General features: G+C 41.8%; 1 protein-coding gene across 1 annotated transcript; it reads left to right on the forward strand.

The window, feature by feature from the left end:
- The first annotated feature begins 28,653 nt into the window (after positions 1 to 28,653).
- On the forward strand, positions 28,654 to 115,438 carry TMEM223 (transmembrane protein 223). Its single transcript, XM_044075754.1, has 2 exons — positions 28,654 to 29,474; positions 114,039 to 115,438. The coding sequence occupies exons 1-2, from the start codon at positions 28,931 to 28,933 to the stop codon at positions 114,329 to 114,331; spliced, it is 837 nt and encodes a 278-aa protein (XP_043931689.1). The 5' UTR covers positions 28,654 to 28,930; the 3' UTR covers positions 114,332 to 115,438.
- The last annotated feature ends 28,741 nt before the right edge of the window (positions 115,439 to 144,179 follow it).

The following is a 144,179-nucleotide window of genomic DNA, read 5'->3' on the forward strand; positions in this document are numbered from 1 at the left end:
ACTTTACCAGACTTCTTGTAGCAATTATTGTAGCACACAAAAGTGCTACCAGCACTAAATGTTCTACAAGGAAACAGCTCCAGTACTTATTACTAATGCCCACCCCTCCAGGCATGTCTAAAGGCCAGTTTCCTGTGCTTTCTCCTATTAACCTGTTAAACTTGGGGATCCTGAGGCAATGTAGCAACTGCCTCATGTACACCGACAACCCTCTCCTCTTACCTCCCAACACTCAGACTTGCGAGAGATTGCACTTATATATCCAAACTGGAAGCCACGCACTCTCCAGCCAAGACCGGAATAGCTGGCGAAGAGGAGAAAGTCAACACTTGCACCACACCACATGGAACACCTAGCCCTCCCGAACACACACACCAGCACTGCCTTCACATAAAAACACAAACCACACACCCACCTTCGTGGAGGCTCTCAATACTAATCTACCCAAACAGCAGAGACTGTCAAAGCAGAAACGCACTCAACCACCACAACACAACACTAATCATGAGACACATAACTCTCCTAAACAGTGTGCCACTCAACCAAAGCCCCTAAGGTAAAACAGCTTGCCCAGCACACTAGTCATAGGTGACTCGATACTGAGGCACACTGATGTCCCACTCACTAGGTTGAATAAGGAGAAAGTAACAGTCAGCTGCCTGTCAGGTGCCAAGATGCACCACATAACGCACGCACTCAGGTCTCTCAACAACAGGTACAAATATGACTCTGTCATTGTACATGTGGGTGTGAATGACCTGAGACATACCTTCCTGGACTACATGAAAAGAGACATAGAGGAGCTCTTGGATTATGTAGCCCAGGTGGGTATGACCCTAGCCCTGAGCAGCATCCTACCATCACCCAGAATGATACCACAGTACAAGCAGAACATGACTGATTTCAACAATTGGCTAAGTTTCTGGTGTCATTCTAAGGGGATCCAGTATCTGTCTGCCTGGGATGACATGATTGACAGACCTCGATGCTTTGCCAGAGATGACCTGCATCTGTCACCCCTGGACTTCCAGATACTGGCCAAGGCTCTTGCCACCCCTACAGTGCCTTTTTTAGGTGGTGTTTCAAAGACCAAATTATCACGGTAACAGCTACAAACAAATGCAATCTGAGGGTCATGCTGCTCAATGCTAGAAGTCTAAATCTCAAAATGCACTCACTTGAAGCACTCCTTAAATGGAGAACATCGACATTTGTGCTGTAACAGAGACCTGGTTTAAGGCAGCAGAAAGCATCCCTGCACTACCAGGCTATAACTCATTCCACACCTTTCAGCCCCAGAACTTGGACCGAAGCTCCAAAGGTGGTGGTGTTTCCATATTCATAAAGGATGCGCACACCTCCAGACTGTTAGCTCAACATAACACATCAGAGATACTTCAGGTGCAGCTAACATGGGGTAAGACAGTGATTCAGGTCGTAGCATGTTATAGGTCCCCAGTCATGTCCCAAGACTCACACTGCACATTCCTAAGCACCCTGGAGAATATTAGGGTCCCACCTAACACTCTCATACTGGCTGACTTCAACTACCCCTCCATTAACTGGGAAAACTACTCATGTACCAATACACTCGCCCAACATTTCCTGGAATTCATTAATTCCAGTGCCCTGGACCAACTCATTCTTACCCCCATTAGAGGTAGCAACATCTTTGACCTGGTCATTACCAACACGGGCGACTGCTGCTCTACACCAATAGGCAACTCCTCCCTGGTTAGATCTGACCACAAACTAATCACCTTGGAAATCCACCCCCCTCAAAGGTAACCACCAGGAAAAACTTCTCCAAAGCTAACTTTGGGCTCCTAAAAACAGAGGTGGCTAACTTCACGACAGCCATGCAAATGGAGAATAGTTGCATGACTGCAAAATCTTACACCAATGCAGTACACAAATACATGGATCTCGCTATACCCAATAGAACCAAGATGCTCTCCTCCAAAAAAAGGAAGCCAATCAGGTGGTCCCCTGCCATAAACAAACTCTACAACAGATATTGCCAGACAACAGATATGCCGACAGATTCAGTGCCAACTTTACCCCTCTCTCCCCCGCAAACGACCAATCACAATACCAATAAATTGACAGGCACCCAGTATTACTGCTGCACAGGTTAAAACAGCACTGTCCAAGGCCAAGAATACAGCTTTTATGGGATCTGCCAAAATCCCTGGCTGTGTTCTACATGAACTACAGAGTGAACTGGCACATCACCTGTGTGCCCTGTTCAATCACAGCCTCACTTCAGGCTTTGTCCTTACCGAATGGCACACTGCTATAGTCATCCCTCTCTACAAAGGAGGAGCGACTACAGACCCTGGGAACTATCGCCCCATTAGCCTGACAAATCTAATATGCAAAGCTATGGAATGCATCATCATGGACCTAATAAACAAGGATATAGGGAATCTCCAAACTCTGGATCCCACACAGTTTGGTTTTGTGAAGGGTAGATCATGCCTGCTTAACTTGGTCAACTTCTTTGAGTCAGACACCAGAGCTGTGGATGAAGGCAAGGTGGTTCATACAGCCTACCTTGATCTGGCCAAGGTCTTTGATACCATTCCCACTCAGGAATCATAGAAAAACTCACTAAACTAGGCATCAACCCCTATATCACTAGGTGGGTTGCAAACTGGCTCACAGATAGATCCCACAGTGTGAAAGTAGCTGACTCCAAGTCAGACTGTCGACCAGTCATGAGTGGAGTCCCACAGGGATCAGTCCTGGGTCCTCTCCTGTTTGGTATCTACTTCTCAGAAGTCCAGGCCAACATGAAGGGGACTCTGGCTGACAAAGTTTGCAGATGATTGCAAGTTGGGAGCCATTATTAACTCCCCAAGTGATGTTGACATCCTACAGAAAGGCCTCACTGAGATCAACGACGGTGTCAGAACCATGGCCTTAAGCTCAATGTAAAAAGTGTGTCATCATCCCCTTTTGGAAAAACCAAGTTCCCATGAATTACCACATCGATGGTAGTCCACTGAACACAGAAGGCGTTATAAGAGATCTGGGAACACAGGTTGACAGCAACCTCTCTTTTGACTACCACATTGCCACTGTGGTCAGAAAGTCCTTCTATGTGGCACATCTCATTACTAAGGGTTTTGCATCCAGGAAGAAAGAGGTCATTGTCTCCCTATACTCTTCCCTCATTAGGCCAATCATAAAGTACAATGCCTCATTTGGCATGTACCTCACTAGACACCTGCAACAACTGGAGAAGCCGCAAGAGTACCTCACAAAGGGGATCCTAGACCTTAAACACTTGTCCTATATGGACAGACTCAAAAAACTCCAACTATTCTCTGTCTCATATCACCTACTTAGAGGCAATCTCTGCTTGACTTACTAAGCCAAGTCTGACCCAGCTCTGTTAGAAATGCTACATCTAAAGAAATCCCAATTCCTCCACACCACACACTCCAGAGACCTCAATCTCATTACCACAATCAACAGAACATGCTGGAGAGACAGGTTCATAACCCAGAGACTGCCCATGCTATGGAATAGACTTCCCATACATGTCAGACAGAGCACCTCACTGGCCCTCTTCAAGAGAAATCTTGATGAGTGGATGGGAAATAAAAAATTCACCCTGGGATCACTCCAGTGGCTGTACTCGACAGAGGCACTAGGAATTAAGGTTGGGTGGCATGATGCCGGGGTAATCCTATGGCTAGGCTTGTAAAGGCTCCATGGCCATTAGCCAAGTACACACCTATGAACCTAAGCATGATAATTATGAAATTGATAAATTCTTGGTCCATAACATAGGGGCACTTAGGATCACACATGTGTGCCTTTAAAAGGTCCACTGTTGGAAATAATATTTATTTGCTCAAACAAATTCTTAAAGTTTCTACATGTCTTGTATACAAAATTAGGGGTATCCCCTAGGAGGTTACATAAACCATCATACACCTCGAGAATATTCCATCTTGTTCAGTCAGTTCTTTTCAGCTGGCGGTGGATGAACTGGTAATGGACACTATGTGAGTCTTTTTGTTCGTTTTAATTTTGGTTTTAGACTGCATGGTCACACACTGTGTTTTCCTGTTAAATGCAATGATTAGTTTGGGCATGCTCTAATAATATATTAAATACAATGGCCAGTTTGGGCACAATTATTTACTTCACTGCCTGTAAGAGGTTTGCTGGTATGAAATCAGTTCCCATAGATGTCGTTTATCTTAACTTAGAAAAGGCTGATAAAATAATTATTTCAAGGAATTTCATAATAATGATACCCAGGGTTTAAAAGCTACAATTCTGGGCCAAGTGAGGCAAACATTTGAGTTGGATATAAAAAAGAAATTATGGAAAATGGAATCTATTTTTATCTTGAAATTTGATACAATCATCCCGAAGGGGATGAATAGGGAGTGTCACTGGAATTGCTTTCTTTAATGATATAAAATTAGCTAAGTGGTTAATTGGAATTTTTTTCAAAGAGTATAAGAGGAGAGGGATTTGTGATGAAAAGTATACTCTGAAAAGGCTATGAGCCGAGGCGCTAGAGGAGTTTCAGGAGTGTTTGTGTATTTTACAGTTTTTATGTGCTAGAATTTATTGCTGCTTATTTTGTGCTTATTCTGTGTGTTTTTGGAAGAAAAGTGATCTTGGTAATGGATTTTTTTTATTGAACAAGACTGTGCATCTGTATTTTATTAAAATGTCTGAAAGGTAACACTGGCTTTGATTTTTCCTGTGGTGACAAAAATAATTATTTCTGCTATACTTAGTCTTAAACCCCAGCTGTGTAAGGCTACAATGCCTTTCACACATTTAGACCACAAAATGAGCATGAAGGAACCAAAGGTGGAGGTGTATCCATGATCATTAAAACCAAATACACTTGTAGACTATTCAAACAGCATGACTCTCTTGAACTTCTCCATGTCCAATTAACTATTGGGAAAGTACCACAAAACATCATTGCCAGCTATAGATCCCCCACCATGAACCAGGATAAGCACACTGCCTACCTCATTATACTGGAATCCCTCACCATACAACCCAACACCTTAGTCGTGGGAGATTTCAACTGTCCTTCCATAGACTGGGGGACATACACAAGCAAAAACACACTTGCCCAGAAGTTCCTGGACTTTGTTAACACAAATGTTCTACAACAGATAATCTGCACCCCAACTAGGGCCTCTGATGTTCTGGACACAGTACTCACCAACATGGGAGGGTCACTGTACTTCCCCATGTGTGATGCCCTCCCTGGTTAGGTCAGACCACAAATCAGTCTCATTTGAAGTAACAACTGGAACTAACACCCTCACAGGAACAAAAATTATTAAAAAAATTATCAATGCTAACTACAGCCTACTAAGCGATGGTATTAAAAGCTTTACCACCCTCAATCGCAGACATCAATGATCACTATGCAGAAGTGTACGCAAATGCCCTGTACAAACACTTAAGTGACTGTATAAACTCTGCTGTACCTGACCAGATTGAAATCAGACTTTCCAGTAAAATCAAGCCATCGTGGTGGACTTCAAGTAAAAACAGATTATGTAACAAGAAGAAGAAACTGTTGTCCAAAAGCAAGGGGGATATCACTCTGCAGAAAAAGAAGAGTTCCCTCCTAAGACTAATAAAGAAAATTGGAAATCTTGTAAAATCTTCTAAAGCAAATTATGAAACTAAATAAAGTTGTATCCCTAGCCGAGGATAATCATAAGGCATTCTTTAACTACATCTGAAGTCTGAAAGGGAATGCCCAGCTATGTGCTGAACTGGTTGTAAATGAGATCACTCATATAACACTGGAAAATATCGCCAACCTGCTAACTGACAGATTCAGTGCAAACTTTACCCCAGTATCCCAACCTACCACATCCCAAAGCATACCTGATACCAGCCCTCTGCCTAGTATCTCTAGAGAACAAGTCATCTCTGCACTTGCCAAGGCCAAAAACATAGCCTCAGTGGGACCAGATAATATCCCAGGTTGTTTACTAAGCAATCTAAAGACCTAGCGGACCCACTTGGCATTCTCTTTAATCATAGCTTGAGAACTGGCCATGTTCCTGCAGAATGGAGAACAGCAACAGTAATCCCCCTGCACAAAGGGGGGGGGCATCAACTTGACCCTGGGAACTACAGACCCATAAGTCTAACCAGCCTCATCTGCAAGACCATGGACAGAATTATCATGGACCTTATCAACAAGGACATAGGTGACCATCAATCACTGGACTCAACCCAGTTTGGTTTTGTCACCAAAGCCATGGACAAAAGTAAGATAGTGCACATGGCCTATCCCGACCTTGCTAAAGCTTTAGACACAATTCCCCACTCTGGCATCATTGAGAAGCTCTCCCAGATAGGGATTAACCCTTACTTTAGTAGATGGGTAGCCAATTGGCTCACCTACAAAACACACTCTGTCAAAACTGGTGACTCCACCTCCACCAGTAGACCCGTCACCTGTGTAGTACCACAGGTGTCTGTGCTGGGTCCCTTACTGTTTGGCATTTATTTTTCAGAAGTCCAGGCCAAAGTAGACAGCCTTTGGCTCACCAAGTTCACTAATGATTGCAAACTGGGAGCAATCATTGAGTCCCCCAAAGATGTCAACATATTACAGAAATGGGCTAACATAAACAAATGATTGGTGCCAAATCCATGGTCTAAAACTAAATGCAAAAAAATGAATTATTATTCCCTTTGACAAAATGGAATTCCCTACAAAATACAATATTGACAGCACCCCCATGAGTTCCAACCAAGTGGTGCAAGACTTGGGAAAACAGGTTGATAGCAATCTGAACTTTGACCACCAAGTTTCCACAGTGGTAAGGAAAGCCTTCTACATAACGCACCTCATAAGCAAGGGCATGGTATCCAGGTCAAGGGATGTTATAACTCCATTGTACTTGATGTTCATTGGACCACTAATAGAGTATAATGCACCATTTTGTATGCACCTGATCAGACACTTGCAGCAGATGGAGAGACCTCACAGGTTTCTCACTAATAAAATACATTGACTCCAAACCATGACCTACATGGACAGGCTAAAAGCTCTGTCACTTTACTCTGTATTTTATAGGTTGCTGAGAGATGCCTTCTGCCTGGCTTATATGGCAATCTCTAACCCTACCCTAATGGAAATGCCGCACATCCACAAGTCAAATGGCACAAGAGTCATCCTAGTTTGTGTCACTAATAGAACATGGTGGAGAGACAGATGTGTTTCTCAGAGACTGCTGATTCTCTGGAATAGACCTCCTATTCACATAAAACAGAGCTCCTCACTGACCCTGTACAAACGCAACCTAGATAATTGGAAGACCACAAATTTATCCCTGGGGTGGCACGCATGACCTTTATGGACATGCTTAGCTGATGATGATCACAGACCTGCTCGGTTCATAAATTAATTCTGCGAACTACTCAGAAAGAATAAATGGTGATACTTGGGATTAACATGGCTAAATTTATAAAGGCTCTAGGAATGCTAGCCTTGTAACCTCCTTTGAACCTATGAACCTATGATTACTACTCTCCATACTTGGAGTACAATATGTAAGGACAATAAGTACATTTTTTTAAACATCCATCAGTAATTTGAACTATTAATGTTTCATACTTGGGCATACACGGCATGAAGCTATTGATTTATGTACCGAAAAAGCTATCCCGCCCACTCTGGAGTTTTGGCATAAGCATTCATATTTAACAAAATTCTTCAATTGAAAACTGACAGAATTCCAGGATTTCATAATTGCTATTATTTTATATTGATCTTTAAAAGTAGTTAAATCAGATAACTCATCAAATTTATTTCCCAAGTTCACAGCATTACAAAGAAAACCCTTTACTGGTTCCACACACTTTTTACAAGTAGTCCTTAACTTGGGATCTTGTTTTATTTTTCTCAAAAACGTCCTGACTTTGAAATAATTTTACTAACCATAAAATATGCACCATAAACTTTCAGGTGCATGTTATCTTATGAGAATAGCCTAACTGTGGAAACTTTCTTCCTAATATTTAATTAACTGAGCATTATATACCAGGAATAGTTCTCTGACTTTCCAAGTGCTGAATTATGTCAAATATTGAATGTTTTGTGTATTTCAATGGTGTACTCTTTAAATGTGTACTATATATGCAACATATTTAAGTTTAACTAAACTTAGCCTTCCTAATAAATTTGGTAAGTCAGTCAGCCTTAAGCCTGGTAAAAGAGAAATTGTGTGAAATTCCTTATTCAACTTTTAGAACTCCTTCCAACTGGTCTCAAAATAGAGACACTCAAAATTAAGACTTCATGTTTTACTTTTTTAGAAAATGTTTTGCATTTTCTCCCCAACACCCTTCATTTTACTGCTGGATCAGTTTTTTAATTAGATTCCTTTCAGTTACATTCTTGTCATTAGTTAAAATTTTAATAGGTAATTTTTTTCTCCTGAATCCAGAGAAATAAATTCCTGCTGTAAAATAACTGATCCTAAACTCTCTGGGTTAGTAGGGCCACTTTTCTTAGTGGCAATTACTTCAGGATATAAACATAGAGGCCTAGCTTCATATTCATATGAGGGTATCTTCTCTTTAACTGAGTGTTCCACTAACTAAACAGAATCAGTAGCTTCAACACTTATGCCCGTTAACCCTTCAAGCGTATGTAACCATCACTATTACTCACTTTATCACTAGTTATATATTTGTCATCAGAATCTTCTTGAGTAGTAGTATCAATATCTCTACTAATATGCTCTTACATTTTTAGTGGCAGTTGACTTCATCTCTTTCTTCCTTTTTTCCCCTTTACATTCTTTCCTAGAATATCAGCTCATTCGATGTTAGACTCCATCTTATTGTTATCACTTTCACAATAATTCATTTTCCAATTCCAATCCTTAATATATTCAAATATAGTAAAGACAGCTTTTCCAAAATTACAAGTACACACTGATGATTTACTTAAATATTTACTATTTATAATCTTTATTAACACAGACAATTTAACACAGTTAGAACAGTGGTCATCTGACCCATTTCTAAAATATACTCTGCATAAACTACATTCCCTGATACATCTAGACTTCAAAAGGTCCTCTATTACATATAAATTCAAAGAATCCATAACCATGTATACTAAAGTGTACTCCCCACCATGTCTGCTAGCCGAGAAATAAATTTAAATGCTAGAGTTCCCCTGATTGGAAGACACAAGACTGAGTGTAAGAAAAGTGTGTTTCCTACGTCTTTACAAAGATGAAGGAGAGCACACAAAGTAAAAATAAAATAAATAGCTCTTACACAGTCTCAAGATACCCATCTTAATCAGGTGCTGGCTAGAGACATTATGGGGAAACGCTGGTCCATAATACAGACAGGAATAACTCTGGGGGAAAAGGTAACTATAACATCTTGGTGTTCGGTTTTAGAATAAAGTTTGGGTGCACTTGCTACTGAGTACTTGTTCCTGTGATTTTCAGAGCATTGTGATGTGCTAGCATAGGTGAACACTAACAGAGTCATGGGGAGCTAGACAATTTTTTATTGCAAAATTAAAATGTTACAGAGAGAAAGAAAATCACTGGGCAGAAGTGGCTGCAATATGATGCGTATCAGAGAAAAATGCAGAGCTTCTCAGACCTGAGTTATAGGTGGACATGCCATCTCTGTATCTCTGACATGCATGGGAAAGGGTGCACTGAGTTGACTATGATTTTTCCAGTGGTACAGTGGTTCAATGAGGGGAGAATATACGTATGTATGTATATACGTACCTCTCAACCTGTAGACACTGAAAACAGAAACAAAGGCTTTTGAAAAAAGAGGTACATCCAGCTTAAAATTTGGACAATAAATCAGCATAAAGTTTGAATACCAAATAGCACATAACTCTTCCTGCTCCCGCTAGGAATGTGAGATACTACTTAGAAATACATGGTTAAAAAAAGAGTGACAAGAACGATAGAAAAATATCGATATTTTCAAAGAGGCAGTGTAAAATCTGTTTGTATTGCAAACATTTTACCACACAAGGACATTTATTTTTGTTTCAGAAAAAGAGAGATGTAAGATGTGTTTCTTTTTACTCTGAAATATTGTTGCCACTAATATGTTGGTCACATATGGTGGTTTTCTTTGTCCTAGACAGCTTCAAAATCACATGTGATGAGGGGGATTCAGAAAGTTGTATGAAGGGGTAAATCAAGTTTGAAAATAGGGACAAATTTCCAAAAATGAGGACATCCTGTGCAGGGGTAAATCAGGTCTGAAAATGAGAATGTTCCTTCAAAACAGGTACAGTTGATAAGTCTGATAATATGTCAGCTGATTAAGGAGTGTGAAGACAGGATAATCAACTCTGGAAGGCAAACTGAGACTGAGGTGGTATTTTTGTTACAACCGAGAATAAAGTGTTGGCGACCTCTGCAGAAGCATTTACAAGAAATCAGCTGCTACTTTACTCCATGGTTTGTCTGGGATTTGATGAGTTCTCTTAGTGTTTTTAGTGCTGATCTTGTGAAACGTATTACAGATGTGACAGGTTTTACCATAAGCTAAAACATATCAAGCAGAAAGTTGCCCCATGCCCTTTCTTAATACTTCACAAGACCCAAGTGTGGTTCATGTATTCCTTCCAACATTTGCTTAAGTAGTTGGTTTGGGACAATTACTGTATTGGATTTGAGAAGCAGAATTTGTAACTCATGTCATGAAATACTATTGTCTAAAAATATCCAATGGAACATTTGAATTTGGATTCTTGTTTGCACTCTGACTTTATAACTGCATTTCATGCCTCTCAACTGTCCAGATTTTTGCCTCATATTTTTGGTCTATTCCTCATAAAAATTTTGGTTTTTGGTCACTAAATAATGACATACATTTCACTTGCAGAGTTCATATTCTTCAGAAAATGCATGCCAACATTGTTATTCTGGCAACTTCCTAACTTTATAAGAGCAATACTTAAAACACATCCCTATTTTGGGCCTTTGTCCCCATTATTTTAGGCTTTGTCTTGATCTCTTCCATTATGAGGTTGAGAGCTGTGCTGCATTCTGTTTCTGAGACATAACAGACTGTAATGGATTACTGATTCTGTGACCTTGCAAATCATGTACCTTATGAAGGGCAAACCATGATCACTTTGAGTCTGCAAAACACAGTTGTTTGCAAATAATTTTGACGGACAACATTGCAGCCTCTAGTGTTCTGGACTTTCATCTGCATGCTGTGAATTTTCTTTGTCATATATATGATTTTCGCAATCTATGTGGCTGTTCATAGGCTCATACTAGGCTATTTGCCCTCGGGCATTTATAAGCCTAGCCAGAGTGTGTTTTGCTTTCGCCACCCATTTTAAATGAATTTTGCTATGCCCTTTTTCGAGGTTAGTATACTGTGCCTCTGTCTAACAGTGACACAGAAGTGATACCCGGGGTAAACCTACGATCTCCCATCCACTCATCAAGATTCCTCTTGAAGAGAGTCAATGAGGGACTCTGCCTAACCTAGACTGAGATTTTATTTCAGAGTGAAGGGAGCCTCTGGGTTATGAATCTGTCCCTCCAGCTTTCGATACAACTTTAAAAATAAATTGCACTGTTAATTTCTGTAGATGTACACAACTCGGTAACTTTTGGTTTATGACAAGAATGTCAGCAATTAAATGTTTGATTCTGACAGCAAGCTTTTCAAACGTGTTTCTCTGAATGAACTTTCAGTTTTAATATTACATTCTGTCCTAATGCCTGGCTTAAATCAAAGTGAACTTCCATTAATAAGTAAACACTAGGCAATCAGTCTGCAGACTATTACATGCCTAGCCAATGAGACAGTTACCAAAGACGATAATCAAACCCTGTACTGTGTGTCTGCAATATAAACACCTTAACCATTATACCAACACCCAACTCCTTCAGATTTATAGATACTTTTCAGTCCATTGATTTTTACCTTGACAATGCTGATTCATTTCTGTGCGAAGTGAGGAAATTATACACACAGTCTCATACAACTGCATTCACAACCAAAACATCTGATTCTGCATTATGGAGGTTAGTCAATGAATTGTAAGAGCCAGTGCTGTACAATTATCAGTTTTATTTCCATCACTATTTTCTGGCCCTTTTCCTAGACTCAGACATACCTGAATTAGAAGTGTATAACCAGCATGGCTACCACGATCATAAAATGAAAACAGATAAGTTTATTAAGAACAAGGATAAGCACTTTCACATTCACAAATGCTTCATCATAAAATTAAAATAGATAAGTTTATTAAGAACAAGGATAAGTGCTTTCGCATTCACAAACGCTTTATCAGATCTGATGAAGCATTTGTGAATGCGTAAGCGCTTATCCTTGTTCTTAATAAACTTAGCTATTTTAATTTTATGGTTGTGGTAGCTGTGCTGGTTATTTGTCTTTTTGGTTCATATTGTGTTACCAGCATTGGCTTTTGTGTGTGTTGGGGCCTCCTTCTCTTTTGTTGCTGAATTAGAAGTGTGGCAGCCTAACCATTTCTCTACTGAGTTCTGCGAATAAATTCATAACATGCCGACAGTCTCACCATGAACAAAATGGTGGTTTCTGAGCTGAATGCTTTGCATTTGTAAGAAAATTATAAGACTTATATGCAGCAATAACTTTCTTTGCTGTCATACTGCTTGAAACATTTCTCAAACTGTAGTTTGTTTTGACAGTGTTATTCCGTGTAGTACAAACAGATTTAAGCTTCATTTTAATTTTGCACACATCCTAATCTTCAGCAAACTATTTCATCAGAATACTGGTTAATTCTGCTTGTCTGTATACATTCACAGTTGTAGGCAGTGGAAAGCCACACTCTTATTCTTATTGTCATAGACTATTTTTTTTCTCAACAGTGAATCCTACAACCTACTGAATTCACACTATTTAGCACAGTGCCTTAATTCAGTCACCAGCAGTCAGTGTACCAATAGACTCCTGTGAACTCTGTTTTTTGTTGAAAAATGAGCGATGAATTAAGATGACAGGCTCTTCATAGCCTCACAATACTGTAGGAGTGTGCATTTAATGACTTGTCAAATCGGTCTGCTGTTCTCTAGAAAGAAAAAAAGTATTGTGTATCTTAAATGCATCATCTTCAGCCAGGTAAAGAAAAGCTGCAACTAAATGAATACATTTTTCTTTAAAATTAAACCTATAGTGTTGTAAAGACCAAATGTCTGCAACTACTGCTTTCAACATTCTACCAGGCTCCTGCCTGGTGTCCTGCAGAGTTCTACAGCAGCAGAGAGACAAAAGAGAGACTTTGGAGTGATTAAGTATCATTTTTCTGCATTTTCTTGCTGCCTTTAGCTAATTCCACCTAAAACACTGATTTTCTACAGTTTCTGTGATTTAAAAAGCTTGTTTCAGCTACATATTGTACTTAATTTACTGCCTGCACTTTAACAAAGTTGTTTTGTGTTTAAATTACCTGTTTAAATGTTGTAGGCTACACACGCAAGTGTGATAGCCTTTTCAGTGCATCTAAAGTGTTTTTTTGATTGTATCTGGTTTATTTTCTGACAAAAACAAAAAAAACCCAAAAAATATACTTGTTTTCCCGCCTTTCTAAGCTAGTATAGTCCAGTTTTCAGGTTAGTGCTGAATTCAGGGCTGTGTTACAAGTTTCTTTGTTTGCCCATACCTTTCTTGGATGGAAGGAAGTGTCTGTGTTCACTGTGAGAGAGGGAGCTTTGAGCAGCCTATCTGTCCCTGGAAGAGTGGTTTCAGCATAGAAATTAGTAGTTTATTGGCCAATTTGGGCCAGTTTCTAATCTCTTTCATTTCCCTGCTATAAAACCCGCATTTGAAGGTTTTTGTGTTAGTATACAGCTCAGTAAGCTCCTGCCTGGTGCCCTGCAGAGTTCTACAGTAGCAGAGAGACAAAAGAGAGACTTTGGAGCGATTAAGTATCATTTTTCTGCATTTTCTTGCTGCCTTTAGCTAATTCTGCCTAAAACGCCGATTTTTCTAGAGTTTCTGTGATTTAAAAAGCTTGTTTCAGCTACATATTGTACTTATTTTACTGCCTGCACTTTAACAAAGTCGTTTTTGTGTTTAAATTACCCGTTTAACTGTTGTAGGCTACACACTCAAGTGTGATAGCCATTTCTTTGCATTTAAAGTGTTTTTTGATTGTATCTGCTTTATTTTCTGAAAAAAAAAACAAAATAAATATACTTGTTTTCCCACCTTTCTATGCGAGTATAGTCCAGTTTTCAGGTTAGTGCTAATTTCAGGGCTGTGTTACAAGTTTCTGTGTTTGCCCATACCTTACTTGGATAGAAGGAAGTTTCTCTGTTCACTGTGAGAGAGGGAGCTTTGAGCAGCCTATCTGTCCCTGGAGGAGTGGTTTCAGCCCAGAAATTAGTAGTTTATTGGTCATTTTGGGCTAATGTCTATCTCTTCCATTTCCCTGCTATAAAACCAGCATTTGCAAGGTTTTTGTGCTAGTATACAGCTCAGCAAGCTCCTGCCTGGTGTACTGCAGAGTTCTACAGCAGCAGAGAGACAAAAGAGAGACTTTGGAGTGATTAAGTATAATTTTTCTGCATTTTATTGCTGCCTTTAGCTAATTCCACCTAAAACACTGATTTTCTAGAGTTTCTGTGATTTAAAAAGCTTGTTTCAGCTACATATTGTACTTAATTTACTGCTTGCACTTTAACAAAGTTGTTTTGTGTTTAAATTACCTGTTTAAATGTTGTAGGCTACACACGCAAGTGTGATAGCCTTTTCTGTGCATCTAAAGTGTTTTTTTGATTGTATCTGGTTTATTTTCTGACAAAAACAAAAAAATATGTATATGCTTGTTTTCCCGCCTTTCTAAGCTAGTATAGTCCAGTTTTCAGGTTAGTGCTGAATTCAGGGCTGTGTTACAAGTTTCTTTGTTTGCCCAAACCTTTCTTGGATGGAAGGAAGTGTCTGTGTTCACTGTGAGAGAGGGAGCTTTGAGCAGCCTATCTGTCCCTGGAAGAGTGGTTTCAGCATAGAAATTAGTAGTTTATTGGCCAATTTGGGCCAATTTCTATCTCTTTCATTTCCCTGCTATAAAACCCGCATTTGCAAGGTTTTTGTGCTAGTATACAGCTCAGTAAGCTCCTGCCTGGTGCCCTGCAGAGTTCTACAGTAGCAGAGAGACAAAAGAGAGACTTTGGAGCGATTAAGTATCATTTTTCTGCATTTTCTTGCTGCCTTTAGCTAATTCTGCCTAAAACGCCGATTTTCTAGAGTTTCTGTGATTTAAAAAGCTTGTTTCAGCTACATATTGTACTTATTTTACTGCCTGCACTTTAACAGTCATTTTTGTGTTTAAATTACCTGTTTAACTGTTGTAGGCTACACACTCAAGTGTGATAGCCGTTTCTGTGCATTTAAAGTGGTTTTTTTTTTATTGTATCTGCTTTATTTTCTGAAAAGAACAAAAACATATATATACTTGTTTTCCCACCTTTCTAAGCTAGTATAGTCCAGTTTTCAGGTTAGTGCTGAATTCAGGGCTGTGTTACAAGTTTCTGTGTTTGCCCATACCTTACTTAGATATAAGGAAGTTTCTCTGTTCACTGTGAGAGAGGGAGCTTTGAGCAGCCTATCTGTCCCTGGAGGAGTGGTTTCAGCCCAGAAATTAGTAGTTTATTGGCCATTTTGCTCTAATTTCTATCTCTTTCATTTCCCTGCTATAAAACCTGGATTTGCAAGGTATTGCACGCCGGGCAGCACCGGTTAGCTAGGGTATAACTATTCCTGGCTCCACAAAGTCTACTCTTCAACTTTTCCCTTGGAACTAGACAAACTTTCAACTTAAGCACTCAAGCCATTCACTTCTCATACCGGCACTTGCTCAAAACTCATAGCAAGCACTAATAAACCTTAGCACTAGACCCCCACCCTATACTGTAGAGAAGGACAAGGCTTTCTATTCGACCTTACCAGCCAATCAGTAAACAGTTCACTGTACCTATCCAGGCATGTCCAAAGGGCAGTTTCAGGTGTACTCTCTGGCCCAACTGGTGAATCTGGGCATTTTGAGGCAATGTTACAATTGCCTCATGTACACAGACAACCCTCTCCTCCTTCCACCAAACACTAATACATGTCAGTGATGCAATTATACAGCCAAACTGGAGGCTAAGCTCTGTCAACCCAAGACTGGACCAGGCAGTCAAGAGGAGAAGGGAATTACTTGCATCACAACACCAGTCTCACATAGACCTATGAAACCAGCACTGGCAAAAAACACACATAAATACACGAAAACATACTTGGAGGCTCTAAACAAAAATCTGCAGAAGCAAAAGAGACCTCCAAAGCAGACATCCAAGCAACATCTACCCCCCATCACAAACCATGAAACACATACTTTACAAAACCAGTGTGCCACACAATCACAGCCCTTAAGGCAAAATAACATACCCAACACACTAGTAATACGTGACTCTATAGTCAGGCACACTGACATCCCACTCACTAGGCTGAACAAGGAGAAGGTTACTGTTAGCTGCCTGTTGGGTGCCAGGATCCGCCACATAACACAAGCACTCAGGTCACTCCAGAACAAGTACAAATATGACTCTGTCATTGTCCATGATGGTGTGAAGGACCTGAGCCATACCTCTCTGGACTATATGAAAAGAGACATGGAGGAGCTCTCTGATCACGTAGCCCAGGCCGGTATGACTCTGAGTAGCATCCTGCCCTCACCAAGAATGATACCACGGTATAGAGAAAAAATGATCAATTTCAACAATTGGCTAGGCTTCTGGTGTCATTCAAAGGGGATCCAGTGTCTGTCAGCCTGGGACGACATGCTCGACAAGCCACGTTGCTTCGCTGGAGACGGCTTGCACCTGTCAGCCTTAGGCTTTTGAATACTGGCCAAGGCTCTTGCCACCCCCATAGTGCCTTTTTTAGGCAAGGCTCAAAAGACAAACCCACTGCCGTAAATAGCACAAGCAACAAAAAACTGAGGGTAATGCTACTCAGTGCCAGAAGTCTAAACCTCAAAATGCACGCACTCAAGGCACTCCTCAGTATGGAGGAAATCGATATATGTGCAGTAACAGAAACTTGGTTTAAGGCTCCAGAGAGCACCCCAGCACTACCAGGCTACAACTCATACCATACATTTCGGCCACAAAACCCAGACCGAAATACAAAAGGCGGAGGAGTATCCATATTCATCAAGGATACCCACACCTCCAGGTTAGTGGCACAGCACGAGCTTCAGAGATCATCCACGTGCAACTAACAATGGGCAAAACTGCTATTCAAATTATAGCTTGCTACAGATCACCCACCATGTCCCAGGACCCCCACTCCACATTCCTGGAAACACTGCAAAACATAAAGGTCCTACCAAACCCCCTGATATTGGGTGATTTCAATTACCCAAACATTAACTGGGAGAACTACTCAAGTACAAACTCCCTTGCCCAACATTTCCTAGAATTTCTAAACTCAAATGCCCTGGATCAACTGGTCAACACCCCCACCAGAGGTGACAATATATTGGACCTGGTCATCACCAACATGGGCGACTGGTGTTCCACACCGGAGGTCAACCCTTCGCTGGTTAGATCTGACCATAAACTAATCACTCTGGATATCCACATTCTGCCACCACCCCCGGTCAAAGAAACCACCATGAAAAACTTTTCAAAATCAAACTTCACGTTATTTAAGACCGAGGTGGGAAGTTTCAAAGCCCCCATGCTAAAGGATAACACTGTCCAAGCTGCAAAATCCTTTACTAATGCACTCTACGGGCACTTACAAGAATGCATGGATCATGCTATCTCAAACAAAACCAAGAATCACTCCTTCAAGAAAAGGAAACCAGTCTGGTGGACCCCTGCCATAAACAAGCTATACAATAGAAGGAAGAAACCAGTACAGAAAAGAGTAAAATCCCAAGAAGGGAAGACATCCCTGATCAGTATCAGCAAGAAACTACATTCCCTCATAAAATCATCCAAGGGTAGCTTCGAAATAAAAATTGCCATGGATTCCACAAGATAACCACAAGGCATTCTTTAGCTTTGTCAAGAATCTAAGTGGCAATTCTCAGATCTGCTCAAAGTTAGTGCAGAATGGCACAAAATACACTGATCCGACTGATATAGCCAACATCCCGGCAGACAGGTTCAGTGCACACGTCACCCCCCCCCCTCACCCCCAAAAGGACCCATAACTATACCAGAAGAATGTAGTGCCCCTGAAATCACAGACACTCAGGTTAAAACAGCCCTCTCCAAAGCCAAAAACATAGCATCAATGGGACAGGATGGTGTCCCAGGCTGCGTCCTACATGAGCTCAAAGATGAAGTAACCTCTCACCTAAACACACTGTTTAAACTCAGCCTCTCCACAGGCTACGTGCCCACAGAGTGGCGCACAGCAATGGTAATTCCACTCCACAAAGGTGGAGTCACAACGGACCCTGGGAACTATCGCCCTATAAGCCTGACCAGCTTGGTCTGCAAAGCTATGGCGCGCATCATCATGGATCTCATTAACAGAGACATTGGAAACCTCCAAACACTGGATCCTACCCAGTTCGGCTTTGTTAAGGATAGATCATGCCTTCTAAACCTGGAGGACTTCTTTGAGACAGTTACCAAGGCTATAGACAAGGGAAAAGTGGTCCTCACAGTCTACCTAGACCTTGCAAAGGCCTTCGACACCATTCCCCACTCAGGTATTATAGACAAGCTCACCAGCCTGAACATAAACCCCTACGTCATGAGATGGGTTGCCAACTGGCTCACGGACAGAACCCACATGGTAAGAGTTGCGGGAGCTAGGTCTGACTCTAAACCGGTTACAAGTGGCATTCCCCAGGGCTCAGTCCTAGGACCCCTCCTGTTCAGCATATACTTCTCAGAGGTACAGGCAAGCACAAGAGGACTATGGCTATCCAAGTTTGCAGACGACTGCAAACTAGGGGTTATAACTGACTCACTGGCTGACACAGACATCCCCCAAAAGGGTCTCACTGAGACAGATACCTGGTGTCAAAACCATGGCCTCAAGCTAAATGCCAAAAAGTGCATAGTCATCCCCTTTGGAAAAAATAAAGTACCCACAAACTACCGCATAGGTGGTAGCCTCCTAAATACGGAAGACATAATAAGGGATCTGGGGAACAAAGTAGATGGTAACCTATCCTTTGATAATCACACTTCCAAAGTGGTTAGAAGATCCTTCTATGTGGCTCACCTAATCACAAAAGGGTTTGCATCCAGATCGAAAGAGTTCATTGGGCCCCTCTATGCATCACTCATCAGACCCATCATAGAGTACAATGCCTCATTTGGGATGTACCTTACAAGACACCTGCAACAACTGGAAAGACCACAGAAGTACCTCACCAAGAGGATCACTGGCCTCAAGCAGATGCCCTATGCAGCTCGACTGAAGAAACTCCAACTGTACTTGGTTGCATACCGCCTACTCAGAAGTGATCTCTGCCTGACATACAAGGCCATGTCCAACCCAGAACTGATGGGCATGCTCCACCTAAAGAAAACCATATCCCCTCGAGCCACACGCTCCAGGGATCTAAACCTCACCACAACAATAAATAGGACATGCTGGAGGGATAGATTCCTGTCCCAGAGACTTCCCATGCTCTGGAACAAGATTCTAATCTACATTAGGCAGAGTTCCTTGCTAACCCTCTTCAAGAGAAACCTTGACGAGTGGATGGGAAACAGAAAGTTTACCCCATAGATCACTTCAATGGCTCTGCTGGACAGAGGCGCAGGGAACTAATCTAAGGGGGCGGCGAAAGCCAACACATTCTGGCTAGGCTTATAAATGCCTTTGGGCAGATAGCCTAATACCTACCTATGAACCTATGAACCTCATTGCTATTAAACATGTGTATTCATTAACTTCTAAAGAATTGAGCAATTCCAACAAATGTCAGGAATGGTTTGGTATCATAATGTTGAATGGCAAAATCTATTTTAGTCATAACACTGAATTTATTTGTCGAATTTGGTAATACCGATAAGGCAGAATGTCAAAAATGGAAACTATGATGATCAACATTTGCAACAATTTGGAATTACCGAAAAGCAGTGAAATTGTAACCAATGACTCCTTCCCTTCAGTTACCCTTATTCTTCATCTGTGTCCATGTCTGTAAGGTTTATGTTAAATGTTTGAGTGTCCAGACACTTGAACATCAAACAAAGACACACAAAAACAAAAATCTACATTGGATTACATTTTAGCAGGGGGGGCAAGCCCCTCTGCACCCTCCAACCCCCTGCATATTATGTATACCAGCTTCAAGATTGCACTACAGTAATGAAAAGGGTAAATTTCCCAATCTGCACTGTACTGCAATCTCCATTCATAATGTCTACTTCATATTAGTGAATAGAGACTTACTTTCCAGTTCGGCATTACAAAATGTTCAAAAAACGCATTAGACCAAACCATGTTCGATTAATTGCCATTCCACGTTATGATAGTAAACTACCAGGAATCATGTAATATATGAGGAATATTAATCGAAATATGTTTGCAATGAAAATCAATGTAAGTTGCTATTAGTTCAGTTTTGACTCCCTAGCTGCAACAACAGGTGTTAAGGTGGGTGGTCAAATTAATTTTTGTGAATTTTTGAATTCCGAATTTAGAAGGCATAAACAGTTTCTCAACCTTTAAATATTTTTATTTATTTAACATTTGTTTACTGGGAAAATCTGACTGGGACAGAGCTCATTTCCTATGAAGGCCTGGGGAGAAATGCTCCAGATACATGTCTTTGGAATATGGGAGGAAACTGGAGCACCCAGAGGAAACCCATGGGAACACAGGGAGGACATACAGACTCCACACGGAAGGCACCCCAGTTGAGAATTGAACCAGAGAATATCTTGCTGTAGGTGACAATGCCAAAAGTTGCACCACTGTGCCGCCTATTCAGACTCCTGTTGTGTAATGACACTCTGACTAAGAACGTCAAACAAAAAAACAATCTTTTTTAGCATATGCCACATTGATTTAATTTCTTGAAACCCTTTCATAGGTTGTACCATCATTTAAAATGTGGAACATTATACATGAGTAGTCAGCATGGAGGGGTGGTAATTAATAATTCAGAACTACCACCACTTCACCTTTGTCTAGCTTCATTACTCTGATGTCATTATTAGAAAACAATTCACGTAGCATGGCCCTTTCATCCTGGGTCAGATTGTCCCTTCGACCCATGATTCCTATTTAAACTCCTAATTTCATTGTCACAAATTCATTCAAAGGCCAATACACAAGGGTTGGAGGTGGGAATAAAGGCACTCTTACTTTTCAACATTTTAAGGTCATGCACATTACAATCCAAAAACATTTTTAAATTCAGTAATCTAGTATATAACTTCAAGATGGGCAGCCGTGGTGGTGCAGCGGTTAATGTTGTCGCCTCACAGCAAGAGGTTCTGCAGTTCGATTCTTGGCTGGGGTGCCTTCTGTGTGGAGTCTGCATGTCCTCCCTGTGGTCGCGTGGGTTTCCTCCCATATCCCAAAGGTGTGAGTGTGTGTGTGTGTGTGTGTGTGAGTGTGTGTGTGTGTGTGTGTGTGTGTGTGTGTGTGTGTGTGTGTGTGTAGTCTGCATGTCCTCCCTGTGGTCGCGTGGGTTTCCTCCCATATCCCAAAGGTGTGAGTGTGTGTGTGTGTGTGTGTGTGTGTGTGTGTATGTGTGTGTGCATATGTGTGTGCCTTCTGTGGAAGGCTGGGCACTGGGCTGGCAACTCGACACTGTAAAACTCCACTGCTGATCATGAGTGGACAGGTGATCCGCTGTGGCGACCCCTAACCGGGAAAAGCCGAAAGAAAAAAAAGTATATAACTTCAAGTTAACTAATAAATTCACAAAATCCAATTTAAACAAAGGCACAAATGTTAATCTTTTCCCTAATAAAGACTAATGAACAGGTGACAAGGAAATAGAACTCAAATTAAAAATAATAAACCCCCAATTCTGTCTGTGAACAATGTCAGTCAAATGCGATTGGTAGTTCTGTTCCTCACATTGTCGTTTTGCTTGTTCCTTCTCCCTCTGCCCTACTGAAGGTATACATTTAAAAGGTATTCATTTTTTATCATTGATAAAGTTCCTGCTAACAAGAGAGGGGTGACAGTAAGAGTATCTTGGAACACAAGGAAACAATGTGGCAGTTGAGGTTGGATGCCACTAACAGACCGGGTATAAATGGTTTCTGTTCCATTATTGGTATACTTAAAATTATAGCAGGAATGTTTAGAACACTATGGTTTATTTAATATGTTTAGTATGGTATTAATATTTATTTATAGATTACTTATTTATTCAATCAAGTATGTATTATAGGTAGATACACCCAAATATACAGTTTACATATATATTTATATATACACAATTTTTAAATAAAATGTATGATTGTATAAAAAACATTGTTATACTGAGATTGATGTTTTTTTTTTTTAGAACATTTTTAGAATAATTGATGTTTAATTGCCCAGTTAATTAATTTCAGTTAAGGTTCATCATTTGTCAAGGATGTATGCTTTGAGCATTTTATTTGTCATTTTGATGAAGTCTTGATGTATTATAGGTGAAAGCGCTTAGTCGTTTTTTAAAAATCCAACTGAACACACATTCTTTGTACAGAGTGGCAGACTTCCCAAAATGTACTATAATACATTTCTTGGCATTGAGTTATAAGCCATGGCTTTAGTATCAAGCATTCATCTGTATTCGACCTTCCTAAAGGGTTTTCTCATCTTGGAGGATTCAATTACTGCTCCCAGTTTGCAATTATCTGCAGATTTGGTTAATTAGAGGTCTTTGACATCCAAGAATTACAAGAATCTGGTAGTCTATTGGCCGTTTTGGGCCAATTTCTAGCTCTTTCAAGTCCCCCTGTATAAAACCCACTTTGGCGCGGTTTTTGCGCTTGTTACTACTCAGCCAAGCTCCTTGTGGTCCTGCAGAGTGGTGCTAGCAACAGAGAGGCTAAAAGAGTGACTGCTAACCTGATAAAAGTGTTTGTTTTCCTGCTACTACCTGGGCGACTGTCCGATCTAGCTAAACTGCAAGTATTTCTGCTTCTTGAACTGTTTTAAACTGTTTAAAGTTGTTTTTGCACCTGCACTTTTAAAGTTTGTCCTGTTTGTTGCATTTACCTGTTGAGGCTACACACTCAAGTGTGCTAGCATGTGTTACATATTTATTGCATTTTCCTGCTGTTTGTTGCAAAAAAGAAAAAACATTTTTTTTCCTTGTTTCTCGTCTTTCCTGACCTAGAGTAGTCCAAATACAGGCTTTACTGTATTCTGGACTTTTGGAAAGTTCCTGTGTTGCCCATTTCCTTTCTTGGATAAAGGGAGACTTCTTTGTTCACCAGTGGCAGTGGGGAGCTTGCAGCAGCCTATCTATCCCTGGAGGAGTGTTCCCAGCACAAGAATCTGGTAGTCTATTGGCCGTTTTGGGCCAATTTCTAGCTCTTTCAAGTCCCCCTGTATAAAACCTGCTTTAGCTGCCAGACGATTTTGCGATAGCGCAGCATCGGCAGCCGCTAATTGGGTTTAAACCATTCTCGGCTCCACAAAGTCTGCTCTTCACTTTTTCCCTTAGAACTGATCTGGTTCTCATAATAAACACCCTATTCCCACTCTAAAGCCTGGCACTTGCTCACTAAAGCAATTATATAAGTCAGCACTAAAAAATTAAAAGCACTACACCCTCACAAACTCCCCTTGAGTACTTTGTTCCCCATTGGCCCTTTTTTCAATTATAAAGGAATTTCCAATGCTATTCTAGCATGTCCAAAGGTCAGTTGTCAATCTCCTCTCCGGTTCAGCTGGTGAATCTGGGAATCTTGAGGCAATGTTACAACTGCCTCATGTACACAGACAACCCTCTCCTCCTCCCAACAAATTCCAACACATGTGAGAGACGCGACCATATAGCCAAACTGGAGGCTAAGCTCTCTCAACTCAGTACTGGCGTAACCAGTCAGGAGGAGAAGGAAACCACACTCACTACAATTCCAGTCTCACATAGACCTACCACGACAGCAAACCAAACACATAAAGACACAAAAACATACTCGGAGGCTCTAAATAAAAATCTGCCCAAGCAGCAGAGACCTCCAAAGCAGACACCCAAGCAACTGCTACCCCAAAACAAAACACGTGCAACACATAGCTCACAAAGCCAGTGTGACAAACAGTCACAGCCCTTAAGGCTAAACAACACACCTGATACACTTGTAATAGGTGACTCTATCATCAGGCACACTGACGTCCCGCTCACCAGGTTGAACAAGGAGAAGGTCACGGTGAGCTGCATGTCGGGCGCTAGGATCCGCCACATAACACAAGCACTCAGGTCACTCCAAGGCAAGTACAAATATGACTCAGTCATTGTCCATGCTGGTGTGAATGACCTAATGGGGTGGATCCAGTGTCGGGAGGTTACTTATGTCCTTGTTGGTAATTTCCATGATAATTCTTTCCATAGCTTTGCAAATAAGACTAGTCAGACTAATGGGCCTGTAGTTTCCATGATCTGTTGAAGGTCTTCCCTTATGAAGGGGGATGACCGTCATAGTCCTCCATTCGTGTGGCACAAAGCCTGTTTTAAGACTATAGTTAAATAATGGCTCCAGGAGTCCTGATAAGTCATATTTTAGACTTTTCAGGAGGCATCCTGCAATGTTATCAAGGCCCATTGAGGCCATGTTCTTTGCTTTAGTGAGTGCGGCTAGCATATGCTCCCTAGTTAAAGTTAGAGGGGGTTATGTTTGAGGATATTTGTTATTGGAGGATGGTTGGGGGTGAGTTGGGAGTAAAGTTAGAATTGAATTTGTCCACTAACAGGTTTGCTGTATTGCCAGGCTCTGTGAATGTGGTACCATTAACCACCAGTTCAGCACATTGCTGTGTGCTGAACTTCTAGTTCCTGACATAGCTGCAGAAGCCCTTATGGTTATCTTTCACTTAGGAAGATATCCTAACCTCAAAGTTGGCTTTGCTTGACCTAATTAGCCCTCTTATTTGCCTATTTACTTTGATGAGAGAGTTTTTATCTTTATAGGATTTACCCTTCCTGATTTTTGCCATTTTTTTATATATATTCTGTTTAATTTGGGATGCCACCAGGGTGGTTTGCTGCTGGGGCTAGTTCTGGTAGGTACAGCAGCTTCTATGCAGCCATTGACATGGTTGTTCAGAGTTTCTGAGAGCAATTCAGCATAGGCTGGTGTGTTCTTGGGGTTTGGAGGGGTACTGAATTTTGACAAACCATCACTTAATAACAGGTAGTTTGCCTTATAATAGTTCCTGTTACTTCTTTTAATGGGATTTATGGTTAGAACTTATTAGGGATGAGGAGATATGGGGGGTGCACTGTTCTCCTATATTTGTGAGCATGAGGTCCAGTAAGTTGGAGCCTTTAGTGTGCGTATTCACTATTTGGTCAAGATTGTTTGCATTTTTGAAGTCCAGGAATCTATGTGCCTGTAGATTTGAGCCCATATAGGATTCCCAATGTATAGAGGGGTAAAGTCTCCCATGAGCAGGATGTTAGTTTGTATATTATGTGTGTACAGCAAGTCCAAATATGCATTATGAGCTTCCTGGGATATGGAGGGTGGCCTATAGCTGGATAGGATATGATACAGAATTTTGTCTATTGTGATCTGCATAAGGAGGATCTCAAGCATGCCAGCCTGTCTGACCATTCTAGAGGTATGCTTGTTCCACCTTTAGCCCTTGCCTGTGCAGCTACTGGTCTAAAGTGTGGAAGGCACTGAAATCTTTGCTATATGTCTTTATTTTATTACTTCAATCCTCCGTGATTTGCCAGAAAACCACAAAATTTATGTGGAACACATCAAAAACACGAGGCAAAAAATCTGTTCAGTTGAGAGGTATGATCTGTGGGGTAAACACCTTAACAATTATGCCCAACCTCAATACTTCACAATACATACCTCTCAACTGTCCAGATTTGCACATGTCCAGATTTTTGCCTCTTATTTTAGGTCTGTTCCTCGTAAACTTTGTGGTTTTCTGAATTTGTGTGGCAAATCACTGAGGGTTGAATTCACTAGGCATTTGAGTTTCAGGCTTCATATCCTTCAGAAAATACATTGTAACACAAGACCTCTTATTCTAGCAACTTTCTAAGTTTAGAAGAGCAATATTTAAAATGTGTCCCTATGTTTGGGACTTTGTTCCCAAATTATCTTTGGCTTTATTTATTTTTTTTTGTGCTGAGAGGTTTAGAGCTATGATGACTGACAGACATACTGGCAGCATTACACGATTGTACTGCCAGTCATGGAATAAAATAAAAATGTTGATACATTTGCATATAATGCAAGAATTCCGCCTTAAATGTAATGCTGCATACATAATAAATGATCAATTGAAAACGTCTGGAACTTGTGATCTGGTTGTAAGTTGCTACAGCAGTGTTTTGTGGTTTTGTGTCATTGGCTGCCTGAGCAATACTGTACTGTCATGGAATAAAAACATATTTATTAAAGAGAATTTACTGCAAGGATTCATAAAAAAATAACAATGAAAAAAATTATTGTAACCCACTGTCCTGAAACTGAATTTATTGTAATCTGTGGTCTTTTGCTGTTGCCCAGCGAATACAGTACGATCATGGAATGACAAGAAGTGGTTAATAAAGTTCATTATACAACCCCCCCCCCATTAATATTCCAAAACGTGCACACTGATTGGTCAGCGTGCATGTTGTAAATCAGACTTATACTAATGGAAAAAGGTCCAGTCGCCCGGACTTTTTCCATTAGTATAAGTCTTTTTTTTTTTTTTACAGCAACGGAGAATGCAAGATCTCTGTTGCTTTTTAGAAACTGTCTCGCTATGCTAAAGGAGTTTAACATAGCAAGACAGCTTTAAAAAAAGTAACGGAGATCTTCCTTTCTCCGTTGTTTTTTTTTAAAGCTGTCTCGGGTTTAACATAGCGAGACAGCTTTAAAAAAAGCAATGGAGATTCTCCATTGCTTTTTTTAAAGCTGTCTCGCTATGTTAAACTCCTTTAACATAGCAAGACACTTTGTAAAAAGCAATGGAGATCTTGCTTTCTCCATTGCTTCCACCCACAGCTCTGATCTACTGCGTAAGTATACGCATGCGCAGTACATCAGAACTGCCACAGAATACCAGACAGCTGCAGAAGGGCGGAGGCATTATACAATGCCATTATTTAAGAAAAGTATTTTTTTTTCCTTAAATAATGTCATTGTATAATAGCAATAATCCACTTCTGGGTGTGGGTAATACTGGATTTACCCACGGTTGTCTATGTTTGGCCACTCGAACTTCGTCCTCGTGACCAAACCACACCAACCGTGGGTAAATCCAGCATTACCCACACCCAGGCGTGGGTTATTGCTTAATTAATATGCCAGAATTCTGAATAAATACATAATTACTGAAAAGTTATGGGAATTGCGGAAACTGAAATGACTGCAATTTGCTGTAGCCAATGCAACAGTAAGATAAGGTTAATTCCTGATAGCCGAGGTATTCTGTACAATATATTTCGGGGATGAGGCCGTGCAATTCCAACTCGGTGTAACCAACAGCAATGAAGTTAAGGTAAACAACTGGTGCACATGTATTTCTGACCCTTGCTACCCCCCTCCACTTACATTCTCCCATCCGTGTGTGCTATAGGAGTTTTGCTGCTCTTTCTAGTAGGGTTGCTATAATTTCAAATGCCCAAAGTGGAACATTTTTTGTATAAATGTCTGATTTTGTAGGACAAATCATACCCGTGACCAGTACAAAAGACAGAGTTTCACTTTTTTGCCAAAATAAAAGTTTAATCTTGTAACATTTGGGATGCTAATGCTAATTCATGTAACATTTCGATATTTCAAATTCAAAATAACTATTTTATGCAATGGCTAAAGAAAACTTAGGAAGTATTTTTGTCCAAAAATCTCAAGACATTTGTCATTTTTTCGAAGAACACAACTGCCCAAAGAGGGACTGTCCCTCGCAAAGTGGGACAGGTGATAACCCTACTTTCTAGTAAGCGTGGATTCTGAACATACCTGGCAAGCATACCTTTCCACTGTCCAGGTAAGGATTGAAGTCACTAAATGACATACACTTGAGATTCAGACCACATATCTTTCAGAAAATTAATGCTAATACAAATCCTGTTATTCCAGTAACCTAAGTTTAAAAGTCCAATATTTAAAGTCTGTTCCACTTCCTTTTGAGCCTTTGTCCCCCGAATATTTTACGCTTTGTCCAGTTTTATTGCGACTGAAATAATGGGACGACAAAGGCCACAAAATAGACATTTAAATATTGCTCTTATAAACTTGGAATGTTGCTGTAATAATATGATTTGTGTTGGCATAACATATTCAGAAGGATATGAAGTCTGAAACTCAAACCCATGTCATTATTTAGTGCCTTCACTGTTCAGTGATTTGCTAAAAAAAAACAAATTTTACGAGGCACAGATCAAAAGCATTGAGGTGAAAATCTGGACAGTTGAGGGGTATGATTTCTGAAGCAAATTCATTTTTACTAATACACGTACATTTCGGACCTTTCCGGTTACCATACTGAAAATCCCGTTGCTTTTGTAATAAGCGTCATCCTTTCAAATTAGACAAACGTAATGCTTATATATTTAAGCTGCCTCGTTAAGTATAACTATTGTGTTTGCTGCTTTCAATGTCCTGAAAAATAGCATACAGTAATGTATTACGCAATATAAAACGATGAACATCGGTGGATGGTTTTTAGAACTGTTTAGGCCACCGTAGGAATGTCTGTAAAACTTTGCCTGTGGAAGGTCTTGAAATGAAGAACGACTCAAGGTCTTGAAATGAGGAACTGTTTGTATACTTGTCCTTTGGCCCCCCGTCTGTGGTGGTGTCTGCGTTACCGTCCGATACCAGGCAAATGGTGTGTACAGGAAGGCGTGCAGACTGTAGTGCGTTCTCACCTTGGAAAGTCCACTAGTGGGAGGTTGAACGTTGATCAGCTTTTAACCCGTACATCTGCCCGCGTGCGTGGGCTTTTCAGTGTATACACAATCGGGAACTGGGTTAAAGAACTCCAAACAGGTTTCTCTCCCCACTACATTGTTACAAGGTTTATAGTCTCTTCGGCGGTGCCACATGATGTTCTACTTTTTAAGCACCAGAGGGGCACCTTTTTTAGGGTTTTGGGGTTTTTCATCGTTGGTCAGTTCGTATTTTGGACCTACCTAGCTCACTTCGCTTTTACATCCTTGAGAAAAACTGGCATTAAAGATACTGTCATTGTGGATAATCAGGGGAAGAAACTGCCCAAACTATGGGGAGTTTCACTGAACTTAGGATCCGATAAATGGAGATACGGGTTTACGCTTGGCTGTTTGACAGTTGGTAAGGAAATAGGATACCATAAATCTTTCAAGGCCAAGCAGCACTAGTTACATATTGTATGAATATTCTGGGTAGAATACTCATACGTGTTATATGAGTATTCCGCCAGGAAGTTTTAAGAAGTGGTGCTAGTATTACAGTTCTGAATAATAGGGCATGTTTATTATAAATATGCTGTAATTTTTATACTGTTTGATTTCATATGTTTTATTGCCTTACTTTTAATCTGCATTACATAGTAATTGTTTTGCCTTTGTATGGAAATAGACATGCCTTGCCTCACATACAGACCCTCAACAGATCCTGTCCTCTCAGACCTACTGCACATCCGAAAGTTAATTTGTGGCATTAACACCTGCTTAAGAGATCTTGATGTTTTATAGGTTCATAGAAGATTACTAGGCTAATGACAAGATCCCTTACAAGCCTAGCAAATATAACTTGATTTTACCCAATATATGGCCTCTAGGGGCAAGAGGATGGCATGGATGTGTCCCTATGCATTGAGTATTGTATAGATTACCCCTGTCAGTAAGGGGCATGGGCACTATCCCATGTGTGAATTTGCGATTCCATATCCGTTGATCCAAATTGCATTTGAAGAGGGCCAGGGAAGGACTCTGCTTAATGTGTATAGGAAGCTGAGACAGATGTATATATCATTGTAACTCCTCCTTATGGTGCTTCACCTACTAATACTCACCCCAACAGTCTGCTAATATACATATTCCAACTTGAAACCCAACATCTACTTTCAAAAAGAACCCTAAAATCTTACCCCAACCTCCTCTTGCATATGTTTGTCTCAAGAAATGTTATTACTGGAAACCTGTACATTCTATGTAACTATTGTACTTTTAAACTTTAAAAACTAAGGAATCTTGTTAAATCATGTGCTTACCTATGAATATTTGCATGCTGTGTAAAAATCTCATACTTGACTGTTATTAATCTGTGGAGCTTTTCTCCCTGGGCCTTCGCTGAAAATGGACATGTATCCAGTTGGACTCTCCTGGGTCAACAAATGCTAAATAAAATCAGAGAATTTTACTACAGTCATTTTACTGTTCACATAAAACAGTAATTCTCTTACTTTATTCAAGCCTGACTTGAACAAATTGGTGGAAAACTGCAAATTCATCCATGGAGTAGCATCCTTGTCTCTTATGGAAAGGGGTAACGTAAATGTTCTGCTGTTCTGGGTTATTTCGTATTTAAATGAAAGGGCAAAAGACTTCATGGGAATGCATGGTTAGGCTTCTCTAGGGTCAGTAACCTGTGAAACTAAACTCATACTTGCCACATAAAGGCATTATACACATTGGGAGGTAAATGGCTGGAGCAACATGTTTAGTGTTACAAGTTAGACGAATTAAGTTATCATTTGTAATTCCAATTGTCTGAATTACAAGAACTGTTTAAAGGCAGGGCTTGGAAGGAGTAACAATCAGGCTAAAAGAACATTTGGTTGCAAAAAGCTGCCCAAATTCAAACCCAGCCAGTACCAGTGAATGAGGAGATCTTTTAAGCTGACCTTTGGATCTCAGGCCTTAAGTCAAATTTGCCTGCTTGAACCTAAACTTAAATCACATGAGTGAGTCCTATGTTTGGTCATATGTGAATGAGTGAGTAGTGTCTGATGCCTGCCAGGGAGAAAGTGACCGTGTCTGATGCCTGCCAGGGAGAAAGGGACAAACTGTCTAAGCCCATACTCCCTATCCCAGGTTCCCCCTCCAAAATATTTAGCCTTTTAAGCCTGTCCTTCTGTTCAGCAGCCATGGCTGTGACAACCTAGCTTGTACTCCTTGTCACTTTCTGCTGAGGGTAAAAACCTGAAAAATCTTTTGGAAGGGGGAATGAGATATTCCTTCTTGACCCCCACTGTATTCATCCGTGTGGCCCAGCAAAACTCTAAACTCTGTGAGCTACATCTTAACAGTTCTTTGAGTTTTTTTTCATGGGGTGGGTGTTTTCCTTCTACCTATACATACCTGACATACCTGTGGAAGCATGGAGGTGTTTAGATGAAATGGGAGTGGAGTTTTTAACTAGATTGTTTAATGAAATCTTGGTAAGTGAGAGGATGCCTGAGGAATGGAGGAAAAAGTGTTTTGGTACCGATTTTTAAGAATAAGGGTGATGTGCAGAATTGTAGTAACTACAGAGGGATTAAATTGATCAGTCACAGCATGAAGTTATGGGAAAGAGTAGAGGAAGCTAGGTTAAGAAGGGAGGTGATGATTAGTGATCAGCAGTATGGTTTCATGCCAGGAAAGAGCACTACAAATGCGATGCTTGCTCTGAGACTGTTGATGGAGAAGTACAGAGAAGGTTAGAAGGATTTGCATTGTGTCTTTGTGGACTTGGAGAAAGCATATGACAGGGTGCCTAGAGAGGAGTTGTGGTATTGTATGAGGAAGTCTGGAGTGTCGGAGAAGTATGTAAGAGTGGTACAGGATATGTACGAGGGTAGTGTGACAGTGGTGAGGTCTGAGTTGGGAGTGATGGATGCATTTAAGGTGGAGGTGAGATTACATCAAGGATCAGCTCTGAGCCCTTTCTTATTTGCAATGGTGATGGACAGGTTGACAGATGAGATCAAACCAGGTAAAAAGAACAAACAAATCAACTTAAAAAAGCTGAATCCAACGAACCACGGAAGATAAAACAACACAGATTTATTAGATGTAAAGCGCTTTTCGTCGCTCAGTGTTTGAGCAACTTCCTCAGACATAATTAACTGTTCCTAATTAAGTATTTATATTAACATCACTTAAATCAATTAAAAGTCAATTCATATTTAAAGTGATGTAGTATGTTGAAATATTAAGTAAGCACCAACTCACAATAAATGCAATATAATATATACACATAACTTGTTGCAACAAGCAAGTACAATAATGTGGATACACAGTCACTTATGAAAAATTTTAAATAATACAATACTGTTACTATTAAGTGTTTAATTTAACTTAAATTAATAACTTATAAATTAAAAACTACCTAGTTCATATGTATTCTATTGATATACTTAAATATAACTTCATATACACTAAACACAACAACATTACAAATACCCATACAAGTAACAACTAAATTAAGTTACATACAGTATCCTACTCTCTGTTAAAATCCTATGATACACAAACAGCAAATTTTATTTTACTATACTAAATATTAATTTCTATAATGTGTTATTAATTTATTGTTTGTAGTTATAGGTTTATAAATTTTATATATACTAAGTTTAATGTAAACCTTACAAAGTATAAGGATATTGTAAAATTCCATTTAGTATATTTTATGTCCTATCTAAACTCCTTAATTTCAGTAAACAGCTAATGTTGCAGTGGTCATTAAGACCTGGTTTTACAAACGCGTTAGTCCGCCACTGCCATGTTAATTCTCGATCTTCTAATAATAAATTATAAGGACCGCCTCTAATGTTAGTCTGAATCTGGTCTAAAGCCATAAACTTAAAATTATGACCCGGGTTGACTGAAATGTGTTTAAATAAAGCATTGTCTACCTTATTATTTAGTATAGCATATGTGTGTTCATAAACTCTTTCTTTAAAATGTCTTTCAGTCTTTCCTATATAGAAAGCTGAACATGATGTACATAAAGCTACGTATACTATAAGTTTTGAATTACAGTTGAGTTTATGTTTTACTTTATATTTTATGTTGTTAATAATAACAAATTCTCCACTACACATATGCTTACACATATTACAGCTTCCACAGTTTGCCATGCCTTTTCTTTTACTGAAACTATTTGTTATGTTAGTCTCCAGTATATTTTTCATATTTTTACCCCTTCTGTATACAACTCTAGGATGTTCTAAGAATTTAGAGTTAATGTTTCTGTCTTGTTGTATTAAAGTCCAATTTTTAAAAAGTATCTTTTTAATAATACTACTGTCCGTACTATATGTTGTAATAAAGCTTATTTTGAAATAATTAGTATGTTGTACTTCGTTCTCAAAAGTTTCTGATTCTATTGATGAGTTATCAAGGTTAACTATAGTCTCTAAGTGAGGGCGTCTATTATCAGCTTGATTAAGAATAGGTAATAGTGTACCATTGTCTCTTTTATATCTTACTTCCTGAACCATCTCATTTATTAACTCACTCTGGTAACCTCTCTCAAAAAAGAATGTTGTTAAAAGATCACATTCTAGTTCAAAGTCCCTAGAGAGAGTAGTCATACGGGCTGCCCGAATAAGCTGTCCCTTCACTATAGCCTTCTTCTGTGAAAAAGGATGAAGGCTAGTATAGTGAAGGTAAGAGTTGCAGAAGGTTTCTTTTCTGTGTATTTTAGAAAAATACTGCTTATTAACTTGGTCTTTACATAAATTTACATCTAAGTAATCTATAGACTGTGTTTGAAAATTTAGAGTGAATTTAAGAAAGTCTGTAGTATTGTTCAAATAATATAAGAAGTCCTCTGCTATTCTTTTGTCTCCCTGAAGTAAAATAAAAATGTCGTCAAGAAACCGAGTGTAATACTGTATGTGTGAAGTCCACTCCGTGTTCTGAAAGATGTAATAATTTTCCCAATACACCATTACCGTATTAGCTAAGCTAGCCCCACTTGGGGATCCCATTGCAACACCACATCTCTGCAAGTACAACTTATTATTAAATGTAAAAAAATTATTCGTCAAAATAATATCTAATAAAGTTGCGACTGTAAATATTTCATCAGTTGGGGCTCCTTTCTTAATAAGAAATAAATTGACCCATTCAATGGCTTCTAAGTGAGGAATGGACGTATACAAATCTATAACGTCTATAGTGACGAAATTGTATCCTTCTCTATAAGGAATGTTGTCAAAGTTCCTAAGGAAAGACCATGAGTCTTTAGAGACTTGTGGTTCCGTCACCAGATATTTTTTCAAAATGCTATCTACCAATTTGGCAGATGCATAAGTAATAGAATTTCGTCCCTCTATTAATGGTCTAAAAGGAGGGTCCAACATGTTTTTATGTATTTTAGGCGTTGCAAACATAATAGGGATCTTTGGTCAGTTTATAGTGATATATTGGTATGTGTCCAGGTCTATATATCCATCCATAAATAAGTCACTATAGTAACCCTTAATCATTCTATAAGCAGTATTTACCTCATTAATAGATACTTCTTTATATGTTTCATTGTTCAAAATTTTCTCAACTCTGTCAACGTAGTCGTAGTTGTTAAATAAAGTCAGCCCCCCACCTTTGTCTGGCTTAATAGCTCTAATGTTGAGTGTTTTAAATATAGACAAAGCTGTAGTTTCATCACTACTGATGTTACTATATTTCCGTGTTTCACGGAAAATATTATTGTGTGGGCTACTATTTATACTACGTAAATCTAGTTCCATTAACTGTTCAAACATATACAGTGTTGGATGTAAAGTAGGGTTATATTCACTAACCACTTTAAGTGTATTAGTTAATACTGGAGAATCTCCTAAGAGAATGTTAAGGTTTAATTTTCTGACAAATAGTTTAAGGTCCTTAATACATTGTACCAGGTCCATGTGTCTGCTGGGGACAAAAGTTTGACCCTTGGCAAGGAGTTCAACTAAAGTAGGTTCTATGTCAATACAAGAAAAATTGTAAATATTAAAGTTCCCTGCTTTATTCTGTATAATCACCGGGCTTGGACTTTCATTATTTATCTCTTTGGCTTGTTGTACGGGCGATATTTGTTTTTTTTGCTGGTGTTGGTTATTGAAGTTTTGGTTATTAACAAAATGTCTCTTTGGTATAGCCCCCAAGTTTGGATTATTCTGGTCTCCTTCTTGTGTAAGTCCATTCGAAAAATGGCCAATATATTGGCCTCCATTCGAAGTACCTTGTCTTCCATTCCTAAGTCGTCCGGCCCATGTGTTAGTATTCCCATTGCTCCGTCTGTTGTTAGAATTAGATGTATCATATTTAAACTAACATCCTGGTCTTCGATGAATGATTCCAATGGTTCAGGGCGATTGACTTGTACATCAGCAAGTCCAGTCTGTGATCCTGGTGGATTAGGGTATGCCCTGCCATTGTCATATGCCAGTCTGTCCCTGTTAATTTTCTTAATTTTGTTTGATTTCAATTAAATCAAGAGTTGTTCAATAGAATTAAAAATTCTATCATAGTCAAACTTGTATCTAGAGAAGTCATTATGGTTGGTAATAGAAACATTAAGCTCTGCGACTTCTCTAGTATAGTCAGTGATCTGCAGTTTATAGTGCTTAATAATGCACTCCATAAGTGCAAACCCCCCTGTTCATCGAACAGGCTGTTAAGTTCAAGGTGAAATGTAGAATTAGTCACTAGTCCGGTCGGGTAAATATGGTGCCTAAGCCCCTTAGGCACTACTCGTAGCCTACAGCATTCCTGGAAGTAGTTTACTTCCAGTTGTAACTTTTTGATTTTTAATAGCTTTGCATCTAAGACTTTCAAGTTGTTAGAAAATAGTTGTTCACTCACCTCAAGTTGTTCCACGTTGTCAGCCGGTTGCTCCATATCATCTTGATGGATAAATCTTAGATTGTTAGTGTTAGTAATCCAGTCTTTGAATATAGGAGCTCCTATAAGCTCTCCAACGCTGTTCCGGTTGTTCGTTGCATTTCTATCATCAATGGGGTTAGCGAAAGGCAAGTTATTTAAGTTTACATTTGCTGAAACAGGCTGGTTGTTCTGCTCACGATTACCAGTACTAGGAATGTTCAGTTCTTGTGACTGCGTGTTGTTACCACTTACTAGCGGCAAATTTAAACCGCTAGTAACATTGAATAGACTTGGCGTCTCAGTAATATTCAACGGAGTACGTTGTCCAGGTGGTATCGAACCGGACAAGTTGCCCAAATCCAAAGCTTGCGAGTTGGTTAAGTTAGCGGTAGGCAACTGTGAATCTAGTCGCGAGGAAAGCCTGTCGACTCTTTCCGTTAATGCCAAAATAAGGGCTGTCAAGTTAACGTCTTCTTCGTTTGTTGCTCCCCTATTTAAATTGCATGGTGTAGGGGAAATCAATTCTTCATCTTCACTGTGGTCGTTAGAAGCCATACGACACAAATAACAAACCAGGTAAAAAGAACAAACAAATCCACTTAAAAAAGCTGAATCCAACGAACCACGGAAGATAAAACAACACAGATTTATTAGATGTAAAGCGCTTTTCGTCGCTCAGTGTTTGAGCAACTTCCTCAGACATAATTAACTGTTCCTAATTAAGTATTTATACTAACATCACTTAAACAAATCAGTTAAAAGTCAATTCATATTTAAAGTGATGTAGTATGTAGAAATATTAAGTAAGCACCAACTCACAATAAATGCAATATAATATATACACATAACTTGTTGCAACAAGCAAGTACAATAATGTGGATACACAGTCACTTATGAAAATTTTAAATAATACAATACTGTTACTATTAAGTGTTTAACTTAAATTAATAACTTATAAATTAAAAACTACCTAGTTCATATGTATTCTATTGATATACTTAAATATAACTTCATATACACTAAACACAACAACATTACAAATACCCATACAAGTAACAACTAAATTAAGTTACATACAGTATCCTACTCTCTGTTAAAAATCCTATGATACACAAACAGCAAATTTCATTTTACTATACTAAATATTAATTTCTATAATGTGTTATTAATTTATTGTTTGTAGTTATAGGTTTATAAATTTTCTATATACTAAGTTTAATGTAAACCTTACAAAGTATAAGGATATTGTAAAATTCCATTTAGTATATTTTATTTCCTATCTAAACTCCTTAATTTCAGTAAACAGCTAATGTTGCAGTGGTCATTAAGACCTGGTTTTACAAACGCGTTAGTCCGCCACTGCCATGTTAATTCTCGATCTTCTAATAATAAATTATAAGGACCGCCTCTAATGTTAGTCTGAATCTGGTCTAAGGCCATAAACTTAAAATTATGACCCGGGTTGACTGAAATGTGTTTAAATAAAGCATTGTCTACCTTGTTGTTTAGTATAGCATATGTGTGTTCATAAACTCTTTCTTTAAAATGTCTTTCAGTCTTTCCTATATAGAAAGCTGAACATGATGTACATAAAGCTAGGTATACTATAAGTTTTGAATTACAGTTGAGTTTATGTTTTACTTTATATTTTATGTTGTTAATAATAACAAATTCTCCACTACACATATGCTTACACATATTACAGCTTCCACAGTTTGCCATGCCTTTTCTTTTACTGAAACTATTTGTTATGTTAGTCTCCAGTATATTTTTCATATTTTTACCCCTTCTGTATACAACTCTAGGATGTTCTAAGAATTTAGAGTTAATGTTTCTGTCTTGTTGTATTAAAGTCCAATTTTTAAAAAGTATCTTTTTAATAATACTACTATCCGTACTATATGTTGTTATAAAGCTTATTTAGAAATCATTAGTATGTTGTACTTCGTTCTCAAAAGTTTCTGATTCTATTGATGAGTTATCAAGGTTAACTATAGTCTCTAAGTGAGGGCGTCTATTATCAGCCTGATTAAGAATAGGTAATAGTGTACCATTGTCTCTTTTATATCTTACTTCCTGAACCATCTCATTTATATATATATATATTTTTTATAAGTTATTAATTTAAGTTAAATTAAACACTTAATAGTAACAGTATTGTATTATTTAAAATTTTTCATAAGTGACTGTGTATCCACATTATTGTACTTGCTTGTTGCAACAAGTTATGTGTATATATTATATTGCATTTATTGTGAGTTGGTGCTTACTTAATATTTCAACATACTACATCACTTTAAATATGAATTGACTTTTAATTGATTTGTTTAAGTGATGTTAGTATAAATACTTAATTAGGAACAGTTAATTATGTCTGAGGAAGTTGCTCAAACACTGAGCGACGAAAAGCGCTTGACAGATGAGATCAGACAGAGTCCCCGTGGACTATGATGTTTGCAGTTGACATTGTGATCTATAGTGAGAGTAGGGAACAGGTGGAGGAGACCCTGGAGAGGTGGAGATATGCTCTAGAGAGAAGAGGAATGAAGGTCAGCAGGACTAAGACAGAATATATGTGTGTGAATGAGAGGGAGGATAGAGAAATGGTGAGGATGCAGGGAGTAGAGGTGGTGAAGGTGGATGAGTTTAGATACTTGGGATCAACGGTGTGAATGAGAGGGAGGATAGAGAAATGGTGAGGATGCAGGGAGTAGAGGTGGTGAAGGTGGATGAGTTTAGATACTTGGGATCAACGGTTCAGAGTAATGGTGAGTGTGGAAGAGAGGGCAAGAAGAGAGTACAGGCAGGATGGAGTGGGTGGAGAAGAGTGTCAGGAGTGATTTGTGACAGACTAGTACCAGTAAGAGTGAAAGGGAAGGTCTACAAGAGGGTAGTGAGACCAGCTATGTTATATGGGTTGGAGACAGTGGCATTGACAAAAAGGCAGGAGTCAGAGCTGGACGTGGCAGAGTTAAAGATGTTAAGATTTGCACTGGGTGTGACGAGGGTGGACAGGATTAGGAATAAGTATATTAGAGGGTCAGCCCAGGTTGGAAGGTTTAGAGACAAAGCCAAAGACGCAAGATTACGTTGGTTTGGACATGTGCTGAGGAGGGATGCGGAGCATATTCAAGGATGAAGCTGCCAGGTAACCGGAAAAGAAGAAGGCCTAAGATCAGGTTTATGGATGTGGTGAGAGAGGACATGCAGGTGGTTGGTGTGACAGAGCAGGATGCAGAGGACAGGAAGAAATGGAAACGGATGATCTGCTGTGGCGACCCCTAATGGGAGCAGCCGAAAGAAGAAGGGTGTTTTCTTTCTGTCTCTGTAGAAAACTGACTGTAATGTGCCTGTCCTTGCATTGTAAAGCCTCTTTCTGTAACTCTCCTGTTTAACTACACCTTCCTGCCTAACTCATTTTCTGAAGTGTGGTTCAACCCCAGGCAAATATTTTTGGGCCATTGGTGGCTTGGCACTCAGCATTTGCTGTAGGACGGGAATAAACTTGCATTCACCAAATATAAATACCATTCACTTAAATTGAAAGAAAAATGTCTGCATCCATGTATTTATTGCCTTCTTACATAACCCTGGCCTTTTACGTCTTCAACTACCTGTTGAAAAATGTAAAAAGCTCAGTAGAAAATGTCAAAACTTTTCAGCCCACAGTGTGTTCACCTTTTATAGAGTTCAGTGTTTTTTTTTTATATATAATTCTGCTGTACTTTCTTTTCTTTGGTGTTCTTTTGCTAATGTTATGATGATTTCATGGCCTTAACTGTCTTTGCTTTTACAAGAAGGTGAATGAATTTCACTGGTCTGGGCTTGCTTTTCTATACAGGAATTTAGACCTTTCCCTTACAACCACTGTCTCTGAGGGCCGGGAACCACCAGAAGAGAATTCTGAAAGATGAAACAGTTTTAACAAAGTTTAACCTGTCCCAAGGTTATGCAGTCTTGGAATATTACATTTAGTAAGATAATGTAGAGGAAAAAGGTATCTGCAAGGAGGACAAGTTTGAACAAAACTCAGTGCTTTTATTTTAATTTTTCTTTTAGAGTCTGCAGAGTTATCCATTGTTTTATTATGTGTTGATTTAATGCTCTATAACTGAGACTACCTGCTGTCTTCCCTACCTTGTCCACCCCACCTCCTTGAATAGGTTTTCATCCAGCATTCCCTAAGCAAAGGTCAGCCAGTCTTTCTTGTCTGGGTGGAGACTTGCATTTTTAATTTCAACCATTGGCACATTTCATTTTGTTGCCACAAGCATTATAATAAACCAGGAACTGACACAAAAAAGTGTAAACAAACTTGGAACAAAACTGAATAGGGGTCAGCAACCACACAGAATAGTGATAATGTATAAAGTTTTTACAAATAACCGGGATTAAGCACTTTTGTCAGTTTGTAATAATCAACTTCATCAGCATACCAAACACATTTTGCATACGTTTCTTTAAGACAACACGGTTGTTTGAGGTAGTCTTTTTTTTTTTTTTTTTTTTTTTTTTTTCTTACTGGTTACAACATTTGCATGTGACCTAGGTAGGATGTTTAAATATGTTGTAGGATGTGTGTTTGGTATTCTGATGTTTGTTATAAACTGACAAAGGTGCTTAATCTCTTTTATTTGTAATAAATTTATACATTCGTTACCATTATTTCACTTGGTTGCTGACCCCTGTTCAGGTTTGTTTGTTTGAGTTTGATTATAATAAACCAGACTACACACCAATTTGGAGCAAATGTCTGCACTGATGCCCTTATTGTTGCAGTTTCAGTGAAACTAGATTAAAATTGTGTGTCCTGCAATACATGATCATATCCAGAATTTGATTGTCTTTCACCCACTGAATGTTGGGATAGGTTCTAGCACTTCATGACCCTGAACTTGATAAATTTGGTAGTGAATGATGAATGAATGCCCTGCAGCTGCAAATAACCACTTTAGGTACCTTTGCATTTCTTTTTGATGTTTCATTTGTCTGGTCAGTGGGAGTATTCCAAACATGAAGCAATATAACCTGAAGTACAAGTTTCTTCAGAATAAGGTCACAATCTGCATTACTTCTCTGTGCTTCTTGCTGCAGCCATATATTAAATTTTCTGATTGAGTGACCAACTAGTTATATGGCATTAGTTTATGTTGTATTTCTGTATAATCAGAGCATCAGGTATCTTGGATTTCCACTTTTGTTCTTTTAACTGCTTTCATATTGTATGCACCTACCACTGGGCATACGAGTCATCTTCATTGTAAAGGAATGTGGTGTATGTTTATCTCTATTTAGGCTGATGGCCTCCACAGTCCTGCACTACAGTATTTTAAGCTAAGAAGTGGTTGTGGGACTACCATAATGGTGGAAAAATATGGCCTCCATTTCCCAATGGCCATCTGTTATGCCCATCACATCCTGTCTGGCACTTACTGACGCTATCATTGCACTCTAATTTCTTAATCTCTCTGGGACTTTACTAAACATTTTGATTCATATTTTGTCACCTAAACATTTGCTGTTGGAAAAGCTACATGCTTTCCCTTTTCTTTCCCTAGATTCAAGTCACAATATGGAAGCTGAGAGGAATAAATCCCATACAAGTGATTGAATTTGCACAATTAGTAGAAAAGTGCAGTTTAATTGAAAATCAGAATGTAACATTATGAAAAAAACAAACGTTTTTTGTAGGGTCAAGACCTGCATCTCCTCATACACTTTTACTTTAGCTGTACAGCCCCACAGCTGTGGGGAAAGGGCAAAGACCATCTACACTGAAATTTCATTCTCTCTCCACAGAATTGCAGTTCAAAAAACAAAGTAGTACAAGTGCAGTTTGGAGCATAACAAAACATGCCAGCAGCAGCATCTTGTAAAGTACAGCAGTAACTGAATGAATGACAGATTGAATAAAATCATATCAAAATGGCCATCTGATAAGACAGAGATAGACATCCATCTGTGCTACCAGAAAGCTATGTTTGGAAATGAAATGAAGCTGGGAGTAGAATCCAATGGCCAGTGGTCAGCTGTCATGGGCTGATGGAAGGATTTGGGAAAATCCAATGCCTGGGAGGCCTCTGGTGGAGACTGTGAGCCTTTCAAAAGATCCTAAGTTTACCCCTGATCATTATTAGTAAAAAAAATACGAGCACTCATAAAATCAACTAAGGCCAGTTTTGAGAGAAAAATTGCCATGGATTCAAAGGACAATCATAAGGCCTTTTTCAGCTATGTAGGAACCTGGGTGGAAACTCCCAGATATGCTCAGAATTAGTCCAAAATGATACAAAAATCACTGAACCCACAGAGATTGCCAACATACTGGCAGACAGGTTCAGTGCAAACTTCACCCCCCTCTCCCCCCCTAAAGGAGAGATAACTATCCCAGCAGAGTGTAGCCTCCCAGACATCTCAAATGCGCAGGTGAAAGCTGCTCTCTCTAAAGCTAAAAACACAGCATCAATGGGACCGGATGGTGTCCCCGGCTGTGTGCTACACTAGCTAAATGAGGAATTAAACCCGCACATAAGGCAGCTGTTTAATCTCAGCCTTACCACAGGATACGTGCCCAAGGAGTGGCGTACGGCAACTGTGGTCCCACTCCAGAAAGGAGGTGCCTCTACGGACCCTGGTAATTACCGCCCCATAAGCTTAACAAGTCTAGTCTGCAAAGCTATGGAGAGGATCATAATGGAGCTCATAAACAAAGATATAGGGGACTTGCAGACATTGGACCCGACCCAGTTTGGCTTCGTCAAGGGCAGATCATGCCTTTTGAACTTGGTCGACTTCTTCGAACAGTCACCAAGGCCATTGATGAGGGAAAGGCAGTCCATACAGCCTACCTTGACCTTGCAAAGGCCTTCAACACAATACCCCACTCGGGTATTGTAGAAAAACTTACCAGCTTAAATGTAAACCCATATGTCACAAGATGGGTTGCAAACTGGCTTAAGGACAGAACCCACAGGGTTAGAGTTGCTGGCGCTATGTCAGACTCCAAGCCGGTCACAAGTGGTGTCCCACAGGGCTCGGTCCTTGGTCCCTATTGTTCGGCATCTACTTCTCAGATGTACAGGCCAACATGGGAGGACTTTGGCTGACAAAGTTTGCAGACGACTGCAAACTGGGTGCCATAGTGGAAAGTGCATCAGACACGGATATCCTTCAGAAGGGACTCACGGAAACAGATAGCTGGTGCCAGAGCCATGGCCTGAAGTTAAACGCCAAAAAATGTATAGTCATACCCTTCGGGAAAAACAAGGTAACCCCAAGCTACCATATAGGTGGCAATCCACTAAGCACAGAAGAGGTTATCAGGGACCTGGGGACCCAGGTTGACAGTGGCCTTTCTTTTGACACTCACGTTGCTAAAGTGGTTAGAAAGACCTTCTACATTGCCCACCTGATCATGAAGGGATTCACATCCAGATCTAGTGAGGTCATTGTTCCCCTGTACTCTTCACTTATCAGACCAATGATAGAGTACAATGCCCCATTTGGGATGTATCGCACGCGACATCCGCAGCAATTGGAGAGACCCCAAAAGTTCCTCACCAAAAGGATAAAGGGACTCCAAAATCTGTCATATGCTGCCAGATTGAAGAAACTCCAGCTCTATTCAGTTGCATACCGTCTGCTCAGAGGTGACATGTGCCTGACATACAAGGCCATGTCCAACCCGGAATTAATGGACATGCTCCACCTCAAAAAATCCAAATCCACCAAAACCACTAGAGCAAGCGACTTAAACCTTAGCACGGATATAAATAGGACGTGCTGGAGGGATAGATTTATCACTCAGAGACTCCCTATGCTGTGGAATAAAATCCCGGTCCATGTGAGGCAGAGCACCTCGCTGGCTCTGTTCAAGAGAAATCTTGACCTGTGGATGGGAGATCGTAGGTTTATCCCGGGAATCATCTCTGTGTCACTGCTGGACAGAGGCACAACAAACTAATGGGCACAGTATTTTTTCATATAAGGGGTGGCGTAAGCCACAAAAATTTGGGCTAGGCTTATAAATGCCTTAGGGCAGATAGCCTAGTATAAACCTATGAACCTATGAACACAGGGAGCACTGGCAATGTCCTCATATCATTGCCTGACTGCCTCAGCTACACCCCCCCCCCACACAAGATTTATAAGCCATGATTGACTGCCATGAGAGTGATGACTGCCATCTGTGCATTCACAGCACCGTCGAGATCCATCACTTCTTGAGTCTAATCAGTAGTCAGTTTACTGAGGAACTTGGGGGAGGGGTGCCATGTGGTGAAGTTGCATCTTGGATCTGGCTGGGACTGGTGAACATAGGGACCAGGTTTACAGTCAGGACTGGGGGCTGGAAAAAAAAAAAAAGCAAAACCTGAAATTTATTTAGACTATCAGTTCTACTGTCACAGCAAAAATGCAGTCAATGAAAGTGTGATGATATGGGCTAGTGCCAGCATAGCCATCTGAAGTTCTGTAAAGAATATGTCCTTTGAATCTCAAACTGATTTATACAAGATGCTTATGTTACACATGTATTAGAACTGTACGTATGTATGTTAGCAAAGGACACAAGAAAAGAAAAGCAGTTAATCTCAATCCATTTAGATTTGGAAAATCCTTGAAATTAAATTAGCTGTTAAGCCATCAACACAGCACCCCACTGTACTGAATGGAAGTAGAGTCAGTGGGTCTAGGAGAGGCCATTGTTTAATAGCCTCTGTAAAGAAGGGAAGTACTGTAAATGTTTCATGGCTGTAGGACACTGCTGTAAACATTTAGGTGTGTATTGTAGGGGTTCCTATGAATTCACCGACAGTCAGAACATCGACACTCACCTCTTCGACACCAAAGCAACGACTGTTCATAACATCGACATTTCAGGTAAGCGATCTTCCCCCTTGCAGGACCCATGGTAGCACTTGTTTCTCTGTTACAACGCGTAAGGTTTACGTGACTCTTTACAATTTACCCTGACAGCGTTGTCCTTAACTTCGTAACAGAGAAACAAGTGCTACCATGGGTCCTGCAAGGGGGAAGATCGCTTACCTGAAATGTCGATGTTATGAACAGTCGATGCTTTGGTGTCGAAGAGGTGAGTGTCGATGTTCTGACTGTAGATGAATTCATAGGAACCCGTATTGTAGCCATCTATGCTAAATTCCTGTCTCTGCTTCAAAGGGGGTTACTGTGAGAACCTAAAGTCAGGTGACAGATGAGGTCATTCTGCCAGCCCATCTTGGAAATTATGTTTTAGATGTCACAGTGGAAAATCTTTCAGTATTGAGTATTCTGTCTTGGGCCTGACAGCAAAAAGGGCCATTCACCACATCATTTGTCTTGCTCAGTTATTAAGTAGAGAATAGAAATTCTCCTAGATTCAGTTAGCAAAATATTGTAAAGCTTAGTTTAGATATTGTTTTTCTTTTATTTGGCTGAGTCTGTCCATCAGTGTTGTTTTCAGTATTTCCTATGATTTGAGCTCTGTGATTCACTGTAAATATATATTCAGTATTTTATTGCTCTTTTATTATTAAATATATGTAAACTTTTATTGTGGGTGGACCTTTTAGAAAGTATTTCACATTTGAGAGTGCTTATATTTGGTGACACTGTGTGGGCCACTCTAGGAGGCCTAGCTGTCTTGGTCAGTTACTACCATTTGTATTATGTTAATATTACACAGTGTAGTTGGACACCCTTTGTTAATGGTCTTTGAGTGTGATTGTGGAGTGTCTGGTGGCAGTGATAACTACCTTATACACTGGGCAGAAGGGGGCATAGCAGGTCAATCTGTACAAGCGTGTCCCAGGTGTGTGTGTGTGTGTGTGTGTGTGTGTGTGTGTGTGTGTGTGTGTGTGTGTGTGTGTGTGTGTGTGTGTGTGTGTGTTTGTGTGAAAAATTGATTCTCCTAGTGTGCGTGTCAGCTACTGGGGGCAGGGACACGAAACACTGGTTTCACAGAGAGGATTCTGGAGGACTTGGCTTGGACACTCTGCTGAGGACCTAACCCTACAGCTGTACCAGTGGGGATCTTATTGTAGACCTGGAGGGAGACAGATTTAGAGAAATCCTGTGTTCCCTGTGTGCTCTAAAGGGAAATTGTACTTGGTGCAGAGAGCTACATCTGGAAATACTGAGTGTATCCATTGGTATTCCAAGTGAATGTCCCTCTCCAGTGTCAGTGGTGAGGATTCAGGCTTCTTGATTACTGGCACAGTGTGGAAACGTCACAGAAAGCATAATTGAAAATCAAAACATGAAATTCATTTAGACTATCGTTTCTACTGTCACAGCAAATATGCAGTCAGTGAAAGCATCATTAGTTTAGCTACATGCTCCTGCTCTCCCCTACTGTACTGTCTCTGACACCCTGAATACATTCTAAAAGCCAGTAGAAGGAAGAAACTATTGCAGAAAATAAGAAAATCCCAGGATGCTCCCCTACCAGCCTCAGTAAGAAGCTGAGATCCCTCATAAAATCCTCCAAAGCTAGTTATGAAAATAAAATTGCCAAAGATTCCAAAGACACCAACAAGGCATTAATCTAAATGGCAATGCTCAGATCTGCTCTGAGCTACAACAGAATGGCATTAAATATACTGACCCCAAGGATATTGCCAATATCCTGAAAGATCGATTTAGTGCCAACTTCACCCACCTCTCACCCCCTAAAGGGTCCATCTCAATACCAAAATATTGCCAAATTCCGGTAATCATGGCCACACAGGTAGAAACCGCACTCTCCAAAGCTAAGAATACAGCATTCATGGGACCAGATAACATCCCAGGCTGTGTACTACATGAACTACAAAACTAACTGGCACCTCACCTAAGTGTCATGTTTTATCGTAGCCTCACCTCAGGCTTCATGCCTACTGAGTGGCGCACAGCTATAGTTATCCCACTCCACAAGGGGGGATCCACCATCCCATCAGTCTGACGAGCCTGATCTGGAAGGGCATGGAACGCGTTATCATGGAACTTATAAACAAAGACATTGGCAACCTTCAAACACTGGGCCCCACCCAGTTTGGGTTCGTGAAGGGCCGATCTTGTCTCCTGAACCTGATTGACTTCTTTGAATCAGTCTTCAGAGCTGTGGACAAGGGTAAGGCGGTCCACACAGCCTATCTGGACCTCGCCAAGGCCTTCGACACCATCCCCACTCTGGAATCATAGATAAACTTACTAAGCTGGGCATAAATCCCTACGTCACTCGATGGGTTGCCAACTGGCTTATTGACAGAATCCAGACTGTAAAAGTAGCTGACTCCAAATCCAGCTCCAGACAAGTGGAGTACATCAGGGTTCAGTCCTGGGACAGCTCTTGTTTGGCATCTACTTCTCTGAAGTACAGGCCAACACTAAGGGACTCTGGCTAACTAAAGTTCGCAGATGACTGCAAACTGGGAGCCATTATTGAATCCCCAAATGATGTGGATATTCTACAGAAGGGCCTTACAGAAACAGATGCTTGGTGCCAGAGCCATGGGCTCAAGCTTAATGCCAAGAAATGTGTAGTTATCCCCTTTGGGGAAAAAACATGTACCCATGAATTGCCACATAGGTGGCAGTACACTAAACACCAAAAGTGTGATGAGAGACTTAGGGACACAGGTGGACAGTGGTCTCACCTTCGATAACCACATCACCACAACAGTCAGGAAATCCTTCTATGTGCACACCTCATCACTAAGGGCTTTTCATCCAGAAAAAAGGCGGTCATTGTCCCACTGTACTCATCCCTCATTGTACCCATTATAGAGTACAATGCCCCGTTTGGTATGTACCTCACAAGACATCTGCAACAGCTGGAAAGGCTGCAGAAATACCTCTGTAAAAGAATCACAGGCCTATAGCAGATGCCCTGTGCGGACAGTCTAAAAAAACTTTACAAGACATCTGCAACAGCTGGAAAGGCTGCAGAAATACCTCCGTAAAAGAATCACAGGCCTAAAACAGATGCCCTGTGCTGACAGTCTAAAAAAACTCCAGCTATACTCTGTGGCATATTGTGTACTCAAGAGGCGATCTCTGCTTAACATACAAGGTGATGTCAAACCCTGAGCTGTTGGACATGCTCCACTTAAAGAAATTCCAATCCCTCAGAGCCACACGCTCCAAAGATCTAAACCTTCTCATCACAATGAACAAAACATGCTGGAGGGATAGGTTCCTGACCCAGAGATTCCCCATACTCTGGAATAGACTGCCTATACATGTCAAGCAGAGTGCCTCCTTGGCCTTCTTCAAAAGGAACCTTGACGATTGGATGGGAGATAGGAAATTCACCCCGGGGATCATGTCAGTCACCCTGCTAGACAGGGGTACAGGGAAGTAAATATTTTGGGAAGAAATATCCAGGGAATTGTTATGGCTAGGCTTGTATAGGCCCTAGGGCCGATAGCCTAGTACGAACCTATGAACCTATAAGAATATATACTGTGGCTAGCAATTCCTTATGACTGTCAGTACAATTCTTGGACAGTACCTTCTGTATACCCTTAGTGTTTAGTTCACTATTTGGCTGTCTGCTTTGGCTCATGTCCTTTGTGCAGCATGCTTTTCTTTTTTCAATTCCCATGGCTCTCAGTAGCTAATTGTTGAGGTGTGTGTGCTAGATGTACCTCAGTTTACCCCCACTGTATTCTACTGTCATAGCATCTGTTACCCCACTACAGTAGGCTGTACAATTTTTCTACCTTTGTACCTGTTAACAAAATGTTGCATTCTGGTTGTACAGTACCCTAGTCAGTGGAATCTAAAATTGTACCTTCAAACTCCATATCTGAGCATTGCCTGCAGATTTTGTGGGGTTTGGAGGGGTTCAGTCTCAGCTTTTGGTGTAGTTCTCCACAAGTGTTCCCACTCTTAACAAGTATTACTTTGTCCATCCTCTTACATGCTGTGCAGTTATTGTTACATCAGCTGATGAGCATCATAATATAAGCTGCTTCATCAGTGTGACCTTTTGCATATTTCCTTTTGACTGATTATTGATTTGCACCACTCCTTGCTTGATTGTTTTAATGTGGACAAAAGAGTATTTGTTTTAATGTGGATAAAACTGTTCCTCAGCTGTTACCCCCCCCCCCCAGTTCTCTTGCAATGGGAAAAAAATAATATCAGATGTTTTCTCAGGCCCTTTTTTAACCTTGTCTAGCTAATCCCAACAAGTGACTGTCAATAACCCTTCAAAATACAACTCTCTAATGGCATCTGTATGCAGTTGTCATTCCTGAGCCAGCAACTCAGTTTGTCGGGTTGGTATCCCATTGGATTTACAAGAAAATCTATTAAAACCTCTTGCTCTTCCTCATATGTTCCTTTGTTTGAGCCCTATGATGTACTTTTATGATTCTGCTGCTTGCAATGTCTTTGACGTGAGTGCAACTGTTTTGTGATTGATCACTAAACATTGCATTATTTAAACAGGTTGGACTTTAATCTTAAATCTTCTGAAAAGAAAATCAGCAGGGGAAGCAAACTGGCAGTTGGTGCAAAGGATTAAAGCTTTGGTCTGTTAATGAGGTGCTTTTTTGTGCCCAGGATACAGTTTTGGATTCTATTCATCTTCATTTACGTACTTTGTGACTTTGAGCAAGTCACTTAACTACATAGTGCTCCCAGGTCACCCTTGAAAAGGGACAGTTTGTCCAGTGGGCTTACCTAGTCAACAAAAGGGTTAAAAAAAAAATCCCCTGCTACGTGGTGCTGCACTCTCATCCCCTTGTACATAATAATGAAATTGCCTTATACTGTTGAAAAGAGTGATCCCTGAGATGCCAGTCATGCTGCAGCTGTGATCTCTGACAAAAAAAATCCTCGTCTTGCGCAGTAAATGAGTGCAGTTAATGTGTCATGCTTAAGTCTGGCATATTCTTTTAACACCATCATCTTCAGATGTGAGCTAACTATTTTAATTTTTTTTTTTTAATGTAGAACAATTACAGCAGTAAATGTCTGGAGTTGTTCAGCATATGTATTTTGTTGCATTACTACCTGCTTGAGCTTCAGCATCATATTCTTGAGAAGGTTGTTCTCCTTAACCTTTCTGTCTGCTTTGATGTCCAGAAATGCCATCTGAATAGTAGGGCTTCCTGATTTATCTTAGTCTACATAACTCTTTGAGTACATGCTTGAGAAAACATGCAAATAAGTTAGATTATATTGTGTTAGCACTAGATACCTGGACCTTGACCTGATATAAGAATGTGTTTTCAACAGGAGACATTTTGTTAGTATATTCCGTTACAGAACTGTCTTTTAGGATGTGTTAAGCGATCAGATCAATTCACCTAATTGCCCTTGCTGCTTTTTTTTGCACCCTACCTAATGGTGAGAGGCTTTTCTTTCAGAGGATATATGAATGGGCCTGCAGTGTACTTCCTGAACTTTCCCTTTGTATCTTCTCCCTGACCACGCCTAGCACTTATCTTTGTGATATGTTGGGTGCCTCCTTCACCGTTGTGCTTCTATTGAACAGAATGCGAAGATCATCTTTGATATTTTTCATTAACATTGCTGCTCCTTCCACTCGTATCTCATTACTTATGCAGCCATGGAATTGAATACTATCTTTTATGGGTGATGGTAAAATTCCTCTATATTTTGCTTCCTGAAAGGGCTTGTCCCATTTTGTGCTGTTGGTCAGTGTTCCTTTCATATACTCTTAATAGGTAGATTTTACTTCCACGCATACAAAGCAGTCATGCTTGAATCTGTAGTGGACATGAACCCTTTACTGTTGGTTGCAATTAAAATACCATCATTTCATTTTGCCTTCCATAACTAATTTTCCTGTTTTTACAATCCTTAATCGGCTGCCATCTTCTCTACACATTGAATTGGCGTCTCACTGGAAAACCTTAGTGATCTGGAACATTCCATTGTGCTTGCCTTTAAAACAAAAGGCAAAGGTATCATAATTTAATTTTATTTATGGTTGTGTTTGTTTTGTTTGTGGCTACTGACTCCTCAACTAATATACCTCGCATATTCTGAGATGAAGTATGTTCCTTGTTGAGTTCTGTGGGCTGTTCTTAAAGAACTGTGGAACAATGTATTACACACCGTTCTTTTGGTGCTGCGCAAGGTGATGTTTGGTCTGGTAATACCGGTGATGATCTTTTAAGGTTCTTGGCCAGATATATGGAGGAAAAACAATGCAGGATGAATAATCCTTTTTCAGCAGTGGGTCAGACTATTGGTAATATTTCCACGAAGGTCCAAGAACTGTGTGATAATTTTGTGCGACTGCTTTTTAAAGAAACAAAGGTATACTTTAATATTTTGGGCTTACAATGGTATACAGAGCTTGATGTGTCACCAAGGGGACTCTGTGCTTTTAAGAGTTCTACAACTTTGTTCGATTCTAACGATGAGACTAATAAACTGTTTTGTGACCGTTGGCATGCAGCAACACACACATGCTCCATGGAGTGGATTGCTATTTTAATAGAAAGGGAGCGTCTCAAACAACAAAAAAATCAAAGATGAGCTATGTGCTGTATATACTGACATTGCTTCTCATTTTAGTGCTGCTCGAATGGATGATTTAATTAGTAATATTAATGAGAAGTGTAAATCCATTGAAATTGAGACAGTGGAGTAGAAGAAAACTAAATTAAAGAGGGACATTCATGACTTTGAGAGTGGGCGGACTGTGGAGTGGATGTGGAGGTCCAATCAGGAGACTAATAAGCGTGGAAAACCGGTACGTCAACACAGAGGTTTTAAAAAGGCTAATTCTGTTTCGTTTGTGTCCTCAGATGGTACAGGTTATACCATGGGGCCAGATAATGACAACAATGCATTTCCTTCTCTTCCCCCTGCTCGAGATCCTGTAACACACCAGCAATGGTTTTGAGGCAATAATGGAGATGAACGGGAGTGCAATAATCAGAAAAGAGGGAGAAATGGGACTTAATGGAACTGCAGCTGGTGGACAATTTCAGCAACTTCAGAAGAGAGGTAGATGGCAATACATTTGCAAGGACTACTATGCATGCTGTGACTAAATATAATGTTGATTCTTTGGTTGTTAATCTGTCGGGACGCACGCTACAGAATGAACAGTGTGTTCTGTTTTAAATTTATACCAACAGTATTGGCACGTCTGTATGTTTTAAAACGAGATTTTTCAATTTGTAAGTTTTCATTTAAAGTTCTTCTATATTGAGAAATTAATTAGTAACGTACAAGAAATTTTTGCGGGTTTGTTAAGTTCTGCTAGTTTGTTTTCTTTTTCTTCCCTTGCTTTTCTGAAATAAGTGATGGTATTAGTGATAGTTTGCCGAATAATGATTATTATTTATTGGATACATCTGCTGTTGTTTTTAAAAGTAAATTTTTATTTCCCCTTATACTAATGAATGCGTTAAACAATTTGCTGCCATGTTAAATCATTCGGTTGAACGGTTATATGATGAATTTTTAAAAGATAAACAGTATGTACATTATAATTTGACAAAAGAGGAATGGATGGCTTTGAAATATATTAGTATGAGGAAGGATTTGGTGATAAAGGGACCAAGATAGGCATTATGTATCCTGCACAATATGCATGCATGTGCTGTAAACTCCTAGTGGATGAGAAAATCTATGAAAGAAGTGACATTAACTCATACAATGATGCATTGCTATGGTACCAATATTTAATGGATAAGGGTGTACGGTTGGGGTATTTATCCAGAGAAGATGTGTGTAGGAAGTTTTCTGTCGATGTTCTATTGTTTGCCTAAAATTCACAAAGATTTATTGAACCCTCCTGGTCGCCTTATTATCTCAGCTTGTAAATATTTCTTCCACAGCATTGGTTTCTTATTACACTAATTTCTCCTCCCATTTGTTTTTAAAATCCTTTTTTATATTAAAGATAGTTTTGACTTTTTGAATAAAATTTCTATGTTGAAGTGGGATAAAGGAATGTATTGCGTCTCCCTGGACGTAAGAAGACTTTTTACTAATATTAGACACACAGATGGTATACAAGCTTTATATCACTTTTTGGGCAATAATCCAGTTCATTATAGGTTCATACTAGGCTATCTGCCCTAGGGCATTTATAAGTCTAGCCAGAATGTGTTTGGCTTTCACCACCCATTTTAAATTTATTTTGCTATGCCCTTTTTCGAGGTTAGTATACTGTACCTCTAACAGTGACACAGAAGTGATACCCGGGGTAAATATAGAATTAATTCATTTTTGTGCTTTGAATAATTATTTTATTTTTGATAATGTTATTTATTGTCAGTTGCAAGCCACGACCATGGGGGCACCTTTTGCCCCCATGTATGCAAATTTAATGATGGCTTTATTTGAAATGGATTATTTGTATAAACATGAGTTTATGAACATGTATGTTGTGTTTTACTGTATATATAAGTAATGTGATATTTATTTGATATGATGGCGAGAATAAAGTTACAAAATGTTGTTTCTGATTTGCAGCAAAATTAATATAATTTATCTTTTGGTGGGTTGCAAAATGGTAGTGAAGTGGTATTTTTGTATTTACTTTTGAAGAGTTTTGATAGTGGGGAGATGCATACGTCTGCATAGAAAATTTTTAGATGGACAATACTTACATGGGGGCAGCTGCCATCCCCCCATTTAATTTCTTTATTGCCGTATGGAGAGTTATTAAGATTGTTTCTTAATAAAAACTTAATACTAACCCCCCCCAAAAAAAACAAACAAAAAAAAAACTGTTATTTACACGTAACAATTCTACTACAATACCTAGCCCATTTAATATTGTGTCCAGGGATGGGACTGTCATCTCCCCTGACACTTACACTAAATTGCTAGGAGTGACCATTGATAATCACCTCAAATTTGCTCCGCATATAAATCAAACCATTAAAAAATCCACAAAAAAAATGGACAGTCTATATATATAAAAAAAACTATTTCCAATACAACCTGCTAGGACAACAATTGCTCAAACTCACCTCTTTCCCACACTATTTTATGCCTCACCCATTCTCACCAACTTACCCAAAACTGAAATTGCCAAGCTCAACACCTGTTACAGTCAAATTGCAAAATTTGCTACTGGTGCCCCCTACTGAGTCCACCACTGCCATTCCCTAAAACAACTTGTCTGGCTTGAATTCCCTAATCTCCTAAACTATCATAAACATTCCTTTGACCACACTCTCCTACTACTGCCAGACAAAACTCCAGCTCTGGCCAATCTACTAGAATTACAAGCTAAATCTAGACAACTTCACTCTAGCAACAAAAAATTAGTCAAGGTCACCAAGACCAACAAAACAGCAGGGGACTCCCAAAATTTGCCTATGTAGTTAGGGAAGAGGAACACCCCATCCACTGCTATTACCTCAGCAGGCTCAAAGGTTATATTTAAAAGACTCATGAAAGAACACTTAAAGCACACATGGATATGCACATGTTATCCACCTGGCTGACCTCTACCCCTACACTTGCCCTCTTGACTTCAGCTTCATCACCAAAAGAATGCAACTTCTCTAGCTTCCTTCCAGTTCCACCTCTAATTCTAACCCCTTAGTCAATACCCATATGTCACTGCTAGGACACTATCTATCCACTAAACGTTACTTTGCTCTTTACACCTCTACTCTATACTTAAGCTACTTACGCCTCCTGCTTTTTTTTACTTAACTTGTTATCCAGTTTCCCATCTTTGTCTCTTCTCCTGCTACTGTACTCCCTACTATGTCTAATCTTTGCTGCTATACTCGCTAGTGTGACTAACCTGCTCACAACTCAACTGTATAAAGCAAAAAAATGCAACCCCTTCTAACAGTGTTCACCATTATGCAATGCCTCAACCTGAAACAGTAAAAGATGTGTTCAGTCTATGTAAATATGTTAAATCTTAAGCTTCAGTGCTATGCTAGTAGTCATTGTTAAGTTTGGTACTATCTATGTAAATTTGCATTAAGCGTGAATGCTATTTTACTAGTCAATGTTAAGTTTGGTACTGTTTATGTAAATTTGAATGCTTCTGTATACACCTTATATTTTCCTTAAAATTTAACTGTGGGGCTTTTCTCCCCAGGCCTCCGCTGAAAATGGACATGCATCCAGTCAAACTTTCCCAGTCAACAAATGTAAAATAAATAATAAATCATCTAGGATATGTTATAATGAAAGTGATTTTCATTATGAAATTTTTACAACAATTAATATGTTTTTAAATAAGAGGTATGACTGATGTAGTAAATGAAGTTTTATTAAAAGTTTTGGGGCTTTGTGATAAGCAGAAGAAAAATAATAATTTTCATGGAAATAGAAATAAGAGAATGAGTTGTGGCAAAGAAAAAATGTACTTGTGACAACTTACAAAATAAGTGAAAAAATTTGTGATACGTTAAAATATTATTGGGAATTCCTTATGAGAGGGAATTGCCTAAGATTTTATGGGAGATTCCTTTTATTTCATATAGACGTGGATGTAATTTAAAAGATATGTTGGAGCATGGTAATTTTGTTTCTCCTGATATTAGTATTGTAAGACATCCAGTTATAACAGGAACCTTTCTTTGTAATAATTGTGGTATTTGTCGATTTTTGGTGAGTTTTTTTAAGAAGATGAACAATGCTAGATTTTATCCAAAAGAATTGTTTTCATGTAACACTAAGGGTGTTATTTATGCCCCCTAAGGTGCCCCTGTAATCTATTCTGTATTGGATAAACTAAAAGAATGTTTAGAGTGAAGTTGCAGGAGCATATTAAGGATATAAAAAAAAAAAAAAAAAAGTGGAAAGTTCTGTAGTTGTACAAAAAAACACAATGGTGATTTTTTTGTTATTACTTGGTAAATTTCTTGAAAAGATTCATGTTATATAATGGGGAAGTTCTATTTTGAAAGATAAACTTCTTTATAACGAGTCTGTTTTTATATTGAAGTACAATACTTTGATGCCTTTGGGCTTGAATTGTGAAATTAATTGGAAGTATTTAATTATTTTGTTTAAGTATAAAGCACAGAATAATACTTATCTAACTAAAGGGTATATTTTACTATGTTTGTTACTTCTGCTGTGTAGCTGAGGCGCTAGCTGATTGGTTTGTTTTAATCTGGCCTGTTTGAAAAGTTGTATTATCTTCTTTGGTGCTCCTTATTATAATGTAACCACTTCTCTAGCAATTTTTTTGGCCATCTGTAACATTTTTGTTTTGCAGTAAAATGTGCCTATCCCCATGTAACTCTGTTAGTGGTTATTTTAGTTATCCCACTACAAAGAATTAAAAGTCATATTGACCAGTTTTTACAAACCTGACAAAAAGGAAGACAGAAAAAAAAAGAAACAGCATTTTTGTTTCCCTTTCTGTTCCCTGATTTTTGTTCTTTCATGTACACCGAATGTAGCCATCTCTTTTCTTCATTCACAGTGCATTCTTGTTTTGGCTGCTGTGTTTATGCAAATAACAGAATGGGTAGTCCCAATATTTAAAAGGAAACTTTTAAGTATTACTGAGACTATGGTAATGGTGTGTACAAAACATGCTATGATATGATACCAAAAATGCAGTTGACTTTATAATACTGTCTCTTGTCAGGAAGTCAACTGAAAATAATTCATGGGCATTAGTTAAAGGCTTCTTTTTTCCCCCAATGATTTTGTATTTCATTAAAATATTCACTGTTGGTGTTTGAAAGATGACGACCTCTTTATTTTTTTTTTTATGTATTTGACAATTGTCACTCTTGGAAGCAGTTTACTACTCTCATGCATTTCCTGTAGCATGATAACTTTTTTGTTTCTGTCTTTTCTGCTATTGCTGGTTTGGCGCCACATAAAGAGCTGCTGGGTAGTATTCTGTACTCCAAAACATTCAACTTGGAGAGAAGGCTGTACCCCAGTTTTTTTGTTTCACCTATGATATGTATGTGGAGGCCTTTTTTATTTTTTATTTATTTTTTTTATAGAGAGTAGCAGAAGTTTTCTGGCACCTTTTGACCTTTCACACTGTCAGTAGGGCTTTGAGAATGTACCACTGATGTTTTCCCCATTGGCCCCTCTCTTGTGCTACTGGCATTGAAGTTGTTAGTTTTCACTGGTAGGGTGTCAGTGCCACAACTTGGCTTTAGTTATCAACACATCAATGTCAATTTTGTTGTCAGTTGCCCTGACTTGGCTGTTGTTGACATTGACTTTGCTGTTAGCATTTATTTGAATGCTGAGCCTCTTGGTGTCAACTCTGGCTATAAAATCAGTGGTGGACTCAAGCCATCAACACTGATGTTGGCCCCTACATTTCCACACAAGTCTGTCTCCTCTCAGTTTTAACTGGATTGCCCTGGGTTAACTTATTGGGATGTTTAGCAATGGTCTTTATTAACAGCAGCATTGTTGCTATGGTACTTTCCCCACATCATATTTCACTTCAGTGCCAGCCTTACCATCTATACCAGATGGGCTTACTGTGATTTTTTAAATTGTGCAGGTTGTCACATGGGGAGACAGGCTGAGACCCTTCAACAGGTGCCTTATGTGATATCAAGTACAAAGACCTAAAATAAGTTATAGTAAAACTAGTATTTCATTGATTAGCTAGTTACATAGCTCGTCTTTCTGTGCAGTTCTGTGAGTGTGTCAAATGTATCCCAGTTGCCACTAGGATTGATAAAATAACAGACAGGGGAGTACCCTTGATTGGGCACTCATGCCAAGTCTTAGTGACATATTTTCTACTGAAATGTTTGACACGGTTATTCACTGTCTTGTCATAGAGCATAGGTGAGTGCATCCTGTCTTGAAACAGAAAAGGCTCCCCCATTTCTTATTTCATGCTGTCTGTGATGCAGAGCCTGGTGTTCTGTCCATAACCTTTTTTTCCATACCCAGTAGCATTGTATTCCACGGATAGGAGAAGACACAAAAACCTCCCCATGGGTAACTTGCATTCTGTAATGATACAAGCCCTCCGTAATAAAGTTAAAACGTTGTTCTATCTCAGCAGATTTCTTTGTCATAACCCTAAAACTGTTCTGGCATGGCATTACTAGATTGCTTAATCAAGGAAAGTCATTGCAGCCTAGCTCATTGCCATTCTGTTACTGTCCTTCAAGTGGCCATTAATTTTAGCCCATTTTACTCTAAACTGGATATTTCCAGTTCTCCTGCCACTCCTCTTACCTGCTTTTCCATGTCTTATTTCCTCTTTTGTATGCTTCTCAGTAGTTCAAAATCTTTCTCTCTGGATGGTCTTCCTTCAGAATACTTAAACCTTATGTTGTTGCATACCTCATTAGCATAACCATTATAGTTATGTGTCCAATTTATGGAATGCTGCTTTTGTTGTCCATCTCTACAAAGGGTGACTGTAGGTTCACTGCGCAAAAAAAAAAAAAAAACCTCTTCCTTGTTTCCTTGTCTTTCTTTTAATAACCCTGATTCCATACTGCTCATGGGACAGTAGCAGCACTTCTGGACTTCAAAGTATCTTGGAGGGAATTTCGCTACCTAGGTTAAGACTATTGTGTCTGCCATAAGTCAGAAACATTTGACAATATGAATTGGTACTTGTTACATCTTGCTTGCTGTGGCCCCTCACATCAGTTAATTAGTTGATTCAGCAGCTATTTTGATGACAGAACTGATGTTGTACTTTGGAGTGATAATGCACAAGCCATATGTGAAATTCTTTTACTGAAGTCCACCAAGGCTCATACAGTATGCCTCCTGGCTGAATTCAGTCTTGGCCATCTCTTCCTGTCCTCCCAGCTTCAGACTGGTTATACACTGATACAACAAGATTAGCTGTTTGAGTTAAGGTATTCATCTTCATGCCATTGTGTTTTACATCTGCTGTTACAGACAACTCACAATTCTAAATTCTGTCATGGGACAAGAGTCCCTTTGAAGGGTGCAGTTCATTGAAACTCCCTAGGGTCACAATAAATTGGACCTGAGATTTGAACAACATGCTAAAATGTCAGTAATTAGGACAAGGCAGAAGCTGGGTTTTTAGCGAGTGAGGCATTTGTTCTTAGTGTGTTGCCTGTTTGCATTTTATTTATTTACATTTGTTGACTGAGAATTTCCAGCCTATTTCAGTGGAATCCTAGAGAAAAAAAAAGATCCATACGACAATTAGAAGACATAGCTTACAGATGTTAGCACTTCAGCATTAACAAGGAGAAGAAGAAGAAGAATGATAATGTGTAATGATAACAGTTAAGTGCAACAGCACAGTGTGTGTGAATATTAAAAAAAATATTAATTATTACCTTTAACTGGGAATGTCCCATTTGGGAAGTTCCATTTTTCAGCATAGTCGTGAGGCAAAAAGTTCCAAGACAAAGTACCAGCATACAGAGGACTTTAAAATAATTACAGATAAAGACCTAATATCCAGGGAATTACACATCTGAATGATAACTGTGAGGAGATGTATGTGGCATGCTATATCCAAAAGTAGTTGGCTGTTGTCATTTCACCTGCAGTTTTGATAAATCTATGCATAGTGAAGACCACTTCGGATATGTGAGATAACTAATAAGTTAGCATAAAATAATTTCAAAACTTTGACAAAAACATGTACATTTGCCAGGATACCATAAATGTGTGTGTTTGGGGGTGGGCAATGATTGCTTTATCAGGAATTAGACCTTCATTGATATGATAATTAGTATTGCGAGTAAGTACATAAAGGTACTAGGAGAAGTAGCTTGAGAGGTCATGGTTATAAACTGATGCTGACTGTGGGTTTTCCACTTCAAGAAATTTATACACTAGAGCATACACCACAGCCATAGCTGTAACAGTTTTCCTCTAAGCATGCTCAGTGTAGGTAACAGTGTCGTGGATCATTATTTTCTAAAAACACCCTCAAAACACCATGAGTCTTCTCATAAATAAGTCCTGAAGTGAGCTTCACATCACCTTAGGGAACCAAACAGCAAATAGCGGGCTTAGTTATACTTTGAATATTATCCTGCAAGACCTTACGATGCTTTTTAGCATCACCTTTGCCATGGCCCTTTCCTCTTTTACCAAAACCAGACATGACTCCTAGAATTTATACACTAGGCTAGATGGTGCTGTTTTAAGAATAAAGGAACAGCAATTGCATTGTGGAGAGATTAGACAGTTAAATTAAATGATAACTCAGCACTGTAAGTCAAGGGTGCAGACAGAAAATTATGTTTTGTACTCGTAAGTTATTACAGCTGCCCCCAAACCAGCTTCCATTAAAAATGCCATATCTCTCAAAATGTTGCCCCCCCAGCACTTAAATGTCTGCGTCATTTTCAAGCATTCCTTCTGTTAAATATATAGTTTCTATAAAAGCAAACTGTGTACCTTTTTATTGGAGGCATTCATTTAGACAGTTGCCATCATAAGGCCTCATGCTCACAAAGGTGTATTCAGTAGTGTACAAAGATGATGCCTGTCTACAGCCGTTGTGTAAAGTACCAGTGATGCGTAGGTCTAGGCTAATAGTGTATAGCAGAGAAAAATAAAGCCTGGAATAATAGTATGTAATAAAAAGACAATAACGTAAGGTACAGTTACACTGGGAAGTTGGAGTATTGCACATTCTTATGATACCACAATCACTTGATTGTGGAATGAAAATACAGTGCTTTAATATGCGACTAAAAGCAGTATTGTCAAATATCTGTTGAAGACTGATTTAGAAGCTCTTCCTGTACTTTAGAAACCTGTACAAGTCTCTCTCACTCACACAAACACACACATCTCCTACAGTATTCTTACTAATTTTCATTCAGCCTAGTCGTCTAAACTTGAGACGAGTATAATAGCACAGTCAGATTTGAAGTTGGGCATCTGCAACTCGGCACTGTTTTTTTCTCTTAAAGAAGTATATTTGGAGCTCAGGGTATGTAGTATCTTTAGACTATGCCCACCACTTTACACTTCCAGGGATTTCATTTGCTCAGTCTTTTGTGAAGTGCTGCATCCCAAGATGAAGTTTCATTCATAATCTAGCCATGTTGCAGAGATTATAGAGTCATACAGTTGTTTTCTTGAATTAATGTGTTTCCTTGTAATACTGAAGCTGTGAAACTCTGTGCTTGTTATAATTCTGCAAATTCCCTTAAGTTCCCATTTAGTACTGTGAATTGGGAATGCATTTGCAGTTGTGATATCACTTGATTTAACTTGCACTTTTTTATCATTGTTGTTGCTGTTGTGAATACTTCCAAGGTGTGGTAGTAAAACATTCATTCATTCTCTGTTAGTTAACTGGTTTTATCTCTTCCAGAGTTGTGGGGGAGATGGAGCATGTCCCAGTGAACAGTGGACATAAAGGCAGAGAACTAGTCCTAAATGGGATGTTTGCATGTTGCACGATGCCATATAGGCAATTTAGTTGGTTTGCTGATTCACATATTGAAATGTTTTTGAATGCAGAAGGAAACTGTACACTCCAGTGAAGCCGTCTGTTATGTCTGTTTTTGCTCTTTTGTGGGCAGTGATCTCAAACCCATGACATGCGGGCTGCATTCAGTCTGCTGCCCTGTCTAATGTTAAACTTGGAACCATTTCATTTGTTTGTTCTTTGATTACCCACTTTCCTATTTTGGTTTATAGGATTAGCTTCATGCACCATGACCCTGAGTAGGATAAAGAGGGTATTTTGGATAATGAATTTATTATTAGAATCCTGACTCTTGCATAGTGTCAGGACATGGGTGACCAATCCATGTTCTGTTACTGTGTGGGGAAAGAGCTAGGGATTAGTTGACTGGAACAACCAGTTTTATTGCTTACTAGAGATGCCTACAAGAGGAGACATCCCCAATTTTCAGGGATGGTTTTCTCTTGCAAGAATTTGAATAAGTAGTGGGGAGATGTCTGGTATTTCTGTGGGTGTATCCACAGAAGCAATCTATATTTTTATTATTTATTTGTTTCAGTGATCAAGGTTGATAGTGGCTGTATGACAGCAGTGAGTTGAATTAGTTTACTGTGGTCATTATTTCTTTTACTTTCTTTACAGTCACATTTCAGAGTTGTCACTGGGAGAAGTAAAGGCAGCTTGTATATGAAAGCAAACTACAGTTACTTGATTGATGCAGTGAAATTGTCATTGATGTAGCATGTTGTGAGTGGGGGAGTGCGTATTTGTTTGATAGCAACAGGTTAAAATACATTACTATGGCCATTCTTTCATTTCCATCACAAGCTAACATCAGGGGCTCACAGAATACGTCTGTCGTTTGAGGGTGAGAAAGTCTGTTTGAATTGCATGGTAGTTATATAATTGCTGTTGGATGATCATAGTGTCAGAGGAGGAGGTTGTGTGGATGTCTCTTGAGTAGCACATTGAACTGCATTACTGAGGCTGTTATGAATTTTCACTTGCTTCACAGTCGGACTTCAGAAGTGTACACAGAATGTAGCTATCTTTTCTTGGGGAGGTAGCTGACAGGCTGTCTGTGAAAGTAGTGTGCATTTCCATAATTACTGATAAATGGTCATTGATATAGTTCATTGTCAGGACACAGTGTATATGTCTGAGAAAGTAGTGTGCATTTCCATAATTGCTGATAAATGGTCATTGATATAGTTCATTGTCAGGACAAAGTGTATATGTCTGAGAGTAACAAGTTAAAGTATATTACTGTGTGTGTTATGTTTACGAGACAACTTTGCAGTCAAAGTTGGTGTGCCCACGCAAAAGGGATACTGCTTTACTGTATTTGAAGAATGCAGTGAAAACACAGCCCATGGTTTGACTTTCACCTTGTTACTTTAATTTCAAACCCTCCATAGAGCAAATATTTTTAGTTGGTTAATAAACTTGTATGTTTTTTTTTCTCATGAAGATAAATGGGAATTGCATAAATTTCTAATATATATTAGCTTTTAGAACTAAAGTCACAATGTAGTTGTACCTGGAGGTAATGTTTAGTGCCATTTTTCCTATCATCTTTAATGTCATGCGGCTTCATGACTCCAGGACAGATTCACAGCAGTAGTGATCAGTACTAATACTTTCTGGTATTGATCACGCATAACTGTGATTACTCCCTATCAGAAATTGGACTGGCAGTATCAAACTTAAAATGCATTTTTGTAGGGGGGGCTTTGGTTTCAGCACGACCTGCATCTTTGTTGCATTTGTATCCTCATTCCAAGATCCAGTTGTCCTGGAGTTAGAGGAATTTTCCATTATGCTATATTCTTAGTCAACACATTCTCATGCTTGCAGTGTTGTGATCACACTTTTCAGTGCTGATCACTACTTTGTGAACTTCTGCCTGAAGCCTGGCCCTTAGCTCAGTGTTGTAGTTATCATGCAGCCTAAATGGTCATTTACGTTTGAGGATCCTGCCCTAAGATGAATATATCCCTCTGTATACATATCAATATTTTTTGAAGATTATCAGTGTTATTACTTTGTGAAGGTGGAGTTATGGAATGTTTAATATTTGCTACATGCACATTTTGATAGTGATTGTGTGAAGATGCAGCTTTTTATTGCATGCTTTGCACTTGCATTTTTGAGTTTGTCTGGCTGATCATACTAATGTCTCCATGTTGTAGATCCTTTGTATTGTATACAGGGTATTTTAAACTATATGTGATCTTTTGGAACTTTGCTTTTCTTTTCTGAAAATGGGATGTTCTCCATCAGAAATTCCTGGTCAACAAATACAAGTAAAACTGAAAGACAGCATTGATTCCACTTTTCCTTCTGTGCTGTTAATACCAATTTAGTTATATAAGTGAATTGCAAAAGGACACCATTCTGTGAACACATGCTGTAATGATTTTTTTAAACACCTGTCTGATGTTGTAAATCTTTGTTCATTAATTACTATTAGGACCTCGGTTCTGTCCTCTGAACCGATACGGCCATTTCCAAGCTCGCGCCAGCCAAAAACTCTACCCATAATGCCCCTTTCCTAGTTACTCCATATCTCGTTTGCCACATTCCTAGTCAGACGTGCTAGCCATCTCTCTCAAAGGTAAGTAGAAATTTGTTATTTTTAAGACGGTTTCTCTTCAAAATTGTTTATTTTTTTTAGCCAATTCAGCCTTTTCTCACTGTCGCCAATAACCTAATTCTATTCCCTACCCTTTATCTTGGTAATTTAATTTCTACCATTATTGGTACTGTCCATCTCTCCTGCCTTTGACAGGCCTTTCCTTACCACTTGTGGTATTTTTTAAATACCATCATTGATATTCTGTTACCTTTTTTCTCTCCCTTATTTTGTTTTTTACTATAGGATAGCTTTGTTGCCTTACTGTGTCAGACAAAGCTAAGTTGGGGTTTAAACAGTGTGACAAGTGTGGACGTAAGATGCCTAACTCGGATACACATGCTCGTTGTGTCTATTGTTTGGGTGTGTATCATATTAAAGCTAACTTATTTTAAAAGGTTTAATCAAGACACCTTTTTCGGTGGCTCTATCTGGGTTGGAGGTCTCACCCCCTCCAAAGACCAAAAAACATAAGGAAAAACGGAGTCACTCAGTTCCTGCATCTCCGTCAGTTACAGAATCCAGTCTACTACATGCTTCACAGGCGTCCTCGGCGCTGACCTCTTCAGCACCGGGCTCTGTATCTTCTCCCTCGGTGCCGTACATGATATTCATCCCTGTTTCGGTTCCAACATTGGCACCACTGACTTCGGTGCCGTCCTTGGATCTGACATTGGCTCTGATGACTGTACCTGCTTCGGCACCATCCCCAGCCACGGTGCCGACAGTTTCTTCGGCTCCACCGGCTCCAAAACTCAAATATCTACCAAGGATAAGATACTCTCCAACTTACGACCCTTTTTTGGGGCAGAGGTTTAGTCCCTTTCTAGAAAGACATGATTCTCCTTCAGCAGCCTCTTTTAGATCCACTAGGAGTTTTTCTGAATTAGATCTAGTGTTGGTTGTGGACCAGCTTCTGGCAGCTAGGGGATTGCCAATTCCAGCTAGACCTTCCGTTCCTCTTGGCTCAGAATCTTTTACTACGTCTTCCCCTGTTTATCCTCCTCTGGCCTCTACCCAGATCCCTGAGATCCCACTACCGATGTCCAGTCTGGTGCATAATGTCTTGGCTCTGACAGCAGTTTTTCCCCTGTCGGCACCAACCATCCTTGCTGCATTGGCTCTCGGAGCAGTGCTTGGACCATCTGTACCTTGGTACCTAGCCTGGTGCCTATTTTCTCGCTGATGCCATTTATGTCCATGGCTCCGAAGGCTTCCAGTACTCTTGGAGCTCATCACCTGGAAGTGGGCTCCTCAGGGCGGGGTGTGACCTCGGTTCCAAGGTCGTCCTTCCCGGTTCCGGGCTCCCATCCCTTCTTGGGTGGGCCTGCTGTCCAGGTGATGGCAAGGGCCCTTCACTCTGAAGGCTCACAGTCAGCACCAATTACATCAGTATCAGAACCCCCCCCTAGCATGCACCTCTCCCAGCCCCAGGCACGGGAGTCGCAAGAACCCCCTTTGAAGGGAACCCCTTCTCTATAGTCCTCCTCAGAAGATCCCATTGGGGAGCCACCCCGGAAGAAACAGTGCAAGAGGAAGCACCTTGATTCTCTGGAGGAATCTATCACCGAAGACGCTGATTGTGATGACGGGGAGGGGTCCCCATGGTCTTCCCCAGAAGACGTCTCATTCAGAGACATTCTCAAAATCCTCAAGCAGCAGGGAGACCAGAAGTCCTCTAACCCTTTTTCTGAGGAATCTGTGTTCTTGCAGGCCTTCCATGCCCAGCCATCCACTTCCTGGGTGACCCCACCAGCAGATGACCTTGTTAAACTCATTGTGCAGTGTGACTGGAAGGCCCCAGACAATGTAGAACCTGTCCCCCAGAGGCCAGACAAAATTTTATCTACACCTGAAGACCAGCCCCACTGGTCCAAGCAGTTGATGGTTGATTCTATGGTCGTGGCGGCGGCCATCATGGGAGAACTGGAAGAAGTTAGTTCCACTGTCCATCCTCCAAACAGGGAGTCCCGGACCATGGACAGACTGGAGAAGCGGACCTATGCTTCAGCGATCTTCACCGTTCGGTCGCTGAACTATCTGGCACATTTTACTCGCCTCCAAAGGGACCTAATTTCCGAAATGTCTTCCCCTTTGGTAGGGGTACTGCCTGATGAGGTGTGTGATACTGTTGCCTCGCAGCTAGCTACCTTTGAATCCATCTCTAACTCCTTGATGCATTTGATATCTCACACCACCGAGGGGGCAGCTCGAGCTGCTGCATCAGGCATTGTCATGAGATGTAATGCTTGGATGCGATTGTGTGACTTTTAAGACCCCTTTAAATCTTTCTTCGTCAATGCACCTGTTGACAAATCTGCACTTTTTGGACCCAAAGTATGAGACATACTTGCATGTAATGAGAAATGTTGGAAGGACCTTGTCTGCTGTGGGCATACGCTTTTCCAACCCCCAGAGGTCCTACTCCAGGAACCAGAAGGGAGGAAAAATGTGGTTCAAGAAATCCCAAGGATCTTTTCGTGACACTCATGAACAATCCCCCCGGGGTAGAGGGGGAAACTCGTACGGAAGATGCCCATTTCAGGGTAGAGGGGGGCTCCTTGTAACCAGGGCACTAGAGATTCTTTCTCCGGCTCCTGAGCAGCGGCCCGATTGCTTTCCTCTGGAAGCAGTCGGGGATCATTTTTCCCTGCACCTACCAGCCTGGCATCTTATTGCTACTGATGTTTGGATGCAGAGAATAATATCCAGAGGCTACCAAATATCATTCAATTTAATTCCCAGACCCGTCAAACGAATCCCACGATGTACCACCCAATCAGAGGGAAGTAGTAGCCTTAGAAATCAAAAAGCTGCTAAGAAAGAGTCATCCAACCAGTCCCACCAGACCAGACAGGATCCGGCTTTTACAGTAGGTTCTTTTTTAGTGCCAAAAAAAGACAGGGGACTGGAGACCAATCCTGGATCTCAGTCTATTGAACAAATTTATCAAACCCCAAAAATTCCGTACCACCACATAAAGATGGATCACCGCTCCCGGAGGTTTCTCCTCTTCCGGTTGGGAGCCAATCACTACCAGTTCAGGGTACTGCCATTCAGTCTCTCGACAGTCCCCCCCACCCGAGTGTTCACCAAATGTATGGCAGTTGTGGTAGCCCATCTTCGACTACAAGGATTCCAGGTGTTTCCCTATCTAGACGATTGGCTCCTTACCACTCCGACCAGGAATCTCCTAGTCCGCAGCCTCTCTAACACTCAGTCTCACTCTCCGCTTGGGGATTGCAATCAAAAAGGACAAATATCAAATGTCCCCAGTGGAGACACTGGTGTTTATTGCAGCAGTCTTCGACACAACATCCTGTCAAGCTTTTCTTCGCCCCTCACAGGCTTTCGAAAATAAAACACCAAATCCAAGACCTTCTTCCTCAGACCTATGTACCAGCACATCTTGTACTGCAACTCTTAGGCTCCGTGGCGGCTGCCTTACGTTGGTACCACTGGAGAGACTGCACATGAGAATCCTGCAGTGGCTCCTTTCCGCACAATGGTTGTTTCCAACTCAACCACTCAACCACATGATACATCTTACAAACCGTTGCAAGGAAGAAATGCTATGGTGAATGGAGCCACAAATTAATCTTTGGTGTCGACCATTCTGTCTTCCCCAGCCCACGGCCACAGTGACCACGGACGCTTCCCTGTTAGGGTGGGGGGGCATTTCCAGGGAAAGATAGTCCAAAGCACCTGGTCCACCATGGAGGTCAATTTGCACATAAATGTCCTAGAACTCAGGGCAGTTCTCTTAACGTTGCAACCGTTCCATGCATCCCTACCCTTTGGGACCATTGCAATTCAGTCAGACATGTCAGTCGTCTGGTATTTCAGCAAGCAAGGCGGAATCAGGTCTTACCCCCTGTGCCAGGAAGCCATGAGGATTTGGCACTGGGCGATAGCTTCCAACTGCTTTCTTATAGCAATGCCCATTCCCAGGAGTTCCAAACTTATTGCGGACAATCTGAGCAGGAACATCCTGATGGCTCACGAGTGGTCCCTCAACCTTGTAACAGCGGATCAGATCTTCCAACGGTGGGGCAAGCCTTGCTGCGATCGGTTTGCTTTCCCCCTAAACTACAGATGCAAAAGCTACTTTGCCCTGATCCCCTCTCAGGGGGAACCACCGAGGGACTCTCTAACACATGATTGGCCCCCCGGGTCTCATGTATGCGTTTCCCCTCATTCCAAAATTTCTAAAGAAAGCTCAGAGGTTGAGAAGCAAAGTGATCCTCATTGTCCCCTACCGGTCCCGTAAAGTCTGGTTCCCATTTCTGTGGCCTCATCTGATTCACAGCCCGTGGATCTTGGATCATTCCCAAGACGTGTTATCTCATCTTCTGGGACTGATTCATCCGAACCTTCGCAGTCTCAAGCTCACAGCTTGGTTCCTCCACTTCCAATGATTGCCATGCTGCCTGACATCCCATCCCCTGTTCATGAAATTCTTCTGGCTTCACACAAACCTTCCAGCAGGAAAGTTTATTCTAGTAAATGGACTACTTTCTCTATTTGAGCCAAAGATCAGAACTTAGACCCTTTCTCTACGCCTATTCAAAAGATCCTACAATACCGGACTACTCTTTTACATGCAGGAGCCTCAGCATCGACTATCACTGGACCTTTAGCAGCTATCGACAATTTTCATAATGGACTTGATAATTTTTCGATTGTCACACTGCCTATGCAAGACCTTTTTGAAAGGAGTATTACATGTTAAACCTCCGGTCAAGCCTCCCTTAGAACCCTGGGACTTGACTTTGGTACTTCAGGCTCTCACAGGTCCTCCTTTTGAGCCCTTTGATTTAAAATTTTAATCATGGAAAACCTTACTTCTAGTAGCACTTACCTCCACGAGAAGAGTATTTGAGCTGCAGGCCTGGAGTGTCAAGAGACCTTACTTGATCTTCCACATCCCTTTAGGGTGTGCCTTCGTACTGACCCTTCTTTCTTGCCCAAGGTCATTTCTGGATTTTCCATTAACCAATCTATTGACCTGCCGGTTTTCTTCCCTCAGCATTCTAATAGAGGGGAGTACCTTTTGCACACCCTTGATGTGCATCGGCAGCTTCGTTATTTGGACAGGACTAAACCTTTCAGGAAAACAGATCAATTGTTTGTGGCCTTTGCAGGACCCAGATTGGGTAAACCTGTTTCCAAAGTGACTTTATCCTCCTGGCTTAGAAACGTCATTACCTTTACCTTTATCTACCAACAGAATAAGCTATCATTACCTTCCAGAATAAAGGCTCATTCTACCAGATCTATGGCTACTTCTGTAGCATTTCATTCCAGAGCCTGCATGGATGATATCTGAGCAGCAGCCACTTGGGCAAGACCTCATACCTTTATCTCTCATTACAAATTGGATTTGGCCTCCAGGGGATGAGCATCTTTTGGTTCTATGCTGCTCAGGAATATCCTTCCTTAGGGCCACCCAGGACTCAAGTAGCTGGGGACTCTGTCCTAATAGTAATTAATGAACAAAGATTTACAACATCCGATAAAGAAGTTGTGTCTTTCCATAACATTCCATCTGTGTTGTAGATCTTTGTTCATTCATTACTTCCCACCCTCCTTCCCCCTGCCTGGACTCCTGGTGGACTTTAGGAACTCCTGGTTAGGGTATTTGCTCAGACAGTGCCTTCTACAATTTTTTCTATTACTACGTCTATTATATAGGGGCGGGCAAACTTGATCTGGAGTAACTAGGAGAGGGGTATTATGGGTAGGTCTTAGCTGAGAGTTTTTGGCTGGAGTGAGCTTGGAAAACGGCTGTATCAGTTCCGAGGACGGAACCAAGGTCCTAATAGTAATGACTGAACAAAGATCTACAACACAGATGGAAAGTTATGGTAAGACATAACTTCTTTTTATTGAGTTATCACTTGTGACATAGGCAAGCTTACATTTTATATAAATGTAATCAAACCATGTTACGTTCACATGTACAAATATAAATCACATATGTTGTCCTATACAGTATAATCAATCCAGCATTACATAAATTGTTCAATTCCTGCCTTCTCTTACACCTCATTTCTCTTCCCGAACATTCTTTTTCGTGAATTGTCCCCACAATTTCCATTTTTATAAATGCAATTTACTCCTACCCTTTACTAAAAAATCCCACTTTATTTTATCTCTGTATTTACTTTTTCAAGTATGATTGGCTTAGACTTTTTTTCCATTTTCTAGTAAGGGCTTTTTTGGCAGCCACCAGAATTGAACTTGAGGTATTACTGTGTCTAGGCAATTCAGATCCTGTATCCCAGCTCAAATAAATAATTTCCTTAGTTACACTTTGCTCGCCCAGTATTCCTGACAGAGTACTCTGAAGGGAATTTTTAAAGTCTACAAACTCATTATACTCCCAAAACATATGTTCCCAGTTACCTCTTTCTTCCCCCCATTACACCTCCACCATTTGCCTTCTGCTTGAGGAAGAGTTCTGTGGTGTCTGCTTGGGGTATAAAAGTACCTATGCAAACAATTCCAGGTAAAAATACTAAATCTGCTAGACGTTCTTGCATATTTGGAAGCCATACAATTGTTCTTCCATTGTTTCTTTGTGAATTGCTTTTCTAATTTCTCTTTCCAAGCTTTTCTGACCTCCTGCGATTGATTCCTATAGTTATCGTGCAATATTTTATATGACCTGCTAATTATCCATTTTTTAACAGTAGCTTCTGATCTAAATTCAACTAAAAACTCAACCGGAGCAGGGCTTTGACTCGGGGTTTCCTTATCCCTTTCTCTTTGCCTGTCAAATCCTTAAGAGGGAAGGCAATCTCTAGCCTGCAGTCCAAATGTCTTCTTGGCCTCTTCTCATTCTTTTATATATTCCTTTCTAATTATTTGTTCCTAATACCTTTGTTCTTTTGCCAGCTTCTTCCAGTAAATTCCACTCTTCTGTTGCCTATTGTCTGTAATCCTAATTGCAGTCATCTGTATTGGCAGAATCTCCTTTCTCCATTTCAGTGTTGGATTAGTTCTTAATATACTTTTTGATACTTTAAACAGTCATCCTGAATATTATATTCCCCTTCTCTAAGGATCTGCATCCAAAATCCCAGTCTTTCCTTATTGTTTGCCATCTGCTTCATCATCATCCCTTTCCACTTTGAATTGTAGCTTTCTGTTTGTGTTGTGTATATGAACCTTAACTGTGTAGCTCTTAAATATCCCTTCAAATCAGGTAATCCTAAAATTCTTTGTTCAATTGGAAGGAGCAAGTTATCACTGTTGCCCTCTTCCCCTACCAGGTAAAATCCTTCAACTTTTTATTAATTACTTTCCACAACTTCTCTGGTTGATAAAAATATGCCTGATCTGTGTATAAAACTAAAGGGCCTAAAAACATTTTTACTGCTTGCATGTTGCGATCCATAGGCAAGAGCTTCCATTTTCTCATATTTTTGTATCCTCTTTTGTTTAGTATTTTCCCACATATCCTTAGCAGCCATAACAGCATCCTTTTTCACCTATACTCCTAGATACTTTGTTTTATCAAGTCTCACTAAATATGGATTATTACTGCACCAATTCATATGTGGGGACCTGATTTACAGTTGCAGCCTTTGTTTTATTTGCATTAATTTTATATACGAAAAAAACCCCTGGAGCTGTCTCAGAATGTTCCACAAAACTGAAATGCCCTTTTCTGATTTTATCAGGTACAAAATAATATCATTGGCAAATAAAAGTCCAACTTTTCTGAGTCCCTTATTTTCTTTGCCAGTGGTTCTAAACTAAGGCAGATAACAAATGGAAAGAGGACACCCTTGCCTCGTTCCTCTGTTTAGACACAACTTATCAGAGAAGAACCCTCACACTTTGTTTTTTGCCTTCAAGTCCATCCTATCTTCCTGTTTAACCTTCCTTATTATTGTATCAGGAAATGCAAATGTTTCCATTGCCCTATTCATAAAATCCTAGGTTACTCTGTCAGATGCTTTTTCTGCATCAAGACCAACCAACAGCGGTATTTTCTTATGTTCTTCTTATCTCGTGATAAAGGTGGTGCCTCAACGGATCCTGGAAACTATCGCCCCATAAGCCTGACTAGCTTGGTCTGCAAAGCTATGAAAGGATCATCATGGACCTCATAAATAAAGATATTGGGGACCTACAAACACTGGATCCTACCCAGTTCGGCTTTAAGGGCAGATCCTGCCTCTTAAACCTGGTTGATTTCTTTGAAACAGTCACCAAGGCCATTGACGAGGGGAAGGTGGTCCACACAGCCTACCTGGACCTCGCAAAAGCCTTCGATACAATACCCCACTCGGGCATTATAGATAAGCTCACCAGCTTAAATATAAACCCGTATGTCACTAGATGGATTGCAAATTGGCTCAAGGACAGAACCCACATGGTTAGAATTGCTGGAGCCATGTCAGACTCCAAACCAGTTACAAGTGGTGTCCCACAAGGCTCAGTCCTGGGACCTCTCTTGTTCGGTATATATTTCTCAGAGGTACAGGCCAACACGGAAGGACTGTGGCTGACAAAGTTCGCAGATGACTGCAAACTGGGCGCCATAATCGACTCTCCAGCCGACACAAGCATCCTCCAAAAGGGCCTCATAGAAACAGACAACTGGTGCCAGAGCCATGGCCTCAAGCTAAATGCCAAAAAGTGTATAGTCATCCCATTGGCAAAAACAGTGCCCACAAATTACCACATAGGTGGTAATCCATTAAGTACAGAAGAAGTAATTAGGGACCTGGGGACCCAAGTTGATAGCAATCTCTCATTTGACAACCACGTGGCCAATCTCTCATTTGACAACCACGTGGCCAAAGTGGTTAGAAAAACATTTTATATAGCCCACCTAATCATGAAGGGATTCACATCTAGATCAGGGGACGTCATTGTGCCTCTTTACTCATCCCTCATCTGGCCCATAATTGAGTACAATGCCCCTTTTGGGATGTACCTTACCAGACACCTGCAGCAATTGGAAAGACCCCAAAAGTACCTCACCAAGAGGATCAAAGGGCTCAAACAGATGCCATATGCTGCCCGGTTAAAGAAACTCCAGCTCTACTCAGTCGCATACCGCCTGTTCAGAGGCGATCTGTGCCTGACGTATAAAGCCATGTCCAACCCGGAATTAATGGACATGCTGCACCTCAGAAAATCCAAATCCCATCGAGCTACACGCTCGAGAGACTTGAACCTCAGCACTGAAATAAATAGGACATGCTGGAGGGACAGATTCATAACCCAGAGGCTCCCTTCACTCTGGAATAAAATCCCAGTCCAGGTTAGGCAGAGTCCCTCATTGACTCTCTTCAAGAGAAATCTTGATGAGTGGATGGGAGATCGTAGGTTTACCCCGGGTATCACTTCTGTGTCACTGTTAGACAGAGGCACAGTATACTAACCTTGAAAAAGGGCATAGCAAAATAAATTTAAAATGGGTGGCGAAAGCCAAACACATTCTGGCTAGGCTTATAAATGCCCTAGGGCAGATAGCCTAGTATGAACCTATGAACCTATCATTATTCTGTTAATGTTGTCAGATGTTTGCCTTCTCTCCACAAAACCACATTGATCATTCTCTCTCAATTTTGGCAGCACCTGTGCCATTCTTTTAGCCATTATAGACATAAAAACTTGTAATCATGGTTTAAAATGAAATGGGTCTGTATGAACCAGAGTCTGATGGGTCTTTATCACTCTTTAGGTATTAGAGTCACTATAGCTTTTTTTTCCAGGATGTTGGTGCTTCCCCTCCTTTTAAAATACCGTTAATCAAAACCTTCCAGATCTTAATCAGTTTGTTCCCAAACTTCCAGTGGAATAGCATGTTTTCTGGAGACTTTCCTGCAGATTGGCTGTACATCATCATCATCATCAGCAGCCCCCTTTTTCCCATTTTTCTACATGGGGTTGGGGTATCGTGTTAACTGTCGCCAATTCTCTCGATTCAGTGCCACACTCCTGCCTTCTTCAACACTCATGCCTGACTGTCACAGTTCTTTCACACAATCCATCCACCACTTTGCTGGATGTCCTCGCTTCCTCTTACCTTCTTCCTGTCTGTCCAAATCTTCCTCACCAGATTGTCTTCTGCTTTTCGGCACATGTGCCCAAACCACTGTAATCTGTTCTCTTTGATCTTTTCTGCAATTGGAGCTACTTTGGCTTCTGCTCTTATGCCCTAATTTCTTCGTCTGTCCCACAGTGTGCATCCTATCACCCTTCTCAGGCACTTCATTTCCATCACCTCTAGCTTCTTCAACTGTTCTGCCTTTACTGCCCAGGTTTCTGTACCATACAGTAGTACTGGTCGCACCATTGTCTTGTACACCTTACTTTTCAGCTTCTTTGGCATTCTTCTGTCATAGACTAAACCTGATATTCTATGCCAGTTAGCTGCAGCCCCTCTGATTCTAGCTTTGACGTCTTCATTCAGACTCTCCTTCTCCTCAACTACTCCTCCCAGATACTTGAAGCTGTTTACCTGTTCTGCTGTTCTTAGCTTCTTCTGATTTTCCCAGTTTGCTGCCATTACCACCATCTTATCTGTGCTTAGTTTCATCTCATGTGCCTTCAGATTTGCATTCCATTCTCCTATCCTTTGGTGAAGTTCTAGATCAGAGTCTGCCTGTACTGCCACATCGTCTGCATACAGCAGCTTTGTTGATCCGTCCCCTCCAACCTGTATGCTAATGTAGTCCATCACCAGTATGAACAGCAGTGGACTCGGAGCTGAACCCTGATGTACACCCACACCCACTGGGAACCCCTCTGTGAGGCCAAATACTGTGCATACTTGAGTCATTGAGTCCTTGTATATAGCCTGCACTAATTCTACCAGGGTTTCTGGGACTTCAAACCACTGCAGTACTGCCCAGATCAGCTTTCTTGGGACCTTGTCATATGCTTTCTCCAAGTCTAGGAATGCCCATTTGGACTCTCTCCTCATCTCCAGCTTCTTCTCAAGTATCTGTCTCAGTGCAAACATTGGGTCAGTTGTGCTGCATCCTGATCTGAATCCAAACTGCTCATCTCACTTCTTACATTCTATTACTCTGCGTATCCATTTATCAATCACCCTGTCCAGAACTTTCATGCAATGTGATAGGAGTTTGATGCCTCTGTACTCCCCACAGTTGTGGATGTCCCCTTTGTTCTTGTACACTGGCATGAGTATGCTTATTCTCCAGTCATCTGGGATGCACCTTTCTCTCCACACTGCTATTAGTACCCTCGGGAGCCATTTCTCTCCTATCTCACCCAGCATCTTTATCATATCTGCTGTGACCTAATCTGAGCCTGCTGCTTTCCCTGACTTCATCTTCCTTAGTGTTGTTCTTGCTTCTTCTAGGGTGCGCTCCTCCTCTTCTCTCATTGTAGGCTGTTTCTGGGGCAGTACAGCTTTTGTGGGGGTTTCTTCATTCAGAAGCTGCTGGAAATACTCCTTCCATCTGCCTTTGATGTCCTCTGGGCTGGTGAGCAGGTAGTTGCTGGAATCCCTTATGAAGGGTGTCTGACTATCTTCTTTATCTTTCTGTCTTTGCCTTGCAACCTAATGTAGTTTCTTTGTGGCCCTTACTGAGTCACTTTCCAGAAGTTGGTACAGTGCCAGCGATGCCCTATTCTTTGCTATTGCAACTTCTTTCTTAGCTTCTTTGTTAGCCAGCCAGTAGTCCTTCCTAGCCTGGTTAGTCTTTTCCATCTTCTACTTCCTCCTGCATTCCTTTTTTCTTTTGATGACTTCCTGGACTTCTACATTCCACCACCAGCTTTCCTTATGTACCTTATTTCCGTGCCACATATCTTTTCTGTAGTCCTAACACATGCTGTTTTTTAGGTGCTGCCAATCTTCTTCAACTCCACCTATTTCCTCATCTTCTTGGGGTGCTAGAGCCCTGAGTAATTCCTTGAACTGTTGTACTTTCTCTCCAGTCAACTTCCAGGTCTTCTGCCTGGTCTCTGTTGACCTTAGTGCCTTCTCTGACCACTGCTTGCAGCTGATTGTGGCAACTAGTGGTTTATGCTGGAGGCTGGTTGTTTCACTGGGGATGACTTTGCAATAATGGATTCTACCCCAGTGCCTTTTCCTTACAAGGAGGAAGGTCTACCTGAGTTCCATGTTGTGCATGTTGACTACTCTTGTATGTGATCTTGTGACTCTCTCTCTTTCTGAAGCATGTGTTGACTACTATCAAGCCATTTGCCAGACAAGAAGTCTAGAATGGCTTCTCCTCCTTTATTCCTGTTGCCCCACCCTTGTGAACCCAGGCAGTCCCCGGATCCTGTTCTGTCTGTCCCGATATGTGCATTGAAGTCACCCATTATCAACACCAATTCATATTGTCCTGCTTTATCTAGTAGGTCCTGCAACTGCTGTCTGAATGCATGCTTTTCCTCAGTATCACAACCCTGCTGTGGGGCATAGCCTGAGATTATGAATACTGCCATATCATTACACTGGAGTCTGACTGCCATGCATCTGTCATTAATTCTGGTGAGATCCCTTACTGCCTTCTGAAGCCTTTCTCTCTCCTACACCATTTCTAGCCTGCCCTCCACCAGAGTAGTACACTCTGGATCCCAAGCCAAGTGGCTTTGCTGCTGCTCTGCCCTTCCATCTCATCTCCTGGATACATAGGATGTCCAGCCTCCTCTGTATCATTATCCCATCCACTTCCAAGCTGCGTCATGTCAGTGAACCTACATTAAGTGTAGCAGTTCTCAGTTCATGTTTGGCAGGTTTTACGTCCAGCTTTCGCTCAACAGTGCTATCCCAGGTAACCCAGGCTGGGCAACTAAACACCAGCCAGCCAGTAGCTTATTGACCCAGGGCTGCTGGGCACACACTGGCCAATAGGGGCACATATACCCCTCCCACCATTAGCACAGGTCTCTGGCGTGGGTCAGAGTAGGCCGGGTCCTCAACCCACTTATCACCGGTAACTACCCATGCCCATTTTTGGCGACATTAGTTAATATGACCGAATCACCTAGAACCATATTTTACACCGTTGAATGGCTAGCCTTGCCACGGCGCGCAGTCTGTGATCCGTGTTCTCCTATCTTGAGGGTACTGCGCACCACAGTAGATGCCCAAAGCGGTTGGTCTGTACAACTCTTCCCCCTATATGGTACCACGTAGAGTCTGTGCTGCTGCCCACAGCTCCATTCATTGGTGAGTTTGAGTTGGAAACACTCAATGTGTTTTTCGGACATGGGAGAAACCCCCCCCGAGACACAGGGAGAACATTCAAACTCCAAACAGGCATTGGTTGGAGGTCAGGATTGAACCTTGTACCTTGTGCATGGAAGGCAAAGACCTTACCACTAAGCCATCTGGCCTCCTTGGGGTAGAAATAAAAGAAAAATAGATGTTAAGAAGTAACAAGAATGATATGGAGGGGCAGAGTAAGGTTAAAGTATTACAGAGTAAGGAGAATCTCACAAAACAAGAGGGGAAAATGCAGAGTGCTAAAGTATTGGCTGTACATAACCATTATTATCTCAATAGATGTTAAGAAGTAACAAGAATGATATGGAGGGGCAGACTAAGGTTAAAGTATTACAGAGTAAGGAGAATCTCACAAAACAAGAGGGGAAAATGCAGAGTGCTAAAGTATTGGCTGTACATAACCATTATTATCTCATTTCCTTCTGTCTTAGCTGTTAATTTATGGAAGACTTAAATACTCCAAGGTTAGAGCCTCATCTGGCACTATCCTTGGCATATTTAAGTCTTCCATAAATATTTCCATTTGTGCTTTTTCTTGATTTTCCTTCTTCTCTGCTTAACACAAATGTTCATAAAATTTACGAAATATCTCAAATTCCTCTACTGGAGTTTGGATTATTTTTCTTGTTCTAGACTTTCTATGTTTGGTAACAACTCTTGGTACTTCGCAGTCTTTTTAAACTCATGCATATTATGGAGGTACTTCCCTATTTTCTCTTTAGCACTCTGCGTTTGCCCCTCTTGTTTTGTGAGATTCCCCTTATTATTCTGTAATACTTTAACCTTTATCTACCCCTCTATATCATTCTTGTTGCTTCTTGACATCTGTTTTTCTTTTATGTCTACCTAGTTTTTAAACTCCACTTTCATTTTATCCCACTCACTAGCTATAACTTCTGGATTACTTTTTATCTTGCATAATAACTCCCAAATAATTTCTAGTACCCATTCCTTAAATTCCTCTCTAATGGGTAGGTGGGGAAGTAACAGTGTCTCCTCTTTACTTCGTTACTCTGCATTTTTATCTTAATAATTTATTGGTACATGGTCTGAAATAGTTATTGGATGTGTATCAAAGTTCTCAGTTAAATGCGCACGTTCCTGTGAAATACAATTTGTTTCTGGTCTAGCCCAGTTGTTATACCTTGGAGAGTAATATATACATTCTCTCAGAGTTCCTTCTACTGACTTCATGTCTTCCATACCAAATATTGTCATAAATTTGTTTAGAAATGGAACCTTTTTTGTTATGTTTTCCCTCCTAGGCCCACCAGATGCATCTTCTTTGTTGCATATCAAATTCCAGTCCCCACCTAAAAGTAAAATTGCCTGCTGAAAGCTAATTCTTTCCCCCAAATATTTTTTTTAAGTTCCATAGTAGCATATGCCAGTGTAATCCTCATCCCATGCTTGTAGCCCCTTACTATCCACAAATCTGCCATTATTATCTTTTTTCCCCTCTTCTATCTTGTGGTACTATTTTTCTAGGTGACTTGAACTACCCAGCCATCAACCAGTAAACCATTGTAGCCAATAACATGCCTTTTGTTTTTTAGACTTGAATACAAGCTGTCGTGAGCAGATTCTAAATGTTCTCACTAGGGACTCCAGCATGTGGTCTAATCTCCTCACGAGCATGGCTCTTTTTTTCACCCCACCCCACCCTGTCTCTGTCCCTGCGTAGATGAATCTGACCAGAAATCTGTTGTCTTCTCCTTTTAAAACCACTATTTTTTTTAAGGATTTGTCAAATAGAATCCTATTACAAACTCATAGGTGGCTTAGATAAATTCCAAATTAGCCTTTGCAGGTTGCCTACGTTGCCAAAACTGCTGTCTCCATCTTCAGTTTCTATGCACACTTAAATAGTTGCGCTGAGACGTCTGACCCTGTCCACACCAACTGTAGTGAGAAATTAAGGAACAAGCCTTTATTGTAGATTACTTATATCAATAACTTGTTTAAAGAAGAAAAAAATATTCTTACAAGGAATCTCTTTCTCCTTACCTCAGTAAAGCACTGAAACAGGCTAGCAAAAATCTCAAGTGTACCATTAGGAAATGTGTAGGTAATATGAATTCATGGTAGATATTTCCACAAAAAGTAACTTAAAATATATCCTCCCTTCATTTGTGTCATGAAGTAAAACACTGATATGTTCCTCCAAGCTTGTCTACAATAATACTGCATGCTTTGAACCCCAAGAAAATAGCTAATATCCTAGCAGATAATTTTGGCTTCAGCTATAATGTGCCCAACCACTCCGTTTTCCCCTCGCTCCTAAACCTCTCTCAAATTACTATAGACCAGGTTCTGTTGGCCCTCTCCAAAGCTCAACATGCTACTTTTCTGGGTCCTCATAATGTACCAGGTTGCCTGCTTATTAACTCTAAATGTAGCCTAATTGAGGTAGCCTAGAAGTCTTTTTAATCTCAGCAGCTCCACGGGTTGTATACCTGATGTTTGGAGACGTGCCACTGTGATCCCCACTGCACAAGGGCATCCCTTCCACAGATTAAGGCCATCATAAAACCCAGCAGTTTCACCACACTTTTGTATAAAAACGCATCATATCCAAAGTTTTTAATCCAGATAATGGGAAGCCTTTTGACCATTGACAAAAAACAGCTTGGCTTTATCAAGGGCATATCCTGTCTCCTTAACACAAGTTGTAGATTGTGGTCTCTCCTTTCACACTGCCTATCTTGACCTTGCCGAAGCATTCTTTGTTGTCCCTCATGCAGTTGTTGTTTATAAGCTTACTAAACTTAATGCATGTCCCCCACATTGTTCATTGGAAAGCTGATTCTTTGTAAAAGTTTCATCAGCATCCTCTGAATATAAATATTAGTAGCAGTGTGCTGCAGGGCTCAGTATTTTGCTACCTCCTTTTCAGCATATGTTTCTCTGTCATCTAATGATGCTAATCTTGCAGTTATCTAACTTTGCTAATGATTGCTGTTTCCTTTTCAGCATATGTTTTCTGACAATGTAGTACAGCATTCAAGGCTTGTGATTGTCTAAGTTTGCTGATGATTGCAAACTGGACGACACAACTGAGTCGCCTTTCAACACACAATTACTTAATGTTGAGTTTGACTATGCAGGCTCTTGGGTGTCCTAGCAATGGTATTCAGTTGTGTGCTAAGAAATTTAATATGGTTCTGTTTGTTTAATAGGATTTTCTCTCCTCTTGTCATATAAACAATAGACTATTCCATACTGATATTGTTATCCTTAAGTTGGGCACCTTTGCTGACAGACCACTAACATTTGACTTTCCGGTTTCAGTAGTGGTTCAGAAGTCCTGCTGTCTGGCCCAACTGTTTTTCAGAGTTTATCCTTTAGAGCTAAAAAAATACTTTGTTCCTCTGTGCTCATCCCATACAAGGCCCATTATTGAATATGACTCTACTTTCAGCATGTACCTTTTTAAGTATGTTGCTCTGCTTGAAAAGCTTAGAGATTCTTAATTAGAGTTCCTCCCTAATACAATTCAAGTCCAACGTGGACAATTGGATGGGGGAACAGGAAAACCATCCCTGGTTTGGCACCTATGTCTCTAATGGACACGGGCAACCTGTAAATGGTTCATATCCCATGCCCCTTCTTGTAAATGTTTCATCTCCCAAACCCCTGCTTACACTTATCAAGGGTATCAGAACTTGTGAGAGATTTGGGATACATGGCTGGGCTTAGAAAGGGCTTTGTGGTCATTAGCCTAGTAAACACCTATGAATCTGTGTAGAGGATCACTGGCCTGAAGTCCCTTAGATACCCAGGCAGACTAGCAACCCTCTCCTTGTACTCAGTCCCGTACCAACTCCTTCATGGTGACTTTTGCCTTGGATTTTTGAGCCATGAATGAGCCTGCTTCATCTGACCTCCTGTACCTCTGCAGAACCAGTGGTTACTCGGACAACTGTACCAAGGATCTCTGCCTACATCAGCTAATAAGTAGGAGTCTTTGCGGGATAGATGCCCAACTCATTGCATTCCATACCTGTGAAACAGGCTCCCAGTATATGTCAAATAAAACAGTACTGTGCCTGCTTTTAGAGTTAATCTTGATAATTGGAGGGACAGTCCTAAATTCTACCCTGGGTTGTCTTGTGTAGCCCTTCTTGACAAAGAGGTGAACAGTTGAATTACATTGTGATTCATTGGGGCTTATTTGGCTAGGGGCTTAATCTGACTGTTTGCTTAATATTAATCTGTAAAGCCAATTATTCTATTTACTCTGAAATCTTATGCAGTTAGCGTGGTTATCGGGACGTACACCCCTGCAGAAACATACATATTCTAATTTAGTGTGTATTTTTTGTTAATGTAGCTCTTCATTACAAAAATAACTAGTGTAGAATTAAGCCAAACTTCAAAATAATCAACAGAATACATTTATGTACAAAAGTCCTACTACAATTGTAATAAAATGTTGACAGCTTGTAATATTTAAACAAGGCGGTAGCATAGTATGTCACAAAATGTTTGGAAACAAACATGGAGTGACTGTTTTGGGTACGTTACTGCATTGTCCACTTACGGAGGCTACTATAATAAGTAATGATTTAACTTGGGTTAACTTTGTGAAAAACGTTAGGTAGTGAATCCCAGAATGTTGCTATAATCCCACATTACCCTTATTCACCTCATGCCTACTAGACAAATTGTGTGTAGGAATCTATAGTAAGGAAGGGCCCCCAGGACAATTTAATGCACTCTTGCTTCTGAGAAACAGAGTCCTAGCTTTTCTAAAGTCATTGGAGCCAGTGCAGCTATATGTTAGTAAATGCATTTCTGCCTAAGTGTATTCACTGACAGAGGATCTTCAGTTCTATAGACCTCCACCTTTAAAGGAGAAACGCACCCACAGACTCAAAAAAGCATGTTTATTTCATCGTGGTTGGGTGTTTCCTACATTTTAACACCGCTCTGAGACTATTTACCATTTTTTAAATATTTTTTATATATAATTTCTGCGTCTGAACCACATGGAATCTGGCATCTTGAAGTAATTCTGATTGTTTACTCTGCCTCTAGGTATGCCACAATGCAGTGCTTGTAAAAATAAATTGCATCACGCAGGCCTCTTTCTTCCTAAAGCTTCTGTCACTACATTGATTTTACATGCATACACTGCTGTCTTTCAGTCAGTTAGTTTTAAGTAACATTTCATGCTGTTTAAGGACTACTTAAAAATACTAACAGTGCAAATGCTACAGAACAGACTCTCAAGTGCTTTTTACTGCAGCTTCTTTTTAGAATGGCTAAATTACATTCTGTTGTGAAGCCTGAATTGTACTAGTTTGACTTGTCTCCCATCCCCCTTCACACCTAACTTCCCTAGCTGTCAAAGTGCTAAGGGTAATTTGAGCTGTTACCTGCTGTGATTGACAGCTCACAGCAGGAGACTTGACTCATGTACTGTTTCCTTGTTCTAGCCTTTACCCTTCTGTATGGGTAGGGGAAGGACTAGGGCGCTGTGCCATCACAGCATGGGTGGGTTTTTAGGACAGTCGTGGTGATGTGTCAGTTTGGGGAGGGAATTGGCCAGAAAACTACCTGTTTATATTGGCCTTGATGACATCAATGAATTTGAGACTGCAGCAAGCTTTTCCAGGGCGGGATAAAAGTTTTTTTTGAAAGTGAAACTACCACAGTACAGTAAAGTACTGTTCTAGTGGAGAGAAAAAGTCGATTTAAAATATTTTAAATGCTGTATTGTTTATTCATAGCAAGGACAGTAAATAGGGAGAAAAGGACAGAGAAGTTGAGCATTTAATAAGAGAATCCCAATGCTGTCTTGTATAAGATCATCAACTGTTGCAGGGTCTGGGCATACTGGGGCAATGCAGCATTTGCCTCATGTACACAGACAACCCTCTCTTCCTACCACCCAACACTAAAACCTGCCAGAGATGCACTTACACAGCCAAACTGGAAGCAAAGCTCTCTCCACCCAAGATTGTGCTAGACAGTCAAGAGGAGAAGGGTAACACCTGCACTATAACTCAAGCAACACACAGCCCTTCTAAACCCACACATAGCAACACTAAATCCACATATGTGGAGGCCCTTAACAGTAACCTACCCAAGCAACAAGGACCTCCGAAGCTGAAATGCAAACAAACACCAATCACAACCAAAGTGTCACATAGCTCACAACACCAGTGTGCCACCCAACAACAGCCCCTAAGGCAAAACAACGTACCTAACACTTTAGTCATAGGTGACTCTCTATAGTCAGGCACACTGATGTCCCACTCACCAGACTGAACAAGGAGAAAATTACAGTCAGCTGCCTGTTGGGTGCCAGGATCTGCCACATAACGCATGCACTCAAGTCACTCCACAACAAGTACAAATATGACTCTGTCATTGTCCATGTTGGAGTGAATGACTTGACATACCTCCCTGGACTACATGAAAAGAGACATGGAAGAGCTCTTGGATCATGTGGCCCAGGCTGGTACGACCCTAGCTCTGAGTAGCATCCTGCCTTCACCCAGAATTATACCACAGTTTGTTTGCCTTTTCGGCTTTTCCCAGTTAGGGGTCACCACAGTGGAACTCCGGTCCGCTAATGATTGGCAGTAGATTTTTTATGGTGCCGAGTTGCCAGCCTGACGCCCAACCTTCAGCGAAGGCACGCCCATTTAACCATTAATGCATACTCTTATCCATTCATATATAAAACTCAAGCTATGTTTAGCCAAGTGACATTTTCTCAACTGTGGTTATGTTTCCTCTAAATATTATGATTTTTCTTATTAAATATTTTAACCATTATTAAAGTTATATACAGCAGATATAAAAAAAAGTGTACACACCCCTGCACAGTATAACAATTGGCTAAGCTTATGGTGTCATTCAAAGGGGATCTAGTATCTGTCTGCCTGGGATGACATGATCGACAGACCACGATGCTTTGTCAGAGATGGTCTGCACCTGTCGACCCTGGGATTCAGATTACTGGCTAAGGCTCTTGCCATCCCTATAGTGCCTTTTTTAGGCAAAGTTCAAAGGACAAAACCACCACCTTAACAGAGGTACAAGCATGGAAAATCTGAAGGTAATGGTACTCAATGCTAGAAGTCTAAACCTCAAAATGCACTCTCTCGAGGCACTCCTAAAAATGGAGAACATTGATATCTGTGCAGTAAATGAGACCTGGTTCAAGGCTCCAGAGAGCACCCCTGCAGTACCAGGCTACAACTCTTGCCACACTTTTCGGCCACCAAACCAGGACCGAAACACTAAAGGTGGAGTAGTGTCCATATTCACCAAGGATATTCACAGCACCAGGCTAGCTGCCCAACACAATGCGTCTGAAATTCCCCAGGTGCAACTAACACACTAGGTAAGACTGCAATCCAAATTGTAGCTTGCTACAGATTCCCCACCATGCCCCACGATTCTCACTACACCATTCTATACATACTGGAAAATATTAAGATATAACCACCTTAATACTGGGTGATTTCAACTACCCTGCCATTAACTGGGAAAACTACTCTTGTGCCAACATCTTTGCCCAATGGTTCTTGGAATTCATAAATTCCAAAGCCCTGGATCAACTAATCCTTAGTCCTACCAGGGGCTCCAATATCCTAGATCTGGTCATTACCAACATGGGAAATCGATGCTCCACACCTATGGTCGCCACCTCATTGGTCAGTCTGACCATAAGCTAATCACCCTTGACATCCACATCTCAACCCCCCCCCCCAGTAAGGAAACCTCTGTAAAAAAACTTCTCAAAAGCCAACTTCATGCTATTCAAGTCAGAAGTGACAAACTTCATGACACCCATGCAGATGGGAACTGAAAGTTCGACTGCTGAATCCTACACTAAGGCACTGCACGAGCACATCCACTCATGCATGAATTGTGCCATCCCCAATAGAACCAAGATGCTCTTGTTTTATTTTATTTTCCCTCAATTCCACAAATGTTCTAACTTAAAGTTTACCAAGGGTAAAGAAGAGGCTCAACACTTCGGTTACTTTCAGTGCTTTACTTGGTCAGATATCAAAATTCATACTATTATACAATACAGTACAATAAAAGAAAATGAAAGAACATCACCAGTTAAACTATGAAACTTCATTCGAGTCTTTCAGTGACTGGGAAATCCTGGAACAGTCAGACCGAAGATTAGTTCATCTGGAAGCATAAGTCATGCGCGGTGCATTCATCCGTAGGTGAGATTTCAGTTTGCTGTCTGGAAAACCCCTTCTTTTATACAGGCAGGACAGCAGTGTAAACAGCTGTACATGACTTTAGTCCTGCATCCCTTAAGCTGATGCGGCATAGTGACTGGGTGTTGGCCAGACAACCAGACACCATGCACATTCCAAACTTAATACAACATTCTGTTCCCATAACACCCTGACATCTGTTACTGCATAGACATGTGAAGTTGCACACAGCACCCTAACATCTGCTACTGGATAAACAGACACCATGCACAGCACATTCCAAACTTAATACAAGATGCTGTTCCCATAACACCCTGACATCTGTTACTGCATAGACGTAAGATTGCACACACAGCTGTTCTAACTAATTCATAACTGGACTGTTTTCATGACTGGATTCAATGAAGCTATCCTTCAAGCATATCTCTCACCAGACGTGTCACATTTCTAGCACATTCGGTCCCTAGATTCATTGAATCCTCAGGTATATTGATACATTACAGGATAACGTTTGTGCAATTTACATGCTATGCAGCAATTCCAAATGGTTAATATAATAATCAGTCACAAAATAAGTAAACTGTCCTGTACACTCCAAATCTGTACATATTGTAAAGTGTGGCTGTATAAACAGCCAGTGTGTTTCTGGAAGCCATTTCTCAAACAAGGTTCTCCATGCATATTCATTAGCTGTTAATTTCATTTGAACATTATGTTTTTGCGCCTACACACATATATATAATTTAAACTACATTCTGTCCAATTGAGTAGTACAGTCGCATTCTTATCAAACTTGAAAATTTGCATATAAGCTACTATTGAACTGTTCAATAAATTCCTTGTTAAAGTCCAAATGTTCTTTCTGTGGACTCCAAATAGTAGGCAACCATTGTGCCTGTAACTGTATTGCCTGTGCAATATCATAACCTGTGTTATGCAGCCTACTCTTTTTAAAACTTTATTATCAATAGCGTTTAATGTTCCAAGTCCTACACCCACACCGCCTAAGACAGTTTCATACCATGCTCGTTTAAATCAACACTGCTTAGTTGTAGGAAGAAGTCAGATTACAATTTACAACATATTTTTGATAATATTGTGTTACTTTGACACACATAGATGGCTTTTGTATAATCTGGTCAGTATGCATCATGTAATGCTCTTGCAATACATTTAATTGTGATGCCCAAGTGTTACTTCCACATATTACTGTTGCGTTCATACAAAATAGTACCTGTATATTTTGTATAGAAATTGTGGTATTGAAAAGATTTGTTGTGCTTTCATTTTTACAGAATTTCCAGTTTTCTTTAATTGTAGTATCAGAGTCACGTGCACAACATTTTATGTCTGTTACAGTTGTCATGGTTATGTCAGTATTATTTCCGGTCAACTGCAAGTAGACATGTCCTCTTCTCACTCCCCATGTCATGGCACTGGATGGAGTTGTTATATTTACAGTATTACAACTTTCATTCACTTCACACATAAAATGACCTTGTGTTCGGTTTGTATTACTTTTTCTCCATCCCCATTCAGTTTTGGTTATGTATACAGCTGGTGAAGCAGGTGTCCATGACATATTCAATGGAAAACATAAAAGTAATAATATAAGTGGTCGCAACAAAAATTGCCTCCATCGAAATAGCATAATTTCTTCAGATGCGGGGAGGTTTTCTCCCTGCAACCAAATGGACTCCACCACAATCTTTTCATATTTCTAAAGACAAAAAGAATATATTAGTGGTCGTTCCCTTAAATAACATTTGGATGCTGGGACATGCTCCCATTTTTCCTGACCTGTCCTTAGTCTAAGAATTACATTATCTTTACCAACAGCTACAATTTCAGCTGGTTCTGGTGGACTATTTTCAGATGTAACCCATATACGGGCTCCAGCTATTAAGCCTGATTGCTTATCATTATTTTCTATTGCAGCTTGTTCTAGAGATTCAAATACCTGTTGAAATGCATAAGTTGATAACATTCTCATTAAGGGTGTTTCACTGTCAGTTAAATGTCTATTGTTTAAGATGCGCAATCCATCAGTTAAATTCTCTTTCCATTTTCTTAATGTAGTGGGAGTGGGAAGCACTGAGCAGCCTTTTTGTCCGAATTGGTGAAGTTTCAGCCAGAAACTAGTAGTCCATTGGTCGTTTTGAGCCAATTCCTAGCTCCTTTCAGCCCCCCTGCTATAAAACACGCTAAACGCACGATGTTATGTGATCCTATCTCGCCTACATTCTGACTGATGGGTTCGGAGCCGATCCCTCGGCTCCGACTCGGCACGCTTATGCCAAAGAGCGAAGTCTCTTATTGGCTGAGCTTACTATATCCCAGGATGCACCACTACCAGTCCCCCAGATCTCGTTTGCCGCTAACCTGCGAAGACGTGGTCTCGAGCTGGCTGAGCTGAGTAGTTATTTTTGACTAACTTTTTCTGTCAGTTTTTGCTGTTTTCTCTCAAAAAGCTGTTTTAACAGCTATTCTTACATTGTTGTGTGATTGGATTGGATTTGTTGTGAATTTTTGTTGTGTGATTGGGTTGAGTTTGGCAGGCCCCCTTCATCTAGGGCCTTCCCGGTTAACAACCCTCCTATATCTACATATAGTAAAAAGGCTTTAAGTTTTTGGTAGCTGTTTGTTCTTACAGGGTCTTCAAAGTCCCTTGTCATTTGCGAGTGATAACTGTAAGCCTATACTTAGGGGTGTCACCAGTAATTGTATTTTTTCCAGTCAGATTACTGAAATTCTCCCTATAATGTCTCAGAATCCTAGGCCTTCGGGCTTTAAAAAATGTGTAAAATGTAGTTTCAAAATGTCCATCACGGACGATCACTCGCTCTGTGTGTATTGCTTAGGGGCAAAACATTTACAGGAATCATGTAGCGTATGTCACGCTTTTTCCTCAAGGGTCCTCCAGGAGAGGAAAAATAAATTAATTCTTAAGGGATTAATTAAGCCTTCATTTGAAGAAGCCTTGGCATCCTCTCCTTCTCCGGCCAAAAAGAAAAGGGCGTCGGTTCCGACCAGTCCGTCGGATCCGACCGCTAAGAGACATAGGCAGGCCTCTCCTTCGGCTCCAAGGACTTGGGCCGAGGTCGGAACGGTCTGCCTCGATGTCACCAGTGTCAACTCCACTGGCTACGTAGCCGATGGCTGAGGCAACGAGAGGCGGTACACCTTCGGCTCCACTGCTCTCGGAGCCGACAAGGGTCGCCCGCTCAGACACTTCCTCCTCGGCGCCGAAGTCCACCTCGGCACCGATGGAATCTGGTGTGTGTATTCCCTCGGCGCCGATACTCATCGAGTTGCCTCGGAGCCGGTCCCCTAGCCCTTTGGGGCCGTTGGAGAGGCCGTCTCGGACCCGTTCTGTTTCCTCTCGGTCTTCGAGGATGTCAGATTCTGATATAGACAGGGTGCTCCAAAGACTGTTCCAGTCCCCAGTCTTCCAAAAATTTGTTTCGGTTCCGACCCAGTTGGCTTCGGAGCCGATGACCTTGGCCCACCCCATTGCCATTCCTCCTCAGACTGCTTCGGCTCCGTCGGAGCAGGTGCTGTTGGAGCCGGAGGAGATCTCAGGGTCGGCTCCGACCCTTACTCCAACCCGGGCCTTCGGGTCCGAGTTTGGTACGCGGACGTCTTCAGCTGGACCCGGGGGTGATGTTTCGGGACCTATGCTTTCGGTTCCGAGCCTCCCCCTCGGTGCTTCGGCTGCGGGACTTCCGTCGGCTATCACGGCTCCGGGGACCGGACACTCCCAGGATTCTGGGGGTCCGGCTTTCAGAGCCATGAGGAGTGCCTTGGCCAAGTCCTCTTCGCCATCTCTCCGGCTTTACCGGCACCTTCCTGGGCGTGGAGACTGGGTCTTTGGCAGTTCCCTGTCCGTAGTCAGCGGAGCCCGGGGCCTGAGGTTACCCCAGTGGGGTTCCCTCCTCCTGAGGGTTCTTGAGTTGTCTTCGAGGAACCCCAAGGAAGAGATCGTGCAAGAGGAAGCACGTGGACTCCCCGAGTCTATTACATCAGACACTGATCTGGATGATGCAGAGGGGTCCCAGTCGCCCTCGGATGATGTCTCATTTGCAGACATCTTAGAGATCCTCAAACAACGAGGCTGGCTATCCAAACCCCTCTGCTGACGAGTCAGTGCTCCTCAAGGCCTTTGGGGCTCAGCCCTCCGCCTCCTGGGTGTCTCCGCCCTTCGACGAGCTTCTGGATTTAGTTTGTCGAAGGGTGTGGGAACATCCAGATACCGTGGAACCAGTCCCTTCTCGTCCAAATAAATTTTTGTCTGCTCCCCCGAGAAGGAGTTCCTCACTAAAGGCGTGGCTGTAGATGCCATGGTGGTGGCATCTGCTACACAACAGGACGTGGCAGAGGCTTCAACGTCCGGCCACCCTCCTAATAAGGAGTCTAGGAGTATGGACAGGTACGGAAGCGCACCCTGACTTCAGCGGCCTTTACTTTAAGGTCTCTGAATTATTTGGCACATTTTACCAGGCTTCAGAGGGATCTGGTCAAGGAGTTGTCAGATTCCTCTCGGTAACCTACCTGAGCAGCTAGCCCAGTCGGTTAGCTCTCAGTTGGCTATCCTTACGTCAATTTCTAACTCGTCCATGTGGCTCAATTCCTATGCGCGAGGGCGGGTAGAGCGCAGGCACAGGCGTGGCTCTCGTGAGACAAGCCTGGCTCCGCTTGTGTCAGTTCGGAGGCCTTCAAGTGTTCCTTCGCCGACGCTCCCTTTGATGGGTCCTCATTGTTTGGACCCAAGGTTAAAGACACCCTTACCCGCTGTGAGCAAGAGGGAAAAACTTTATCTGCCGTAGGTGCCCGTTATTCCACTCCCTTTCGGCCTTACCCCAAGGCTAAAGGAGGGGAAAATGTGGTTCCAAATCTCGCAAGTTTTTCTCCCAACAGCAGGAAGATTCCCCTCCAGAGGCAGAGGACGGGAAAATTTTTCAGGGAGACGCCGTCCCAGTGGCGTCAGTGGGTCCCGCAATTCTGGAGACCGCGAGTCCTTTCGTGGCTCTTCAGCCTCCCACACGTCATGAGGGATTGCCCGGCTGTGCTGCTCCGGAGCCAGTCGGGTGTCGTTGCCAAGCACCTAAAAGCCTGGGAGTCAATCACTCAGGACAGATGGGTGCTTCGGATCATTGCCGGAGGTTACACCATCCCATTCACATACTCGCCTCCACCGTCCAAAAGAATCCCGGACCCACCACCCAGTCAAAGGGAAATGGCAGCCGCAGAAGCTTTAAAGCTGCTAGAAAAAGGAGTCATCCAACCGGTCCCCACAGACCAGATCGGATCAGGAAATTACTCCAGGTTCTTTTTAGTGCCAAAAAAGACAGGGGACCTGAGACCAATATTGGATCTCAGCAGACTCAACCAATCCGTCACGAAATCCAAATTCCGAATGGTCACGTTACAATCCATTCTCCCATTGTTGGAGAAGGATGTTTGGATGTGCTCCATAGACCTCAAGGACGCCTATTATCACATACCGATACATCAGGCGTCCAGGAGGTATCTGCGCTTCAGCCTGGGAGACAGTCATTACCAATTTTGCGCTCTGCCCTTTGGTCTCACCACAGCCCCCAGGGTGTTCACCAAGTGTTTGGCAGTAGTGACGGCTCACCTGAGAAGTCTTGGATTCCAAGTGTTTCCCTATCTGGACGACTGGCTCCTGACTGCCACCACCAGGCATCTACTAATGGACAACCTCAAAGCCACCATCTCCATGGGTATTACCCTGGGGATTACATTCAATTGGTCAAAGTCTGTCTTGCTGCCCTCTCAACGCATAAGGTTCATAGGAGCAGAGATAGACTCAAGATTGATGCGCGTCTTTCTTCCTGCCGAAAGGATCCAAACTTTACAGGGCCAAGTTCAAGCTCTGATCTCGAGATCCAAAGCCCCAGCCAGGATGGTTCTACAAGTTTTAGGCTCAATGTCTGCCACGGTCCTTTTAGTTCCTCTGGCGAGATTACACATGAGGATTCTTCAGTGGCTATTGTCAACTCAATGGTCCTTTCAAGATCTTCCTCTCAATCATCACATCATGATCACGGAAATATGCAAAAGGGACCTTCGCTGGTGGCTTCAGACATCCAACTTGGATCAAGGAAAACCCTTTGTTCTTCCCTCTCTAGTGGTTACCCTGACGACAGATGCCTCCCAGATAGGGTGGGGGGGGCATTGTCTGGGCAGGCTAGTTCAGGGCTCCTGGCTTCCAGACGAAGCTCTCCTCCACATCAACGTGTTGGAGATGAGGGCTGTACTTCTATCACTACAGGCCTTACACAAATTTCTTCCTCAGGGTATCATCGCCATCCACACAGACAACATGTCGGTGGTCTGGTATCTGAACAAACAAGGAGGGACCAGATCGTACCCCCTTTGCAGAGAGGCCATGAGGGTGTGGGAATGGGCTGTAGCTACCAACCGCTTCTTGGTAGCGACCCACATCCCGGGAAGGTCAAATATATTGGCAGACAAATTGAGCAGGACAATTCTCTCACCTCACGAATGGTCTCTAAACCACACAGTAGCAGCTCAGGTTTTCAGGAGATGGGGGACGCCGTGCTGCGACCTATTTGCAACTCCACTGAACACCAAGTGCCAAAGGTTCTTCTCCTTGATCCCACATCACGGAGTACCAGCTATGGATGCTCTAGCACAACCTTGGCCAACAGGGCTTCTTTATGCCTTTCCTCCAATTCCACTTCTCCCCAAAGTTATTCAAAAAGCTTCTCAATTGGGGTCCTCAATGATACTGATTGCCCCATTCTGGCCTCGTCAGGTATGGTTTCCTTACCTGAAGAAGCATGCGGTGGACGATCCGTGGACTTTGGACCTAATTCCGGACTTGCTAATCCATCAGTTGGGACATCGGCATCAGTCCCTTCAATCTTTGAAATTGACAGCTTGGCTCCTCCACTTCCGACTTTAGTTAGAAAGCACACACTAGACCGGAAGTTGTTCACATTTTATCTTCGGCCCACAAACCCACCACTAACAAATTGTACCTCAGTAAGTGGAAGAGGTTTGCTATCTGGGCTCAACTCAAGGGCTTAGACCCTATCTCTGCTCCTGTCCCAGAGGTTTTGAAATTCTTAACATCCCTGTTTAATCAAGGATCTTCTGTCTCCACTATTAAAGTCCAACTAGCGGCTATCTCTAAATTCCACGAATCCATGGATCCTCCTTTGATGAGCAACAGACTATGTAAAACTTTCATTAAAGGTGCGAGCTTATTAAGACCCCCAATTTTTCATCCTGCACCTCCGTGGGATCTTGATTTGGTGCTTCGCGCATTGACATCTTCCCCTTTCGAACCGGCTGCTACATGTGAGTTAAAATATCTGTCTTGGAAAACTGCCTTCTTAGTTGCTATTACTTCTGCAAGAAGAGTTTCAGAGCTTCAAGCCCTGTCTATTAAGCCACCGTACTTGATTTTCCACAAGGATAGAGTATCACTTAGGCCTAATCCATCCTTTGTTCCAAAGGTCTGTTCTAGTTTCTGTCTCCAACAATCTCTAGAGCTACCAGTTTTCTTCCCAAAATTCTCCAATGAAGCAGAATACACTCTCCATAAATTGGATGTTCACAGGCAATTACGCTTCTATTTAGACAGGACTCAGCAACTTCGTAAGTCAGACCAGTTGTTTGTGTCCTTCTCAGATAATAAATTAGGCCAAACTATCACAAAAGCTACTATCTCCAAATGGATCAGAGATTGCATAACTCAGGCTTATTCTTCTTCGAATAAGCAACTTACAACATCCATCAAAGCTCATTCTACCAGGGCTATGGCTACTTCTATAGCTTTTCATTCCAAGCTCGCTATATCGGAAATTTGTGCTGCGGCTACTTGGTCCAATCCGCACACTTTCATTTCTCACTACAAATTGGATGTGGCATCTAGAGGACGAGCTTCATTTGGTTCCACGGTACTCAGGAGTGTTTTCCAGTGAGCCACCCAGGATTCAGGTGCTAGGGACGCTGTCCCATCAGTCAGAATGTAGGCGAGATAGGATCACATAACATCTTTTAGTTATGTACTCACCATAACTTCAGATGTTTGGGATCCATCTCGCCTACATTCCTAATACCCACCCTCCTTCCCCCTGCCTTGGAGATCAGAAGAGATTGAACGGTTTTGAGTTCTACTGTTTTATCTTGTTTCATCTGACGATGTTATATAAGCAGGGTATGCATGTGTGCATGTATGCGGACAAACTAGATCTGGGGGACTGGTAGTGGTGCATCCTGGGATATAGTAAGCTCAGCCAATAAGAGACTTCGCTCTTTGGCATAAGCGTGCTGAGTCGGAGCCGAGGGATCGGCTCCGAACCCATCAGTCAGAATGTAGGCGAGATGGATCCCAAACATCTGAAGTTATGGTGAGTACATAACTAAAAGTTTTCCAGCTTGTACCAACTCAGCACAGATCCTCGTGGTGGCCTGCAGAGTAATCCAAGCAGCAGAGAGCTAAAAGAGTGACTTTCTACCAGATATAAGTATTTTTTGTGGCTTTCCCACTGTTATTAAGCTAGCGACTGCATTTCGCCTGTTTTACTGCTACTTTAAGTGATTTCTGCATTTTACACTGTTTATTGCACTTTAAGTTACTAATTGTTGCAAATTGTTTCTGTAGGCTACACACTAAAGTGCGCTAGCCGATTTACAGCATTTATAGCATTTACTGTCTGTTTTTTTCCTTGTTTCTGTAAAAAACAAAAAAAAAATCTCTTGTTTTCCTGCCTTACTGAACTAGAGTAGTCCAGTTTCAGAGTTGCTGATCCCTGGGCTTTGTTTTTAGTTCCTGTTACTGATCCATTGCCTTATTAGGAAGAAGGGAAGTTTCTTTGCTTACCAGTGGGAGTGGGAAGCACTGAGCAGCCTTTTTGTCCGATTTGGTGAAGTTTCAGCCAGAAACTAGTAGTCCATTGGTCGTTTTGGGACAATTCCTAGCTCCTTTCAGCCCCCTGCTATAAAACACGCTAAACGTGCGTTTTCCAGCTTGTACCAACTCAGCACAGATCCTCGTGGTGGCCTGCAGAGTGATCCAAGCAGCAGAGAGCTAAAGAGTGACTTTCTACCAGATATAAGTATTTTTTGTGGCTTTCCCACTGTTATTAAGCTAGCGACTGCATTTCGCCTGTTTTACTGCTACTTTAAGTGATTTCTGCATTTTACACTGTTTATTGCACTTTAAGTTACTAATTGTTGCAAATTGTTTCTGTAGGCTACACACTAAAGTGCGCTAGCCGATTTACAGCATTTATACAGCATTTACTGTCTGTTTTTTTCCTTGTCTCTGTAAAAAAAAAACAAAAAAATCTCTTGTTTTCCCGCCTTACTGAGCTAGAGTAGTCCAGTTTCAGAGTTGCTGATCCCTGGGCTTTGTTTTTAGTTCCTGTTACTGATCCATTGCCTTATTAGGAAGGAGGGAAGTTTCTTTGCTTACCAGTGGGAGTGGGAAGCACTGAGCGGCCTTTTTGTCCGATTTGGTGAAGTTTCAGCCAGTAACTAGTAGTCCATTGGTCGTTTTGGACCAATTCCTAGCTCCCTTCAGCCCCCTGCTATAAAACACGCTAAACGCGCATTAACGCGGAGTTGCCACTGTTGCACACAAGAGCAGCGGCGGTTAAACTATTCGGGCCATCTAAATTCCACTCTTCAAATTTTCCCTTAGAACTACCTTCCTCGAGCTGTACTGCTGATCTAACCAGCATATCCTATAACTGAAAAGTTCATCTCTACTTGATTCCCAAGTAGACTATTCTCTATCTGTAAAGCCTAGCACTTACTCCTACAGTACTTGCACCTTGATAAAGCACTCTTATTATAGATAGTACCCCACCAGCCTAAAACCCACTTCCCCCGGAGTCCTTTGAAAGTCTCTTTATCTACTACTTCTAGTATGTCGAGGATCAGTTGCTAGTGTCCTCTCCAGCTCAACTGGTGAACCTGGGAATATTGAGGCAATGTTACAATTGCCTCATGTACACAGACAATCCTCTCCTTCTCCCACAAAACACAAATACATGCGAGAGATGCAACTATACGGCCAAACTGGAGGCTGAGCTCTCTCAACATAGGACTGGCAAGACCAGACAGGAGGAGAAGGTAACCACACACAATACATACCCAGTCACACATGGTACCATCACAACTTCAAATCATACACATACTCACACAAAGACATACTCGGAGGCTCTGATCAAAAATTTACCAAAACAGCAGAGGCCACCAAAGCAGACACCCAAACAACTACCACCTCACGACCCAACACATGCAACACATAGACCGCACAGTCAGAGTGTCAAACAGTCACAGCCCTTAACGCCAAACAAAATGCCAGACACACTTGTCATTGGTGATTCCATAGTCAGACACACTGACGTCCCGCTCGCCAGACTGAGTAAGGAGAAGGTCACAGTAAGCTGCCTGTCGGGCGCTAGAATCCGCCACATAACGCAAGCACTCAGGTCTCTCAACAGCAGGTACAAGTACGACTCAAGTCATTGTCCACGCTGGTGTCAACGACCTGAGATGTACCTCCTTGGACTACATGAAAAGGGACATCGAGGAGCTCTCTGATTATGTAGCCCAGGCAGGTATGACCCTGACCTTGAGCAGTATCCTACCTTCACCTAGAATGATGCCACAATACAGTGATAAGATGGTCAGCTTTAATAATTGGCTTAAATTCTGGTGTCATTCAAAGGGGATCCAATGTCTGTCTGCCTGGGATGACATGCTGGACAAGCCACGCTGCTTCGCAAGGGACGGCTTGCACCTGTCACCCCTGGGCTTCCGGATATTGGCAAAGGCTCTTTCCACCCCCATAGTGCCTTTTTTAGGAAAGGCTCAAATTCTAAACCTACCACCCTAGAACACCAAAAAGGAAAAAAACTAAGGGTAATGCTGCTCAGTGCCAGAAGTCTCAATCTCAAGATGCACGCACTCGAGGCCCTTCTCAATATGGAGAACATCGATGTCTGTGCTGTGACAGAAACCTGGTTCAAGGCTCCTGAGAGCACCCCAGCACCAACAGGTTTCACCTCATATCATGCGTTCCGGCCCCAAAATCCGGACAACACCAAGAAAGGAGGGGGGGGTGTCCATATTCATAAAGGACACCCACACCTCAAGGTTGGTGGCAACGCACAATGCATCGGAGACCATCCAGGTGCAATTAACCATAGGCAAGACTGCTCTGCAATTTGTAGCATGTTACAGGCCACCCTCTCAAACACAGGAACCTCACATGGCCTTCCTGAAAACATTGGAGGATAAATGTATCTCCAAACACCATCATACTAGGTGACTTCAACTACCCTAATATAGACTGGGAACACTACTCAAGCCCGAACACTCTAACCTAAAGATTCCTGGAGTTCATAAACTCAAATGCCATGGAACAACTAGTCACCATCCCCACAAGAGGAGAAAACATACTTGATCTCATCATCACGAACATGGGATCAAAATGTTCAACACCGAAGTATACCCCTCACTAGTGAGATCAGATCATAAACTAATCTCGCTGGAGGTCCTCATCCCGCCCCCACCTGAAACAAAAAAGACCACAGTGAAAAACTTCTCAAAAGCCGATTTCACACTTCTAAAACTAGTGTGGTCTCCTTTAAGGCCCCTGAGCCAGTGGTAAACATTACTCGAACCGCTGAATCACTTACAAATGCCTTCTACCAGCACCTACAGGACTGCATGGATCAGGCAATCCCAAACAAAACTAAGACTCTCTGTACCAAAGGCAAGCATCCAGTCTGGTGGACCCCAGCCATAAACAAGCTCTACAACAAAAGGAGGAAGCTGCTACAAGATAGAGCAAAATCCTTGAAAGGTAAGACACCTTTGATCATTATAAGTAAAAACTAAGAGCTCTCATAAAATCATCCAAGGCAAATTTTGAGAGAAAAATCGCCAAGGACTCTAAAGACAATCATAAGGCCTTCTTTAGCTATGTTAGAAACCTAGGAGGAAACTCCCAGATATGCTCAGAATTAGTTCAAAATGATGTGAAAATTACTGAACCTACACACATTGCCAACATACTGGCTGACAGGTTCAGTGCAAACTCCCCCCCCCCAAAAGGAGAGATAACTTTTCCAGAGGATTGTAGCCCCCCCAAACATCTCCAACGCCCAGGTGAGAACTGCCCTCACTAAGGCAAAAACACAGCATCCATGGGACCGGATGGTGTCCCCGGCTGTGTGCTTCACGAACTCAACGAGGAATTAAACCCACAGTTAGGACAGCTGTTTAATCTTAGCCTCACCTCAGGATACGTGCAAGGAGTGGCGCCGGCGACTGTGGTCCCACTTCATAAGGGCGGTGCCTCCACAGACCCTGGAAATTACCGCCCCATTAGCTTGACAAGCCTTATCTGCAAAACCATGGAGAGGATCATAATGGAACTCATAAATAAAGACATAGGGAACTTGCAGACTTTGAATCCAACCCAGTTTGGCTTTGTCAAAGGCAGATCCTGCCTCTTAAACTTGGTTGACTTTTTCGAGACAGTCACCAAGGCCATTGATGAGGGAAAGGCAGTCCATACAGCCTACCTCGACCTGGCAAAGGCCTTCGACACAATACCCCATTCAGGTATCGTCGAAAAACTCATCAGCTTGAATGTAAACCCATACATCACAAGATGGGTTGCAAACTGGCTAAGTGACAGAACCCACAGGGTCAGAGTTGCTGGAGCCATGTCAGACTCAAAGCCTGTCACAAGTGGTGTCCCACAGGGCTCAGTCCTGGGTCCACTCTTGTTCGGCATCTACTTTTCTGAAGTACAAGCAAACACAGGAGGGTTATGGCTGACAAAGTTTGCAGATGACTGCAAACTGGGTGCCATAGTCGAAAACACATCTGACACAGATATCCTCCAGAAGGGCCTCACAGAAACGGATAACTGGTGCCAGAGCCATGGCCTGAAGTTAAAAGCCAAAAAATGCATAGTCATACCCTTCGGGAAAAACAAGGTTACCCTAGCTACCATATAGGTGGCAATCCACTGAGCACAGAAAAGTCATCAGGGATCTGGGGACCCAGGTTGACAGTAGCCTTCGCTTGACACTCATGTTGCTAAAGTAGTTAGGAAAACCTTCTATATCGCCCACCTGATCATGAAGGGATTCACATCTAGATCAAGGGAGGTCATCGTCCCCTGTACTCATCACTCATTAGACCTATGATTGAGTACAATGCCCCGTTCGAAATGTATCTGACCAGACACCTGCTGCAGCTTGAAAGGCCCCAAAAGTTCCTCACCAAAAGGATAAAGGGTCTCAAAAATATGTCTTATGCTGCCCGACTGAAAGAACTCCAGCTCTATTCAGTCTCATACCGCTTGCTCAGAGGTGACCTGTGCCTGACATATAAGGCCATGTCAAACCCAGATTTGATGAATATGCTTCACCTCAAAAAATCTAGATCCCTCAGAACCACAAGGGCGGGAGACTTAAACCTTGACACGGTTATAAATAAAACGTGCTGGAAGGACAGATTCATCACCCAGAGACTCCCTATGCTGTGGAACAAAATCCCGGTACATGTGAGGCAGAGCACCTCGCTGGCCTTGTTCAAGAGGAATCTTGACCAATGGATGGGATTTCGCAGATGTACCCCAGGGATTACTTCAGTGTCACTGCTTGACAGAGGCACAGCAAAATGATAGGCATAGTTTTTATTCAAACTAAAGGGGTGGCGAAAGCCACATAACTATGGGCTAGGCTTATAAATGCCCTTGGGCAGATAGCCTAGTATGAACCTATGAACCATTCTCCATCTTTCTTAATTGAGTTTTCAGTAACCCATTCATACGTTCAATTAAACCTGCTGCCTCAGGGTAATAAGGGATATGATAAATCAATTCAATATTATGATCACTGCAATATTCTTGAATTAATCTACCCTTAAAATGTGATCCATTATTACTTTGTATCTGTATGGGTGTTCCATAATACAATGTTAAAAAATCTAATGCTTTCATAGTATTCTGTTGTGTTGCCCTTCCATAAGGTACGGCTAACAAATAACCTGAAAAGGTATCTACTATGGTACATGCATATTGACATCCTTTTATTTTTTGGTAAGGGACTGATATATAATCTATCTGCCAAACTTGTCCTGGTAGCTTACCTTGTGCTAAATGTCTCCTTATAACTTGTGGGATAGGCCTAGCAGTATTATGCTGGCATATTGGACGTTGTGCGATAACAGTTTTTACTATGTCTGTTTTCAGTGACATTCCTTTCAACAGTGCCCATCGATATGTAGCTTCCCCCCCCAGTGCCCACATTTTTGATGAGCCCATTTAGCTGTTCCGATTTGATTGTCATAAATATCAACCGCCGTTGTAGTGGCTGTCTTGCTTTCTCCATCTGCTTTTGTGTTAAATATCAGTAACACATTGCGCATCTACATGATAAACCGTCATTTGTATATGGGATTCATATATTTTTTGCCAAATCTGCTCACATATCTCTTTCCCGCATACTTCTTTATTATGAATTTTCCACTGATTTTTCTGCCACATTGGCATCCACATGGCTAAGCCATTCGCCACAGACCACGAATCTGTGATTACATGACACTGAGAAGTGTCCGTTTGTAGTGCTAAAAGAATTGCATATGATTCTGCGTATTGACTACTCTTCCCTTCTCCTGTTTGACCAAGTATCCTCCCCGATGAGGGATTATATGCTACTGCTTTCCAATGTCGTTTGCCACCAACAAATTATGCTGAGCCATCTGTAAACAAAGCATTCCCTTTTTCTTGATTTGTCAAATCTGTATAAGATTTTCCCCATTTAACTAGGGATTCCTCTAGCATATCTAAAACAAGCAGGTTCATTTACATTTTCAATAGGGATCTCAGCAATTTTCTCATGTAAAGTGGCAATACCTACAATCCCAGCCTTAGCTTGGTCTTGTATATACCACTTCCACTTAATCACACTTGCCTCCTGGGCATGACCAATTTTGTGTGTTTTTGGGGAACTCATTACCCATTGCATAATGGGTATCTCTGGGCGCAGAATCACCTCATGCCCTACTGTCAATTGTTCTGTTTCTGATAAAGCCAAATAGCACCCGAACAACTGTTTCTCCAAAGGTGTATATGTACTTCCTGGCTTAGGTAGTTTCTTAGTCCAGAATCCTAGCGGAACTCTTTTTCCATCCTGTTTATGCCATAAACTCCAGTTAACATACATGTCTTTCACTGATACACTCAGTTCTACCTCTCCTATTCGAAGTGGCCAAAGATCCAATGCTTGTTGTATTACTTCCTTGGCCTTTTGAAATGCCATTTGTTCCCTTTCTCCCCATTCAAAATTATATTTTTTCCTTTTAACCTGGTAAATGGGTGCTAATACCTGTCCAAGATGAGGAATATGTTGTTTCCAGAATCCAAATAATCCTACAAACCGCTGTGCATCCTTATTTCCGGGTTTCGGAAATTCTAAGATTTTTTTGCCTGGCCTTGGGTAATATTTCCCTATGCCCTTTATGCCATTGGATTCCCAAGAATTTCACGGTTTGACTAGGTCCTTGTATTTGTTGAGGTTGATTTCCCAACCCTTATCTTTCATGTGTTCAATTATTTTAGTTAAGCAATCACTCACTGTGTGTTCATCTGATCCTTGTATCAGAATGTCATCAATGTAATGTGTCAAACTTATATCTGTAGGCAAATGTATTTCATCTAGACATTCTGCTACTATTCTATGACAAATTGTAGGGCTGTGCAGATATCCTTGTGGTAGGCGTGTAAAAGTATACTGCCTACCTTGCCATGTAAAGGCAAACTAATTCTAGTTTTCTTCTGGAATAAGAATGATAAAGAAAGCATTTGCTAAATCAATTACGGCATACCATCCCCCTTCTGTCTTTAGTTTTCTCTATTAACGTAACCATATCTGGTACCGCTGCAGTAAGAGAGGCAGTCTGACAGTTTAACTCTCTATAATCTACTGTCATTCTCCATGAACCATCAGGTTTCTTTACCGGCCAAATCAGATTATTAAAAGCAGTACTAGTAGTTCGTAGTACCCCTGCTTCTAATAAATCCTTAATTGTAATATCCTGTTTCTTCCTGTCTCCCTGGTATACGATATTGTTTCATATATACCTTTTGTTTCACTGGGGGTAAAATTACAGGTGGCATTTTTACCTTTCCCACTGTTACAGCTGAAATATTCAGAGAACGTGCTTGTAAACCAAACTGATATGATCCATCCGATAGATGTAAAGTCATACCTTTCAGTACATCTATTCCAATAATATACTCTGGTATCAGTACAATTAGTACAGTGTATGTCCCTATTGGTAACTGTCCAATCTTCATAGTCAATTTTGTTTGGACTGCCTCAGTCTATTTTCCACCCAGACCAGTTGCTATCACTCCCGGTCCCTTGAAATGTCTAGGATTCCCATAAATTAATGTGGCTTCTGCTCCGGTATCTACCAAAGCTCGGACCCTTTGCATGTTTCTATTTTTCCATAGTATCTCTAAATTCACATATGGTCTGTGGTCCAACTTCCATGTCGATACCGAAGCTTGACCAGTTTCCTATGCATTTTTCTTTCCTGCAATGCCTGCAAACAGATCAGCATACTGCTGCCATGTCTGATTGTATACCCCGCCATACAGTTCTGAACCCTTTTCAGCTTGTTGTGCTATCTTACCTTCAGAGTTATTTACTGCCTCCGTCTCTACCTTTGCTTCTACTTTTCGCATTCTTTTTTTCATACTCCTGTCCTTATACATTTACCATAAAGTTTGTATATCTGATCCATCTATATCTTACTTTTTTACTCCATCTTTAAGTAAAACTAAAAACATCTCCTTCCTATTTACTCTGCTTGATTTCCCTTCATTATTTTGTGTATTATTTGTCCCTGAGCTTGATCAGGGTCCTCAGTCACCCAGATCAGTTAATTGTCTAATCGATTCTGCCACAGTAGACAAGAGATGCCCTGTGTGGTTTATCAATAGCGTCATAATGACTTGCTTATAAGCAGGCGGGGCTGTGCGTATGATATAATTACCCATGGCTGTTGTCATAGTGTCATTCATCATAATATCAGCCTGTCCTATAAAAATTGCCATTTTCATTCCCTCTTCTTTTAGTCTCTGTACAGCATCTTTTAAAGCATATCAAGGTTTATCATTGGCAGGCCAGTTAGATACTGCTGTATATTTTTTGCAACACCCCTGCACCACCAACTGTAAAACTGTAATATTCTCTTCACCAGAAAAACTTCGGAATTCATCCTGTACAGTGGAATCAGGACAGAGAGTAGAGAATTTCTTTGCATCATCCCGATCCACCATTACAGTTCCTGCCCCTATATCATGCAGTCGTACCACCCATGTCAATAATGATTCACCAGGGAGCTGTTCAAACTTTGCTGTGCTATCTGCAATCTCCTGAGTAGTGTAATCTTCGTGTACCTTATCCAGGACGGTCTGTCCCGTCTGCACTAGTATTACATTACCTTGTTGGTCTCTCATTGCATCCCATTGTGGTAATGGTACAGGCTCTGTCATTTTCCACCTAATAGATGGTTTTACATCTTTTACCACCGTTTCATTTTGATCTGAACTACCAGCTGAGTCACTGTCCTCTTCATCCAGGGAATACCAAATATCCCCATCCCATTTGCTTGGATCCCAGCTTACCCCAGCCACCGCTACTTGCCGGCGGATTTTCTTCTCATTTATTTTTCCTTTTCGCCTCTTATATTTATAATGGGCTGCCCGAACTGCAGCTCTTTCAGCTATGTTCTGGTAGGCATCCGTTTTATCCATTAACAACTTATTTTGGCATTGTAACATAACTATTTTAGTTTGCAGTTCATCTATGTGTTTTTGCAGGTTTTCTGCTTTCAGTTTCATCATATAAAACTGATCATGCATTTTTCTGTATGCAGACAGCAGGATCCAGCCGCGTCTGCATACGGCACTTTAATTCCATTCCTTTACATATTTCTACAGTTTTAAGACATTTTATAACATCGTCTGGTTCACCAGAGGCTAATAATGCATCCCAATTTTCACACAACCCTGTATTTTCAGACCATTGTGAAGTTAATTTACTATATACATGAACATCATCCCAACCCGGGATAAGTTTTTCTTTATCACTATTCTTTTCCCTTAGTAACCTCTTCTTGAACATTTCGGAATCCTGTCGATTACGCCAAATGTTATTTTATTTTCCTTCTGTTCCGCAAATGTTCTAACTTAAAGTTTACCAAGGGTAAAAAAGAGGCTCAACACTTCAGTCACTTTCAATGCTTTACTAAGTCAGATATCAAAACTCATACTGTTATACAATACAATAAAAGAAAAAGAAAGAACATCACCAGTTAAACTATGAAACTTCGAGTCTTTCAATGACTGGGAAATCCCGGAATAGTCAGACCGAAGATTAGTTCATCTGGAAGCATAAGTTCTACACGGTGCGTTCATCTGTAGGTGAGATTTCAGTCTGCTGTCTGGAAAACCCCTTCTTTTATACAGGCAGGACAGCAGTGTAAACAACTGTACATGAGTTTAGTCCTGCATCCCTTAAGCTGATGTGGCATAGTGACTGGGTGTTGGCCAGACAACCAGACACCATGCACATTCCAAACTTAAAGCAACATTCTGTTCCCATAACACCCGGACATCTATTACTGCATAGACATGTGAAATTGCACACATTAGCACCGTAACATCTGCTACTGCATAAACAGACACCATGCACAGCACATTTCAAACTTAATACAATATTCTGTTCCCATAACCTTTTAACACTCTGACATATGTTACTGCATAGACATGTAAGATTGCACACATAGCTGTTCTAACTAATTCATAACTGGACTGTTTTCATGGCTGGATTCAGTGACGCTATCCTTCAAGCATATCTCTCACCAGACATGTCACATTTGTATCATAGCTCTCCCCCAAAAAAAGGAAGCCAATCTGGTGGTCTCCTGCCATAAACAAACTTTACAACAAACGGAAGAAACTGTTGCAGAAAAGAGGAAAATCCCAGGATGCAAAAAACTCCCTTACCAGCCTCGGTAAGAAGCTGAGATCCCTCATAAAATCCTCCAAAGCTAGTTACAAAAATAAAATTGCCAAAGATTCCAAAGACAACCACAAGGCGTTCTATAGCTATGCCAAGAATCTAAATGGCAATGCTCAGATTTGCTCTGGGTTACAACAGAATGGCATTAAATATACTGATCCCAAGGATATTGCCAATATCCTGGCAGATCAATTCAGTGCAAACTTCACCCCCCCTCTCACCCCTAAAGGACCCATCTCAATACCGAAAGATTGCCAAATTCCAGTAATAATGGCCGCACAGGTAAAAAACGCACTCTCCAAAGCTACGAATACAGCATCCATGGGACCAGACAACATCCCAGGCTGTGTACTACATGAACTACAAAATGAACTGGCACCTCACCTAAGTGTCATGTTTAATCATAGCCTCACCTCCGGCTTTCTGCCCACTGAGTGGCGCACAGCTACAGTTATCCCACTCCACAAGCGGGGATCCACCTTGGATCCCGGAAACTACCACCCCATCAGTCTGACAAGCCTGATCTGCAAGGCCATGGAGCGTATTATCATGGAACTTATAAACAAAGACATTGGCAACCTTCAAACACTGGACCCCACGCAGTTTGGGTTCGTGAAGGGCTGAACCTGATTGACTTCTTCTAATCAGTCTCTAGAGACGTGGACAAGGGTAAGGTGGTCCACACAGCCTGACTGGACCTCACCAAGGCCTTTGACACCATCCCCCACTCTGGAATCATAGATAAACATACTAAGCTGGGCATTAATCCTTACATCACACGATGGGTTGCCAACTGGCTTACTGACAGAACCCACACTGTAAAAGTAGCCGACTCCAAATCCAGCTCCAGACAGGTGACAAGTGGAGTACCGCTCTTGTTTGGCATGTACCTCTACAGGCCAAAACTAAGGGACTCTGGCTTACTAAGTTTGCAGATGACTGCAAACTGGGAGCCATTATTGAAACCCCAAATTATGTGGATACTCTACAAAAGGGCCTTACAGAAACAGATGCTTTGTGCCAGAGCCATGGGCTCAAGCTCAGTGCCAAGAAATGTATAGTTATCCCCTTTGCGAAAAAACATGTACCCGTGAATTACCACATAGGGGGCAGTACACTAAACACTGAAAGTGTGATAAGAGACTTAGGGACACAGGTGGACAGTGTCTCACCTTCGATAACCACATCGCCACAACAGTCAGGAAATCCTATGTGGCACACCTCATCACTAAGGGCTTTTCATCCAGAAAAAAGGAGAACATTGTCCCACTGTACTCATCCCTCATTAGACCCAGTATAGAATGCAATGTCCCATTTGGTATGTACCTCTCAAGACATCTGCAACAACTGGAAAGGCCGCAGAAATACCTCACTAAAAGAATCACGGGCCTAAAGCAGATGCCCTATGCTGACCGACTAAAAAAAACTCCACCTATACTCTGTCGCATATTGTCTACTCAGAGGCTGTCTCTGCTTAACATACAAGGCCATGTTAACGCCAGAGCTGTTGGATATGCTGCACTTAAAGAAATCCCAATCCATCAGAGACACACGCTCCAGGGATGTAAACCTTGTCATCGCAATGAACAAAACATGCTGGAGGGATAGGTTCCCGACCCAGAGGCTCACCAGACTCTGGAATAGACTGCCCATACATGTCAAGCAGAGCGCCTCTTTGGCCCTCTTCAAAAGGAACCTTGATGATTGGATGGGAGGTAGGAAATTCAACCCGGGGATCATGTCAGTCACCCTGATAGACAGGAGTCCAGGGAAGTAAATACTGTGGGAAGAAATAACCAGAGAATTGTTATGGCTAGGCTTGTATAGGCCCTAGGGCCGATAACCTAGTACCAACCTATGAACCTATGTAGACTCTCATTTCTAGTAATAGCTTTCTTCATTGCAGTAATTAACAAAATCAGCAGTGCTGTATCTCATGTGTCTCCCATTCTTCTTTTACCCGTTGACCAGAAAGAACATGGGAAGGGGTCAGTACAAATCTGTGAAGAAGGGGTTATTCATTGATTACTGGAATGTGAAGGTGGATTTTGAAAAGGGTCAGTCATGGAGCCTTACCGTTATGTATGAACACTGATCCATCCCCTTTGTCCTGTTCTGCAGCTGTAGTAGTTGACAGAGGGATATGGGAAGAGTTTAGTGGAATATGAAAGCATTTGTTGAGGCACTTCAATTGAAAACTCTTAAAACAACATCTAAGGTTGGAGATGTGCAGTTGGATTAGACTGATCCACCTCCATTCTTCAAACTCCAATATTAAGCTTCAGATATTGTTTTCAGGGCTTAGCTGGATTCTCCCTTATTTTACTTTCCTGTGAGATGACCTGCTTTTGTGTATTCTAGTAATTAGGTGGTTTCTAGAGAACATTTCTCCCCAAGTGTCTGATTTATAATTTTTAGTGCTCTAGGAGCATTTACTTTTATATCATTGTGTGCTTATGATTTCAGGAATCTGGTTGTACAAAGTTTTTAACCTTTCTTAAGCTGTTAGCCTGGTAGTCTCCTATGAACCTATGATTATGAGACGTACTCTTCAAGTGTTCTTTTCTTTCATAATGTAACATTAGAAGTAAATCTCAGTGTTTGCACCCAGATAGGGGAGGAGGTCCCTCTGTAGACCAAGGGTGTCAGTTTATGTATAATCGAGGAAGTTCTTCTACAGACTTGTAATGGGGAAAAAATGTACAGCTAACTTTAAAACTGTACAGCACTTTCCGTTTGGCACTTATTTAACAAAGTATATGCAGTGTAATTCATGTTGGTGGTATTTAGGCTAAAAACTCCAAGTAATTCCAGTTATGCAAAAAGATCGACCATTTTAATGTTTCATATAGCTGAATATTTTTCCACGTGTTTCTCTTGCTTGTGTTTTTTTGCTGTTGCTGTTACATGGCTGAGGGTGATCAAGGTCATTTAATTGAAACCAATACAATCAAGTCAGCTTAGCTGAAAATTTGAAAACATGGTTGTTAAAATTAAATAAATATGCACAGCATAGAGCTGAGTACGTAATACTACCCACTTTAATAGTAACCAAACTATTACCCTGAAGTTGTGGACTTGTGCAGGTATAGCACAAGTGGTATACCACCAAATGGCATTCCAATCAGTGTAGTATACTCAGAATTCAAAGTCGATTAGAATAAAGACTGCTTTTGCTGAATTTATTAGGTAGCCAGCCTGCTCCCTGATTAAGGAATTGTTTTTTTGAAACCCAGCTATTGGTGGAACTACAGGCTGATAAGAAACCATCTTCGTATTTTTCATAGTAATTGCTGCACTTTGTATGCCCACTGCTATCTTTTGCACATGAACGGAAATCATTTAATTTTCTATTTCTTATTTCTTATTCAGGAAGAAAATGAGTATTGCCTGTATGAAATAACAGTCCTAGGAACATTGTTTAGGCATAATAGTGATGTAGCTCAGATTTGGTGCACTTAAGATAAATTGCAAGAGTAACCCATTTTACTTAAATACTTCTCATTCTGTTCTAAATTCCTGTTTTCAGTTGTGAAAAAATTCTAGAAAAAAATATCATTGTGGGAGAACTTGGTCTTATTTTCAAGGAATTCCCTTGCTGATTATTTTTATGGCATCTGTGCAGCAACTGTATGGGGTGACCTGGTTTGTTGCTTGCAGCAATGACTGATTTCATTTTTCAGCATTACGTTTGAAGAATATTAACTGTTTTGGTGTTAAAATAAACCTTACTTGAATTATCAATATTTCATAGTTGGTGTTTGCTAATATACTTTATGACTTCATCTGGATATTTTTCAGAAATATATGTACTGGTGCATGCAAAAAATAGTTTCAACTTTACTCACTGTATTTTACCACTGGTTAGGGAATGAATTGCAGGTTACCTGAAACACTTCAGTATTTGATCATTTTTAATTTGAGTGCAAGCTGTAATGTTTCTAAAATGTACTTGCTTGATGTTCTTCATTCCACATTGCTGCAGTCCTAACTATTGGGTAGTCCGCTGTCCAGTCGGCCCGAATACCAGAGTATATGGCTGACGTCGGTCAGGGCGCATTAGACTGACGTTAGTACGTCAGGGTACTAATGCGCATGACCGACGTCATATCCTCAGTCTTTTTTGCCGCATGGTCCGATGCAGAAGCAGTTTTGCGAGTGCAGGTTGGCGTTCTGAAATATTTCCGAAGTCGGAGTTTCAGACCGAATCAGAGTTGGCTAAGTACCCCGTTGGGGAACATTTTGTTTTTTTCTTGCCTCAGTATTTAACCGGATGTCAGAAAAAGTGAATAACTGTATTTCTTGTGGGAAACAGATACCTCATAGGGATTACCATACCTTGTGTATACCTTGTTTAGGGCCTGAGCACGGCGTTGTTGGATGCCGCTCTTGTGCTAGGTTTAACAAACGCACTATTAAGAGAAGGTTAGACTGTGCCAGGTTAGTGTTTGGGAAGCGTTGCAATTATAAAATGCCGTCGGATGCTCCGGCCGCTTCCAAGAAGCGCAAGGACAAAACAGCGAAGCCTAGGGTTGATGAACCGGCAGTCCCGGACGTCGGTTCTTTAGAAGGCTCAGTGGAGCCAGAGGTTTTGCCAGGAGTTTCTTTGGAGTCTCAGGCAGAGACTTTACTGTTACAGGATGTGCCTTCTCAGGAGGTAGGCCAGGCTGAGGGGGCTTCTCAGATAACTGTGCTTCCCTCTCTTCCCAAGGTAGTTAGAGCCTCTCCTTCTGTTTCCAAAACTTCTTTGAGAGGTAGGCCAAGTTTAGCTTCAGTGGGGGCTTCTCCTAGCACTTCAGGTTCTGTGCCTAAGAAACATATGCTTAAAATGGCAGAAGATTTGATTACTATGATTAGAGGTTCTATGCCCCCCCCTGATAAGAGGCCTAGGGTGGAACCTGAGTTTGATAGTTTTGAACAGTGTTCAGAGGCTTCTGAGTCTTCTGCGGAAGATTTGCAGGAGTATCCTCCTTATTCTGATTCTGATGTGGATGATTCCACTCCTACAGCTTCTCCTCCTGAGGATTTCTCATTTTCAGAGACTCTGCATTCCATGAGGGAGCACTTTAAATGGGAAGGACAGGATTACTCTGATTCAGGAAAAGGCTTAGGGAATTCTTGATTTTACCCCAGCATAGGCCCTTAGCTATACCTCCTGTGTTGAATGTGGTGGAAGATGTTTTTGCAGAGGCTTCCCTGAACCCTGATTCTTTGCCTCCTGCTCCTGTTAAACCTGATAGGTACTATAGGGTGCCTGAAGCTCATAAGTATCTTCTTAAGAGTCCTCGGCCAGACCCCGGAACTGTTTCTCAGGGACCTAAAGGTGTTAAGGCCTCTGTGGTTAAAAACCCTGTTCCCACTGATAAAGAGGCAAGGGCTTTGGATAGATGGGGAAAGAAAGTGTATACTTCTTCCACTTTAGCCATGAGGGCGTTGAATTGTCAGTTTCACATGCTAAAATATCAAAATTATCTCCTTTCACAACTGAAATCTAAGGTGGATGCTTTGGCGGAAGGTATTGAGTGTAAAGAGTTGCTGGATTTAGTTCATGTGTCTGAACAAGTGGGTAAGCATTCTTTGCAATGTGGTTTTGATGCTGTACAGGCCTCCTCGAGGGTGGCTGCCACTAGTTCTGTTCTTCGCAGGCATGCCTGGTTGAGGGATCAGAATTTAGCTGAGCATGTTAAGACAAGGATTTTGGATGCTCCTTTACAGTCTGATGTGTTGTTTGGTTCGCCTGTGGAAGCCGTTTTAAAGAAAATGGAGGACAAAGCTAAGTCTATGCAAACTGTTAAAGATTTTTTGCAGGTGCAGCCACCACACTTTAGTAGAAATTGGCCTACTAAGGGATGGACATATCCTGCTTATGATTCCCAGTCTAGGGGTAGGTCTAGACGTGGTAGGGGCAGAGCTCAAGGTTCTTTTAGGCCTAGAACAGGGAGTTCACCTGCTCAGACTTCTGGTGAGGGCAGGGGTCAGTCCTTTCGTAAACAGACCCAATGACCTGCCTTTTCAGCTGCCAGTAGATTCTCGTCTGGCAGCTCCTTTGGGAGGAAGACTGTCTCTTTTCAAAGAAAATTGGGATTTAATTACTCAAGACAGATGGGTGTTGGATATCATTCACCACGGTTACAGGTTTTATTTCCATACATTGCCCCCTTTCAAAGGCATGCCAGACGTTCCTACTCCGCTAAGGAAAGAGGCTCACAAGCAAATTTCTCTGTTACTCCAAATAGGGGCCATTCAGCCAGTCCCTGTATCAGAAAGGGGCCTAGGATTTTATTCTCGCCTGTTCCTAGTACCAAAGAAGGGGAACACGTGGAGACCAATTTTGGATTTATCTATCCTCAACACTTATCTGGACATTCCCAAGTTCAAGATGTTGCCGTTACAACAGCTTTTACCTCTGCTGGGCAAAGATCACTGGATGGTAACTTTAGATCTCAAGGAAGCTTACCTTCATGTGCCTATAAGACTAAGTTGCAGGAAGTATCTGCGTTTTCGAGCTGGAAATTCTCATTATCAGTTCTCTGCATTGCCCTTTGGCTTATCTACTGCGCCCAGAGTATTCACAAAGGTTCTGGCTCCAGTGATAGCTTACTTCAGGCTAAATGGAATTCAGATCTATCCTTACTTGGACGATTGCCTGATTCTGGCTCAAGAAAAGGAAGATCTTCTACAGCATCTGGAATATGTTATAGCAGTGCTAAGATGCCTAGGGTATTCTGTGAACGAAATAAAGTCCAGTCTAGTACCCTCTCAAGACATGTGCTTTCTGGGTGTGAGACTGAATACAGCAGCCCAGATGGCCTTTTTAACCCCGGACAAACAAAAGAGTCTATCCCTTTACTTCCATCAACTATCTCATCAGTCCGTGCTGACTGCAAGGACAGTCCTTCAAGCATTAGGGTTCATGGCATCTTGTATTCTGGTGCTTCCCAATGCCAAACTGCATATGAGGAAGCTGCAATGGTATCTCAAAATGTATGGACACAGCACTGCCAGGATTTGGACACTGTCATTCAAATAATACCTTGCCTTCAAAAAGAATTTTTGTGGTGGGCTCAGGAATGTCACCTAAACAAGGGACTCTCTGTGACCCGGCCAGAGGCGAGTCAGATTTTAACGACAGATGCCTCGGACATTGCTTGGGAGCTCATCTAAATGGAAAGTGGATACAAGACAAGTGGCCTGCCAGACTACAGCATCTACATATCAACATGAAGGAGATGTTAGCAGTCCAGTTTGCATTAATGGCTTTCAGGGAGTTACTTCTTCCAGGGCAGGTGTTGATTCTAACAGACAACACAACTGTCATGTGGTACATCAACAAACAAGGGGGAACACATTCTTATCCTCTATGCAGGCAAGCAATGATTTTATGGGAGACTGCGCTCAGCTTGCAACTAACTCTTCAGGCAAGGTTTCTGCCGGGAGCACAGAACTCCTTAGCAGATGTGTTAAGCAGACAAATCATGGATCCCCACAGTGGAAACTGGATCTTCATGTATTTCAGAAATTGACAGTGTCATGGGGAACTCCAGACATAGATCTGTTCGCTTCTCCACTAAACCACCAGCTGCCAAAGTTTTGCACAAAGGGGTTTCATCACACAGCTTGGAAAGTGGATGCTCTTTCTTTCAGTTGGAAAAATCTTCATGTGTATGCCTTTCCACCTCTGCCTCTTCTTCCAAAGGTGCTCTTAAAGGTCAGACAAGACAAGCCAAGGATGATTTTAATAGCTCCAGATTGGCCTCGGCAACACTGGTACCCACTACTAAGGAGTCTGGTAAGGAAGCCTCCATGGCCTTTACCTTTGATTCCACATCTGTTATCTCAGAAGGACGGTCATCTGCTCAATGTCAAGCTTCACTCTCTTCATCTAACAGCCTGGCATATTCTATGTTGAAACACAGCAGGTCTCAACTTCCTCAACAAGTTTTAAATGTGATTATGGAAGCTAGAAGACCTAGTACAAGGAAAGTGTACGCAGAAAAATGGAAGAGGTTTTATTTTGGAGTACAGCAAAGAATTTGGAGATTTCTGAGCCTAATTTGAGTGTGGCTCTTCAATATCTTACTGAGTTATTGGACAAAGGTTTGTCCTTCTCTTCCATTAAGATTCATGCTGCAGCAATTTCAGCTCACTATGATTGTGACCCACCATTGTTTTCGCATCCTTTGTTCAAGCAGTTTCTTAGAGGGGCAAAGAATATAAGACCCCCACGTAGAGCTCCTACTCCTGCTTGGGATCTCAATTTTGTGTTGGAAAAACTTACTCTACAACCTTTTGAGCCTGCGGCTACTGCTGAATTGAAATACTTGTCATGGAAGACTGCTTTTCTGTTGGCTATTACTTCTGCAAGAAGGGTGTCTGAGTTGCAGGCCCTTATGGCAGTAGAGCCCTTTTTGATTTTCCATAAGGATAGGGTATCATTACGTACTAATCCTTCCTTTATGCCTAAGGTGGTTTCTAGTGTGGCTTTAAACCAAACTATTCATTTGCCTACTTTTTATGCAGACCCCCAAAATAAAGGGGAAAAGATTTTGCACACTTTAGATGTACACAGGCAATTGCGTTATTTAAGCAGGACTAAGGATTTTAGGCAGTCTCAGCAGTTGTTTGTTTCTTTTGCTTTGAGTTCACAGGGCAAGCCTGTGTCAAAACAAACTATTTCTAGGTGGATTGGGTTTTGCATTGCATTTTGTTATTCCCATCATGGCAAGGAGATTCCAGCTGGGATTAGGCCTCATTCCACTAGGGCTACTGCCACTTCAACAGCATTTCTAAGGGGGGTGGCAACTAAGGATATTTTGGAGGCAGCTACTTGGAGTTCAGTGCATACTTTCTCTAAGCATTATCACCTTCCTCTCTACTCTAAGTCTAGGGCTGGTTTTGCCACAGCTATTTTGCAAGGCATGTTGTCAGCTCCTGCTTCTTTATGATTTGCCAGCCTCCCTTACCTCTGCTTTGGGATTCTACCCAATAGTTAGGACTGCAGCAATGTGGAATGAAGAACATAGTACAGTTTTGTACCTACCATAAATGTAGATGTTCGAGGATCCACATTGCTGCAGTCCAATTTACCCTCCCTCCTTCCCTCTGTGTTTAGGGGTGGTTGTGTAGGTGAGGTTATCTGCTGATATTTTGTATATATTTTTGTATATAATGTACATATTTTTGGTGCAGGTATTTTGGGCCTTGTCTTTTTAGGGTCTTCTGACATCTGGGGCAAGAAAAGACTGAGGATATGACGTTGGTCATGCGCATTAGTACCCTGACGTACTGACGTCAGTCTAATGCGCCCTGACCGACGTCAGCCATATACTCTGGTATTCGGGCCGACTGGACAGCGGACTACCCAATAGTTAGGACTGCAGCAATGTGGATCCTCGAACATCTACATTTATGGTAGGTACAAAACTGTACTTTTGGTGTCAGGAATGGTTTGGCATATTTTGCAAGTCAGACATTGCTTGTCAAAAATTTCTATCATTTTATTCTGTTGCTGGCTTTCTCAGATTGTGCATAAGTGTTTCTTTTAATTCCTAGGTTCTGTGATTTTGGCTGCAGGTTTCGTATTCGCTAGACGTTCTGTTCACAAAGTTCTATTACATCGAGGAGGACAGCAAGTAACCTTCACAACTTACTATCCATTTGGCATGACTTCCTCCTTCACGACACCACTGCGGGATGTGTCTTGTGTATCACATCGTTCAGAAGTGCCCTCTGTGATTCCTGTGAAGGTCAAAGGGCATCCATTCTACTTTCTCTTTGATAAGGAAGGACAATTTTTTAATGCAAAACTCTTTGATATCACAGTTGGGGCATATAGAAAACTCTGATATTAGAGATAAACATTGTACATCTTTCTAATTTTTGTTCAAAATATCTAGGTTATCACTGGGGCTGCATAAATGGTGCATTTGTGTACTCGTGTGTGCTTGTTTTATTTACAGGTGTATGTATACATGTATATTATGTGTATTTGTATATATTAGTGCACATATGCTTGTGTATACTCATATGTATACAGATGTGTGTGTGTGTGTTTATAATGCAGGAATTTAATACTTTTTATGACCGAACAAATTCCCCAAAGTCTCTCTTTTTTTCAAGCAGTATAAAGCATTCTAGATGTTTGTTGATTTTTCATTATCTTTGTAAAGGTTTACTTATGGTGTGGAGTTTTTGTAGGTGAGCTTTTTTTCCTTTTTCATCCAGCCACACTGTGAATACAGATGAAGATGACATTGTGTTTCCTAACTAAACTGCATTATTGATGCATAGTAGTTATCACAGGCTGTATTGGTTGAGGCCACTGTGGCAACTGACTAATCTTGCCAGTGTAATTTATGACATACTTTCTAGAGATGGGAATTGATCAGCTGATTTTGAAAGTGAGAGGTCAATATGTAGTAAGCTTACACTGTGGCAATGTTTGTGACACTGTCCCGTTGTATAGAAACTTGATTCTTCTGATGCAGAATAGCTTTTTGAAGAATCTGCCACTGTAGTTAGTTCTGGCAGAAAACTGTTGGAATCTGCACAGCACATTAAACGCAAGTATAGTCAAGTTTGTTTGATTTTTTTCCCTGTGGCAATCCATTTTAAACTAAATTAAATACATCTGCTAAGGGTAGTTCTGGTAAATGACTCTTGCTAATGGTAACAAAGCAATTATTCCTTTTGGAAAGTGCCATGGAGGTTGGTGGTTTGACGAGCATTCTTACACAAGTTTTTAGTTTCTATCTTTTTGAAGCCCTATACTGGGAATAATTCTCTCCTTGACTTTTGATTGTTTTGTGGCTGTGAACATGAGAAATTATAGGAACTTGTGCAAATTTCAGATTTGGGGACATTGCTGGTTATTTTATTTAAAGAAAGGGAAATGTGTATACTGTAAGCAGAATGTTTCCTAAAGATATAACATTAAAGGCTTACTAGTTGGCTTTCCGTTTCTTGTTTTGGGAGTGTGAATTCACATGATTTGTTTCTGTTATTGGGCTGGAAGAAAATAATTCCCTGACATTACAGAGTGCAATGTTTATGAAATTCCCAGAGAAACAAACACCACCTAGCAGTGACATTTGACGTTTGCATTCATGTGGGAGATAAAGCCCTCCACACAGGAGGTTTTGCTCTCTGTACTTCTAAGTCTGAAATCACTGGAACTTGGAAAAATAATTTCTCTTGCAGTTACCCTCTTTAAACAATGTTCTTTTTTACAGTCCACAGGAGCTATTAGACTGGATCCCAAAGATGGATCTTGACTAAAGGCACTTATGCAGCATGTCTGGTAAGGTTTCCAGGGGAAACAGACTTGATGGAGAAGCATACCTTTGCATTAAGATCTTTTGCTCTTAGGGCTCCTAATCACTTGACACAAGTGACTGAATTTCACCATGACCTTTCATCTTGTACAGAAGACCCCCAACTTGTTTCTTAATGATCTGTTTCACAGGGTATAATCACAGATGTCAATATTGCAAAATGGTAGGTCGCTTATTTGAAGCAGCTACATAAAGCTGCTAGAACAGGCATCGCCACCAGTAAGCATAGGCAGGCGTGGCCATTGGTTGTATATTATTATTGTTATCATTATTTTTATTATTTTTTTTCTGGAAAAGTGTAGCATGTTCTTTGCCAATGCCCTGTTCGATGGGTCCACTCTGTTTTGATCAAATGTGAAAGAGAAGCTGCTTAAGAGTAAGCAAGACAGCAGAATGTTGTCAGTTGTTGGAATCTACTTTACTACCTCACAGTGGTCTTTCCAGGAATCAGAATGGCACAAAAAAACTTGTGGTTGTGTAAATCCCAACAGCAGGCTTATGAGCAATGCTCTGACAGAAACACTCATGCCCACAGGGACTACTACAACACACAGTGCCCTGGAGGAAGAGGTGGATCAAGAATCAAGGGGTTTGTGGCCCTTCCCTTGGGAATTCTCCATCATCATCAGCAGTAGCACCCCCTAAGGGATAGCCCAGCTCTCCTTTTCTGAAGGCTGAGGGGTTGACTGTTCCTGTGTCTAGATGCACAGCTGGCCATCACACAAGACACATGGATCAGGCATTTAATTTTCAGGGGCTATATGATGCTCCTTAAAATGTAAACCTAACATTTTCTCATCCCTCATTGAACATACCATCGTTCCAAAAAGTGGCAGTAGAATCAGTGGTATACAGCCTCCTGTCGAAAAGGCCTTCCAAGAAGTTCCATCAGTCCTGAAAGAGTCTGGGCTTTATTCCATATTTTTTAAAGTACCCAGATAGATCAATGACTTTAGGTCGGTTCTAGATCTCTGGCTTCAAGGAAAACCAATATTCCTACTGATCACTGCTGCAGTAGTCTTAGCTGTACATGGGTTATATCTTCCTTAGGATGTAACAGACTGCCAACTTCCAATGCTTCAGGGCACCTTCCATGCACCCTAGTTGTCAGGCAGTGTGAACTGACTAAAAAAGAAGTTTGGATGTCAAGCACTTCAGAGCTTTACTGTTGCCAAACAGTGTGCTCCTCTGATGCTTTCGAGGATAAACAGCGTACTTATGTTTTTCCTTTACTGGTCAGGTACATTCCCTTTGGGGGGGGGGGGGCGGGCTTCCATTTAATTACTCCTGATACTTTCCTCTTCAGAAAAACGTGTTATTTTAGGAATTTGTATTTTAACAGTGTCATTAGACTGTACTGTACTTGTAAACGAGAGTGCTCTTTTTTCCACTCAGTAACTGAAGACCATATTATCTGATGCTGTCATTTTCATTCTTTCCTCAACTGGTAGGTCTCGCATCCGTCCTTGGATCAAGCTCGGCTGCATTTACTAGACTGCGGCTTCAATTTTCAAACTCTTCCCTTTACTCATAATGCCCCATTTACTCTGCCGCCTTCACAGATCCTTCTTGCTGAACTTCGGGGTGTAGTTTTTTGCAGTAAGTGTGACTTGTTTTCTGTTTCTTTTACAGTTCCATCTTTCTTCATCACCTCTTCCTCCCTTGCCGTATTTTTTTCAGTTTCTATCTTGTCAGGTCTAACTTGTGTCTCTCTTCCTCTTCTACCCTCTGTAGATGTCGTTCCATTGTACTGTTACAGAATTTCTTACAATAAGGAGCCTTGCCAAGGGTGGCCCGACATGCAGCCAGTAGACCAAAGCCTTTAGGTTGCTAAGGGTACACAAAATGTTATACGTATGCTCCCCGCAAACAGTATAGGGCATAAAAGTGATGTCCAGGCATACAATTCTCAGAACCTCTTTGCCGCCAATCTGAATGCTGTCTTCATTCGACGGTCTGAATGCTTGCTTTGTTTGCTGGCTCACCAAGCCATTTTCAGATAAGTGCCTTTGGGGTTCACATCATCCAGAAAGGGTAAATGCCAGTGCAGGAGACAGATTCCCCATACATATTGTCACAAGCAGTCTTTATTTTCTCTAGGTGCTTCCCACGAATCTACGTCCTTTTTCTATTTGCAGGCTATCATCCCGGGCACTGCTTAGTCAGCTTTCCTCTTTGGCCATATATTTAGAAAAAAAATGTCTTAAGCTTTTGGCAGAAGATGCCATGGAAGGAGGAACTTCCTGCACGAAGAGTCAGCCTTTTGTGAGAAAGAAGGCCAAGAAAGCTAGGTCTGATTCTTTGGCTGTGCTGCCTCCACTGGATGTCTCTCTCAGGGCTAGTGAAAGCCTGGAAGATTGCTCGGCTCCTTTGTTGGATATGACTGATTCATAGGCGGCATGGATACTGCTTCACGCACATCCCTGGAGGCCTTGCAGAGGTCTGCTTTGGCTGTTCGGGGGAGCCGTGGCTGATTATTGCCGAAGGGCCTAGGGGTGTTCTTCAAATTTTTGTTAGGGTCCGACTACCATTATAGTGTGTCATACGGGTTCTGAGCCTTCTACGTTTTACAAGGCTGATGTCCCTTTAAAGAAGAAACAAAAAACTAAATGTTTCTCCTGCTACTAAGGACCCTCAGAGTGAATGGCAGCCATTATGCTTTTGAAACCTTTTCAAGGCATTTCTGTTCCAGCTTTCCCTTGGTCTCCTACTCCTCTTAAGAGGCCTAGGGAACAAGATTCCTCTGAGGATGATTTGGATGACGAATCTCTTGCCTATTCTTCCCAGATTCCTTCTCCCATAAACTGTGGTTCTAAGGAAAAGGAGTTCATTAGTCCTGCCTTTTCTTTTGAGGAAATTTCCTCTGGGGGACACCATTTCCAGAATGATGGAATTTTTAATATGGGATTGGGCCCAGGTGTCTGAGGTTAAGAAGATGTATTACGAGCTTCTGCTTTTGGATTATCTGCTGTTCCTCCTGTTCTGGCTGCCTTGTTGGATGCCTTCTCTACTACATCTCAGCCCCCTGCTCCCAAAAACCTGATAGGTTTTATAATATGCCAGATTATTGGAAGTTCCTGCATAAGTGCCCATCTACTGACCCTTCTGTGGTGTCTGTGGCATCTGACAAGCCTTCAAAGTTACCGCCTTTGACAAAGCTGCTTCCTTCTGATAAAGATAGAACTGTGGAAAGACTGGGTAAGAAGATATATACCCTGGCTACCCTTGCTTTTAGGGCTGTCAGTTATTAGACCCGTATGACAAGATATAGTTTTGGCATTCTATCTCAGGCTTGTTAGGTTATTTCTGACCTACTTGACCCAGAGGGGAAGACTTCTGCTCTCTCCCTGTTGGGGATATTTCAGGTGGCTCACCACTGTATTAAATGCAGTTATGATGCAGCAGATGCTTCTTCTAGGGCTGCTGCTTTTGACTTTGTGCTGAGGAGATATTCCTGGCTGAGGAGATATTCCTGGCTTCGGCTTCAATCTTTGCCTGATTATGTTAAGGCTAAGTTGATGGATGCTTCTCTGGATAACAAGCATTTATTTGGCGCTGCTGATGCAGATTTGTTTAAGTACCTACAGTAAAAGGGTAAGGCTTTACAACATTTAAAATGTATCTTTATTTCTCCCGTACCTAAATTCCAAAGGAATTATCCTAATAAGCCGGCCTTTGTTCATAGGCAGTCCTGCCCTCCCTCAAAGGTAAGAAGGGTGGTAGAAGGGCTCCTCCTGTTAAGGCTACTTAGACCCCTTTAGCTCAAACATCTCCTTTTCCTGGCAAACCAGGTACTGTCTGACTATCCTGTTCCTCTCTCCTTGTCTTTGTCTGTCCCTTCCTGTTTGCTTGCATAATACTTAAGATTCCTGTGTTCTTTCAGTCATTTGGCACGGGTATTACATAGTCTGGAAATCTCTTCCCCCTTACATGAGCATTCCTTGGCCCCCTCAGGAACCAATTAGCCTTTTTTCTAGAGGTGCTGCAGGGTCTCTTGACTCAGGGAAGTATTCAGGAAGTTCCAGTTTCCCAAAGGGTGAAGGGGTTTTATTCCAGAATGTTCAAGTACCCTCTTTCCTGGGGACCAAGCAGACCCATTATGGATCTCTATCACCTAAAACACCTTTCTGAAGGCCCCTTCCTTTTGGATGTTGTCTTCAGACTTTGTTTCATTTGCTGCTTCGTTAGGCTTTTCAAGTTTCGCTGGACCTCAAGAATGCTTATCTTTATATCCCTATTCATCTGGTTTTCAGGAAGTGTTTACATTTCTCTGTTGCTTCCTGGCATTTTCAGTTCTCTGCTTTACCCTTTGGCCTCTCTACTGCCCCCAAGGGTATTCACCAAATGCCCCACTCATGCAATTGCTTTTTGCAGGCTAAAGGGGTTACAGATCTTTCCTTACGTAGATGACCTACTTTTTTTTTTGGCATCTTCTCCAGAGATTCTACTGCAGTATCTTCATTTTTACATTTCTCTTCTGTAAAACCTGGCGTTCACGTTAAATTTCCAGAAGTCCTTCCTGACTCCTTCACAGGACCATGTGTTTCTGGGATGCAGGATCCAGAGTGTTCCAATTCTGGCATCCCTGCCTCCTCCCAAGGCCTTAACTCTCATTGTCTTCTATCAATCTCTTCTTCCTCTGGCCTCAGTTATAGCCAGGGAATTTCTGAAAGCTTTGGGTTTTAATGCCTCCACCATTCCTATGCTCCCTCTAGCCAAACTCCACACGCGAAAGCTTCAGTGGTTTCTAACATCAGTTTGGCTTCAGCACTCTCATCCTCAAGATTTCATAGATGTTCTTCGTGTTTCACTGTTGCAGTCATTACATTTGGTTAATCTGCTGGCAGGTTGTCCTCAGTCGGCCTGAATTCCAAAGTCTTGGGTCCTGTGTCGGTTGCTGTCTCCTCTTCCATGATGTCAGGTCGTCGGGTATAAAACATGCATCCAACGCCATTTTCTTTAGTCTTTTTTGCCGCGCGGTGCCTGAAGCAGAAGCATTTCACAAGTGCCGATCGGCCGAATACTGAAATATTCGAGTTTGAGTTTCAGAACCGAAGTCTTCAGTAAAGCTAAGTACCCCGTTGGGGAAACTTTTTTCTTGCTTTTTACCAATGTCAGAAAAAGTTAATAACTGTATTACTTGTGGGAAGCAAATACCTCATAAGGATTTCCATTTATACTGTGTTCCTTGCCTAGGCCCTGATCATAACGTGCCTGGCTGTTGGTTTTGTGCTAGATTTAACCAACGCACTATTAAGCGTCGGTATATTTTTGCATCAAAGTATTTTGGAAACAGATTTAACTACCCAGAAATGTCGTATAGCAATCCGACTACCGGAGTACATAAAAAAAGCAAAGAAAAGGACAGAGAAAGGCAGTTGAGATCCAAAACCGACGAAACTTCTCCTAAGCCAGTCGCCGGTTCGCCGGTATTCAGTGAGGCGCTTTTGCAGCCCCTGATACCCGCTCCCTTCGAGTCGCAGGCCTCTACCGACACCCATGTGGAGTCCGGCATGCCGCAAGATACTCAAGGTATTGGACCGATGGGTGTATCTCCCTCGGATGGGTCCAGAGCCACTGAGCAGGCACCGGCTTCTGAGGGTGTTTTCAGACCTCATCATTTGTATATCAAACCGACGACAGCTGCAAAACCAAAGACAAAAGCAACTTCTAAAACTAAAAAAATGACGCATGAGCCACGTGCACAGGCTTTTATGCCTAAAAAACAGATGATCAAAATGGCTGAAGACCTTATTACCTTGATCAGGGGTACTCATCCCCCTCCTGATAAGAGGCCTAGGCAAGACACTGATTATGTCTGACATGGCTTAGTGGTAAATCACTTTGGCTATGGTGTCAGGGCCCTGGGTTCGAGCCTTGCAGAGGCTGTTTATTGTGTTGCTGGGCAGAACAAGGGCCACAGGATACAGAGTGATTAAGGCACTTTTAAGCAGTTGTAAGCAGGTTTGCACATGTTTGAGTGGAGGTAAGCAATGCTAACTTCGATTACAGTTTCATATACTGATTTAGGGTTGGGAGGGTGGCCTAATGGTTAAGGTGTTTGCCTTAAAAACACAAGGTGCAGGGTTTGAGTCTCACAAGGGATAATTGGCTAGGCTTAAAATGGCTCGCAAGGGCAGTTTAGTACTAACCTATGAACCTATGAATCTTCAGATCAGGTTTCTATTTCTTCTGATTCCTCTTCTGATCAGGAATTATTTATACCTCCCTATGAAGATTCTGATGCTGAGGAGTCTATTCCATCTGCATCTCCTCCTGAGGATTATTCATTTTTAGGAACCTTGCATACTTTGTGGGAGCATTTTCACTGGGAGAGTCAAGACTTCTCAGAATCAAAAAAGAGGCTCAGGGATTTCCTTCTCCCTCAGCACAGGCCTTTAACCCTTCCTCCTGTTTTAGACATTGTGGATGATGTATTTTCGGAGTCAAGCTTGTCCCCTGACTCCTTACCTCCAGCTCCCAGTAAGCCTGACAGATATTACAGGGTCCCTGACTCACATAAATTTTTATTTAGAAACCCTGCTGCTGATCCTGAAACTATTTCACAGGGTCCAAAGTGAGTTAAGGCCTCAACAGCAAAAAATCCTACCCCCTCTGACAGAGATTCAAGGGCACTGGACAGATGGGGAAAAGGGTTTATACATCTACAACCTTGGCAATCAGGGCCTTAAACTGTCAATTTCATATGCTTAAGTACCAACGACATGTTATGGGATTGCTGAAACAGAAAATGATGTTTATTTCAGAATGTGCAGAAAATAAAGAATTGCAGGAATTATTGAATGCAGCTGAACAAGTTGGAAAGCATACTTTGCAATGTGGTTTTGATTCCTTAGAGGCCTCCTGCAGGGCCACAGTTACTGTATCTGTGATTAGGAGGCATGCCTGGTTAAAGGAACAAAATTTACCTGATCATGTTAAAGCTAAATTGCTAGATGCACCTTTACAGCATGATTCTCTGTTTGGTATTAAGGCAGAAGAGGTTTTAAAGAAAATGGAAGACAAAGCTAAGTCTATGCAAACTGTTAAAGACTTCTTACAAGTGCAGCCACCAAGATTCAGTAGACACTGGCCTACCAAAAATTGGTCCTTTCCTGTGTCAGACAGAGCTCAAAGGGGCAAATCCAGACGCCCTAAGGGTTCCAAATACCAGGCGCAAGATTCATGCTGGTCAAAGCAATGGGACGCTTCCACCTCCAAATCTGGAGGAGATAAAGCGCAAACCTACAGAAAGCAATCCCAATGACTTCCTTCTGCCTTCACCAAGCACTTATCTTTTGACAGCACCCATAGGGGGAAAATTTGCACTTTTTGCTCAAAATTGGCTGTTAATAACCCAGGACAAGTGGGTACTAAACATCGTATCACAGGGATACAGATTCCATTTCCACACACTGCCAATGGCAAATGGTTGGCCAGATCTGCCAAAAAATCAATGGACAGAGGCACAGAAACAGGTTATGTCCCTCATGGATATGGGGGCCATTCAGACAATACTAGAACAGGAAAAAGGACAAGGTTTTTACTCAAGACTGTTCTTGGTACCCAGAAAGGACAAGGCCTGGCAGCCAATACTGGATTTATCAATTTTTTTTTTAACACATACCTGGACATTCCAAAATTCAAAATGCTGACTTTGCAGCAGCTTCTGCCCATGCTGGGCAAGGATGCTTGGCTGGTGACTTTAGACCTAAAAGAGGCATACCTGCATGTCCCAATAAGACAATTGTGCAGAAGATACCTCAGATTCAAGGCTGGCTTAATGCATTACCAATTCTCTGCACTGCCCTTTGGCTTATCTACTGCGCCCAGGGTCTTTACAAAGTGCCTGGCACCAGTAATTGCATTTTGCAGACAAAGAAGTATACAAATATACCCTTACTTGGATGACTGTCTCATTCAAGCAGAGAACAAGGACATTCTTCTTCGACACCTGGTGTTTGTGAAAAGGCTTCTAACATGCCTAGGGTACACAATAAACGAAAATAAATCACAACTGGTACCCTCTCAAAAGATAACATTCCTGGGTATAAGCTTGAATACAACTGCCCAGATGGCTTACCTCACGCCAAACAAGCAACGGCAACTGACTATTTACTTCAAACTGATGGCAACAAAAACCCAGTCTTCTGCAAAACAAATTCTGCAGGCTCTGGGCTTCATGGCATCCTGCATACTACTGATTCCATATGCAAGACTGCATATGAGGAAACTTCAATGGTACCTAAAAAGTTTATGGAGTCAACATTCTCACAGTCTGGAAACAATGATTCCTCTCATTCCCTGCCTGCAACAGGAGTTTCTATGGTGGGCAAAGGCATGTCACTAAAACATGGGATGGCCATTCACTCTACCCCCTGCCAGCCAAACCATGACAACAGATGCATCAGATTATGCCTGGGGGGGCCCACATGGCAGAAAGATGCATTCAGGGCATATGGTCACCAAAACAAATGCATCTGCATATCCACCAGAAAGAGATGCTAGCTGTTCAAAATGCCCCAACAGCCTTCAATGACTTACTTCATCCAGTACAACTACTGATAAAGACGGACAACACCACAGTCGTGGTATATAAACAAGCAAGGGGGCACACACTCTTACCCCCTGTGCAGATTAGCCATGGCACTGTGGAACACAGCTTTGACCTACCAAATACATCTTTAAGCTCAATTCCTGCCAGGGGAACAAAACACTCTGGCAGACGATTTAAGCAGAAACCTTATGGATCCTCATGAGTGGAAACTAAATCCACAAGTCTTCAGCATGATAACAGAGAAATGGGGGAGCCCAGACATAGATCTGTTTGCCTCTCCTCAAAATTATCAATTGAAAAGATTCTGCACAAGGACTTATCACAAACAAGCATGGAAAGTGGACGCCCTATCCTTCAGTTGGAAAAACCTATCAGTTTACGCCTTTCCTTTTCTGCCTCTTCTCCCCAAGGTCCTCCTAAAAGTCAGACAAGAGAAACCAAAGATGATACTGATTGCCCCGGACTGACCTGCCGATACTGGTACCCAGTCCTAAGGAACTTGTCTCAATACCTAGCTTGGACCTCGCCTCAAAGACCACAACTACTGTCCCAGCAAAACAACCTATTCCTGCACAATCAACTGCAAACTCTGAACCTGGCAGCATGGCTGATCATGTAGTCATAAAAACAACACCACTCAGTAAAGCTGTGATGGATGTCATTTTGGAAGCCAGAAGGCCTAGTACTAGAAAATCCTATGCTGACAAATGGAAGAGATTCTGTGCTTGGAATCAAGCACAAGGAGCTGATACAGCAGAACCAAATATTCCTCAGATATTGCAATACTTAACTGAGATGCTTGACAAAGGCCTATCTTTCTCATTAATTAAAATCCATGCCTCTGCCGTTTTGGCTCATTACAATACAGAGCCACCAGTCTTTTCTCATCCTTTGCTAAAGCAGTATCTTAGAGAAGCCAAAAATGTAAGGCCTCCTAGAAGATCACCATTGCCTGCATGGGACCTCAATTACGTGTTGGAAAAGCTCACCCTGCCTCCATTTGAACCAGCTGCTACCACTGATATAAAGATCTTATGGAAAACAGCTCTACTTCTAGCAATTACTTCAGAAAGAAGAGTTTCAGAGCTACAGGCCCTCATGGCTATAGAGCCTTTTATCATATTTTACCCAGACCGGGTATATTTGAGAACAAATCCTACTTTTATGCCTAAGGTGGTTTCCAGTGTGGCTCTTAACCAAACAATTCATTTGCCAACCTTTTTTCCAAGTCCGCAGAACAAGGGGGAGAGAATTCTGCATTCCTTGGATGTACACAGACAACTAAGATTCTACTTAAGCAGGACTAAAGCTCTAAGAAAAACTGAGCAATTGCTAGTGACATATGCTGCAGGATCAGTGGGCAAGGCTATCTCAAAGCAGACAATTCCAAAGTGGATAAGCCACTGCATCCATTTCTGCTACTTACACCATAGTAAACCTGTGCCCAAGGGCATTAGGTCTCATTCCACCAGAGCTGCAGCTACTTCAGCAGCCTTTCTAAGGGGAGTACCAACCAAAGACATTCTAGAGGTTGCTACTTGGATTTCTGTTCACACCTTTACAAAGCATTATCATTTGCCTTTTTACTCTAAATCCAGAGCAGGCTTTGCCACTGCAGTTCTGCAGGGCCTTATAGCCACTCCTAATGCTGTTTAGCTCCAGCCCCCCAACCATAGCTTTGGGATTCTACCCAAATGTAATGACTGCAACAGTGAAACATGAAGAACATAGTACAGTTGTGTCTCTGGCTGCTTCAACAAAAGAAAGACCACATCAGTGTCAGAGCGGAGGGCTCTTCAAGCATTTCATCCTCTTTTTACTAGAGGGCCCCTCAAGGTACTTGCAGATAATACCACAGTGATATGGTATGTCAACAAGCAAGGGGGGAAAGTTGGTCTGATCTCCTTTGCAGGTTAGCGCTCCAAGTGTGGGAACTAGCTATCCAGTATCGAATGACTCCAGGCAGTTTACATTCCCTCAAGGTAGAACATTGTGGCAGACTCTCTGATCAGGTCCATAACACAATCCCACAATTGGATGCTTCACAGGAGTGTGTTTTTGGACATTGTTCACTAGTGGGTTACTCCTTGGGTAGATCTATTTGCCTACCTTCTGAACAGACAATTTTCTCTCTCTTGTGACAGAGCCCCATGTCTTCTGGTCTGGAAAGTGGATGCGCTCTCTTTTTTTCCTGGAAGGGGATGATTCTTTATGCCTTCCCTCCCCTTCCTCTCATTCCAAAAGTCCTGTTCTGGATAAAGCAAGATGGTCCAAAAATCTTGCTGGTGACTCCCTTTTGGCCCAGACAGCATTGGTACCTTCTTTTGCATTTAGCCAAGGGCAATCATCACAGGTTACCTCACAGGGTAGCTCTACTCTCACAAGACAGGGGATCTCTCCTCCATCCCCACCTGTCCACTATTCAGCTGACACTGTGGGTGATAGGATTTTGATTCCATATAGACACATTTTTTCTGAGGATGTGCTTAAGGTCCTGCAGGAGGTCAGGAAAAGAAGTTTTCTGTTTAGTGTCTTTCTTGTAACCTGGATCCACATTCTGTGGATGTTCCTTTGAAACTCTCTTAGCTGTGTGAATTGCTTAATGCTGGATTACCATATTCTTCTGTCAAGGCCGACTTGTCAGCTGCTTCTGCTTGTCTGCCTTTAGTCCCCCATTTAGCCTCTAGATTTGAGGCTAAACAGTTCCTTAAAGACATCCATTATATTAGCACCCCCCCCCCCCCCCCCGCACACACACAGGAAGCCTGTCTCTCCTTCTTTGGGCCTTAATTTTGTTTTGGAGATTGACCTGGGCTTCTTTTGAGCTTGCAGTTTCAGCTTCCTTGCAGCATTGTTCTTGGAAGACTGTTCTTTTGTTGGCCCTTAATTCTGCCTGAGCTTCAAGCCCTTATGGCTGTTCCTCCTTTTTTAGTTTTCCATAAGAATAGTGTGTTCCTTCTTACTAAGCCTTCTTTTATGCCCAAAGTGGTGAATGAGTTATCTCTTAATCAGTCTATTCATTTGCCCACTTTTCCCCTTCTCTGCAATCTGCTAGTGAGAAAGTTTTGCACACTTTGGATGCGCATAGACAACTTGGATCTGATTTGGATGAGACCAAAGCTTTTCACAAATCTGTTCAGCTTTATCTTTTCATCCTAGATTTTTAGAATTGGCTGTTTCCAAGCAAACTATTTCTTCTTGGATATCTAAATCCATTTATTTTTGTTCTTTTCATGGCAATAACCTTCCTCCTTCTGTTAGGGCTCATTCTATGAGTACTGTGGCTTCTTCTGGTGCTTTTTTCAAGGGTTTAGAAATTAATTCTATTCTTGAGGCAGCTACCTGGACTTCTGTGCATACTTTTACCAAGTTGGATGTGATATCCAGAGCTAAAGCTGGTTTTGCTAGGGCAATCCTTCCTGGGTTCCTAGAGGGTTGTGCTGGTCCTTCCTCCTCCCTGTCTTTTTCCTGAGCTTTTTATTTTAAGGAATACTGCAACAGTGAAATGGAAGATTGACATAGTACAGTTGTGTAAAATATTAGCATAATGGTAGATGTCATTCTCTTCACTCTTGTAGTATTCACTCCGTCTTTCCTCCCCCTGGTCCTTTTCCCTTTTGGATGTGCTTGTTTCCTCTCTTATCCTTGGACTGGCTTTTCTATTGGGGCTCAGTTCTGAGGATGGTAAGTCCGGACGTCACATTTATGCCCTGCGCTGTTTATGAGGAGCATACATATGATGTATGGTATACCCTTAGCAACCTAAAGGCTTTGGTGTACTGGCCGGATGTCGGGTCGCTTTTGACAGGGGATCCCTATTGTAAGGAGTACTGCAACAGTGAAGATTAGATGGGAAATAGGAAATTCACCCCGGGGATCACTTCTATGGCTCTGCTCGACAGTGGCACAGGAAAATAATTTTCTTGGGTGGCAAAAGCCAGGGTACTTTTTTGGCTGGGCTTATATAGGCCCTGGGGCTGATAGCCTAGTACCTACCTATGAACCTATGAGAAGGGCATCTACCATTATAGTAGGATTTTTACACAATTGTACTTTCTCTGTACCATTGTTGTTGCTTCATTACTATACTTTCATCTGTTTCTTCGTGCCTTTCAGAGGGTAATACTTTTTCTACCATTGTTGGTAATTTTTCTTTTAAAAAACATACTACTTTAAACCATCTAATTACTGTCAGTTCGTCTCCCCCCTTTTTTTTACTACTGTGGCTGACAAATCCACTGGGTTTAAGAATCCTGTGGCCATAAGAGCCCCAATTCTGAATTCTGATGCCCACAGGAAGTCCATTTATTGTCTGGGTGCTGCCCACTTCAACACTGAGTGCACAATTTTTGTACTGGTTTCAACACCAGGGCCCTTGGCGGTCGGCATAACAAACTGCTCCTAAAAGGCCTGTTACCTTCTTCCTCTTCCTGTCTCTCAGTTCCTGCTTTTGCAACTCAGACCCCAGCAACAAAGCTTAAGCCCTCTTTAGAGGCAAAAGAATCTAGGAAGTGATCTCCCACCTGCCCTCCTAAATCAGCTCCAATTTTGGAGCCTCCTGTCAAATTACAGAAAAAGTTGGGTCCAACACCCTCAGATCCAACTCTCACAGAGTCATAGTCTTTGAGGACCTGGTACCCCAAGTTCTCCTTATGTCTCCTTGGCTTCACTCTCCCTTCCTCCAAGAGATCCCCCCCAAAGAGAGTCCTGGCCCTAGTCTACTACTTCCTCCATCAGGTCCTCCAGGAGCCTTTCCAAAGCTGACATAGGATGATGAAGTTCCTCAGAGGTGAGATTCAAATGGGGGTTATCCTGTCTCAGTTCCCCATCAAATCTGTGAGTCTACATTCTGTTTCTCACACTCCTCTTCGATCTGACTGGCGATTTTGGAGCCCTCAGATTTGAAAACCCTGAGTGTGTCTTCTTACTCCGACTGTGTCCCTGACTTGTCCGGTGCCATTCCCTTTGGTACAGAACGATTTAGCATTGGGTCTGGGGGACTTGCTTCAACTTTGAGATTGTCAGAGCCATCCCTGCCCCTCAGGGCTTTGGCGTTGGGCAGCTCTGGACTGACTCCCCCTTTGAGACACAGATCTATGCAGGGTCAGGGCATGGTGGCATAAGGGGTGTTGGCTCCAGTGCGGCCAGCTACAGCTTCTCCCAGTCCTTCTGCCTTTGAGATGGTGGTGGTGGGGGTCTTCTCTCATCTGAGAGGCACAACTACTCTTTTTTTTTTTCAAATCCTACAGCCCTGCCACTATCAGGTCTGAGCTTTGATCCTCACAGACTTATCCCACAGGGCAGCTGGTCCGATCTAGCATCCAGACAGCCCCTGTTGAGGACTTTCCCCTGTCTTCAGACACCTCTCCAGGCCATCACACTGAAGAGGTTCCCCAGAAGAGAATGTGCAAGAGGTGGTACATAGATTCCCCTCAGGAGTTGCTCAACAAGGCACTGACTTCGATGCAGGGGAGGGGTCCCCAATGTCTCCACCAGATGTCTTTTTTGGAGACATTTTAGAAATCCTCAGGCAGAAAGGTTGGTGGACTTCCAATCACCCTTCCCAAGCAGGGTCAGTGTTCCAAGAAGTGTCTGGTCTGGCCCATCTATGTCTTGGGTGACTACTTTGGCTGATGAGCTTATATATCTAGTCTGTCACTGGGTGTGGAAGGAGCTGGATACTGTAGAACCCATTCCTGGCCATCCTGATAAGTTTCTTGCTCCTTCTCATGACAGGCCACACTGGAGCAAGGGGGTCCCCGTTGATGCCATGGGTTGTGGCAGCAGCCACCAAAAAAGAGCTGGCAGAGAATAGCTCCTCTATCCATCCCCCTAACATGGAGTCCAGGACATTGGACAGATTGGGGAAGTGCATTTATGCCTGAGTGATCTTTGCCTTACAGTCACTGAACTATTTGGTACATTTCACCAGGCTGCAAAGGGAATTTGATTAAAGAGCTTTCCATATCCCTTTCTGAGTCCATGTCTCTGGAGGACCACAAAAAGCTCACAGCTGGCCACCCTTTAGCCCAGCTGTAATGCATTCATAAGGTTAATTTTCCATGCTTGTGAGGGAACCTCTTGGGTGGCGGGTTCAGGCATAACCGTAAAGATATATGCCTAGATGTAACTTTGAGAAGCCCTTCAAGTCTTCATTAATCATTGCTGTTTTTAATGGATCATACTTGTTTGGACCCATTGGTAAGGAAACGATTTCCTGGAGTGATTAGAATTTCCACTGAGTGACCTCTCAAACCTCTTGTATCAGAGGCACATGGGATATATGCAAATGACCCATATAAATATCAAGTGTTTCAGCTATATGGGAATTCTGAATGCCCATGACTTTTTTCTTTTTAATGGACAATTTCAGGCCAATGAAGCCAAACCCTACTAGCTGTAGATATACATATTTTAGCCTTGTTTTGACCTCATCAGCACAGCACAAGCAGAGTGTTTACTATATGGTGATTCTAGTGGGGTTTGGCTTTATTGGCCTGAAATTGTCCATTAAAACGACTTAAGAAAAGTCATGGGCATTCAGAATCTCCATATAGCTGAAACACCTGATGTTCATAAGGGTCATTTGCATATATCCCATGTGCCTCTAATACAAGAGGTTTGAGAGGTCACTCGGTGGAAGTTCTAGCTTGGCTGGAGTTTTCATTTGGTTTTTACTGATTTGTTTTTTTCTGTGTGACCTTCTCACTCTTTGTTTTAGTTTCGGAGTGATCAGAGTGAAAAGATGTTGACTGCTGTGGAGATCTGTTTTTTTTTACCCCTCAGAGATCCTTTACCAGGAATCTATGAGGAGGGAGAAAAATGTGGTTCCATAAGTCCCAGGATCCTTTTCAAGACTTGGGGATACCACCTTCTCCAGAGGCAGAGGGGGGAGTTCTAATGGAAGATGCCACCCTTGTGGCAGAGGAGGCCTGCAAAACTAGAGTTTCCTAGAAGCTTCTCAGATAAATTCTTTCAGTGCTCCTGAATGGTCACCCGACTGCTCAACTGTGGAGGCAGTCAGGAAGTACTTGTTTCTGCACCCAGATTCCTGGGCATCAGTCATAAAAGATACTTTGGTGCAGAAAGTCATATCCAGAGTTTATTTCATACCATTTTCCCAAGTTCCCCCGGACAAAAGGAAAAGGCTCACCAGTGTTCCACCCAGTCAGAGGGAGGCAGCAGGTCTAGAAATTCAAAAGCTGCTAGACAAGATCCCAAGAGTTCCCACCAGATCAGAAAGGACTCAGACCCAATTCATGATTTTTTGTAGAGTCAAAACAGAGCACCTGAGACCAATTCTGGTCCTCATCAGATTGAATCTGTAAAGAATTCAAAGCTCTGAATGGTCACTGTTCATTCCACTCATTTCTGCCAAAACATGATTAGATGTGCTTTGTTGATTTTTAATATGCATACTATCATAGGGTGAACAGACACTCCCGAAGATATCTGCACTTTCAACTAGAGGCCATTTGCTATCAATTCAGAGCCCTATCCTTTGGCCTCACCACAGCCCCCAGTGTGATTATCAAATGTATGGCAGTGGTAGCAGCTTACTTGAGACAGATAGGATTCTGTGTGTTTCCATACCTAGACAACTGGCTCCTCCTCAAAAAAAAAACATTCTGCGACTACTTGCTCCAATTATATCAATACCTAGGCATTACAGCCAACTTTTGCAAATCACATCTTCAACCTGTTCCGAGCCTGGAATTCATGGATGCTCATTTGGACATAGTCAGATAGCATCCCTTTCACCGAACAGAGTACGGACACCAGAGGTGACAATGTATTGGACCTGGTCATCACCAACATGGGCGACCGGTGTTCCACACCAGAGGTCAACCCCTCGCTGGTTAGATCTGACCATAAACAAGTCACTCTGGATATCCACATTCCGCCCCCACCCCTGGACAAGAAACCACCTTGAAAATCTTTTCAAAAGCAAACTTCACGTTACTTAAGACCGAGGTGGAAAGTTTCAAAACCCCCATGCTAAAGGATAATGGTGTCCAAGCTGCAAAATCCTTTACTAATGCATTCTACGGGCACCTACAAGAATGCATGGATCGTGCTATCCCAAGCAAAACCAAGACTCCCTCCTCCAAGAAAATGAAACCAGTTTGGTGGACCCCTGTCATAAACAACCTATACAATAGGAGGAGGAAATTAGTACAGAAAAAAGTAAAATCCCAAGAAGGGAAGACTTCCCTGATCAGTATCAGCAAGAAACTACTTTCCCTCATAAAATCATCCAAGGCGAGCTTTGAAAGAAAAATTGCCAAGGACTCCAAACATAACCACAAGGCATTCTTTAGCTATATCAAGAATCTAAGTGGCCATGCGCAGATCTGCTCGGAGTTAGTGCAGAATGGCACAAAATACACTGAACCAACCGATATCGCCAACATCCTGGCAAGACAGGTTCATTGCAAACTTCACCCCTCTCTCACCCCCAAAAGGGCCCATAACCATACCAGAAGAATGTAGAGTCCCTGAAATCACAGACACTCAGGTTAAAACAGCCATCTCCAAAGCCAAAAACACAATCAATGGGACCGGACTGTGTCCCAGTCTGGGTCCTACACGAGCTCAAAGACAGACTAACCCCTCACCTAACACACACTGTTCAAATTCGGCCTCTCCACAGGCGACGTACCCATAGAGTGGCACACAGCAATGGTTATTCCACTCCACAAAGGTGGAGCCACAACAGACCCCGGGAACTATCGCTCTATAAGCCTGACTAGCTTGGTCTGCAAGGCTATGGAGTGCATCATCATGGAACTCCTTAACAGAGACATTGGGAACCTCCAAACATTGGACCCTACCCAGTTCGGCTTTGTTAAGGGCAGATCATGCCTCCTATACCTGGTGGACTTCTTTGAGACAGTTACCATGGCTATAGATGAGGGAAAGGTGGTACACACAGCCTACCTAGACCTTGCAAAGACCTTCTACACCATTCCCCATTCTGGCATTATAGACAAGCTCACCAGCCTGAACATAAACCCCTACGTCACAAGATGGGTTGCCAACTGGCTCACGGACAGAACCCACATGGTGATTGTTGCGGGAGCTAGGTCCGACTGTAAACCGGTTACAAGTGGCATTCCCCAGGGCTTAGTCCTAGGACCCCCTCCTGTTTGGCATATACTTTTCAGAGGTACAGGCAAGCACAGGAGGACTATGGTTGACCAAGTTCGCAGACGACTGCAAACTAGGGGCTAAAATTGACTCTTCAGCTGACACAGACATCCTCCAAAAGGGTCTCACTGAGATGGATACCTGGTGTCAAAATCATGGCCTCAAGCCAAATGCTAAAAAGTGCATAGTCATCCCCTTTGGAAAAAACAAAGTACCCACAAACTACCACATAGGTGGTAGTCCCCTAAATACAGAATCCTTCTATGTGGCCCACCTAATCACAAAAGGGTTTGCATCCAGATCAAAAGAGGTCATTGTGCCCCTCCACTCATCAGACCCATCATAGAGTACAACGCCCCATTTGGGATATATCTTATAAGACACCTGCAACAGCTGGAAAGACCACAGAAGTACCTCACCAAGAGGATCACTGGCCTCAAACAGATGCCCTATGCAGCTCGACTGAAGAAACTCCAGCTGTACTCTGTTGCATACTGCCTACTCAGAGGTGATCTCTGCCTGACATACATGCCCATGTCCAACCCAGAATTGATGGACATGCTCCACCTAAAGAAAACCATATCCCCTCGAGCCGCACACACTTGGGATCTAAACCTCACCACAACAATAAATAGGATGTGCTGGAGGGATAGGTTCCTATCTCAGAGACCTTGACGAGTGGATGGGAAACCAAAAGTTTATCCCGGGGATATCTTCAGTGGCTGTGCTGGACAGAGGCACAGGGAACTAATCTTAGGGGGCAGCAAAAGCCAACACATTCTGGCTAGGGTTATAAGTGCCTTCGGGCAGATAGCCTAGTACCTACCTATGAACCTATGACGCTCGGGTGTCAAGTAAAACAAGTTATCTTACACCCTTCTCCAGCCAGGTTGATTCTTCAGACTTTAGTGTCGATTGTAACAGCCATAACCTTGACTCCTATGGGCCACTTTTATATGCGCATTCTTCAGTGGACTCTACCTGTTCAGTGGTCAGTTCTTCGCCATCCGTTCTCTTCACCAGTCAAACTCGCACAAGTATGCAAAGACCACCTGCGTTGGTGGATTCAGTCGGACAAAGTTTTTCAATCTTTCCACCCCTGTAGCTGCAGTAACCACAAATACCTCCCAGTTGGGGTAGTATGGGGGGCATTTCTTGGGAAGGACAGTCCAAGGCATGTGGCCCCAGAACAGACCAGTTGAGATGAGAGCGGTCCTCCTAGCATTGCAGGCCTTCCAAGACACGCTTCCTCTCAGGATTATTGGGATTCAAACCAACATGTCTGTGGTTTGGTGCATTAACAAACTGGAGCAACTGATCTTATCCCCTTTGTCGAAAGGCAGTGAGAGTGTGGCAGTGGGTGATCTCCAACCGCTTTCTTATGGCAGTGCACATTTCAAGGTAGTCACTGTGCTAGCGGATAAATTCAGTAGGTCCATTCTGATGCCTTACAAGTGGTCTTTCAATCAGTTAGTGGCAGAGAGGATTTTCCATCGATGGAGTCAACATTTCTGCGATCTGTTTGCCTCTCCCCACAATAAGTGCAGTAGATTTTTTGCCCTGATCCCCCCAGGGGTGTCACTAAGAGATGCTCTAGTCCAAGTTTGGCCCACTGGTCTCCTTTATGATTATCCCCTATACCTCTAATTCCCAAATTCTTACAGAAAGCATTTCAGTTGAAGAGCATGGTTATCATCATTGCCCCTTTTTGGCCCAGTCAGGTGTGGTTCCCTTTCTTTTGGTCTTACCTTCACTATCCACCCTGTGTATGGGACCCCAGTCCAGACCTTCTCTGTCTTCCCGGAGCGTTGGATCACCTGGACATTACAGGCCTCAAGTTGACTGCATGGCTTTAACAATTCCACTGATAGACAGCCCAGGCTTTCCTCTCCGGTCTGACAGATATTACTATCATAAGGCCTCTACAAAGAAGATCTACAAGAGTAAATGGAAGAGATTCTCCATTTGGCTCTCCAGAGGGAATTAGACCTTGCCACCACACCTATTCCTGCTGCCATGTAGTTTTTAGCATCTGTTTTTCAAGAGGGGGTTAGTTTCTCTACTATCAAAGTGCAGTTGGCAGCAATATCTAACTTTCATTCAAGCGAAAATGCTTCCTCAAAATTGTGCAAGGCTTTCTTTAAAGGTACATTTTTGCTTAGGTCCTCCAGTGAAGGACCTTTCCCCACCCAGGGATTTAACAGTTTTACTGCAAGGTCTGACTAAGAGTCCTTTTGAGCCATTGGCTAGATCTGACCTAAAATTTTATCTTGCAAAACTGCTTTTCTACTGGCTATTACATCTCTGAAATGAGTAGCTGAGCTCAAGGGTCTCTCCAAAATCCCCATATTTAATCTTCCACAAAGATAGCATTACTTTACAGACCAAGTCTTCTTTCTGGACAAAAGTAGCCTTGGAGGTGAATATGAAGTCATTAATTTGTCTGTTTTCTTTCCCAGATTTGCTGATAAAGGTGAATATATGCTTCATCTCTTGGATGTACACAAAAGTGGAGCTGTCTTATATCTGTAGAACAAAAGATTTCAGAAAGGCAAATGTATCGTTTGTCACATTCTCCCCCAACAATTTGGGTGGATCAGTTTCTAAAATTACTTTGCCAGATGGTTGACAAACTACATATCCTCTGTTTACAGTCAGTGAGGTTTGTCCTTAACTAGACCTCCTAAAGTACGCCACCAGGTCAATGGCAGTTTCATCCTCTTTCTGGTTTAGCACTTCAGTTGATATTTGTGCCGCAGCTGTAGTCCAGTGCTCATACATTTATTGCTTATTACAAATTGGATTTGACTTCCAGAAGCAGGGCTGCCTTTGGGTTCTGCAGTACTTTGGAATATCCTTCCTTGAGGGGCACCCAAGGTACACGTAGTTGGGGACTCTACCCCATCACTTGACGAATGAATGAAAATGGCAACATCAGATATTAAAGTTATGCACTCACCATAACTATGCATCTGTGGTGGTCATTTTTATTCTTCCTCAACTTTCCCACCCTCCTTCCCTCTTCCCTTCTTTCCTGGAGTGACCTTATGGTTGTTGTGGAACCTCTGTTCCATTTTTGAACCATAGTCCATTCTACCAGCCTTCCTTCTATCTTGGCCTGAAGTTAGCTCTTTCTTTTGGTCTTGGGGCAGCAAACTTGATCTGAGGTATTGTAGAGTGACTGGAGCATTATGGGTAAAGGGTGGAGCTTGAGAGTTGTATCCTAGAGTCTAGTAAATGCTGTCAAGCTGGATCTGAGGACGGATCCAAGACCCATCAATTGAAGAATGAAAATGTACAACACAAAAAGAAAAATGTGTGGTATTCCTCTAAGTCTCAGAAAACCAAGTATGTAATCTATACTTAGTTAAAAACAAACCAAGAAGAAATTTTGCAGTGTGGAGGGTGTGATGTTCACTTCCTGAATTATAGTGCTGCGGTAGCGTTGTCGCCTCACAGTAAGACGTCCTGTTCGATTCTCAGCTAGAGCGTCTTCTGTGTGGAGACATGTGTGAATGGGCGTACCTTCGTTGAAGGTTGTGCGTCAGGGCTGGCAACTTGGCATGTAAAAATGTGCTGCCAATCATTAGCGGACCGGAGTTCCGCTGTGGCGACCCCTGACCGGGAAAAGCCGAAAGACACAACAACAACCTAGTTAATAAAAATTGAAATGTAAAATGTGTGCCAAAAAATAATAAAAAATAGAAAATAATAGGTAGTCCACAGTTGTTATTTATACCAGCAGCTATAACCAGAGGATAGAAGAAATGCTGAGCGACAAACTATTATGATTTTTTTTTTTTAACTTTAGAAGAGATTAAGGCATCGTACAACTGGTACACAACCTTGACTGCAATTTATTGCGACAGTTTAACAGATTGACTATCTACAGACACCCTCCCCCTGCTTGCCTAAATTCTTTGGAATCACTAAGCCACATAAAAATAGAGATGACCCTCCTTACAGGCCAGTGGTTGCAGTCAGGGGGTCCCTGACCAAATCTGCAGCCATTTACCTGGAAATCTTGTTACAACCTCTGGCTGAGAAGAACATTTCTCATATAAAAGATTCTAATGACTTTTTAAGGAAAATAAAAAAAATGTTGCAGTTTATGCCGACATAATTTTATTAACAATTGATGTTGAATCATTATATACTGTACTGCTGCATAATTATTGTATTGAAACAGTGTGAATCTTACATGAAATACAACAGTGGCACACCAGCACAACATGAAAGAACAGGTAAACTTTTAGATATGCTGCTTAGCTACTATTTCTTTGTTTAATGGAAATTACTATAAACAAAAGACTGGTATAGTTATGGGGACAGCTATGGCCCCTAGCCTAGCCAACAGAGCCCTACGCAAGTAGGAGGAGGAGGATTATTGTTGCTCTCCTACTTTGGACACACTAGTAGAGTCTTCATGGGTTCTCTTCAAGCAGCTTTATTTACAAACACATCACGATAGACGTTTACTGACTTTAAGTAACTTGTATGCAAACTAACTGCTGCAATCATACATGCTTACTCCTTTGCTGCACTCTCAAAATGGCACCAGGAATGGCACGTGCCTGGCATTTATACATGCATGCTCAGTCTTGCTTCTTAAAAGTCACAGCACACGACACATGCACTCTGATCTATATCCTCCCTCTTGAAAAAATGAAACCTGCAATGTTATGAATCTATTTGGCATGCAGGTATCACAGACAGTTCTCAGTCGTGCATTTACACAAGATAAGGTACATATATACACAAGTCCATGTTGCTGTGTATTTCACACTGGGTCTGGATACTTGTCCATAGCGTGTGACATAAAACTGGGAATTGGCTTAGCAACTGGAGCTGTCTCTGCAAAATGTTCGATGTTAAAATTGTTTGCAACACCTTCAGGAATGCAACCAGAGGTAGGAATATACTCTGGAATGGGAATAACATTTGGTTCAGGCTGAGATCTAGAGTCTGTGTCACTGAAACAATGTTGTGTCGATTATTCTGGTAAAGGAAGAAGATGCCTGCAATTTCTCCTGTACTCCATACCCTCAAATTCTACAAGGTAGGATCTAGGCTCTGGACATATACCTGTAACTTTACCAATCCTGTTGAAACCGTTCGCCATTTGTATTCTCACTCTCTCTTCTTCCCTCAACAGATGAAATCTGCTTGACTCGACTTCTAGGTAGAATGCTTCTTGGATAATTGAGCCTTGATGGTCTTATTCTGCTTAGCTTTAGGCCTCAATAAACTGGAATTAATAGGTAGCGTAGCACTGGTTTGCCTGGAAAGAAGTCGTTGAGCAGGTGAGCTGAGAATATTGTCATGTGGTATGTTTCTGAGATTAAGCAAATTTAAAAAACATCGGTATTGTTACACTTTGACCTTTCAATTAATTGCTTTGCACTGCACGTTTAGCTAGACCATTTGACTGGATATTCAGGACTGCTAGTAACATGTACAAAGTCCCATTCTCTTGCAAATATCCAAAACAACTGACTAGTAAATTGGGTACCATTGTCCGAAATAACTTTATGCATACTACCATGGACTGAGAAAAGACGTTTCAGCTAATGACAGTAGTAGGTGTTAGGTTAGGTAGTAGATCAATCTCAAACCAATTCGAATAAGAGTCTACCAGTACCAGGTAGCGTTGATTGTTCCACTTGAAGATATCAGTGGCTACTGTTGACCAAGGTAGTTTAGGAACTGGATTTAGCTGAAGTGGTTCTCTCTGCAAATATGGTCTAGTACTATTGCATACTGAACAAGAAGAAAGTACTTTATCAATGTCTTTCAGTAATGAAGGCCAAATTGCTAATTCTCTCACTCGCCTTTTTGTGGATGCGGAACCTGTGTGACCATGATGCAAAATCTGGATGTACTCGTGTTGTAAGGAAGCAGGAACAACAATTTTAGGGCCTCTGAAAACAATGCCATCTTCCATCAACATTTCATCTCTGTAAGGAAAATAAGTTTGCACTTCGAGTGGTACACTAGATTGCGTTGACGGCCATCCAGCCATTAATGTAGTGATTGAACTTTTGCAAAATTGTATCAGTCTTTGTGTGACCTCTCAACTCATCAAGCCTAGTGGTAGAAAAATTACACACTGCCATCACATCAAAGTCAAAATTCTCTGCGTCAAGCTGTTCTGTTGTATTCCTGGGCAATCTGGATAAAGTATCAGCCAGATAAGAGTAGTTTGCATTTCGTATAGACCATTTTGAAGTTGTACTTTTGCAATTTGAGCATCGTTCTTTGTAATCTTGCTGGAGCTGAATGCCTAGGCTTCTTTAGAATAGTAACTAGCTTGGTGGTCAGTCTCAATCTGAATTGTTTGACGATAAATATAATCATGAAACTTGGATCATGCAAACACTATTACCAAAAGTTCTTTTGTAATTTGAGCATACTGCATCTCACTTTGGGTAAGTGTTCTAGATGCATAGGCTACTGGTCTGCCCTCTTGAAGTATAACTGCACTAAAACCAAATTTTGAAGCATCACAGGAAAGAGTAACTGGTTTGTACACATCATAGTATTTTAATGTAGGTGGGGTGGCATTTATTTGGTCGAGGTCATCAAATGGCTTCTGGTGCTATGACCATGCAACATTTTTACATGTTAGCTCTCTTAAAGGTGCTGTCAACTTACTGAAGTTTGGTATAAACTTGCCTAAATAGTTGACCATGCCTAAGAAACCCTGTAGAGCTGGAACATTGTCTGGTGCTGACATCTCAAGAATAACTGCTTGCTGGGTAGGGTTTGAAGCCAGTATTGATAAATAAATGACCTACTTTATGTAACTTCTGGAAGTCTGCATTTGCACTTCAGAGGATTGAGCGTCAAGTATAATTCATGTTCTCTGTATAGAACTTTCTTTAGGTTTCTGTCATGCTCTGCTTCACCATTGCCTCCAACCAATACATCATCTGTCATTTGTCACAAGGATAATTTGAAAGAAATTGCCCCATTGCACGCTGAAAGACTACACTTGCAGAATTTATTCTAAATGGCATCTTTATAAATCTGTATCTGCCAAAGGGAGTACCAAAAGTGGGTTAGTAATAAGGATTTACGATCAAGCATCACTTGCCAAAATTAGCCCTTTGCATCAGACAGAAAAAACAGTGGCATTTGGTATTAGGGCTGCAACTTCTTCGACTGTGTGCACTGGATGCTATGGTCTTTTCAATGCTTTGTTCAAATCCCTTGGGTCAATGCATATTCTGATTTCATCTGAGCCGCTACCAAAGACTATATCCATTCAGTTGGTTCTGTAACTGGACAAATTACACCTTGCTGTACCATTGTATCCAGCTGAGCCTTAACTTTATCCTGCATAGCTTTCGAAACTCTTCTTGTTGGTCTGACTGCTGGAGTGACCTCTGGGTCTAACTTCAGTTTGGCACTTTGTGAATAACTGTACACAACACACTGAAACTTCCCCAGAATGGTGGTACCATTCTAGACAATTCTTTACAATGCAAGGAACATTGTAATTGTGGCATTTTGTAACTAGATGCACCCAGCACAAGAAACTTTTCGAAATGGCTATACTTTGATTGCACTTCACTAAATAGTTGAAGCACACCAATAACTCTTCAAAATACATAAACAGTAATAAGCACACACTATAAGCACTTTGCTGTGACCCCCACACCCCCCTACTTAAATATACCAACTCTGAGATCGCACTACAGTGAAGGAAATGGCGCAACCCAGCTGGCCCAGCGATTTCTTTCCCTGGGAAAAAATTCGCTGCTCCGGCATTCGCTATTTTGCCAGTTAGACATTTAGTGTTCGAACTAACAGCGATGTTCATCGTGCATACAGCTGCAGTCATAACAGATGGGTTCTCCTGCCATCAGGCGGGTCCTCGGTCGGCCAAATTCCAAAGTCTAGGTCTGGCGTCGGTTGTCGTCGCTTCTTCCCTGACGTCAGTGCGACAGGGGTATAAAGGAACCAGCCGACGCCATTTTCTCCAGTCTTTCTTGCCGCGCGGTGCCCGAAGCAGAAGCAGTTCGCAAGTGCCGGTCGGCCAGCTCCTGAAATTACGAAAATTTTGAAACCGAAGTCTTCTTGAAAGCTAAGTACCCCGTTGGGGAAACTTTTCTTGCCTCAGACCGATGTCAAACAAAGTTAATAATTGTATTTCATGTGGGAAGCAAATACCGCATAAGGATTTCCATTCCCTCTACCTTGTTTAGGCCCAGACCACAACGTCTCGGTCTGTCGTTTTTGTGCTACATTCAACAAATGCACCATTAAGCATCGGGCGGAGTTCGCCCAGCATTATTTTGGAAAAATATTGAACTATATTATGTTGTCGGATACTCCGACTCCAGTTTTATCTAAAAAACGCAAAGATAAGGACCGACACACGAGGTCTGCGGCCTCTACCGACACCACGCCAAAGCTGACTATATGTGGTCCGGTTCTCAGCGAGGTGCCTACGCAGCCCCTGACTACTGACGACACTTCATTGGCGGTGTCTCCTGTGCCCGAGGTCGCATGCTCCTCGGCCCACACCCTGACTACAGATACCAAAGCCACTCTTGGCGTTGAACCTCAAAATGTGGACAGGTCTACCTCCACTCAAGGTGTCTTCAAACCTTCCTCTTCTTTTTCCATCAAGGCTTTCACTAAGTCTAAAGCAGCCATGCATTCTAAGAGACAAGCTACACAGGGCCCATCTCCAGGCCCCATGCCTAAAAAACAGATGCTTAAAATGGCTGAGGATTTAATTACTCTTATCAGGGGTTCACAACCCCCACCGGATAAAAGGCCCAGAGTGGAGGAAGAATCCCCCTCCTCTGATCAGGGCTCCATTATTTCAGAGCACTCTGATGATCAGGAACATTCTTACTCCCCTTTTGAAGACTCTGATGCAGAGGAGTCCATTCCTTCTGTACCCCCCCCCCCCAGAGGATTACTCGTTTGGGGAAACTTTGCATACCTTAAGGGAACACTTCCACTGGGAAGGCCAAGATTATTCAGATTCCAAGAAAAGGCTTAGGGAATTTCTCTTGCTACCTCAGCATAGGCCTCTGGCTATACCTCCTGTCTTGGACATCCTAGATGATGATTACTCGGAGGCCTGCCTTAACCCGGATTCTCTGCCTCCAGCCCCAGTCAAGCCTGACAGGTACTACAGGGTTCCTGACTCACACCAATTTCTATACAAAAGCCATGCTGCTGACCCAGAAACCATCTCACTGGGCCCCAAGGGAATTAAGGCCTCCACTGCTAAAAATCCATTACCTTCCGAGAGATTCCAGATCCTTAGAAAGGTGGGGGAAAAAGGAATATACCTCGGCTACCTTAACCATGAGGGCCTTAAACTGTCAGTTCCATATGCTAAAATACCAACAGTTTTTGTTATCACAATTGAAAAGTAAAATGTCACAACCTGAACAACCAGACTTGAAGGAGTTGCAGGATTTGATGCATAGTGCAGAACAAGTGGGTAAGCATACCTTACAATGTGTTTTTGATGCTCTAGAGGCCTCATGTAGAGCTGCTGTTACAGGATCAGTCATACGTAGACATACCTGGCTCAAGGACCAAACCTTGTCTGATCATGTCAAAGCTAAATTACTAGATGCCCCTCTACAAAAGGATATATTATTTGGTGCTAATGCTGAGGAGGTATTAAGGAAAATGGAGGAAAAGGCTAAATCAATGCAAACTGTGAAAGATTTTCTACAGGTACAACCCCCACGCTTCAGTAGAAATTGGCCTTCCAAAAATTGGTCCTTTCCAGCCACGGACAGACCCCAAAGAGGTAGATACAGGCGCCTGAGGGGCAGAGGACAATCCCAAGGATCGTTTAGAGGCAGACAGTGGCAAGCTCCTACACCGAGGTGGTGAGGATAACTCGCAATCATTCAGAAAGCAAGCCCAATGACTTTCCCCTTTGCATGCCAAGCAAGACTCAAATGGCAGCCCCCTTAGGAGGAAAACTGGCATTATTTTCAAAAAATTGGCATATTGTCACAAAAGACAAATGGATCCTGGACATTATAAACAGAGGCTACAGATTCCATTTTCACACCCTTCCAAAAATGAGAGGCATGCCAAACCTGCCACACAATCAAAGGGCAGAGGCACAAAGGCAAATTACAGATCTCATAGACATGAAAGCTATTCAAGAGGTACCTACGCACGAACAAGGTCAAGGTTTTTATTCCAGACTATTCCTGGTACCAAGGAAGGGAAAAGATTGGAGACCTGTTTTGGACCTATCCATCCCAAACACATTTCTACTCGTACCAAAATTCAAGATGCTCACTCTACAGCAGCTTCTTCCCATGCTGGGCAAGGAGTCTTGGCTGGTAACATTGGACCTCAAGGAGGCATACCTGCATGTCCCAATCAGACAAAATTGCAGAAGATACCTCAGATTTCTTGTAGGTTCAACCCATTATCAATTCTCTGCATTGCCCTTTGGCTTATCTACTGCGCCCAGAGTATTCACGAAATGCCTGGCATCAGTAATTGCCTACTGCAGACTTCAAGGGATACAAATATACCCCTATTTGGACGACTGCCTGATCCAAGTGGACAGCAAGCACATTCTTATAAAACATCTGGCTTATGTAATAATGTTGTTGAACTCTCTGGGATACACAGTCAACAAAAAGAAATCAA

This window comes from Protopterus annectens, chromosome 6.part1, assembly GCF_019279795.1.
Source record: "Protopterus annectens isolate FY-2018-M chromosome 6.part1, PAN1.0, whole genome shotgun sequence".
Classification (NCBI taxonomy): Eukaryota; Metazoa; Chordata; order Ceratodontiformes; family Protopteridae; genus Protopterus; species Protopterus annectens.

Coding starts and splice junctions, on each gene's coding strand:
- TMEM223 (XM_044075754.1), top strand. CDS start 28,931: ATGAGGAACTGTTTGTATACTTGTCCTTTGGCCCCCCGTCTGTGGTGG. Junction 29,475..114,038: donor GCTTGGCTGTTTGACAGTTG/GTAAGGAAATAG, acceptor TTTAATTCCTAG/GTTCTGTGATTTTGGCTGCA.